Below are 128,366 nucleotides of genomic sequence, written 5' to 3'. Positions count from 1 at the left end.
AGATGAGATCCTCAGACCCCTTGTGAGACCATATGCTGGTGCGGTTGGCCCTGGGTTCCTCCTAATGCAAGACAATGCTAGACCTCATGTGGCTGGAGTGTGTCAGCAGTTCCTGCAAGAGGAAGGCATTGATGCTATGGACTGGCCCGCCCGTTCCCCAGACCTGAATCCAATTGAGCACATCTGGGACATCATGTCTCGCTCCATCCACCAACGCCACGTTGCACCACAGACTGTCCAGGAGTTGGCGGATGCTTTAGTCCAGGTCTGGGAGGAGATCCCTCAGGAGACCATCCGCCACCTCATCAGGAGCATGCCCAGGTGTTGTAGGGAGGTCATACAGGCACGTGGAGGCCACACACACTACTGAGCCTCATTTTGACTTGTTTTAAGGGCATTACATCAAAGTTGGATCAGCCTGTAGTGTGGTTTTCCACTTTAATTTTGAGTGTGACTCCAAATTCAGACCTCCATGGGTTGATAAATTGGATTTCCATTGATTCTTTTTGCGTGATTTTGTTGTCAGCACATTCAACTATGTAAAGAAAAAAGTATTTAATAAGATTATTTCTTTCATTCAGATCTAGGATGTGTTGTTTAAGTGTTCCCTTTATTTTTTTGAGCAGTATATATATATAATTAATAATAATTAAAAAAAAATTGGGGGGGGGGGGTTATATATATATACACACATATACATACACACACATATATATACATATTGTCACGGCTCCTCCTCTGCAGTGCAGGGGCGGTTCCTCCTGCAGGCAGAGGAGGGTCGTTAGTGATTGGAGCTGGTGTGATTGGAGCCACCTGGGCTCAGGGTATTTAACCAACTGCTCCACTAACCTCTCTCTCTCCCTGCTCCTCCAGGTATGATCCTGTTTTGTTTGTTCCTTTGTTGGTTTATTTAGTTTCCACTCAGTCATGTTTACACACACATATTCACGCACCCTACATTAACATTTCCACACCTCATTCCTTTTTCTTTGTTTAGAATGAATAGTTTTGTTTTATAATAAAGAACTTTCTGAATTGGCCTATACCGGTTGTTGATGTCCTCTCATTTTTGCCACAGGCTATGAGCCGGCCTGTGACAATATATACATTATATATACACTGCTCAAAAAAATTAAGGGAACACTAAAATAACATATCCTAGATCTGAATGAAAGAAATAATCTTAAATACTTTTTTCTTTACATAGTTGAATGTGCTGACAACAATCACACAAATAATCAATGGAAATCCAATTTATCAATCCATGGAGGTCTGGATTTGGACTCACACTCAAAATTAAAGTGGAAAACCACACTACAGGCTGATCCAACTTTGATGTAATGTCCTTAAAACAAATCAAAATGAGGCTCAGTAGTGTGTGTGTGGCCTCCACGTGCCTGTATGACCTCCCTACAACGCCTGGGCATGCTCCTGATGAGGTGGTGGATGGTCTGAGGGATCTCCTCCCAGACCTGGACTAAAGCATCCGCCAACTCCTGGACAGTCTGTGGCGCAACGTGGCGTTGGTGGATGGAGCGAGACCTGATGTCCCAGATTGGATTCAGGTCTGGGGAACGGGCGGGCCAGTCCATAGCATCAATGCCTTCCTCTTGCAGGAACTGCTGACACACTCCAGCCACATGAGGTCTAGCATTGTCTTGCATCAGGAGGAACCCAGGGCCAACCGCACCAGCATATGGTCTCACAAGGGGTCTGAGGATCTCATCTCGGTACCTAATGGCAGTCAGGCTACCTCTGGCGAGCACATGGAGGGCTGTGCGGCCCCCCAAAGAAATGCCACCCCACACCATGACTGACCCACCGCCAAACCGGTCACGCTGGAGGATGTTGCAGGCAGCAGAACGTTCCCCACGGCGTCTCCAGACTCTGTCACGTCTGTCACATGTGCTCAGTGTGAACCTGCTTTCATCTGTGAAGAGCACAGGGCGCCAGTGGCAAATTTGCCAATCTTGGTGTTCTCTGGTAAATGCCAAACGTCCTGCACGGTGTTGGGGGTTGCGCTTACAGCCCACCTGTGGACGTCGGGCCCTCATACCACCCTCATGGAGTCTGTTTGAGCAGACATGCACATTTGTGGCCTGCTGGAGGTCATTTTGCAGGGCTCTGGCAGTGCTTCTCCTGCTCCTCCTTGCACAAAGGCGGAGGTAGCGGTCCTGCTGCTGGGTTGTTGCCCTCCTACGGCCTCCTCCACGTCTCCTGGTAGCGCCTCCATGCTCTGGACACTACGCTGACAGACACAGCAAACCTTCTTGCCACAGCTCGCATTGATGTGCCATCCTGGATGAGCTGCACTACCTGAGCCACTTGTGTGGGTTGTAGACTCCGTCTCATGCTACCACTAGAGTGAAAGCACCGCCAGCATTCAAAAGTGACCAAAACATCAGCCAGGAAGCATAGGAACTGAGAAGTGGTCTGTGGTCCTCACCTGCAGAACCACTCCTTTATTGGGGGTGTCTTGGTAATTGCCTATAATTTCCACCTGTTGTCTATTCCATTTGCACAATAGCATGTGACATTGTCAATCAGTGTTGCTTCCTAAGTGGACAGTTTGATTTCACAGAAGTGTGATTGACTTGGAGTTACATTGTGTTGTTTAAGTGTTCCCTTTATTTTTTGGAGCAGTGTATATACACACACACATACATATACATACATACAGTGGGATCCAAAATTACTGGCACCCGACAAACAATACAATTATAGAGAAACTCAAAATACCAACATGTGAAAAATACTGTACTTTATTAATGTTTCAATGGAACTCACCAAAATAATTTATTGATTTAATTAAAAATCAATGTCCTCCAAATTAATGTTTCACAATTATTGGCACCCTTAAATGTTATTGTAAATAACATCTACCAAAATTAAACTCCACTTATTTAAGTTTATCTAAGTGTTAAGGAATTATACTGAGCCATTACATCACTTCCTTTTTCACTAGGGTATAAAAAAAAGAGGTAACACGCATGCAATATCCTTTTGTCATCCAACACCATGAAGAAAAGAAAAGAACTGGCAGTTCAAAAGGGACAGATGGTTGTAGGCCCTTAATGACCCCAAGACACAGACGCAAGCACTTGGAGTTTGCCAAACGTCATTTAAATTATGATTGGAAGAAGGTGCTCTGGTCAGATGAGACCAAATACAGCATCGGCATGTTTGGCGTTGAAACAGAGACGCATACAAGGAGAGGCACCTCATACCCACGGTGAAATATGGTGGTGGGTCAGTGATGTTTTGGGGCTGTTTTAATTCCAGAGGTCCAGAGGCACTGGTTAAGATTGATGGCATAATGAATTCCGACAATCTGGTTGCCTCTGCCAGAAGGCTGGGACTTGGCTGTATGTGGACTTTCCAACAAGACAATGACCCCAAAACATACCTCAAGATCCACACAGAAATGGTTCTGTGACAACAAAATCAAATGTTCTGCCATGGCCATCTCAGTCTCCGGACCTCAATCCAATCGAAAACCTGTGGGCTGAGTTGAAGAGTGCAGTTGATAAGCGCAAACCCAAGAATGTTAAGGATCTTGAAAGGATCTGCATAGAGGAATGGTCCAAAATCCCTCCAAATGTGTTCCTTAACCTTGTCAAACATTACAAGAAAATACCATGCTGTTGTCCCTGCCAGAGATGGTGGCACTAAGTACTAAATCAGTGCCAATATTTATGAAACCTTGATTTTGGTGAAATGTATTTTGTATTAAATAATTGTATGATTTTGGTGGGTTCCATTGAAACATTAATAAAGTACAGTGTTGGAATTTTGAGTTCATCTCCATAATGAAATTGTTTATATATTTTAAAGTATTGTTTGTGCATTGCCAGTCAGGGGTGCCAGTAATTTTGGAGCCCACTGTATACACACACACACACATATATATATATAAATGCACACATATATATACACATACATACAGTTGAAGTCAAGTTTACATACACCTTAGCCAAATACATTTAAAACTCAGTTTTTCACAATTTCTGACATTTAATCCTAGTAAAAAGTCCATTTTAGGTCAGTTAGGATCAGCACTTTATTTTAAGAATGTGAAATGTCAGAATAATAGTAGAGAGAACAATTTAATTTCAGCTTTTATTTCTTTCAATACATTCCCAGTGGGTCAGAAGTTTACATACACTCAATTAGTACTTGGTAGCATGGCCTTTAAATTGTTTAACTTGGATCAAACGTTTTGGGTAGCCTTTCACAAACTTCCCACAATAACTTGGGTGAATTTTAGCCCATTCCTCCTGAGCTGGGGTAACTGACTCAGGTTTGTAGGCCTCCTTGCTCGGACACGCTTTTTCAGTTCTGCCCACAAGTTTTCTATAGGATTGAGGTCAGGGCTTTGTGATGGACACTCCAATACCTTGACTTTGTTGTCCTTAAGCCATTTTGCCACAACTTTGGAAGTATGCTTGGGGTCATTGTCCATTTGGAAGACCCATTTGCGACCAAGCTTACACTTCCTGAGTGATGTCTTGAGATGTTGCTTAAATATATCTAGATAATGTTCCTGCCTCATGATGCCATCTATTTTGTGAAGTGCACCAGTCCCTCCTGCAGCAATGCACCCCCGCAACATGATGCTGCCACCCCCGTGCTTGACGTTGGGATGGTGTTCTTCGGCGTGCAAGCCTCCCCCTTTTTCCTCCAAACACAACGATAGTCATTATGGCCAAACAGTTGTATTTTTGTTTCATCAGACCAGAGGACATTTCTCCAAAAGTACGATCTTCGTCCCCATGTGCAGTTGAAAACCGTAGTCTGGCTTATTTATGGCGGTTTTGGAGCAGTGGCTTCTTCCTTGCTGAGCGGCCTTTCAGGTTATGTCAATTTAGGACTCGTTTTACTTTGGATATAGATACTTTTGTACCCGTTTCCTCCAGCATCTTCACAAGGTCCTTTGCTGTTGTTCTGGGATTTATTTGCACTTTTCGCAACAAAGTACGTTCATCTCTAGGAGATCGAACGCGTCTCCTTCCTGAGTGGTATGACGGCTGCGTGGTCCCATGGTGTTTATACTTGCGTACTAATGTTTTTACAGATGAACGTGGTACCTTCATGCATTTGGAAATTGCTCCCAAGGATGAACCAGACTTGTGGAGGTCTACAATGTTTTTTCTGAGGTCTTGGCTGACTTCTTTTGATTTTCCCATGATGTCAATCAAAGAGGCACTGAGTTTCAAGGTAGGCTTTGAAATACATCCACAGGTACACCTCCAATTGACTCCAATTATGTCAATTAGCCTTTCAGAAGCTTCTAAAGCCATGACATCATTTTCTGGAATGTTCCAAGCTGTTCAAAGGCACAGTCAACTTCGTGTATGTAAACTTCTGACCCACTGGAATTGTGATACAGTGACTTAAGTGAAATAATCTCTGTAAACGATTGTTGGAAAAATGACTTGTGTCATGCACAAAGTAGATGTCCTAACCGACTTGCCAAAACTATAGTATGTTAACAAGAAATTTGTGGAGTGATTGAAAAACGGGTTTTAATGACTCCAACCTAAGTGTATGTAAACTTCAGACTTCAACCGTATGTACATACACTTAGGTTGGAGTCATTAAAACTCATTTTTCAACCACTCCACAAATTTCTTGTTAACAAACTATAGTGTTGGCAAGTCGGTTAGGACATCTACTTTGTGCATGACGCAAGTCATTTTTCCAACAATTGTTAACAGAGATTATTTCACTTATCAAATGTATTTGGCTAAGGTGTATGTAAACTTCCGACTTCAACTGTACATACAGTTGAAGTCGGAAGTTTAAATACACTTAGGTTGGAGTCATTGAAACTCGTTTTTCAACCACTCCACAAAACTTCTGACCACAACTGTACATACACACCTGTTCTGAAAGGCCCCAGAGTCTGCAACAGCACTAAGCAAGGGGCACCACCAAGCAAGCGGCACCATGAAGATCAATGAGCTCTCCAAACAGGTCAGGGACAAAGTTGTGGAGAAGTACATATCAGGGTTGGGATATAAAAAAATATCCTAAACTTTGAACAAACATCCCACGGAGCACCATTAAATCCATTATAAAACAAAATTAAAGAATATGGCGCCACAATAAACCTGCCAAGATAGGGCCGCCCACCAAAACTGACGGACCTGGCAAGGAGGGCATTAATCAGAGAGGCAACAAAGAGACCAAAGATAACCCTGAAGGAGCTGCAAAGCTCCACAGCGGAGATTGGAGTATCTGTCCATATGACCACTTTAAGCCGTACACTCCATAGAGCTGGGCTTTACGGAAGAGTGGCCAGAAAAAAAATAAGCAAACACGTTTGGTGTTCTCCAAAAGGCATGTTGGAGACTCCCCAAACAAATGGAATAAGGTACTCTGGTCAGATGAGACTAAAATTCTGCTTTTTGGCCATCAAAAGGAAAAGGTTATGTATGGTGCAAACCCAACACCTCTCATCACCCTGAGACACCATGTTTTTCCCATCGGCAGGGAAACTGGTCAGAATTGAAGAAATGGATGGCGCTAAATACAGGGAAATTCTTGAGGGAAACCTGTTTTAGTCTTCCAGAGATTTGAGACTGGGACGGAGGTTCACCTTCCAGCAGGACAATGACCCTAAGCATACTGCTAAAGCAACACTTGAGGGATTTAAGGGGAAACATTTAAATGTCTTGGAATGGCCTAGTCAAAGCCCAGACCTCAATCCAATTGAGAATGTGGTATGATTTAAAGATTTCTGTACACCAGCAGAACCCATCCAACTTGAAGGAGCTGGAGCAGTTTTGCCTTAAGAATGGGGTGAATACTTTCGCAAGCCACTGTACTCTATAGCTTCTTGTATGTCGCAGTTATTATAGCCTCCATACATTCAACTCTGTATGCATTTAACCCAAAAGCTATACAATACCTTGAGACCAAAACATTGCGAATAGTACCATACAAACATACTTAATTGATATGAATGGTACAGCTTTTATTTATGAGCTGGTATCAGAAACTTAAGGTTGCCTATTCTGATTATAGGTACACTTTGCTTATTCTGAGAACCTGTCACAGTGCAAAGCCAAGAACTGGCAGAGAGGGGGTCAGCAGCAACACTATGAATAGATTTGATTGAATGTCTCAATGCATATGTGTATTATTTTATGTATCTCCTAGAAGGAACATTAGATCCATACAATAAGTAATGGAAAAGCCAAGGTTTACTGGATAGGTCTCCCTTCAAATAAGACCAACACACTGAGGGAGGTTGTTAAATTCATTTGCACATCTCTTTTCAGTGATATTTAACATGACCCAAGCACTGACTGGAATGAAAATATCCTATTAAGTGTTTGACGAAGACATAAATGTACCATCCATCTTTCAACACCAGAGGGCGCACGTACACCAGTCATGTTCCTGGGACCGATGAGGACTAGTGAGAACTTCCCTATGAGCAAAAATATGACTTTTAGGTTGAAAAGTTAAAAATACCGCTTTCAACGTTGTGCTCAACGTATTCCCTTATTCACATCATACGGCCAAACCAAGTCAAGTTGTACTGGGCTGGTCTGCTTACACATCCCCCATAGTTGCTGAAAAGGACCAGCGCAGTACGATTCTGGATGACCATACTGTGAATTAGACAATGTCAATATGCTTGATGCATTTATGTCCAGAGGAGACGCGAATCACAAAAAACAACCACATTTATTCCATGTCACAGTGTTAGTGAAACAGTAGATACATGGGAGAAGTACAATGTTGGTTTATCGAAGGATATCCACACATGTCAATTTAAAAGGTTACATCTTTTGAAAAGATGAAAATAGTTGAAAGTAATTAAACGTATGATTAACTGCATCAAAGCCAACAGAACAAGTATAACAAAGGCAACCTACGTACAGTATCTTAAGTGTGAAAGGCAAACTTCAAAGCCAGGATAAAGACTACCGGTATGTCATGACTGAAAACTTCTGAAATTTAAGGACTTGTTTCAGTCCCTAAAATGAAGAGGCATAGTATGGGTTCTTAAAACGCATAGTAATGGTAGAGAACAACATGCATTTTAAAAACAAGAGCAACAGAATTTTTTGACAACCTACATTTATCTCAGTAGAAATGTGGACAAAGCAATAGAAGTATCAAATCTTAGAAAATAATTGTGCAACATGCATGGCCTCACCTCAAGGTGAATGGCGTTTAAATGTATGTTTTTTGGCCCTTTGCTGCATAATGCTGAATGAAACCAGATGACACCAATGACTGTACGAGTCCTTGGAGTTTGATTGGTAGATACTGTGTAACCATATGAAAAGCCAGCAACCTAAATCAGTTGAGTCAGAAAACAAATATTCAAGATTTCTTCTCAGCTCAACCAAACGGATGATAAGAGAAGTGGAAACAAGTTGAGTGTTACATTTCCTATAGTCCTGCAATGCCGTCCTTCCAAGTCTCCGAGTTGAGGAAACCTGGAAATAGCAGCTACATTTCTGATCTCCGAACCCATTCAAAAACTCAACAATTCCATAAAGAACTACAGAATTTAATGAACATACTACATCTTGAAAACCAAAACAATAGTACACGTCATACCATAGAGTATTCCAAGGCTCAATCTCCAACATTAACATCCACACCATATGGAAACAATATCGCACCTTTTATTTGACAAATTCTTGGACGCTTCAAACTATTCACTTACTCTACACCATTCAATTTCACCATTGCCAACCACAAGAGACTTTCTTGGCACGATTGTCATACAAAGACATGGTCAGCTCAGTGATCCACGTGTTCAGTTGAAACCTTTATATTCCTTACTGACAGAAAAGAAGGGTCAATAAGATCAACAGAATTTTGGGGGGAATTACAGGCTGAGACGCATTAAGGGTTAGAAGAAAACGAGGCTGCAGGCGAGGTATTCAAACATTTAGGCTAACATTCTCTTTGTTTTTAAAGGAATGGCTACCATGAGGTAAGGTGATAGCTGATGCTAGTTCCATTAACTGCCATAGCCCCTCTGATGCTAGCTCCATTAACTGCCATAGCCCCTCTGATGCTAGTTCCATTAACTGCCATAGCCCCTCTGATGCTAGTTCCATTAACTGCCATAGCCCCTATTTGAATTCTACAAGGAGAGCAACATTAAAAATCAGGGACTTCTCTGAAGAGTTTCTCAGTATTCTGTGTGTGTTCCAAAGTAGGTAAGTGATGGACGGAATGATAATGACTCATCTCTTGAGTTCAGGGTCAATCTTCAGTTCAAGCAATAAAATGAGTGGGAATTATTAGTGTTTACAAATGAGTAAAACAAGCTTATAGTTTGGTTTCTAATGGGGTTATACAGTTGACCTAAGCTCATGAGACCGTTATATTCTTCATGAATCAACGGCTATATATTATGAATTTAAAAGTCCAAAAATGGATGCAGCAGATTGCCCTTTTAAATGTGTTTCAGAGTGAGAAAGTGTGTAGCTACATGCATCCTCACCACAGTCTAATGGAACAACATGAGGACAAATGACGGTGATTAACTAATGTATGGCTTCCCAGATTGGTCAAATCAACCATGTTACATCTGACGCAAGTCAACCACCCTATTGTAAAACATTACCGTATGAAGAGATGGCACAGGGACTGTGGTATAACATACTGGACAGCTTGATATGACCACACTATTAGCAAGACCTAGTAAAATTGGAAACACACAAACTTGCATAGATACAGTGATGTGTAGAGCAGCTTTCGGATGTGTCCAAAACAGTCTAGTGAAGTTCTTGACATTTTGATAGCCCTGCAAAGGTTAGCTGCATGTAGAGAGAGTGAGCTCTCGACTTTCTCCCAATGAAAACATTGACAACCATACCACTAACATATGCAAGTTTTCCACTAGTTCACACAACAAAAATCATTGTATAGGATTATTGTTCATTACAGTAGTTGGATATATACGACCAACATCAATGTGATATGGATGATATGAAGAGACATCTTTGTATCAGAGAGAGACATGAATTCATCTCTTATGTTCTACCTGACAATAAACAGGTTTTAATGACTGATTGTGATGCATTAAACAAATTCATTATTTAAGTGTGCTTTCACAAGGACGGAACTGGACAAAAGCCATGTTTTTGCAAGACTATTTTTTCTTCTTCAGAATACTAAGGTGGCTTTTTGGCTACTTTTGTCATTTATTTAAAACCATTTGTTCTATTTGGCTAAGCAATATGCTTATCTGGGTTCAGAGGAACTCTGAATTAAAACGGCATGACATCTATATTCAGGTATTCCATTTGACAACAGAAGTCGCTTCTGTTGATTCCAAATAGTTTGTTTCCGTCTGTGTGGATGACGACACTAAGGTTCAGGGCCTGTATACACAAAGTGTTTCAGAGTAAGCGTGCTAACCTAGGATTAGTTTAGTCTTGCCTAGATCAGCAGTCCTACTCTGAGACTGTGTGAATACAGGCCCATGATTATCTTATTGGGACGTGAGAGTGAGTTTGGGACACCCTCACAAATACCTGTAGACACATAAGAGTTCAAATCCAGTTTGTAAAATTAATACTTTCTTGCTGATAGTTGGAACAGAGCGAAAGATTACAAAAACACTGACATCAACAAGAGAACGTGCTGTACAGGGGAGTGAGAGAGAAAACGTCCCAACTCCCGCCCCGGTCCTTAAAGTGACAAACGGGAGTCTCATGTGCAAACAGAGTGAACACAAAACGTGGGTCATCATGTAACTCCAGTGCTACTTCCTGTGTGTTGACAGCTACACAGAGAGAGTGGAGGGAGGGGGGAGGGAGCTTTGTGTTCGACAAACTAACAAAACTTGATTAAAGTGAGTTCAAGTGAAAGGTCCTCCGATTCAAGCTGTTCTGGCATGAAAACGTCCCAAGGAGAGGATCTGAACAGGGTTAGGGCTCAACTCAAATTGAAGGCAGTCAATTCATGGAAGTGATTTGAATTTTAAATTCTGAAATGTAAAAACTTTTGAAATAAAACGTTTATACAGTTAAGTTTATTGAGAAGTAATTTAAAATAAATGCAATTTTATCAATTATTGAATTTTTGTTTAATTCCTCAATGACCTGCCTTCAATTAGAATTAAGCCCAACCCTGATCAAGACATCCTAATGGGTTTATCCTTCATCTTGATAAAACACCCTCCTCTTGTCTTGTACTGCCTGAAGCACAGCCGAGGCCTCAGAGTGGCCCTGCTACAGTATACTTACACAAGCCTCCAAATCCACACAGAGAGGGGCATCATTGTCCTCCTCAAAGTCTGACCTGTGACCACTTCTACCAGCCCAGTGGGCATGGGGTCGACTCCTCCTCCTCCACTCCCACCATGACACTGTGGAGTGAGATGGACTGGGATGTGGCTAGGCCCAAGTCCCATTAAATGAAGCAGCACTCCAAGGTTGGAGGGAGGCAATAGGGGGGGAAAAAATTGAGAAAAAAAATGGCCCATGGCGGGGAGGGGGGCGGACTCTTCACCCGCCTGTGTTGGTTGGGTGAGGTTTAGGTGGGAAAGGGGTCATCATCTCCTTTGCTGCACTTGCACTTGCAGCAGAGGATGAATGGTGTGGCCAGGAGGAGGAAGGGAGAGGCCACCAGCAGGAGCAGGCCAAAGCCAGCGAAGATCCCCACCACCTGGAGAGAGTGAGAGCAAGAGAGGAGAGCAAGAGAAAGAAGAGAAGGAGGGAGAGAGAGAGGGGGGGAGAGGGGAGGAGAGAAAGTAAGAGGGTGAGAGACTGCAACAAGACAGAAGCACCAGCAAAAAGACACTGTTTAGATACATAGCAAACATATCAAAAGGACAACACACTATAGAGAAACCACGTTGAAGAGGACTAACATCTGCAGAATCCCTTAACATGATAATTAGACTCCAAGCCATTTTCACTTTTCTTCTCAAACCATTTTCTCGTTTGGCCTTATTGAATATAACCCCTGAGTGCTGCGCATCCCTTTTCTTTTCAATCTTTGTTGTGCAAGTTCCCTATGTCACCACATGGTGGCATCTGATTCCAGCCCAACATCTCCTCAGCAACAAAATGGCATTCAAAACATGCATTTACAGGGAAGAACGCCTTAGAATAACATAATGCAATTCTGCCAGTTTCAGAGCAAGAGTCATTTTGGGGATCACCTCAGGGCAGGTCTGTGAAGGACAAGACAGCAGAGAGTGAGATATAGTAATCTAAAAATAACTGCAAATGGACCATTTTGACAGTCAGCTAGATGGTTTAAGATAATATCCTTTGACAAAGACATTTTAATTAAAGACCACCAAGCATGGATAAATATCATAGTTGAGATCCACTCTTGGGTGTTTCAGTTCTCTTCCTCTTGTGGAGGTATTAATATTTACATGAATTCCCCAGACGAGCACCACATTAACCTTTAGTTGTGCCGGTATACCTGTATTAACATGATATCCTGTTTGCCCATATGAACAAACCCTGACAATGCTATCGTATAGAATATTCCATGTCTGGTCTGAGAACAGTAAGCCTAGAGAGGTGACCTTCATTCCTCTTTTATGGCATCCCTAGTGGACACAATCCCAGAACTGATCTGAAGTCAGACACAAAGGCTGAGCTTTCATCAAGGCAGGATTTGCCCTATCAGATCAGGGCCTTTATTCATAAAAAGTGCTGATCTATGATCAGTGTTGCCTTTTAGATCCCAAGATCAGCACTCCTTTTGTGAATAAGGGCCATGTGTTAGGTATTCATGACGAGTTCGAGAGAGCGACAAGGTCCTTGGAAGCAGTGAGGTTGTACGGGCTGCGAAGGAAGCAGTGAGGTTGTACGGGCTGCGAAGGAAACAGTGAGGTTGTACGGGCTGCGAAGGAAGCAGTGAGGTTGTACGGGCTGCGAAGGAAGCAGTGAGGTTGTACGGGCTGCGAAGGAAGCAGTGAGGTTGTACGGGCTGCGAAGGAAACAGTGAGGTTGTACGAGCTGCAAAGGAAACAGTGAGGTTGTACGGGCTGCGAAGGAAGCAGTGAGGTTGTACGGGCTGCGAAGGAAGCAGTGAGGTTGTACGGGCTGCGAAGGAAGCAGTGAGGTTGTACGGGCTGCGAAGGAAGCAGTGAGGTTGTACGGGCTGCGAAGGAAGCAGTGAGGTTGTACGGGCTGCGAAGGAAGCAGTGAGGTTGTACGGGCTGCGAAGGAAGCAGTGAGGTTGTACGGGCTGCGAAGGAAGCAGTGAGGTTGTACGGGCTGTGAAGGAAGCAGTGAGGTTGTACGGGCTGCGTAGGAAGCAGTGAGGTTGTACGGGCTGCGTAGGAAGCAGTGAGGTTGTACGGGCTGGGTACAGGAGGTGCAGTACACAAGCTGTAACCATGCTCAAATGACTCAGCCTGTCCCACTGGGCAACAGATGTCAGTGTGTAAGCTAGCAGTCACAACACTCTATTAAACACGGGAAACGTGCTCGTCTATGAATAGATATGTGCTCAAAGTTACTGTAGTTATAGCTGAAAAATGACGGTGATGTAAGATTAATTTTTTGTTGTTGCATTAAATTAATATTAAAATAACAATTCTAAATGACTTACGAACTTTCATTTGATTTCCCAATGTATGACAAGTGTTATGTTATTTTTTAACCTTTATTTAACTAGGCAGGTCAGTTAAGAACAAATTCTTATTTACAATGACGGCCTACACCGGTCAAACCCGGACAACCCTAGGCCAATTGTGCACCGCCCTATGGGACTCCCAATCACGGCGGGTTCTGATACAGACCGGATTCGAACCAGGGTGTCTGTAGTGATGCCTCAAGCACTGAGATGCAGTGCCTTAGACGCTGCGCAACTCGGGAGACAGTCGGTTACAACATGGTTATGCATGTTGTAACTTACTATCTTACCAGTAACGCAAGATATTGAGCAACCCGTCATATTTGTGCCAAACTAAAAGCTTTACTATGACCCATTGACTAGTAAATGTATACATACAAAGGAAATTACCTAGAAGATACCAATGTCAGACATGTTCTTACCAACAACAACAATGGGCCAACATCTAGAGCACATGAACCAACCTGTGCTTTCCTACCGACCAGTGTTTTTACAGAGCACCGTCCATGTGTATTCATGTTAAACACGTGAAGTCCAGTGTGTGAAATAGAGCAAGAGAAAGAAAGTTATGAAGGAGAACAGTGAGTGTGCTAACATACTGCAACTCACCTGTGTTCTGTGCCAGATGACAGATGACCTGGAGTGGCCTAGTTTGTTTTGACAGGGTCCTTTGTCAAAGTGGATCAGGAGGAAGTCATCCTGTCACACACACACAAAACACGCAGACAGAGAGAGAGAATAATGATCTATCATTAGTACTCAGAGGCAGCTGCTGGGAGAAAATTGCTTTTAAATGACCAGTGCAGTCTAAATTGCCTGTGGTCTGAAATGAGGATTTACTTAAGACACTGCCAGTAAAGCCTCCTAGCTTCCAACAAGCACAGATAACAAATAAAGAAAAAAAATGGTTGTTTCAGTTCCATTGCCTTGTATCAAACGTCATGGTTTTGGAAAGACATTGGCCTGCAGCCTTATCACACCTCCTGTAGTGCTATTACTCCCATGTAACACATTGAATCACTGTCAACACCAGAGAGTGAATTCTATGCAGATTTCAGACTGCTGTATTGCAGTCAGGTGCAACATTCTCTGTACAGCGAAATTAAAAATCCTCGGCAAAGATACGTGTGTATTATTCTATAGGAACAGCAGCATGTTGTAGCAGCATGCGCGCGGAGGTGTATCAGGCAAACATTGAAACAACGTTCTACTCAAGTCCAGGAACTCTAGAAAGTACCAGCAGAAAGGAGTGAGAGACCGGGTTCTCTACTCACGTGCAGTGACTCCAGGCAGTACCAGCAGAAAGGTGAGTGAGTGAGTGAGTGAGTGAGTGAGTGAGTGAGAGAGAGAGAGAGGGAGAGACCGGGTTCTCTACTCACGTCCAGTGACTCCAGGCAGTACCAGCAGAAAGGTGAGTGAGTGAGTGAGAGAGAGAGAGAGAGAGAGAGAGAGACAGGGTTCTCTACTCACGTCCAGTGACTCCAGGCAGTACCAGCAGAAAGGTGAGTGAGTGAGTGAGTGAGTGAGTGAGTGAGTGAGTGAGTGAGTGAGTGAGTGAGTGAGTGAGTGAGAGACCGGGTTCTCTACTCACGTCCAGTGACTCCAGGCAGTACCAGCAGAAAGGTGAGTGAGTGAGTGAGTGGTGAGTGAGTGAGTGAGTGAGAGGGAGAGAGGGAGAGACCGGGTTCTCTACTCACGTCCAGTGACTCCAGGCAGTACCAGCAGAAAAGTGAGTGAGTGAGTGAGTGAGTGAGTGAGAGAGTGAGAGAGGGAGAGACCGGGTTCTCTACTCACGTCCAGTGACTCCAGGCAGTACCAGCAGAAGGCATGTTTGCAGTTCTTGCACATCATCTGGGCACAGCCCTCGTCTCTCTCGATGTACACCTTACACTTGGGACAGCGCTTGATGGGACCGTCGTCATCGTCACTCTTGTAGAAGGAGCTGAGGAGACATAGTGAGAGAGCAACGTTCAGTGTGTGTTACATTTCTTAAACAAATGCTGTTTGAAACAAGTGTTTATTCTGAATAATGCTAACAAAGACCACGATACATGAGACCCAGAGATTTCCACCCATACAGTTAATCATGCCACAGAGCTGTTATAGCCTTTGTAAGTGCACAATAGATCCAAGCTTGCAATAAACACTTTCCAATAAAACGTTTAATGAGTGTTTAAAATGAGAAACCCAAAGTGTGCTCATCTTAGCCTTTCTTTTCCCCACTAATTTCAGTCCTTTCTTTCCCCTTATTATCGTAAAGGCAGGTCTTGTGTCTCCATTCTTACTGCTGCTGACTCTTCAAGGCCAGAGAGAGAGAGAGGAGCAGGTGATGCAGTCGGATGTCCTCAAGAGTCTCAGAGAGCTGGACACAGAACAAGCACATTCATTTCTTGAGCCAATTCTCCAGCTATTGATCACATATGGTCAGAGTGAATTAAGGCACACCTCTTACTTCCTCCTTCATTTGATACCCTGACAGCCATTTGGTAACAGAAGAGGACTTTTGATTCTAGCATCTACTTTGGAAGGAAAGAGATGGAGGCCTGAATGTAATGGAATACAGGTTCAAGATCAGAAGGTAAACTACATGGATCGCTGGGAGGTTTGAGGAGAGTGTCTTTCTCCTGAATGCTGTCTGTTTCGTATGAGCAATGGCAACGGAGAGAAACTAAAACAAATATTATCAGTGAAAGACAGCAAGCTCCGTGCAAAATGGGATCGGTCCACCGAGGATAACATTTGCCCTTTGTGATAATTGCTTCATATGCCAGCTGGTTGCAGAACGGGGTAATAGTGTAAGAGGAGGCCATTCGAATAAGGAGACTAATTTCCCCTCCCACACTCTTCAAGGAGAGAAAGAAGGAAGAATGTACTCCAGAGCTCATTGTTGAGACAACTGAAGCATCACAGTAAGAGCCATAATTGAAGTCTTGACAGTGGGGAGAGAGGAGGCTGCAGAGTTTAAAGGGGCAATCTGCAGCTCCTACATCCATTTTGGGATGTATAAATGAATTATATGTACCCCTTGAGTAATAAATTATAAACGCCTCATGAAATTAGTACCCCATGAGAAACCAAAATATGCCTGTTTTACTCTGTTTGTAAACAATGTAAACACTGTAAAGCCTCAAAACATGGTTAAAACTTCCATTTTGATATCATGGATGGTCAGTCCTTGCCTCCATAGCTCTGTCTATGAATTTGAGAGTGGCTACATTTCTCCAGCCCCATTCCTCAGCTTTTTACCCAAACAGCGGCGGGGAGTAGGATTTGGCATTATTCAACAGCTGATTGCCACGTTAAAAGATGAACTGTTCAGAATTTTACAGCTGGACGTTAGTTGGTTCCTCATCCTGAAGTTAGTCTATGGGAAACTGTAATCCATGGTTTTCCTTAAACAGACAATACAAACATTAACTAACTAGCTAGCTAACATAAATGGTTAAAGAAAAGTGTAATAAATAAAACGTATACCAATTTCATTTAAGGACCAAAAAATGTACAGCTGTGCCATATAAATTGCAAAATAGTTGGGAAGAGATTTTCGATGTACCCATTCCATGGCGCATGGTTTATGAATTGACACAAAACACCAGATTAAAAAAAAACGTCATATTTTTCAATTCAAATTACAATCCAAAATTCTTGCAACCAATATATATATATATATATATATATATACACACACACACACACAAACATTCTATTGGTTGCAAGATGCGTTGTTTTGCGTGTCAATTCATGGGTACATCGAAAATCTTCCCAGCTCTGCAGATTTTGCTGTGAGAAGGCAGAGTCATTAGATCACTTATTTTTGTACTGTCCATATGTAGCTTGTTTTTGGTCACAGGTCCAGGAATGGCTGAAGAATTGCAACATTTGCCTGGAACTAACACGGCAGATAGCACTACTGGGTGATTTGAAAAGCCATAGTCAATCAATAATATAATAATTATTTTAGCAAAAATGTTTATCTTTAATTTACAATCTGTAGAAGCTATGAGAATAGAAAGGTTCAGTACTTTTGTGAAACATCATAGCCCATTTGAAAAATATATGGCAAAGAGAAATCCAAAATGGATGGTGTTAAGAGATAGATGGGAGGGGTGGAATGGAGTTGAAGGATGGGACTAATAAGATAAACAATGTAAAACACACGGGGTGTGTAAAATGTACATAGGTTCAGAAACTTTGTGAAATAGCAGTTACAAATAGAAATCAAACTGGATCAGAAATAGAGGAAGGACTAAAAACAATCAAAATATAACTATTGTAAAATAGATTGTGTCTGTAAAATGTGTATAATATGTATAAACTGAAGGTAGAAACCTAAGTGTTATTGTTTATTAGTTTACTCCAATTGGGGGAAGGGTGGTAGGGTTTGCAGGGAGCAATAAAAGGTATATCTATATAGGTATGTGTATGTATATCTATATAGGTATATCTATATATGGTGTGTATGCATGTATAAATGTATGAATGTTTATGTATGCATATGTATATGTATGCATATGTACGTGTATGTATAGGGATATAAATATTTACCCCAAAAATATATGGTGGATTGGAAATGATGCAGACAATTTCATTGATGGAAGCAACAATCTTTCCGCAATATTAAGCTGATCCACCCCTAAGAATAAAAATAAATAACAACATTAACTAACTTTAGCCACCACTAGCTTACAATCAATGGAAGTGATAGGGCATGTTTCTTATTTTTTTATTGTATGGCCAAACGACCTTTAAGTAGCAACTAAATGTTGAGCTGATGAGAGATGATCTGGCCATGGCGAAAGTTTGTTGTGGCTGTTAAGAGAAAACCAAACCATGGATCACAGTTTCTCCTGGCACATAGACTACTTAAAGTTGTAAAATCCTGAACATTCCCTTTAACACTGGGGCCTTTCATGACATCTGAGGACAACTCAACAACTCTCTCCCCTTCACTCTTCTTTCAGATGGCTTTAACACTGGGCCACCATATCCTATAATTTTAAGTAGACAACTCATCCAAATTGGCTATGAGTTACGATCATAAATTGATCTACTTGCTCCCGGTGACTTTAGTCAACCCCCGACTAGCCTTAACTGACCCCATGGGTCCCAGCACTAACGTCAGGCAATCTGCTCCAGCCAATACACTCGGTCATATTAAATATCCACTAAAATGTACTAGATGACTAGAGACTACTACATGATTCATGCCATAGCGTTACGCATGAGAGCAGCAGGCTTCCTGGAACCATCAACAGCAGTAGCTAGGCTGGTATCCAGAAACAGAGAGCTGGCTGGATTGTAAATACAGGTTCCCACAGGGACCAGAGGTTGTGTCCTCACAGTGTCTTCAGTAGAGAGGACAGAGGCTGTGTCCTAGGTAGAGGACAGATCATCAACATGAGAAGGAAACAATGACGGCTAAAAACAATGCATGTGTGTATGTGGATCATGGCACCAGGGTTTCCAAAATAAGAACATTAAGAACAAACTTATGTTTATGCTCTCAACAAAACAATGCTTACAGTGTAATTTATTGTGGAAAGCCAGTTAAGCAGGTTGCTGCTTTTTGGGATGAAATGTCATTCAGTGGTCACGAGTGTAACCCTACTCAATTAGTTTGAGGTGATGGGAAGGAGAGTGAGTTAAAGTGGCACTACAGTCTCTTTTTCACTTAATTTAAGATCCGATTTACTTAACAAAAAGGCACATCAAAAGGTGGTCCAGGTAAGTCATGACAGAGCACACGTGGGGGGGGGGGGTAAGCCTTCTCTCTTTTGTTCTCTATTGCTCCTCAAACAAGGGGGAGGCTGATGACATCACGACATGCCATGAGACCAACTTTGGCTTGAATGCCCTATACACCTTGAAGTCTGCAGTAAACTTTTTGCTCAAAACAGATTTTTTGTTTTACCCTTTAGTGTATGTACATGAATGTATTTATACTTGGGATATCGCTTTTCAACAGTAAAAAGTTCAAAGATGGCTGGAGGGCATCTTAAAGATGGTGAAGACAGGAGGAGGAAGAGGACAAAACTCCAGCTTTATACCTGGTCTCTTACGGGTAGGAAGGATGTGTCCGGGAGGATAGGAAGTGATTGAGATGAAGAAAAAGGAAAGAAGACTCTTGGGTGCTATCTAGATGGTCATACCTTTATACAGACTTTGTGCCATACTGGGATATTCAGTAATACCAGCAGTGAACACAAGGTTCACTGATACTCTGTAATCCAAAAGGTTAGCAATGCTAACAAGTACATGTCAAATTCCATAGAGAATGCTAACGAGCACATTGCAAACACTTTGTGCAGTTTCTAACCTAAACAAGTAACAAAAAAAATTGTACTCAGTTTGCAGCACGCACAAAACAAATATTAGCCTGCAAGACTCTTGATCAAGGAGGTGATTCTCTGCTGTTACCAAGCGAATGCTTAATTTTCGAAGAAGCTAACCACTTAACGTTAGCTAGATAGCTAACTACCTACTAAATTAGCAAATCAAACGCACAACTGCAGAGCATTTATCACATTTTAGACAGTTAACTTAAAAATAGTTATAAGATTTCCAGCGGGCAAACATTTAGTTGTGAATTCCATACCTTAACTAGATCACCTGGCGCATGCCACACAACAGTTAGTGACTCAAAAGGCTCCGGTCTATCGTCGTTGTATGCTTGTAAACAAATGCCAGGTGACTGGGGTCTACCATAAGCTTCATAATAATGTGACAGGTGAAATGAAGAACGCAATGTTCTTTATCTCCGAACATATTGCACAAGTTGAAAGCATGTTTTACTTAAAAAGTAGCAACAAATACCCATTTATTTAAAAAAAACTTCAAAAATAAATTGTTTAAACGGTATTGACAATTGAAAAACCATCCCGTGGCTTCTTCCAAATACCCTGGTATACCGCCAAGGCTAGAGGAGACCGTCTAGTTCCATACCTGGTCTCTCCAGGTAGGAAGGCGGTGATGGGCAGGTTGTTCTCCGGTGGTGGGCAGGCCTGCCCGGGGTGCCAGTTAGCCTTGCAGGCGGAGCAGAACTCCAGGGTGCACACGGCACACTGCACCAGTTGGGGCAGCGCCACCTCAGTCTCCTTCAGCTGGCACACTGCCTGGCACGACGACGACGGGCACCACGTCAGACACGGGTCCAGAAGCACCTCTGCGGTGGCACAAAACCAGGTGTCACCAAAAGACTGTACTGTAACCCCCGCCCGCCTGTGTGGTAGTGGCATGGTGACCTGAGGTCATAAGTGATTGTAGTGCCTATGTCTCTACATGTGGTAACACACATTCAATGCAATGGCGTTTTGCAGAAATTACAGTGATATTAATGATAGCAAAAACAATCCAAATACAATAATTCTATGTATTATTTTACTACTTTATTGATTGTCGTCTTTCATGTCTGTGTGTATAGTGAGATTGTATGTGTACCAAACCAATCGCAATTGTGACTGACGTAAACAAACTCCCAATCATGTGTAATTTGACATACACAAAATCACCTTCAGTTGGTCCATAACAGGGCAGCTAAATGCACTTCTATTTTTCACCATTTAAATTAAATTAGCATCTACCGAACTTAACAAAACTGGCAGATGCTCAATGTTTGGTCTGTCGCTACAAAACAAACCATCCTGTCCCAATCAAAAAAACACACTGCTTGTGTCCAATGCAACAGCCCCTTGCTTGCACACAATTCCACATGCAGTCTTTGGCTCTGCCAAATACGGAACTATTTCAGACACTATTCTGACTCGCTGGCCTGGAACGCTGATGAGATGGCTGACTGCCTTTACCCACTCTTCTCCCTGGCTTTTCTTAAATATTTTTACCCATTTATGGGGATCTAATGTGGCCACGGTCACCATATTGTGTGTGTTTTTTTGTATGCATGCACACTATGGTTGAATATTTTCCTGACATTTTACAAAGTGTTCCATCCTGAGAAAAAATCCCTTTTCTCCCGAGTATTTCCAGACAAAACCGGAAGTGTCATTCCAAAGCAATCTAGGGCTTATGTAAATGTTTTAAAAAATGTTTACATAAGTATTCAGACTACTTTACTCAGTACTTTGTTGAAGCACCTTTGGCAGCAATTACAGCGCTGAGACTTCTTCGGTATGGCGCAAAAAGCAAATCTCTCATTCTGCTCTGCAGGTCCTCTCATGCTCTGTCAGGTTGGACGTGGAGCGTCGCTAGACAGCAATTTTCAGGTCTCTCCAGAGAAGTTCGATTGGGTTCAAGTCCGGGCTATGGCTGGGCCACTCAAGGACATTCCGAGACTTGTCCCAAAGGCACTCCCGCCTTGTCTTGGCTGTGTGCTTAGGGTCGTTGTTCTGGTGGAAGGTGAACCGTCACCCTAGTCGGAGGTCCTGAACACTCTGGAACAGGTTTTCATCAAGAATCTATGTACTTTGCTCTGTTCATCTTTCCCTCGATCCTGACTAATCTCCCAGTCCCTGCCGCTGAAAAACATCCCTACAGCTTGATGCTGCCACCTCCATGCTTCACCATAGGGATGGTGCCAGGTTTCCTCCAGACGTGATGCTTGGCATTCAGGCCAAAGAGTTCAATCTTGGTTTCATCAGACCAGAGAATCTTGTTTCTCATGGTCAGAGTCTTTAGGTGCCTTATGGTAAACTCAAAGCAGGCTGTCATGTGCCTTTATCTGAGGAGTGGCTTCTGTCTGGGCACTCTATCATAAAGGCCTGATTGGTGGAGTGCTGCAGAGATGGTTGTCCTTCTGGAAGGTTCTTCCATCTCCAACATGGAACTCAAGAGCTCTAGCAGAGTGACCACTGGGTTCTTGGTCACCTCCCTGACGAAGGCCCTTCTCCCGATTGCTCAGTTTGGCCGGGCGTCCAGCTCTAGGAAGAGTCTTGGATGGTTCCGAACTTCTATTTAAGAATTATGGAGGCCACTATGTTCTTGGGGACCTCCAATGCTGCAGAAATGTTTTGGTACCCTTCCCCAGATCTGTGCCTTGACATAATCCTGCCCCGGAGCTCTACGGACAATTCCTTCGACCTCATGACCTGGTTTTTGCTCTGACATGCACTGTCAACTGTGGGACCTTATTTAGACAGGTGTGTGCCTTTCCAAATCATGTCCAATCAATTGAATTTACCACAGGTGGACTCCAAGTTGTAGAAACATCTTTAGGATGATCAATGGAAACAGAATGGACCTGAGCTTAATTTCGAGTCTCGTAGTAAAGGGTCTGAAACTTATGTAAATAAGGTTTCGGTTTCTTATTTTTAATACATTTGTAAAAATGTCTAAAAACCTGTTTTCAATGTCATTATGGGGTATTGTGTGTAGATTGATGAGGATTTTTTTTTAATTTAATACATTTTAGAACAAGGCTGTAACGTAGGGCTGGGCGATATTGAAAATAAATGATATATATATTTTTTAATTCGATAACGATAATTATCACAATAATCAAATAATGTTTAAAAAGGTTAATATCTGCTTCAGACTCAAGAATGCCTGAACAAACCAAAGGCTTTAATGTTTCTTATTTATTGTCAGAAGTAGAACTCACAAATAACATTTTAAATCCACTTTTTTAAAAGCTGTAAACCCATAAGTAATGAGAAAAAAAAAGAAAAAAAAAGACTAAATAAAATAGTGCAAGTCAATATGCATTATAACTGTTAGACTAATGGCACATCAGAGTTGAAGTTGGGGTAGTAGTTGTCTTACAAGTTACAAGCAAGAAAGACAAGTCTGTCTACGGTCTCTGGCTTTAAAGCTGCCCTTCGGCAGGTCACTATGTTTCCACCGGTGCTAAAAAACCCGCTCTGAGGGGGAGCTGGTCGCAGGAATGCACAGGTAGCGCTTTGCCAGGTGGCTGACTTTGGGAAAGTTTTTTGGGTGGATCTTCCACCAGTCCAGGGGATTGGTTTCACTGTCAGCATTAGGAGACTGAAGTTAGCAGCTGAGTTCCTTTTCTACCAGCTGGATTTCATTAAGACCTGTGGTGGTGGAGCATGACTTTTTGAAAAAACTGCCGAGTGACTCTTTTTAGCTGTCAGTTGTGGTGAAGCAGCAGCGACATCTCGCTGTGCTGGGCTTGGGTTTTCATGTCCCTCATTGGCCATCTCTGAGACAGCTCTTGCTTCTCTTCTTTGATGTAATGTGTTTTAAACCGAGGGTTGGCTATGTCTAGGAGGCCATCTGTGGCTAGGTTCATCATATTTCTCATTCAGATAGTCCATGACTATTGTTTTGATGAGCTCTGTTTCACCATCATCAGGTTTCATGACCTCTATTGAACAGGTGTAGTACTGGCTTCAGGTAAGACACACTGACATAAGACTCACCAGACAGAGCATCTGTGATTTCTAGGAGTGGGGTCACTGCCTGGTTGATGGACTCAAGAACATCTGTATAGGTGGGAGCTAAGTGTCGGGTCTTCTTGTCACTGGACATGACCTGTGAAATGGCTTTCCCCTGCTCCAGTACTCTTTGCACCATGTTTTGACGTGATCCCCAGCTGGTAGGCGACTGTCACCAACTTGTGCTGGGGTAGGTTGTGTTCTTTTAGAGCGACTGTCAGGTCTCTCTTCTTTTTCCATGAATAGGAAAAGGCACCTACCACTTTCTTACACACTCCAATTGCTCAATCCACCCGTTAGTCTCTACCCACTAAGAGAAATCAAGAGATTTTAATAAAATGTTAAAATCACAATAATCCCTTTAGTTACGTACAAATGTAATATTTAACTTAATCAGTTGATGAAAAAAAAAAATGCACATTTAGTTTCATCTAACCAATCACTTCAATATACACAATTGACAAGGTTACTTACGAATGGCCAAGTGCAGACGATATCCAAAAACATTGCAGACGGGTCCATTTGTTGATTTGAGCGGCCTTCACCACATTCGCACCACTATCCATTGTAATGCAGACCTGTCTGTCTTGACTGAGTCCCAAGGAGGCGAGAGCGTCAATGAGCCCCTCTGCTATAGCTTCGTCGGGAAAGTATGATGTTTGAAGGCATTTATTTAGAAGACTCCAGTCTTTGTCAATACAGTGGATAGTGAAGCAAATATAGGACTCTGACGTGTGACTAGACCACAGATAGGTAGTAGTAGCAACATACATCAAATCTGTCTTGAGCTGTTCCTCAACTTTTTCTCTACACTCGGCGTAGAGTTTAGGCAGTGCGGTGTGAGAGAAATGTTTGCAGCCAGGGGGCACATACCTGGGGTCAATTAAATTGATAAGCCTCTTGAAACCTTCCTTTTCGACTGCACTAATTGGTAGCTCGTCCTTAGCAATGCAATGCATAAGAGCTTTTGCGGTGTCTTTGTGTCTTTTCGATGTTTGTTCGTAGGGCATAAACGCTGTCAGTGTTGACTGCGTCGGGCGAACATTCCTAGATTGGCTGGTGCTTGAGGGGCGTTTATCAATACCGTGGTGCAAACTCAAACTTTCTGCATGTGGCAAAGAGTGATTTTTCTTCAGATGGTGACTTGGTAGCCACATGTATAAGGCACAATTTGCACCGAACATTGCTCAGCTCTTTGTCGGACTTCAAAAAGCCAAACCACTTCCAAATAACTGAAACAGTTGAACCCTTTTTATCAATAATTTCTATGTTGGAAGCTGCTCCTTCTCCATGGCTCACTGCCACTGTTTTCACCTACATCACTACTCCATCACTCGAGGTGCTAAGTGGTTTTTAGTCGGCGTCTCCACGTGCATATTTTCACTTCTCCGCCGCACGTTCCTGCTGCGTCAGAGATGAAATGGACTGCTGTACCTAATTATTCTATATCGACATTATCGAAAATTAATCTAAACGTTTTTATATCGTTATTGAGGGAAGTAATTACCTCGATAATTATTGATATATCGCCCAGTCCTACTGTAACATAACAAAATGTGGAAAAAGGAAAGAGGTCTGAATACTTTCCGAAAGCCCTCTTTTCTCTCTTTGATAGCAGGTTGTGTTTAACTTTGATTGGGACAGAGACCGGCTTGAAGCCAGGACACGATAGGTCAGCCAACAGGACAAACATTCTGATCCGGGGTGACACTGCTGATAATCCTGTGTGTGTGTGTGTGTGTGTGTGTGTGTGTGTGTGTGTGTGTGTGTGTGTGTGTGTGTGTGTGTCTCGCGCCCGTCTGTGTGTAAAGCCGTGAGAGTCCAGGTAAAGAATGAGAGAGAGTGGACAAAGGCTGTACACACGACAACGTAGAGGGTTGTCATTGTCCTCCAGATCACTTTAAAATGGTGTGGGGAGACGAGGGAGACAGGTGGGGCTCCTGTGACCAGAGTAGACACCTACGGACGGGCACGAGACACACACACACACACACACACGGACGAGCGACACATGCATAAGGACGAGCGACACACACACACGCATACGGACAAGCGACACACACACACACACAGACGGACGAGCGACACACACACACACGGGCGCGAAACACACACACACGGGCGCGAGACACACACACACACAGACGGTCGCGAGACACACACACACACACACACACACACAGACGGTCGCGAGACACACACACAGACGGTCGCGAGACACACACACAGACGGTCGCGAGACACACCCACAGACGGTCGCGAGACACACCCACACAGACGGTCGCGAGACACACCCACACAGACGGTCGCGAGACACACCCACACAGACGGTCGCGAGACACACCCACACAGACGGTCGCGAGACACACACACACACACACCCCCACCCACACAGACGGTCGCGAGACACACACACACACCCAGACGGGCGCGAGACACACACACACACACACACACACACACACACACACACACACACACAGACGGGCGAGAGAGACACACACACACCCACACAGACGGGCGAGAGACACACACACACCCACACAGACGGGCGAGAGACACACACACACCCACACAGACGGGCGAGAGACACACACACACCCACACAGACGGGCGAGAGACACACACACACCCACACAGATGGGCGAGAGACACACACACACCCACACAGACGGGCGAGAGACACACACACACCCACACAGACGGGCGAGAGACACACACACACCCACACAGACGGGCGAGAGACACACACACACCCACACAGACGGGCGAGAGACACACACACACAGACGGGCGAGAGACACACACACACCCACACAGACGGGCGAGAGACACACACACACACCCACACAGACGGGCGAGACACACACACACCCCCACACAAAGGGCGCGAGACACACACACCCACACAGACGGGCGAGAGACACACAGACACACACACACAGACTGGAGCGAGACACACGCGCGCGCGAGACACACACACACGGGCGCGAGACACACACACACACGCGAGACACACACACCCACACAGAGGGCGCGAGACACACACACCCAGGCGAGAGACACACACACACAAACAGGCAGGCTGGAGCGAGACACACACACGGGCGCGAGACACACACACACGGGCGCGAGACACACAGACACACACACACACAGGCGTGAGACACACACACCCACACAGACGGGCGAGAGACACACAGACACACACACACACACTGGAGCGAGACACACACACGCGCGCGAGACAGACGGGCGAGACACACACGCGCGCGAGACAGACGGGCGCGACACACACACAAACAGACGGGCGCGAGACACACACACACGGGCGCGAGACACACACACACGGGCGCGAGACACACACACACGCACAGAGGGCGCGAGACACACACACCCACACAGACGGGCGAGAGACACACACACACACACACAAACAGACAGGCTGGAGCGAGACACACACACGCGCGCGAGACAGACAGAGACAGACAGACAGAGACAGACAGACAGAGACAGACAGACAGAGACAGACAGACAGAGACAGACAGACACAGACAGACAGACAGACAGACAGACAGACACAGACAGACAGACACAGACAGACAGACAGACACAGACAGACAGACACAGACAGACACAGACAGACAGACACAGACAGACACAGACAGACAGACACACACACACACACACACACGGGCACGAGACACACACAGGCACGAGACACACACACACACGGGCACGAGACACACGGGCACGAGACACACACACACACGGACACGAGACACACACGGACGGACACACGGGCGCGAGACACACACACACAGACACACACACGGACGGGCGCGAGACACACACACGGACGGACACACGGGCGCGAGACGCGCGCACACACACACAGACGGGCGCAAGACGCACACACACACACAGACGGGCGCGAGACGCACACACACGGGCGCGAGACACACACACACACAGACGGGCGCGAGACACACAGACGGGCGAGAGACACACACACAGACAGACGGGCGCGAGACACACACACACAAAGACGGGCGCGAGACACACACACAGACGGGCGCGAGACACACACACACACAGACGGGCGCGAGACACACACACACACAGACGGGCGCGAGACACACACACACACAGACGGGCGCGAGACACACACACACACAGACGGGCGCGAGACACACACACACAGACGGGCGCGAGACACACACACAGACGGGCGGAGACACGGGCGCGAGACACACACACAGACGGGCGCGAGACACGGGCGCGAGACACACACACAGACGGGCGCGAGACACGGGCGCGAGACACACACAGACGGGCGCGAGACACGGGCGCGAGACACACACAGACGGGCGCGAGACACGGGCGCGAGACACACACAGACGGGCGCGAGACACGGGCGCGAGACACACACACACCGCCGGGCGCGAGACACGGGCGCGAGACACACACACACCGCCGGGCTCGACACACGCGCACGCACACACCGCCGGGCTCGACACGCCGGGCTCGACACGCCGGGCTCGACACGCCGGGCTCACACGCCGGGCTCACACGCCAGGCTCACACGCCAGGCTCACACGCCAGGCTCACACGCCAGGCTCACACGCCAGGCTCACACGCCAGGCTATGAGTGGTGAGGCTATCACAGATCGGTTCCTCTCCCACTCACCCCTTTCAAACTGTAGCTTCTTGTGTCTCTGCATAACCTCTGAAGCCACCATGCACTCGATCTGCAGGAGGAAGAGAAGAGGAACAGTTAGGAACATGCTTTTGATAGCTTACCAAGCGAATATCGGACAGGATGCTTTCAGTTACACCACAAAATTATCAATTACAAAACCCCACTCAATTCCAGCATCATTAGAACTAGCGCACCTGTTTTAAAGAGAGGAATATATGCATACTGGCTAGCTATACGGAGGGTTAAATGTGGTCATTACGGGACGATGAAAAGAACATTCGGTGGTGGGGGGGTTTATCAAAGACGTAGCTGTCATAGCAGCTGGCTGAGTACACCGTCTGACTTGAGTTACAAGCCGGGTTCTATTAAAGGGCCAGTGACTTTGATTGATTGGAAACATACGGCTGTGCCACCAGCCTCCGAGACAGAGAGAGAGAGAGTCCATCAAGCAAACTACCTGGAGAGGCGAGGCGCGGTGCCCTTGGATTGACCTCAAATCGGTGAAGGATGCAGGCGAGCAGAGCCCATCCACTCTGTATAAGCACGATGACACGTTTAGAGCGGGAGCCGGAGCTAGGCCAGATGCTTGCTGCGGTGCGAGGGAGCTAGGCCAGATGCTTGCTGCGGTGCGAGGGAGCTAGGCCAGATGCTTGCTGCGGTGCGAGGGAGCTAGGCCAGATGCTTGCTGCGGTGCGAGGGAGCTAGGCCAGATGCTTGCTGCGGTGCGAGGGAGCTAGGCCAGATGCTTGCTGCGGTGCGAGGGAGCCGAAGCTAGGGCAGATTACTGTGTGGAGGCAGCTTGGGGGAAGGCTAATGTCTGCTCAGCAGGAAACCCCAATTAAAACAGTCCTTCTGCAGCTTCAGGTCTCAGGAATGGATGTGGAGCTCTTTGAAGGACATGTGAACAAATGTAATTAATCCAAACAACTCACATACTTATCTATATGTTCATAGTAAGTGTTGTTCAAAAAGGACTAAATATCAATAAAAGTTGGGCCAGGAAAGACAATTTCAGTGACATTATAAAACCTGTCCTCTTCACATCCAAGACACCACCTTCACTTCCATTGTTTTTGATCAATACTAATATTAGCAGTTGTTAGCCTCTTGGGGCTAGGTGGGACGCTAGCGTGCCACCCGTGGTGCACTCCATCAACAGCAGGTGCATTTCAAGAGCGGCAAATTTGAATCCAAATAAATGTCAAAATTCAAATTTTTCAAAAATACAACTATGTTACACCATTTGAAAGATAAACATCTCCTTAATCTAACCACGTTTTACGATTTCAAAAAGGTTTTACGGCGAAAGCATAAATTTAGAGTATGTTAGGACAGTACATTTACAAGAGTTGTGTGTAATGTTTTGTCAAGTCAAAGACAGGGTCACCAAAACCATAAAACCAGCTAAAATGATACACTAACCTTTTACAATCTCCATCAGATGACACTCCTAGGACATTATGTTAGACAATGCATGCATTTTTAGTTCTATCAAGTTGATATTTATATCCAAAAACAGCGTTTTACTATGGCATTGATGTTGAGGAAATCGTTTCCCTCCAATAACCGGCAGTCAAGTCAGCGTCACAAATTAAATAATTAAAATTAGAAAACATTGGTAAAATATTATATTGTCATTTAAAGAATTATAGATTTACATCTTTTGAACGCAATCAACTTGCCAGATTTAAAAATAACCTTACTGGGAAATCACACTTTGCAATAATCTGAGCACTGTGCCCAGAAAAATACGCGTTGCGATACAGACTAGACGTCATGTTGGGGAGATCTAAAATCGAAAATACTATGTAAATAATCCATTACCTTTGATTCTCTTCATCAGATGTCACTTCCAGGTATCACAGGTCCATAACGAATGTAGTTTTGTTCAAAAAAGCTCATCATTTATGTCCAAAAATCTCCGTCTCGTTAGCACATGATGTAAGCCAGCCGGACTTCTCGTCATGAACGAGGGGAAAAAATATATTTCCGTTCGTTCAAACATGTCAAACGTTGTATAGCATAAATCATTAGGGCCTTTTTAACCAGAACATGAATAATATTCAAGGTGGACGAATGCATAGTCTTTTATAACGTATTGGAACGAGGGTACCCAACATGAAGTAGCGCGCCAGGTGTCTAATGGGACATCACCGTTCCATGGCTCTTGTTCGGTCAGATCTCCCTCCAGAAGACTCAAAACACTTTGTAAAGGCTGGTGACATCTAGTGGAAGCAATAGGAAGTGCCAAAATATTCCTAAACCCCTGTGTTTTTCAATGGGATAGGTTTAAAGTCAATACAACACATCAGGTATCCACTTCCTGTCAGAAAATGTCTCAGGGTTTTGCCTGCCAAATGAGTTCTGTTATACTCACAGACACCATTCAAACAGTTTTGGAAACTTTAGAGTGTTTTCTATCCATATATAATAAGTATATGCATATTCTAGTTACTGGGTAGGATTAGTAACCAGATTAAATCGGGTACATTTTTTTTATCCAGACGTGCAAATGCTGCCCCCTAGACCCAACAGGTTAACAAGAGCTAAGTACTGAAAAACCTGAAGCGTGAATTAAAGTTGCTTGCACACAGGCTAAGTGTCAAGGTACAGAGACATTAACTATGTGAGAGTGAAATCTAAGAAAAATTATCTATAAAATGCATATATTTTTCTTTAATGTACCTGCATGCTTATATTGCGCTTTGTTACTTTCTTTTTATTGAATACTTTTCATCTGTGCCACATACTCTGTGCATGTGGCAGTCATCTTTTCTTGAACTCCCCTCCCACTTCCTGCTTTATAAATCGAACTGCAGTTCCCCATTAGGCCATAATCATTCCTGCCTCAAGAGTAAGGATGTCATCGCTGTCTGTGGCAAAAAGCTTTTCCTTGGATCTCTTCAAAGTTGAGGGTGACATCCATCACGGGTTCAGAAAACTCTTGCCTGTGCTGAACAAAGGAGGGAGCCCCATATGCACTGAGCCTGGCTTAACGCCTGTAAGGAGACCAGTCTTACAAGTTTGCTGAAGCATTTCTCAATGAAACCAAGTAGTACTACGGTGCAGAGTTGGAGTCTGTCACCTTCAAGTCCAGTGGAGAGGCTGCTAGGGTGAACTTAAACAGCTAGGTGGAGAAACAGAGAGGAAAATCAAGAACATGGTGGGAGGGGACTGGAAACTAACAAAGTGTTGGTGAATGCCATCTACTTCAAGGACCAGCGGAAAGAGGCATTTGAGTACGTCAAAACCAGAGAAGCTCAGTTCAAAGTGAGCAAGATTGTACATTGAGTGTGCCGTGGAAATAATAACAATTTCCAATTGGCAGTCATCCCTGAAACCAACTGCCAGACTCTGAAGATTCTCAGATCATTCCCATCATAGGGCATGCTCATCATGCTCCCTGATGAGGGTTGAAAAGCTGGAGTTTCACCACTGGGGTTGAGAAGCTGAAGAAGAATCTCACAAGAACTCTGCGACGTGGACGGGGCCAAAAATAATGCAGTACATGAAGGTGTCGTGTCTTTGGCTATGCCGGATTAAGTGATATGACATGCTATTCTATAAAATCCTTTCTCTGTAATTAATATTACTTGATTGAGCTAATCATGTAAATGTAATTAACTAGAAAGTCGGGACACCACAAAAATTTTTTATAGAGCTGTTATCTTCCGAATAAAGTTAGCAATATTTTACATCAATAGCAGTCAATATTAATCGTCACCTTATTTCAGTCTCATCTGAAAGTTGTAAATTCTTGGTTATCTTCACGAACCCTGGCTAACAAGTTGAATCAGCAATACAAATGGAACCTGTATGCTGGCTTGTTACACAAAGAGGTGGTTGGGCTTGAATGAAAGAGCGGGAAGACTGAGGAACAAATGGAGAAGCTAAGCTTTCGTAACTACAGTATCTTATGCATTCTAAATTACCGCCCATTTGGAAAAGGAAAATGCAATAAATATTTACTCTGTGGCTTCCGTAGGTTGGTCGTAGATGCTGGCCGTGTTGGCCAACAGAGATCTTCCTGTCCTCGGAAGAATGTCTCTGCTGGTAAATTGGATACGTTGTAGTATCTTCGTTGTGTGTTATACTGGATACGTCGTCCGTCCTTTCCCAGCCCACGTTTACAGCTGCTGTTGCTAACTCAAGGCTAGGAGGTCTCACTTCTTTAGTGAATAAGAGTTCAAAGTTCATACAATTCACAACCAAAGCTCACGCTGAGGTTGGCTTATTTCTGTAGTTGACATGTTAGTCCTTTTTAACGTATGGACCGTCGTCCTATCGTCCTCGGAACAGAAGGTTACATTTTCGTCAAGGGCTTATATAGTTTATAACCCATGTCTCTTCACAGGGGCGGGCCACTGATTGAGCAGGGCTCTAACCTTATGAAAACCCAATTCTCTCATTTGGAAGCTAAAATTACATTTAATCTTTTCAGAAATAGTTTCATTTAAATTGCATTTAAACTGAACAACAATTCCATGTGAATCCGATAACTAGAATGTGTAGACTTTCCCAGATACAGTTTGTCGTCCTGTCATCAGTCATAATGTCTCAGATGACAACCGAACTGACATCCTATTCATTAAGTACCAACGCATATTTTCAACTGGTCCTATTATCGAAATATGGTTCCTTTCCCCCCACTGGTTGATGTTCCCAGACTCTCTATGTTTAACAAAGGCTATTCAAGAGTCCTTCAGTAGAGTCAGAGAGAGAGGGAAGGGAGAAAGGTATTTATGGGGGGGGTCATAAACCTTACCCACAGGCCAACGTCATGACAAAGGTAAGGGGTAAATCTACCAAAATGTACCTACGACCTGAAAGTAGTTAAGTCCAACATGGGCATAATTAACAACTTCAACTCATCCAGGAGCAATTTCTCAGGCATGTCGCCCAATGACGACTTGGATGTGTCTGATGTAGTGCCCAAGGCCTTTATAGAGGTGAACGAGATGGGCACCGAGGCAGCTACCGCCACCGCCAGCATGCTTGTAGAATACGACTTTATCTGCTCCTTTTTGCAAACCTAAAAACACACCTTCAAAGCGGACTAGCCCTTTCTGTTCTTAACGCAACACGAACAACACCCAGAACATCCTCTTCTGTGGCCGTTACTCCGCCTTAATACCTAGGATAGGATAAAGTAATCCTTCTAACCCCCCCCCCCCAAAAAGATTTAGATGCACTATTGTAAAGTGGTTGTTCCACTGGATATCATAAGGTGAATGCACCAATTTGTAAGTCGCTGAGGATAAGAGCGTCTGCTAAATGACTTAAATGTAAATGTAAATAATACACCCCCAGAAATAACAATAATTTAACTTGTCAATTTGGTAAAAGCCTATGTTCCAAACATGGGTAAAATAAAACATTTCGCCATGATTTAACTTGTAAGTGGTCCACCTGTGAAAATCTGGAAATCGCGTAGGAATGTGTCAAAGTGCATTTGGAAATTATTCAGACAGCTTGACGTTTTCCACATTTTGTTACGTTACAGCCGTATTCTAAAATTGATTTTTTTTTTTATATATAATCCCTTTCTCAATCTACACACAATACCCCACAATGACAAAGTGAAAACCGGTTTAGAATTTTGGCAAATGTATTAAAAATAAAAAATACCTTATGTACCTAAGTATTCACACTCTTTGTACTGAGACTCGAAATTGAGCTCAGGTGCATCCTGTTTCCATTGATCATACTTGACATGTTTCTACAACTTGACAAGAGTCCACCTGTGGTAAATTCAATTGATTGGACATGATTTGGAAAGGCACACGTGTATATAAGGTCGCACAGTTGACAGTGCATGTCAAAGCAAAAACAAGGCCACGAAGTCGAAGGAATTGTCCGTAGAGCTCCGAGACAGGATTGTGTCGAGGCACAGATCTGGGGAAGGGGACCAAAACATTTCTGCAACAGTGAAGGTCCCCAAGAGCACTGCGGCCTCCATCACTCTTAAATGGAAGAAGTTGGAACCACCAAGACTCTTCCTAGTGCTGGCTGCCGGCCAAACTGAGCAATCGGGGGAGATGGGCCTTGGTCAGGGAGGTGACCAAGAACCCGATGGTCACTGACAGAGCTCCAGAGTTCCTCTGTGGAGATGGGAGAACCTTCCAGAAGGACAACCATCTCTGCAGCACTCCACCAAAGCAGGCCTTTATGGTAAAGTGGCCAGATGAATGCCACTCCTCAGTAAAAGGAACATGACAGCCCACTTGGAGTTTGCCAAAAAGCACCTAAAGGACTCTCAAACCATGAGAAACAAGATTCTCTGGTCTGATGAAACCAAGATTGAACTCTTTGGCCTGAATGCCAGGTGTCACGTCTGGAGGAAACGTAGCACCATCCCTACGGTGAAGCATTGTGGTGGCAGCATCATGCTGTGGGGATGCTTTTGAGCAACAGGGACTGGGAGATTAGTCAGGAAAGCTGAACGGAGCAGAGATCCTTGACAAAAACCTGCTCCAGAGCACTCAGGACCTCAAACTGGGGCGAAGGTTCACCTTCCAACAGGACAATGAACATAAGCACACAGCCAAGACAATGCAGGAGTGGCTTCGGGACAAGACCTTGAGTGGCCCAGCCAGAGCCCGGACTTGAACCTGATCGAACTTCTCTGGAGAGACCTGAAAATAGCTGTACAGCAACACTCCCCATTCAACCTGACAGAGCTTGAGAGGATCTGCAGAGAAGAATGGGAGAAACATCCCAAATACAGGTGTGCCAAGCTTGTATCGTCATACCCAAGAAGACTCGAGGCTGTAATTGCTGCCAAATGTGCTTCAACAAAGTACTGAGTAAAGATCCTGAATACTTATGTAAATGAGATAGATAGATAGATGTACCAGTTTATTTTTATTTTTTTATACAGTACCAGTCAAAAGTTGACACCTACTCATTCCAGGTTTTTTATCTATTTGGACTATTTTCTACATTGTAGAATTATATTGAAGACATCAAAACTATGAAATGGAATAACGTAGTAACCATAAAAGTTAGGCAAATCAAAATATATTTTATAATTGAGATTCTTCAAAGTAGCCACCCTTTGCCTTGATGACAGCTTTGCACACTCTTGGCATTCTATCAACCAGCTTCATGAGGTAGTCACCCAGAATGCATATCAATTAACAGGTGTGCCTTCATAAAAGTTCATTTGTGGAATTTCTTTCCTCCTTAATGCATTTGAGACAAATCGGTTGTGTTGTGACAAGATAGGGGGGTATACAGAAGATAACCCTGTTTGGTAAAAGACCAAGTCCATATTATGGCAAGTACAACTCAAATAAGCAAAGAGAAACGGCAATCCATCATTACTTTAAGACATGAAGGTGTTTTCGTTTCCATCTCCTCCATCTCCCCTAACTGAAAATAATTATATGGATTTTTTTCCTAATAATAACATCTGTACAGAAAGACTCATGTGAAGGCCAAATTACAGAGGAGGAACTTCTTGATGCAATTAAAGCCTTTAAGGCTGGGAAAACTCCAGGGCTGGATGGCATACCAGTGGAAGTATACAAAACTTTTTTTAATATACTCAGAGGACCATTATTAGCATGTTTTAACCACTCCTATATAAATGGTAGCTTATCGGACACACAAGGTCTGATATCATTATTATTGAAACAGGATCCAAGTGGTATATATAAAGACCAGTCCATTTAAAAAAATTAGAGACCTTTTACACTTCAGTGTTGTGATGCAAAAATCCTAGCCAAATGCTTGCGCATAGAATTAAAAAAGTATTGTCAGATATTATTCATCCTAATCAGGGTTTTTACGTGGACGATACATTGGAGATAATATAAGACAAGTACTGGAAACAATGGAATACTATGAAATATCGGGGACACCAGGCCTGGTTTCATAGCTGATTTTGAAAAGGCTTTTGATAAAGTACGACTAGAGTTTATATATAAATGCCTAGAATATTTAAATTTTGGGGAATCTCTTATAAAATGGGTTAAAGTTATGTATAGTAACCCAAGGTGTAAAATAGTAAATAATGGCTGCATCTCAGAAAGTTTTAAACTATCTAGAGGAGTAAAACAAGGTGGTCCACTATCGGCATATTTATTTATTATTGCCATCGAAATGTTAGCCGTTAATATTATTGTTTGATCTAATCTTAAGGGATTAGAAATCCGTGGCTTAAAAACTAAGGTGTCATTCTACGCTGATGATTCAAGCTTTCTTTAAAAAAAAAATTGAATCTCTCCACGGGCTCATAGAGGATCTAGATACTTTTTCTATCCTCTCTGGATTAAAACCAAATTAAAATTAAGTGTACTATATTACGTATTGGATCACCAAAAAAAAAAAAAAATGCACATTTTACATTACCGTGTAGTTTACCAATTAAATGGTCTGATGGAGATGTGGACATACTCGGTATACAAATCCCAAAAGAAAGAAATCTCACTCCAATCATTTTTTATAGAAAGTTAGCAAAAATAGATAAGATCTTGCTACCATGGAAAGGAAAATACCTTTCTATTTGTGGAAAAATCACCCTGATTAACTCTTTAGTCATATCACAGTTTACCTATTTGCTTATGGTTTTGCCTACACCTAGTGACCTGCTTTTACATTTTATGAACAAAAAAAATATTCAATTTTATTTGCAATGGCAAGCCAGACAAAATTTAAAAAAAGGCCTATTTATAACAAATATGAATTCGGAGGGCAGAAATTATTCAATATTACAGCATTAGACCTCTCACTAAAGGCATCAGTCATAAAAAAGTTACACTTAAATCCAAACTGGTTTTCTAGTAAATTGGTAGGAATGTCTCATCCTAGGTTCAAGAATGGCCTTTTTACCTTTATTCAGATTACACCTGCTCACTTTCGGTTGTTTGAAAAGGAAATGATCTCCAAAATATCGTTATTTTTTAAACAAGCCTTAGAAAGTTGGTTGTAATTTCAGTTTAATCCACCTGGAAAGACAGAACACATAATACAACAAATATTGTGGTTAAACTCAAATATACTAATTGATAAAATAAAAAATATTTTTTCAAAGAAATGTTTAAAAAAAAGGGATAATTTTAGAGAATGATATCATAAATAGGACTGGTGGAGTTGTGTCACACATGCAGCTCACACGGACATATGGAAATGTCTGCTCTACCCAAAATTACAACCAACTAATTGCAGCATTACCACAAAAATGGAAGAGGCAAATAGAAGGGGGGGAAAAAGTAAGGAACTTGTATGTTGGCCCTGTATTAAAAGAACAGAAATGGTTAAAGAAAAAAAAGTGTGATATATAAAACATATCAACATGTATCAATTTCAAGGACCAAAAAACTGACAGCTGTGCCATATAAAATTGCTAAATAGTTGGGAAGGCATTTGATGTACCTATTCCATGGCACATTGTTTATGAATTGATACGCAAAACACCGGATTCAAAACTTCAAATTTTTCAATTTAAATTACTATACAAAATTCTTGCAACCAAAAGAATGTTCTATATCTTCCCAGCTCTGCAGATTTTGCTGTGAGGAGGCAGAGTCATTAGATCATTTATTTTTGTACTGTCCATATGTAGCTCGTTTTTGGTCACAGGTCCAGGAATGGATAAAGAGTTGCAACATCTGCCTAGAACTAGCGCTGCAGATAGCAATATACTGGGTGATTTGAAAAGCCATAGTCAATCAATCAATAATATAATAATTATTTTAGCAAAAATGTTTCTTTAATTTACAATCTGTAAAGCTATGAGAATAGAAAGGTTCAGTACTTTTGTCAAGCATCACAGCAAAGTTGAAAAATATATGGCAAATAGAAATCCAAAATGGATGGTGTTGAGAAATAGATGGGAGGGGTTGAATGGAGCTGAAGGATGGGACTAATAACATGATAAACAATGTAAAACATATGGGGTCTGTAAAATGTATATTGATTCAGAGATGTTGTGAAATAACAGTTACAAATAGAAATAGGAGGAAGGACTAAAAACAAAATATAACTATTGTAAAATAGATTGTGTCTGTAAAATGTGCATAAGATGTATAAACTGAAGGTAGAAACCTCAGTGTTATTGTTCATTAGTTTTCTCCAATTGGGGGAAGGGGAATAATAAAGGTATATTCCCAAAAATTCTAAAAGAATTGCAAAAAAAAAAAAAAAGTATGTATGTCTACATAGGTATGCATGTATATTTACCACAAAAAAAATATATGGGGGATTGGAAATGATGCAGACAATTACACTGATGGAAGCAACTATCTTTCCGCAATACTAAGCTGATCCACCCCCTTTTTTTTAAGACATGAAGGTCAGTCAATTCAGAACATTTCAAGAACTTTGAAAGTTTCTTCAAGTACAGTCACAAAAAACATCAAGCGCTATGAAATTGGCTCTCATGAGAACCACCACAGGAAAGGAAGACCCAGAGTTACCTCTGCTGCAGAGGATAAGTTCATTGTAGTTAACTGCACCTCAGATTGCAGCCCAAATAAATGCTTCAAAGAGTTCAAGTAACAGACACATCAAGATCAACTGTTCAAAGACTCAATGAAAATCAGGCCTTCATTGTCGAATTGCTGCAAAGAAACCACTACTAAAGGACACCGATAATAAGAAGAGACTTGCTTAGGCCAAGAAACATGAGCACAGAACATTAAAATCAGCAGAAATCTGTCCTTTGGTCTGATGAGTGCAAATTTGAGATTTTTGGTTCCAACTGCCAGATCTTTGTGAAATGCAGAGTAGGTGAACGGATGATCTCCACACGTGTGGTTCCCACCGTGAAGCATGAAGGTCTGATGGTGTGGGGGTGCTTTGCTGGTGACACTGTCAGTGATTTATTTACAATTCAAGGCACACCTAACCAGCATGGCTACCACAGAATTCTGCAGCGATACGCCATTCCATCTGGTTTGCGCTTTGTGGGACTCAAATTAGTTTTTCAACAGGACAATGAACCAACACCTCCAGGCTGTGTATGGGCTATTTGACCAAGAAGGAAAGTAATGGAGTTCTGCATCAGTTGACCTGGCCTCCACAATCACCCGACCACAACCCAATAGAGATGGTTTGGGATGAGTTGGACCGCAGAGTGAATGAAAAGCAGCCAACAAGTGCTCTGCATGTGTGGGAACTCCTTCAAGACTGTTGGAAAATAATTCCAGGTGAAGCTGGTTGAGAGAATGCCAAGAGTGTGCAAAGCTGTCATCAAGGCAAAGGGTAGCTACTTTGAAGAATCTCAAATATTAAACATGTTTTGATTTGTTTTAACACTTTTTTGGTTAGTACATGATTCCATATGTGTTATTTCATAGTTTTGATGTCTTCACTATTATTCTACAATCTTGAAAATAGTTTAAAAAAAAATGTTTAATGAGTAAGTGTGTCCAAACTTTTAACTGGTACTGTACATTTGAAAAATGTCAACAAAAAAAAAACATTGGTTTGGTCATTATGGGGTATTGTGTATAGATTGAGGGGAAAAAAACGAATTTAATACATTTTAGAATAAGGCTGTAACGTAACAAAATGTGGCAAAAGTCAAGGGATCTGAATACTTTCCGATTGCACTCTATATAACTCTTGTCACAGACAATCACAATTCATAAAGCTTTTAAAACAATTACCTGCACTCCAGATCACTTTGGTATTATTGTATGTTGCTATGTTTCTAGCTAGCTAGCTACCTAGCCCAGAGAGGGAGAGAGAGAACATTGTATTGTGGGTTTTGTATTAGACTTGAGCTGCAACAGATTTCCCAAAATTATTTTCACATTTCTACCAATCTCTTTTCATTTTGTCCTTATAACATTTGTTCACAAAAAAAATAAAAATAAAAAAATAAAAAATAAAAATAAATAATTAATCGGTTTCACATAGTGTTTCACATAGTGTTATTTAACACTGTTAATAATAGGAATTTGTGTTTTGGACTTCCTTGATGATCTGATCGTATGCATGCAATGCATTTTGTCTCACTATGAAATAGTCAGTTTCCCTACTTTGTAGTGTCACCATAGCCAGGTCCCAGATCAGTTTGTTCTTGCCAACTTTATTGTTCACTGTCATAACAATGAGTGATACAGAGTTGGAATGATAGCACAAACAGACTGCCATTCCGTCTAGTTTCCCCATCATCCATCACGACTGAGTTCTGTTATGTCCGTGTCACCTACCTTTTGTCTTCTCGATATGAACACATTTTACTTAAGATACTTCTGTCAATTCTGCATTCATTCTGTTTTGCTGAAAACCGCAAGCAACAAGTTCAGTAAAATCAAATGGCATTATCAGCTTACCACAACTTTGTGATCATGAATTCACTCACATTAATTCTGGTGTGTGTGTAGATGTAATATCATATTCTTAAAAGTAAGCAACTGTACACTGAAAAGTACAATCTGAAAGATGATGGTACAATACATTTGGCTCTGGCCCCTTCAATACCTGAATTGCATATGTCCCTTAAACAAATTATACAATTAAAAAACATTTCTGTAAATAATACCTCGTTTTCCAGTAAGTGTCCTCGTTTTGGACAGGCAGAGTCTGGACAGCTAATAGCAGTTTCGAGCCCCTCTTTGATCAGGAGTTCCACGTACTGCTTCAGGCACTGAAATAAAAACAAAGAGTATGAAATTGACCTCACTCTTTTGCCATGCAGTCAATCAGAAAATGTGCAGGGATACTGCAGAGATGGGCAACTCCAGTCCTCGGGGCAAAAGTGCGACACCAATCAGGACCCCAGAGGACTGGAGTTACCCATCCCTGGCATACTGTATTGTGCGACAACCAATGTGCCTCTCCCTCTTTGAACCCCATAGTAGAAGTTCTCTGCTTTTGGCATTAACTATTCATTCTGCCATCCATTACTGGTTTCTTGACAGTGTCTGGTTAGCTGAATAGAAGCATGCTAACCACAACATCCCAATGAAAGTACTTTCAATTAATGAGATAGTGAGGGACTTCTAAACTAAGGCTCTTCACAGCTACAAGATGTAATATTGCACAGTGCTACAAATCCAGTCAATTCCCTATTAGCAACTGCAGTAAACAAGAGTTCATTACCAAACTAAAAGCCACTGCTCTTTCATAGCTCTGAATGAGCTCCACCGACGACCGACTTGTAATACATAGATGCATACATGCATACATGCATACATGCATACATTTTTGGCCCATACTGATATCCATTATTTTCCTTTCCAAAATAAAACGATACCGATAACCGATATCTAACATGTATTGCGGCCTTTTAAGCATTCTAGTACAGTTAAATAGTTAACACACACACACACACACACACACACCAGTCTAAGGCACTGCATCTCAGTGCAAGAGGCATCACTATAGTCCCTGGTTCGAATCCAGAATATCAAATAAAGTACATGCACACCAAAAAGTTATTTTGTTGGCATTTATGCATGTCCCATTACCAGTAAAACAATCAAAACCTATTTCTTTCACTTACTTGCTGTGCTGTTTTGTTGTTCATTTGTTCAGTCGTTTCATTCTCAACCAGGATTTCTATTGAACGCAGTTTGGGTCTTTGCGTGTCAAAAAAAGTTACGTCAAATAACGACAATCTGTTTCAGTAGCTATAGTTAGCTAGCTAACTATATAGCTAGGTGTCATCTAAAATAACCCTAAATTATAAAACAGTTCTTATTTGATTAATGGTGGTCGGACCCAATAGTGGACTTTGCGGTTAGCCTTCAAAATAAAAGTATGCATAATTTGACTATTTGTATTCATTTGCATCACTGTCAATGGCATAGTTTTATTTTGAAGGTAAACTGCAAATTCCACTATTGTGCCTAACCCTTATTGTGGTTAACTTCACAACACATAACCCGGTCCAGTCGAGCCTCACTAGCCAGATGAAGCTAGCTGGCTGCTTATAACATTTGCTTTGGGCAACAGGGTTAAGTAGCTGGCTAGCTATTTATTTTCATGAACTGATGTTCAATTTCAATCGGCGAACAACAAGTGGCAACCTAGCTAATACTTACTCACAAGGATTCCTAAATCAGTGCTAAGAAAAACATGAAAATGACTGCAGTTTCTATTGGTCATTGTTTTCAGGCTGGTTGTATTGGTGCTAGGATAGGCACCAAGCTAAAGCTAGTTACCCCAGAGGTTTCGGTCGAACAAATTATGATTTACTACCAAAGCAGCATTGTAAACACATAGTTCGTGGCCGGTGTTTGCAGACTTTTTTGTACAGCATTGACAATGCGACTGTATCTTTTGTGACACGCAAAGACTCAAACGGCGTTCCGTAGTATGCATGTTGTGAAGCTAATAGCAGTGACGCTATTACTGTGTAACTCTGGCAGGGAAACATCTGAAAAATAGCGCACTTGGTAGTGTGTACCGGTGCTCGACCAGTCGGTGAAAGCCAACATCACCCAAGACAGAGAACGGAAGATTGTCAAGGGCAAAGAATTTCATTATCTTGGCTTTAATGGATTTCACCTTTGAGATGTCTCGCTGAAATGTTCTTAAGCTTTCAAATGACTACTTGACTTATTGACTGCTCGATCCACACAGCAGAAAATGTGTGGGCTAGGTTAGGAATGATGTGTTGCACACAATTTTAGGTGGCGTTATTCTGTCATATACCTATGTTTTATACAGTTGAAGTCGGAAGTTTACATACACCTTAGCCAAATACATTTCAACTCAGTTTTTCACAATTCCTGACATTTAATCCTAGTAAAAATCCCCTGTCTTAGGTCAGTTAGGATCACCACTTTATTTTAAGAATGTGAAATGTTAGAATAGAGAGAATTATTTCAGCTTTTATTTCTTCAAATCACATTCCCAGTGCGTCAGAAGTTTACATACACTCAATTAGTATTTGGTAGCATAGCCTTTAAATTGTGTCAAACGTTTTGGGTAGCCTTCCACAAGCTTCCCACAATAAATTGGGTGAATTTTGGCCCATTCCTCCTAACAGAGCTGGTGTAACTGAGTCAGGTTTGTAGGCCTCCTTGCTCACACACGCTTTTTCAGTTCTGCCCACAGACGTTCTATAGGATTGAGGTCAGGGCTTTGTGATGGCCGCTCCAATACCTTGACTTTGTTGTCCTTAAGCCATTTTGCCACAACTTTGGAAGTATGCTTGGGGTCATTGTCCATTTGGAAGACACATTTGTGACCAAGCTTTAACTTCCTGACTGATGTCTTGAGATGTTGCTTAAATATATATCCACATAATTTTCCTCCCTCATGATGCCATCTATTTTGTGAAGTGCACCAGTCCCTCCTGCAGCAAAGCACCCCCACAACATGATGCAGCCACCCCCATGCTTCACGGCTGGGATGGTGTTCTTCGGCTTGCAAGCGTCCCCCTTTTTCCTCCAAACATAATGATGGCCATTATGGCCAAACAGTTCTATTTTTGTTCCATCAGACCAGAGAACATTTCTCCAAAAAGTATGATCTTTGTCCCCATGTGCAGTTGCAAACTGTAGTCTGGCTTTTTTTTTAATGGTGGTTTTGGAGCAGTGGCTTCTTCCTTGCTGAGCGGCCTTTCAGGTTGTCGATTTAGGACTCGTTTTACTTTGGATATAGATACTTTTGTACCTGTTTCCTCCAGCATCTTCACAAGGTCCTTGTGAATCCTGCTGTTGTTCTGGGATTGATTTGCACTTTTCGCACCAAAGTATGTTCATCGCTAGGAGACAGAATGCGTCTCCTTCCAGAGCGGTATGACGGCTGCGTGTTTCCATGGTGTTTATCCTTGCGTACTATTGTTTGTACAAATGAACCTGGTACCTTCAGGCGTTTGGAAAGTGCTCCCAAGGATGAACCAGACTTGTGGAGGTCTACAAATTTTTTCTGAGGTCTTGGCTGATTTCTTTTGATTTCCCCATGATGTCAAGCAAAGAGGCACTGAGTTTGACGGTAGGCCTTGAAATACATCCACAGGTACACCTCCAATTGACTCAAATTTTGTCCATTTTTTTGTCAAATTTTCCAAGCTGTTTAACCTCTTACATCTAGACGTTCCGCTAGCGGAACACCTGCTCCAATATCCAATGATAGGCGTGGCGCGAATTACAAATTCCTCAAAAATACAAAAACTTCCATTTTTCAAACATATGACTATTTCACAGCATTTTAAAGACAAGACTCTCCTTTATCTAACCACACTGTCCGATTTCAAAAAGGCTTTACAGCGAAAGCAAAACATTAGATTATGTCAGCAGAGTACCCAGCCAGAAATAATCAGACACCCATTTTTCAAGCTAGCATATAATGTCACAAAAACCCAGAAGACAGCTAAATGCAGCACTAACCTTTGATGATCTTCATCAGATGACACACCTAGGACATTATGTTATACAATACATGCATGTTTTGTTCAATCAAGTTCATATTTATATTAAAAAAACAGCTTTTTACATTAGCATGTGACGTTCAGAACTAGCATACCCCCCGCAAACTTCCGGGGAATTTACTAACAATTTACTAAATTACTCACGATAAACGTTCACAAAAAGCATAACAATTATTTTAAGAATTATAGATACAGAACTCCTCTATGCACTCGATATGTCCGATTTTAAAATAGCTTTTTGGTGAAAGCACATTTTGCAATATTCTAAGTACATAGCCCAGCCATCACGGGCTAGCTATTTAGACACCCGGCAAGTTTAGCCTTCACCAAAATCAGATTTACTATAACAAAAATGTTATTACCTTTGTTGTCTTCGTCAGAATGCACTCCCAGGACTGCTACTTCAATAACAAATGTTGGTTTGGTCCCAAATAATCCATCGTTATATCCAAATAGCGGCGTTTTGTTCGTGCGTTCCAGAAACTATCCGAAATGGTAAATCAGCGTCGCGCGCATGGCGCAATTCGTGACAAAAAAATTCTAAATATCCCATTACCGTACTTCGAAGCATGTCAACCGCTGTTTAAAATCTATTTTTATGCAATTTATCTCGTAAAAAAGCGATAATATTCCGACCGGGAATCTCCTTTTCGGCAAACAGAGGAAAAATCACGACAATGTGTTTCAGCCTGGGGCTGGGATGACGACATTCAGGTTTTTCCCGGGCTCTGAGCGCCCATGGAAGACGTAGGAAGTGTCACGTTAGAGCAGAGATCCTTTGTAAAAGATAGAGATGGCAAAGAAGTTCAAGAAATGGTCAGACAGGCCACTTCCTATAAAGGAATCTCTCAGGTTTTGACCTGCCATTTGAGTTCTGTTATACTCACAGACACCATTCAAACAGTTTTAGAAACTTTGGAGTGTTTTCTATCCAAAGCCAATAATTATATGCATATTCTAGTTACTGGGCAGGAGTAGTAACCAGATTAAATCGGGTACGTTTTTTATCCAGCCGTGAAGATACTGCCCCCTAGCCATAACAGGTTAAAGGCAGTCAACTTAGGTGTATGTAAACTTCTGACCCACTGGAATTGTGACAGTGAATTATAAGTGAAATAATCTGTCTGTAAAAATTTTTTTTAAATGACTTGTCATGCACAAAGTAGATGTCCTAACCGACTTACCAAAACTATAGTTTGTTAAAAAGAAATTTGTGGAGTGGTTGAAAAACAAGTTTTAATGACTCCAACCAAAGTGTATGTAAACTTCCGACTTCAACTGTAGGTATGCACGGTAGCTTTGACATCGGTTTTTAACATCGCCGTTAAACTAGACATCGATATGTTCACCGATATATCGTGCATCCCTAAGACAGTCAGACAGTTATTGTTCCCACTGTTCAAAAGTATATTACAGTACATTCAGTCTCTTGCTACTGAGTTTATATTCAATATGTCAATTATAGACAAAACCCAATACATTTGATGTAGGCCCACTGACTGGAAGACACCTTAAGTCCTAATTGAGATATTTGTCACAGTTATTTACTTTTTATGCCTAATTTCTTATGGTTCGGCAAACAAGTCGTTTGGCATGTTTTGACTTTCTCTCACTCTCCAAAAATACTGAGGGGCGAGTCAAATGGCGGGATTAAAATGAAAGAAGGGGATAACAGGGTTGGATGATGCTGAATTTTTAAGCATCTTCAGGCTTTCACATGCTGGGAAAGTCGTGGCCGTGGTCCCAGCTTGAGGAGAGGTCAAAAAGTCAATGTGCCTCTCCTCTGTGAATTCAAGCAACTGGACAGCAGTCCATAATGACTGTAGGATACATATAGTTAAGTTACGACCAGTATTGTATTTCTGTAGATCCATTACAAACAAAATTGCAAGATCAAGAAGGGAGTTGAGGTCTCATTGAGGTTTCAGTGTTTGACCCAGGTAGAGGAATCACCATGGACTGACGCGTATAGGAGTTGCTCACTCCTAGATCTAGGTATGCGATGCATGTTCTCACAACCTCCAGCCATGTAAGAATTCCTTTCACTTAGTTGACAGTTATATTGTTACATTACCACTGCCTTTGAATGCACAGAACAAACACTGGATCTGTATGGAAGAAAGAACTGCATAGTATTCACTGCTAGTACTTCACTATCCACATATTGAGGTGGAAAGCACATGACTTCTTAGACATAACGTCGGTGGGTGAACAAACACTATTCTTCAGGATGTTAACTTCATCGGGGTAGGGGGCAGTATTTTGACGTCCGGATGAAAAGCATGCCCATAGTAAACTGCCTGCTACTCAGGCCCAGAAGGTAGGATATGCATATTATTAGTAGATTTGGATAGAAAACACTCTGCAGTTTCTAAAACTGTTTGAATGATGTCTGAGTATAAACAGAACTCATATGGCAGGCAAAAACCTGAGAAAAAAATCCAACCAGGAGGTGTGGAAATCTGAGGTTTGTAGTTTTTCAAGTGATTGACTATCTAATACACAGTGTCTGTGGGGTCATTTTGCACTTCCTAAGGCTTCCACTAGATGTCAACAGTCTTTAGAATGTTGTTTCATGCTTCTACTGTGAATGGGGAGAGAATAAGAGCATATGGAGTCAGATGACTGGGAAAATGACATGAGCTCAATCTCGCGCACTCCCGTGAAAGTTAGGCGTGTTCCTTTTCATTTCTGAAGACAGGAATTGTCCGGTTGGAATATTATGGTAGATTTATGATAAAAACATCCTAAAGATTGATTCTATACATCGTTTGACATGTTTCTACAAACTGTAATATAACTTTTGACTTTGTCTGAACTTACGGCGCAAGCACAGTGCATTTGGATTACTCCACTGAACGCGCAAACAAAATGGTATTTGGACATAAAGATGAACTTGAACTTTATCGAACAAAACAAACATTTATTCTGGAACTGGGATTCCTGGGAGTGCATTCCGATGAAGATCAAAGGTAAGTGAATATTTATAATGTTATTTGTGACTTCTGTTGACTCCAAAATGGCGGGTATCTGTATGGCTTCTTTTGATATCTGAGCGCTGTACTCAGATTATTGCAAAGTTTGCTTTCGCCGTAAAGCTTTTTTGAAATCTGACACAGCGTTTGCATTAAGGAGAAGTGTATCTATAATTCTTTGAATAACAGTTGTATATTTTATCAACGTTTATGATGAGTATTTCTGTAAATTGATGTGCTCATTCACCGGAAGTTTTGGGAGGCAAAACATTACTGAACATTACACGCCAATGTAAAAAAAATTGGGTTTTTGGATATAAATATGAACTTTATCGAGCAAAACATACATGTATTGTGTAACATGAAGTCCTATGAGTGCCATCTGATGAAGATCAAAGGTTAGTGATTAATTTTAGCTGTATTTCTGGTTTTTGTGATGCCTCTCCTTGCTTGGAAAATGGCTGTGTGGTTTCTTGTCTAGGCGCTGTCCTAACATAATCTAATGTTATGCTTTCGCCGTAAAGCCTTTTTGAAAATCGGACAGTGTGGTTGGATTAACGAGAAGTGTATCTTTAAAATGGGATATAATAGTTGTATGTTTGAGAAATTTGAATTATGAGATTTTTGTTGTATTGAATTTGGTGCCCTGCTATTTCACTGGCTGTTGGCGAGTGTGTCCCGCAGAGAGGTTAACATGTGCAACACGGATACGGCTCTTTCACAGAGGACATATTGACAAGGACGGTGTAAAACAACACACACACACACACACTATGGTGCACACAGGGGACATATTGACAAGATGGGGAACAGACAATTTAAGTGCACTCACCAGTGTACAGAAGACACATTGACACTGAGTGATGGTGGTCATCTGCTCCAGGGGAAACTCTCCAAGGCACAGTTTGCAGGAGACCAGCGGGTCCAGGGCCAGGTCCCAGGTGGGCCGATACCTGGCTGTGGTCATCTTGCCTGGCACAGAGCTGAGAGCAAGAGAGAGGAGCCCTGGTTAAAAACATTTCCTGAGATGAATCTGAGAATTTGATGCTCTTCCAGCTCTGCAACTGGTGTTTTTAAATGATAGGTTTACGACGCAGAATGGCTAATGTTTGTCATTTCACAGACAACAAAGGAAAACTGATATGAGATTCACAATGTGTGAATGAAGATAGCTCAGTAATGAGCATCTACATGATCTGTCTCCATGTCCAAGACATGCAGTTATTTGCTGTGTCATTCTGCATTGGTCAGAAAGGCAGTGTGACACCAGCTCGTTGCCTAAACACACCTTGTCAGTAACAATCACTTCCCTTCTGGATGCTCTCAGACAAAATAAATACATCTCTAAACAGCTACTCCTGCAGCGAGCGTCTTGTTGCTTTTTGCCCCGAGAAAAAAGCAGTCGTATTAAAAGAACACTTTCCCTTCGCCATCATCTCCTCTCTTCAATTTCTGAGAAAAGGGTTTATTTTGGGCCTTCTCAATTCTGATTTTGACTGCCCTTCGTCCACCCTGGCTGAGAACAGAGAGGAAGAGACAGCAGTCACTTAATGTCTCTGAGTGTTTACAGGAATTGCCCCCGTGCAGGCAATGTCAACACTGTCAAACTCTCCCATCGCTGCTAGGCAACTGGGGAGAGAAGGAGGGGCTGGGCAGATACATAGCTTTCACTTGTCTGAGCAGTGAGCACTAACACAATAGCTTCCCTCTCAGAGACCAAAAAGTGGAAGGAGGCAGAAAGGATGAGTGGCTGGATAACTAATGTAAAATGTACTGTGTCTGTAAAATGTATATAGTATGTATAAACTGGAAGTAGAAGCCTAAGCGTTGTTGTGCATTAGTTTACGTCAATTAGAGGGGTGATAGGGTTAGAGGAAAATAATAAAAACATATGGGGGATTGGAAATGATGCAGACAATTACATTGATAGAACCCACAATCTGCCATATTAAAGCTGATCTACCCCCTAACAAAATAGAAAAGGAGGGGCTGCTGTAGGGACTGAGAATGAGTCAACATTGGCCCAATGCTGTCTACACATGCTGCAGGGAGAGAACATGTCCTGACCTGTGGTAAGGCTGCCAAGCTGACAACACATTGGCCAGTGTGAGTCGTTTATAGGAACAGTGTTGTTTGTCTGGTTGTGTCAAGGTCAACGTGCTGCATTGGGAGTCACCAAAACCACCCTGTGTCAACCAGACAACAGACAGGGAGAAGAGTCCTGGGAATCAGATGTGGTAAATTATTAATCTAGTGACAAAGCAACTGAAATGGGCACCTCCTGACTATTAAGTGATTCCCCTTGATTTGTGGACTCTGGTCTTCCCTTCAGCTCTTCAGTGGAGGCAGGCAGGTTGAGGGGACGCAAGAGAGGCAGAACGAGCGAGAGGGGGGAGAGGGAGCGAGAGGAGAGCCTCCTATCCATTAGTGTAGTACACTGGGCCTGCTTTCATCAGGCCAAACAGTGGGAGGCTAGCCAAGAGTGCTAAAAGCCCATCTACTCTACACCAACCAAACGTGCCAAGACTCGACTCACTGGCTGCCGAGTGAAAACCTGCCAGGGCCAGCCATCACAGCAGCAAGTGGAATCACATTAGCACTATAGATCGCCATATGATTGTTGAAATGGTATGTGCATTATACGGCTGTCTTTACAGCGAGAGCCTCGTTGAAGATGTGATTTTTCTCCAACAGTAGTACAAGGTGGATAGACTGCCATAATACAGACCGTGTACTCATTCACAGTACTATAAAGCTTCCTCTATGTATTGGTTAGGCTGGGGTAAATAAGAATCAACAAAGACAAATGAGAGATTCTCTAAGGCGAGCCGGAGGAGAGGAGAGTAGAGTTTTCATGACAAAAGGTGGTGCAATTCAAAAGGGAGCTCTCCCATCGCTGCATTATTTACCAGGAGGTCCATTATCACTCAGTGACACACACCAAATACATGATCTCGGCTCCCTGCTTTTAAAAATAGACCTACTGCATGTCTGGCACGACACATTACGGCAGTAATCAATATGCAGGAGGCTGTAAGTCAACGTGGTTAACCACGGCTACAGACAAGGAAGTTTGCATTCTTATCTTATAGATTAACTAACAAATAAGTGGAAGTGCCAGAGTCTGGTCTTCCGGAGTTGCAGTCTAAAGCTCCCGACAACATACAGGGTTAGAGCCTGTCAATAATAACACAAATATGTCAATTCTGTCAGAAAAAACACTGTGTGTGTGTGTGTGTGTGTGTGTGTGTGTGTGTGTGTGTGTGTGTGTGTGTGTGTGTGTGGTATCCTGGGGGATTTGAGAGCAGTTCTAGCATTATATTGCTATAACTGCACAGAATGTATACATCCGTCTACGAATGTACAACGTTGAACTATTCCATAACACATTACGTGCGCAACCTAGATAGTGAAAGTGTACAGTAGAGAGTAGGGCTGTATAGAAAGTGGGGCAGTGGTACTTTGAGGAGCTAGCCAAGTAACTATAAATGGACATATCCTGTATACTACAGTATCTCTACTGTCTACATAATTCATCTTCCATCAGAGGAAATGGGTCATCTTCACATGTATAGTCCATGACCCGGACTATGATACGCAGAAATATATAGCGCATTCAGAAAGTATTCACACCTTTACTTTTTCCACATTTTGTTTTGTTACAGCCAGAATATAAAAAAAGATTACATTGATATTTTGTGTCACTGGCCTACACACTCCCTCATAATGTCAAAGTGGAATTAAGTTTAGAACATTTTACTAATTAAAAATGAAAAGCTGAAATGTCTTGAGTCAAGAAGTATTCAACCCCTTTATGGCAAGCCCAAGTAAAAATTTGCTGAACAAATCACATAATAAGTTGCATAGACTCACTGTGTGCAATAGTGTTTAACATGATTTTTGAATGATTACCTTGTATGTACCCCACACATACAGATATTTGTAAGGTCCCTCAGTCGAGCAGTGAATTTCAAACAATGATTCAATCACAAAGACCAGGGAGGTTTTCCAATGCCTCACAAAGAAGGGCACCTATTGGTAGATGGGTAAACATTCTTAATAAAACATTGAATATTCCCTTGAGCATGGTGAATTTATGAATTACACTTTGGATGTTGTATCAATACACCCAGTCACTACAAAGATCCTTCCTAACTCCGTTGACGGAGAGAAAGGACACCGCTCAGGGATTTCACCATGAAGCCAATGGTGACTTCAAAACAGTTAAGAGTTTAATGGCTGTGATAAGAGAAAACTGAGGAATGAGCAAACACAATGTAGTTACTCCACAATATTAACCTAAATGTGAAAAGGAAGCCTTAACAGAATTCCAAAACATGCATCCTGTTTGCAATAAGGCACTGAAGTAAAAAAAAAAAGCAAATATTTGGCAAAGAAATGAACTTTATGTCTTGAGTAGAAAGCGTTATGCTTGGGGCAAATCCAACACAACACGTCACTGAGAACCACTTTTCAAGCATGGTGGTGGTGGCTGCATCATGTTATGGGCATACTGGTCATCGGCAAGGACTAGGGACTTTTTTGGGGGGGGATAAAAATAAGTGGAATAGAGCTAAGCAGACACTGAGACAAATTCACCTTTCAGCAGGACAATAACCTAAAACAGAAGGCCAAATATACATGAGTTGCTTCCCAAGATAACATTGGATGTTCCTGAGTGGCCTTGTTACAGTATTGACTTAAAATCAGCTTGAAAATCTAATGCAAGACTTGAAAATGTCTAGCATTGATCAACAACCAACTTGACAGAGCTTGAATAATGTACAAATATTGTACAATACAGGTGTGCAGATTTCTTAGAGACTAACCCATAAAGACTTGCAGCTGCCAAAAGGTAATTCTACATGGACAAAAGGGTGTGAATACTATTGTAAATTAGCCATTTCTGTATTTAATACTTTCTGAAGGTATTGTACAACACTTATATAGGCCTAGACCTAATCATAAGTGATGGGGGAAATCGATACAATTACATGTCAGGATATTATTTTGCATGATATAGTCGTATAGTTATGACAATATTTTTTGCGCTAGTTGGCTGTACCTGCACAAAAACTCCTGTTTTTTCATTCATAACCTTTTTCAGCCAATTTGTTTTCAGCACTTTTATTTCGATGACTGATCAAAACTCATTTTCTCTTGTCCCTCTGCAGCACACATATAATGAGCACTATGTCTGGAACGTCGAATCGCAATACAAATCACAGTATCGAAACGCATAACATCGTATCGGCACCTACAATGCATTCGGAAAGTATTCAGACCCCCTTCACTTTGTTAGGCTTTTCCTAAAAAGGATTTCAAAAAAACATCCTCAATGTATACACAATATCTGACAATGACAAAGCAAATTACAGGTATATACATTTTTGCTAATTTATACCAAAAATCATTAACAGAAATATCACATTTACATAAGTACTCAGACCCATGTTGAAGAACCTTTGGCAGCGATTAAAGCCTCAAGTCTAATTGGGTATGACGATTCAAGCCTGGCACACCTGTATTTGGGGAGTTTCTCCCATTCTTCTTTGCAGATTCTCTTAAGCTCTGTCAGGATGGATAGGGAGCGTTCCTGCACAGCTATTTTCAGATCTCTCCAGAGATGTTCAATGGGGTTCAAGTCCGGGCCACTCAAGGGAATTCAGAGACTTGTCCCAAAGCCACTCCTGTGTTGTCTTGGCTGTGTGCTTAGGGTCCTGTTGGAAGGTGAACCTTCGCTTCAGTCTGAGGTCCTGAGCAGGTTTTCATCAAGGATCTGTGCTACGTTCAACTGTCCTGACTAGTCTCCAAGTCCCTGCTGCTGAAAAACATCCCCACAGCACAACGCTGCCACCACAATGCTTCACCGTAGGGATGGTGCCAGGTTTCCTCCAGACGAGACGCTTGGAATTCAGGCCAAAGAGTTCAATCTTGGTTTCATCAGACCAGAGAATCTTGTTTCTCATGGTCTGAGAGTCCTTTAAGTGCCTTTTGGTAAACGCCAAGTGGGCTGTCATGTGCCTTTTACTGAGGAGTGGCCTTCATCTGGCCACTACCATGAAGTTGTAATTGGTGACATGCTGCAGAGATGGTTGTCCTTCCGTAAGGTTCTTGAACTCTGGAGCTCTGTCAGAGTGACCATTGGGTTCTTGGTCACCACACTGACGAAGGCCCTTCTCCCCCGATTGCTCAGTTTGGCCAGGCGGCCAACTCCAGGAAGAGTCTCGGTGGTTCCAAACTTCTTTCATTTAAGAATGTAGGCCACTGTGTTCTTGGGGACCTTCAATGCTGCAGACATTTGGTACCCTTCCCCCAGATCTGTGCCTCATCACAATCCTGTCGCACAGTGCTAGGGTCAATTCCTTCGACCTCATGGTATGGTTTTTTGCTCTGACATGGACTGTCAACTGTGGGACCTTATTTAGACAGGTGTGCCTTTCCAAATCATGTCCAATCAATTTACCACAGGTGGACTCCAAGTTGTAGAAACATCAAGGATGATGAATGGAAACAGGATGCACCGAAGCGCAATTTCAAGAATCATAGCAAAGGGTCTGAATACTTATGTAAATAAGGTATCGGTTTATTTTTAACACATTTGTAAACATTTCGCTTTGTCATTATGGGGTATTGTGTGTAGATTAAATAAAAACAAGTCCTTATCAATCCATTTTAGAATAAGGCTGTAACGTAACAAAATGTGGAAAAGGGGAAGGGGTCTGAATACTTTCCAAAAGCAATGTAAGTATCTTGACAATATCATAGAGGTCCCTGGCAATTCCCATTCCCACTCGTCATCATAAAGGCCTAGACAAGCCTCCCTTCCCTCTCTCCGTCTGTCACTGCACCCTACCGCTCAAATGACACCATAGCCGAGCCCTGCATTAAATTGCTGTGATAAGCACTGCCATCACTCGTTAATATCAATATTCAACGCCTCCTCGGCTGCGATGGAGACAGAGACTGGTCAAGAACAGCTCTCATTTGAACCTGGGTCTAGCAGCTCTCTCTGTAATTACATAATGTCATATCAAACTGGATTAGGTAAGATGTATTTATAGTCTACGTAGGCTCCTCTCGGAGCAGATGCACTCTACTAGGGATGGACAAGGTTAAACGAATATTCAGATAGCCCAACAGACATTAGTGGTCCATTTTTTTAGGCCGATTTTAAACAATGAAAAATACTTTCAATTAAATGATCCTTGTGACATTTGAAATTCTTAATTTAATAAAAAACAACTTTCTAATGTAGTTTTTATAACGTTGAGTTAAGCTACTGCTGCACATTTAGCCCTCTAGGCTGCCTTGACATCGGTATGCTATTTTCCCCCACTTTAAATAGCAATTACAGATGCTCATCTAACAGAGTTCCACAATACCTGACACATATCAATGCAAAAGGTCACCAGAATATCTTTTTTTCTAACAGAATCAGTCCTCTCATGGCAGAAATCGGACTTCTTTTGCCGTTGCTACCAGAGAAAAAGCAGAATGTCCGCTGTTAACCTCTACCATGTGTATTTACATCATTCTGATTGCTATTGACTATCAACCAATTCATTTTATCTGACAAAATGTCATTATTTGAATAGTAAATAAATGTAAAATGCCCATCCCTACACTCTGTGTTCCACACTCCAAAACACAGGTTCCCTTTTGTAAAGCGGCCAAACCACGAGTCGTCCTCGTGTGTTAGTGCAAAATGCAGGGGCTGTGATGGTGGACAGGGTTTACCTTTCTCAAAGAGACAAAAGCGCTGTCAAACAACTGATGACTTGTCCCTGGTCAATTCAACCTTTGAAAGCTTGAAAGCTTTTTTGAAGAAACAAAAATAGAAGGGGGGAAGAAAAATGGGTCAGAGATGTGATACAATTGCTGCTGGAAGTGCTTCCTGCTAAAGTGAACACTGGAGCAATGCATGTAAGATGCATCTAATCCTGTGAGGAAAGCTGTCATTCTGAGGGGAGTTATTCATTGTCTTCCACTGCGGAGGGGATGGTGAAGAGGCAACTCAAGGTTGGTGTGCATTCAGTTAGAAGAGAAATGAATGGCAGTTGAAATGGTTGGAACCATGGTGATGACCTAACCTTCAGGGAAATGGTTTCACACAAATATTCCTACAGTGAAATCATAAGATGTTTTTTTTTTTAGCTCTATGCAAATGCAAAGCTCAAGGACCGTATCAATGAAGCACTAAGAAGACCAGAGAGGCTGACTGCTGAGTCAATCATCCCACATGCTGGTCAACCAAAAGCTCCCACACTAATCTCATTGAACGTTTAGCCTCCTTAAGCTTTCACTTAGTGTAAGTTCCTCAAAATGACACACACACACACACACACACACACATTAACCTAATAGAAGTTCAAAAGTCCAAACCACAAAACAAAAGTTACAATGCTAATAGGCAAAGCTAGGTTAACCGACTAGGCTAACAGGGTAATTGAGGCTAAAAGGCTAGGCTAACAATCACAACACTATTTTGTCCACGGGGTGATTAGTCTGATCAAGGCCTCTAATGGATGTGCTTCGTGGGCCTGCCATCGTCGTGTTCCTCCCTCGCTGCACTCCTTCCTCTAGACAGGGAATTAAGAAAGGCTTCGGCGCTCATTTGTGTCATGTTTCCACACACCGTGGCCATCTGCCAATATCCTCAGTCTCCTGAGTCACCTGGTTTTTGGCAGCGCTGCCATTTGTCACCTTACGGTGTAGCTCCCACTGGAAATACGCTGTACGACAGACAGAGCACACGTATACCCCTGTTAGCAGTCAAGCCCTTCAAACAACAAGTCAGACACTATTATATTTCTAACAGTTGATTTGAAGCCTCAAATGACAAGTGTTTTTCCATTGTTTACAAAACTGACATTGCCATAAAAAGGAGCGTGCCCAACTGCAATGTCTTGGAATCATAAAAGAACAAGATGACAGCAGCGTTGACAGATTGAAGTAGAACGACGACTTCTCTGAGAGGCAGTCAGAGTATGACATCCTTGATGTGGCAAGCTAGACAGAGGACAAGTCAATTCTATTTCATTGTCTTTGCCAAGGAATGTTTTGTATGCAAGGATTTAAAAGCATCCTAATCCCAAATGGAAACATCCCAGCTACAACATGAAGACCGGAGAAACGTCGCTTCATTTCTAGCCTGGGCGTACTACAAAAAAAAAGGATGTAATCTTCTGTCTTCCCTCAACTACAATTAACCATAATACATTTTGACAGGAACCACCTACTGTAGGCTGCAAGCCTATTCACAAAGGAAATGAATTAACACAATATATTCACATGTTTACTAACCGTGCTAAATGCTGTCCACGCTGCATTAGTTACTCAATACGAGCAGATGAAGAAGGAATATTATCTTGATTAGGTTATGGTGCATTTGATGAACTCAGAGGCCTCATTCTCATGCAGCCTGCATGTTTGGCTGTGTGCGTGATAGTGTCCGTGTGCCAGGCTGGTCTGAGGGCCAAGGGCCACCGGCCTGGTGGACAAACGACTCCTAATCTGTCTCTCTCCATCAAGGTCACCCCTGGCCCTGTGCCAAGAACACAATGCTTCATTGACGTCTGGTTGCCATGGAAGTCATGCATTTACCGTTTCAGAATAAGTGGAAAGCGTGGCTAGGAACAGGTGAAAAGCACGTTGCAATGTGTGACAGTAACACTGACAGTATTGTTCGAAATATTTTCAGGTAAATCAAGAGTGATTACTCTACCCATCTCCCCCCCCCCCAACATGCACACACCAAAATGTTAGCTCAAGGTTCACAATGGCACAAATAAGTCAACACAACATTATGAAAGCAATAAAATAATCCAAAGAATGTAACACTGTTGCTGCTAGTGACCTATGCATATAATACGTCGGTGCCAGGTCTGGCCGTTATCGAAACAAAATGCTGTGACTGAAAATCTGCGTATTACGAACGTCTGCCTCTCCGGTCACAAATTTAGAATGTAGGACATTGGTTTCCATTCCACCGTCACCAACGTTTCTGTAATATAGAGCCAGTGATCTCAGGAGGCCACACTTCTTCACCGCTCTCCAGTTCCCTTCTGTCCCAGCCAACTGACCTAAATTCATAACCCAGAGGGATCCAGAGGTCCTTTATTTGGGGCACTCTTTCTTTCCCCTCAATGAGGATCTGAAGTGACATGCCGAGTGTAGTGTAGTATAGTGAAGGGCGGGCCCGGACATCAAACAATTGTTTTTCAGTCCTTACAAGGAAAGGTTCACCCACTTTTGAATGTTATGTTTTTGTGCATCTCTGAGTGATGTTCTATCGATCCCCTGGGTCATTTCATGTTTATCTGAGTTATCGGCGTTCAAGCAGGCAGAAAACCAGGCTGGTATGATGTAGCACCGTGATAAAGTCTCTCACTACACTGGAAGATAATAGGAATACGACTTTTAGATCATGAAAACCATCATAAACTGATTTCAATACTGGCCGAACTCATAACTCAGGAGGCTGTATTCTCTCTAATGAGAAAACGGATCATATTTTGCAGATATTCCTACCTCGAGAAACTTGTAATTTAACCGAAGGTCTAGCACATTTTTCCTATTGATCTGCTCTTTAGTCCAGGGTACATTGCATGATGCCGTTGCCAGAGATATTATAGAAAGGAGAAGGGAATCTAATGAATGAAGGAACGTATAACACCACACCCAGCAGACTGTTGACCAATTGCGTTCATGTGTCATGCTGCGTTTCGCGGTTGCTAAACTAATCACGCAATCCCTTTTCAAAATCAGTGTGTATGACGAGAAAAGTGCCCATTTTCCTCAAAAGTACGTAATGTCACAATTCCAAAGCTATACGATACTACAGAGAGCACTCCTTGTCCCATAATCACCCAGAATGCACCGCACACCACATTGACATAGCATGGGCAACTTTTCCCATCTCCACAAAAGTATATCTGCCGTTGTGAATGTTAGATTCCACTCTGAGGCACATCAATCTGCAGGTTGAACAAGGTGAGATTGTTAAGGCGATTTTATAGCTAACTAGCTATGTTACATGCTGATATTGCCTTTGTAGCTACATTTACTAGCCAGCCAGCCAACCCATAGAGAGCGCATTGCATTTTGGATTTTGTAGTCGACTTCAGCTGCAGATTTTCCATGTTTCTCAGTGTTATTTTAAACTATATAATTAAAAGGAATGACTGGTTTTGGGTGGATTTTTTCCTTTAATGCTGTGGAGGGACTGAACTGGATGATTAGTTAAGTGTGACAGTGAAGGTATATTTATTCCATAGCTGGACAGACAGACCACCCTCTAGATGTAGTTGTAGCTTTGATGGAAGTGTAGACTAAGTGTTGTGCTGTTTGGGATGGAGGCAGTCAGATAGGCGTCATGCCCGGGTAACTAGGACACAACCAGTCTCATGTCTACTGGGCACGTCGCCATCCCTCTGAAGAGCAGTCATGGTGCCGTTTTTCTCTATTCTCGAGACAAGGGGGAGGAGAGGTGGTAATGAATGTTGCCGTAGGCCCTGGTCCAGTTTCAACACCTTGCTAAACCTCCTAAAATGTGCCATTAGCCAAACGAGCCGAGGTTTAGGCAGCGCTCAATGACACAGCGTAAATATTCATGAGATTGTGGTGCTTTAAATAGGGCTCTGTTAATTCCTTTCAAATCCCCAAAAAGTGGAGGCAGGGACACGATGCATCTTCCATCAGCTGTGTCTGATTGAAATCCCTCTTGGTTTTGGTTGGCGGTGTGTGACTATGGCCCAAAATGAATTTTTTTCCCCATACCATGTTGCTTACAAAGTGCGCACACCCTCAACTAGACGGATGTGTTACCGTCAGTAATATATCTTTTTTTACTCATCCATACTGCTACATCAACAACAGTCAGATTGGCAACAACACTGTTGTCATAGAGACATTTTGGATGCTGTATACCTACTAGTGCTGGTTTGAGAATTCCAAACAACTTCACACAGCCTTAGAGAGAATGACAACCACAGACCAAACAAAGGCTTGGGTTGTTTTGATTTTGAGAAGGAATAAAAAAAATAAAGAAATAAAAAACACTTTCCATAATCTTAAAACCGAGCAGTAGACGTCCTCTCCCCAGTCTCTTTGCACATATTGGTGTCTGAAGAAACGAGACGGCGTGTGCACTCCAATGTGCATATGCTTATTGACAGCTGCAGAGAGCAAGGGCCCAGGGTTGACTGTGCTGACAGTCTGTTGTCTCTACTTCTCAAAACAGCTCAAGCCGCATCACAATCACATCTATTTGCTCTGACAGAGAAGTCCTTTTTATTTTTTTTTTTTTTTAAATGGGGTTTCCGTTCTTTTTATAGTAGAAATGACTTTACAATCCACTGTAATGTCAGGAGACTTGTATGCATTGAAAAAGCTTTTCTAAAAACACTCCACAATGATACATTATTACACATATACAGTACCAATCAAAAGTTGACACCTACTCATTCCAGGGTTGTTCTTTATTTGTTCTATTTGCTACATTGTAGAATAATAGTGAAGACATCAAACCACGTAGCAACCAAAAATGTGATAAATTAAAATATATTTTATATTCTTCAAAGTGCCTTGATGACAGCTTCGCACTCTTGGCATTCTCTCAACCAGCTTCACCTAGAATGCTTTTCCAACAGTCTTGAAGAAGTTGCCACATACGCTGAGCACTTGTTGGCTGCTTTACCTTCACATTCCGGTGTAACTCCTCCCAAACCATCTCTAGTGGGTTGAGGTCAGGTGATCGTGGAGGCAAGGTCATCTGATGCAGCACTACATTGCTCTCCTCCTTGGTCAAATAGCCCTTACACAGCCTGAAGGGTCATTGTCCTGTTAAAATTTTTTTTTTTAAATGATAGTCCCACTCTGTGCAAAGCAGATGGGATGGCGTATCGCTGCAGCATGCTGTAGTAGCCATGCTGGTTAGGTGTGCCTTGAATTGTAAATAAATCACTGACAATGTCACCAGCAAAGCACCCTCACAACCTCATACCTCCTCCTCCACGCTTCACGATGGGAACCACATATGCAGAGATCATCCGTTCACCTACTCTGCGTTTCACAAAGACACGGTGGTTGGAACCAAAAATCTCACATTTGGACAGATTTCCACCGGTGTAATGTCCATTGCTCGTGTTGCTTGGCCCAAGCAAGTCTCTTCTTATTGGTGTCCTTTAGAAGTGTTTTCTTTGCAGCAATTCGACCATGAAGGCCTGATTCATGAGTCTCCTCTGAACAGTTGATGTTGAGATGTGTCTGTTACTTGAACTCTGAAGCATTTATTTGGGCTGCAATCTGAGGTGCAGTTAACTATTTTATCCTCTGCAGCAGAGGCAACTCTGGGTCTTCCTTTCCTATGGTGGTCCTCATGAGAGCCAGTTTCATCATAGCGCTTGATGGTTTTTGCGACTGCACTTGAAGAAACTTTCAAAGTTCTTAAAATGTTCCAGATTGACTGACCATCATGTCTTAAAGTAATGATGGACTGTCATTTCTCTTTGCTTATTTGAGCTGTTCTTGCCATATTATGGACTTGGTCTTTTAGCAAAAATGGCCATCTTCTGTATACCCACCCCTACCTTGTCACAACACAACTGATTGGCTCAGACACATTGAGGAAAGAAATTCCACAAATTAACAAGGCACACCTGTTAATGTAAATGTATTCCAGGTGACTACCTCATGAAGCTGATTGGGAGAATGCCAAGAGTGTGCAAAGCTGTCAAGGCAAAGGGTGGCTACTTTGAAAAATCTCAATTACAAAATATATTTTGATTTGTTTAACACTTTTTTGGTTACTACATGATTCCATGTGTTATTTTATAGTTTTGATGTCTTCATTATTATTCTACAATGTTGAAAATAGTACAAATAAAGAAAGTAGGTGTGTCAACTCGACTGGTACTGTATATACAGTGCATTCAAAAAGTATTCAGACCCCTTCCTTCTACATTTCGTTACAGCCTTAATCTCAAATTTATGAAATTATTTTTTTCTACACACAATACCCCATAATGACAAAGCAAAAACAGGTTTAGAAATGGTTGCAAATTTATTTACATAAGTATTCAGAAACTTTGCTATGAGACTCGAAATTGAGCTCAGGTGCATCCTGTTTCCATTGATCATTTTGAGAAATTTCTACAACTTGGAGTCCATCTGTGGTAAATTAAATTGATTGCAAATGATTTGGAAAAGGCACACACCCGTTTATAAAAAGGTCCCACAGTTGACAGTGCATGTCAGAGCAAAAACCAAGCCATGAGGTCCAAGGAATTGTGTGAGACAGGATTGTGTCGAGGCACAGATCTGGGGAAGGGTACCAAAACATTTCTGCAGCACTGAAGCGCCAAGAACACAGTGGCCTCCATCGTTCTTAAATGGAAGAAGTTTGGAACCACCAAGACTCTTCCTAGAGCTGGCCAACTGGCCAAACTGAGCAACCGGGGGAAAAGGGCCTTGGTAAGTGAGGTGAACAGGAACCCGATGGTCACTGACAGAGCTTCTGTGGAGATGGGAGAACCTTCCAGAAGGACAACCATCTCTGTAGCCCTCCACCAATCAGGCCTTTATGGTAGAGTGGCCAGATGGAGGCCACTCCTCAGTAAAAGACATGTGACAGCCCGCTTGAAGTTTGCCAAAAGGCACCTCAAGGACTCTCAGACCATGAGAAACAAGATTTTCTGGTCTGATGAAACCAAGATTGAACTCTTTGGCCTGAATCCCAAGCATCACGTCTGGAACAAATCTGGCACCATCCCTACTGTGAAGCATGTGGGGATGTTTTCAGCAGCAGGGACTGGGAGACTAGTCAGGATCGAAGGAAAGATGAACGGAGCAAAGTACAGAAAGATCCTTGATGAAAACCTGCTCCAGAGCCTTCAGACAATGACCCTAAGGACAAAGACAAGACAATGCAGGAGTGGCTTCAGGACAAGTCTCGGAATGTCCTTTAGTGGCCTGGACGAACATCTCTGGAGACATCTGAAAATAGCTGTGTGGCGATGCTCCCAATGTAACCTGACAGAGTATCCTGCAGAGAATGGGAAAAACTCAAAATACAGCAGGTGTGCCAAGATTGTAGCGTCATACCCAAGAAGGCAATAATCGCTGACAAAGGTGCTTCAACAAAGTAGTGAGTAAAGAGTCTGAAAACGTATGTAAATGTGATATTTTTTGTTGTAATAAAATAAATAAAATAAACTCTCCCAGAGCCCTGAGACACACACACACACACACACACACACTGGAAAAGCCAATATGCTACGCTAGGCCACATGCTGATGCTAGAGAAAAGTGCTGGATGAGACTGGATCTACAAGAGCAAAACACAGAACATTGGATCAAGATACAAAGTGCAGAAATAGCCATACTAGGTCCAGCGATCAGAACCTCTGTATTTGAGATGCATAGTGTAGGTCAAATCAAACTTATTTTTTCTTACACCAATTTGTCATGTGGTGCTGCAGATTACTTAGCATTTTGCCAGCTAGCAATCTGCCTATATACAACCAAATCTCTCTGGCCTAACTTCTTAACGGGGTCCTGAGAGAGAGGCTCTCATCATGCCTAGGCTCAGAGACCAAGACAGGGACAGAACTGGTTACATCATCAACACCTGGATTCCACGGGTGCCTGTCTGCCTGGAACACTGAGCTAGCTGTTCTGTTGCAGGGCTGAAGGAAGTACCTTCAGGCAGGCAGGCACCATGCGACTTTACCAACACCAGAGCGATAGAGTGGGTGAGAGATCACTTACTCAAATCAGAGCACTGATTAACCTAGAGGACTACCCTGGCTGCATGTAAAGCACTGGACAATGGTGACTTCATGGCCACTTTGAGGGAGGGAGGGTTACTGACAGACACTGATAGAGACTAATCTGAAGGGCATGGCACAGAGCTATTTCCTCGAGTGTAATGCAGTTTAGTAAATTGACAGGAATTTGAAGATTTCTAACTGCTAGAACTGCAGTGACAGTGAACGCCCTCTTAAACAAAGGACACAGTCCCTCCATATAGACGTCTATTGTGTCATCCCGGCACAAGGGCCCGCCACTTAAGGCATTTTCTAAATCCCTGCCGCAGCACTTGAGGGATAATCAGTGTGCAGACAGACTATGGGCAGAGTGTGACTGAGCTGTCCCTTCTGCTAAACACATCATAAGATCCAGCAAGGCCACCAAGTCAAGAACTACTTAGCAGTTCTGGTCAGCAACACAATTCAACACACAATAAACAACGGGAGAGTAAAAGGTCTTTCAGATAGTATGCAACAGAGGTGCGGACTCCGAGTCATGTGACTGACTCGAGTCTGACTCGATTCACCAATGTGAGGACTCGAGACTCCACTTAGTAGAAAATAAAAACTTGAGTTGATTTGGACTTGGAGCCTCAAGACATTTTATCACTCATTCTGTGGCAGATTCTCCATAGATTACTCACCAAGCAGACAGAGAAGCCGCAAGCAGCAGCACACATGCAAAGAAAAAAACTTGCAACAGATTGCCTAGTGAAACGCACACTCTGCCCTCTGATTGGACCAGCAAACTGTCAATCACAGGTCCGGTAAGCTGGCGCAGTATCTCCCAAAGTGTTAGTGCTATCCGGAATCCTAAACCCTTACCTTAACAATTTGAAATATCACCTTCAATGGGGTAACGTCAGAGTTGGGCCATTTTTAAAGTGGAGAATAAAATGAGTATTAAACTGAATAGGAAAAATATACTTTAATACATTTAATTGGCTACATATGCATACCATTTGTATTTTATATATTTCTACCTTTGTCTATTTGATCTGGTTTCTAACATAGGTCTACGGTATTTCAAATTGTCTAAAAAACCTAATCTGTGCTTCAGAACCAAAAACTTGCATGTCTTGTTGGTGACCAATGACCAGTTGTCAGTACGCAAAGGCAAGCGAGCATATCCAGAAAGCACTCATTTAATTTTCTGTTTTTTCCTGATAAGAGTAGGCCTACTTTTATATTATCCATACATACATTTACGTCATTTAGCAGACGCGCTTATCCAGAGCGACTTACAAATTGGTGCATTCACCTTATGATATCCAGTGGAACAACCACTTTACAATAGTACATCTATATCTTTTTTGGGGGGGAGGGGGGGTTAGAAGGATTACTTTATCCTATCCCAGGTATTCCTTGAAGAGGTGGGGTTTCAGGTGTCTACGGAAGGTGTTGATTGACTCCGCTGTCCTGGCGTCGTGAGGGAGCTTGTTCCACCATTGGGGTGCCAGAGCAGCGAACAGTTTTGACTGGGCTGAGCGGGAACTGTGCTTCCGCAGCGGTAGGGGGGCCAGCAGGCCAGAGGTGGATGAACGCAGTGCCCTTGTTTGGGTGTAGGGCCTGATCAGAGCCTGAAGGTATGGAGGTGCCGTTCCCCTCACAGCTCCGTAGGCAAGCACCATGGTCTTGTAGCAGATGCGAGCTTCAACTGGAAGCCATACAGTTTAGCAGTCTACTACAGACTAATCTTTGCCAAAACAATAAGGTTAGGCTACCTGGCAAGTTCATTGATCATTTTCATATATTTCAGATAACCAGTAGTCCTACTTTGGGTGGCTATATGTGACCGACCGGCTCAAAAAAACAAAATAAATACAAATTCGGTCTTATGTAGCAAACTTTTTTTTACATTGGATAAAAGTAGAGACTCAGAGCTACAAAATGGTATAACATACACTGCATTTGAGGAACAATGGGAAAGTCATTTTTGCTTTGAAAGTTGATTAACTTGTAAACTCACTTTTGAGAAAATGGCCTTTGAATGTTTTGGTACTACTACTGGTGAGCCCTTCTACACCCATTCAGCATCGTTCACACCCGCTTAAGCTTTAGCCCCAACCATCTCTTTAAGGGTTGATCCGAGCATTCTGTACTAACAGCAGCAGTCAAGCACTCCTGTAAAGACCTTTATCATACACAGATTCAAAACAAATGTGTATTTGTGGTTGTGACCCAGAGACTCTTGCCCATTGATTTTGCGACTGTTCTTATGTCAGATTGGAGTGAGTTAGACTTATTTTCTTTTTTTAACTACTATTAATGTTAATTTGAAAGACTATTTTCTTTTGATCAGAATTATATGGACCCTGATTTAACTTTTGTTAAATGTTTTATTTTTCATTGCAGGTTCTTAATCCATAAAATGAAGTAGGCAGAGAACAAACCCTTCTTCACATTGTTTAAGACAGAATTGAAACATTATTTTGAAATGATCAGCAAATGCAAAAACAAAGCAGCAATACGTACCATAAGACTTTGCCAAATTGAAAATGTATCTCGGTATGTAATACCCCGTCTGTTAGGTTTATGTACTCTTGTTTGTATATAATAATAAAAAAATTAAATAACAGTCAAGCACCCAAGCTAACTTGCTAGCTACTTCCAGACACAAATGAGAGAACAGATCACGGAACATTACTCACCCTAGCTGGTTAGGCTGTTATGTTATCCGGAGCATTGGTGACTAACTGTACTGCTGGCAACAATTTAATTGCGTTTTTTGCCGACGTTTACTGACAACGGCCATATTCAACTGATGTTGAGCGTTCGTAAATCAGTTATGCTGCGCTCTGGGACACTCAGACGAGAGTGCTCTGAAATCGGAGCGGATGGTCAGACTGACTTTACGAACGCACACGAAATGGTTACTTACATAGTGGAGTCTTCTGTTAAGACATGTAGCTAGGTAGCTAGCTAAACAATGAACAACAACTCATGATGTTACTACCCTGCATGAATCTGCAGGTATCTAACCAACGTATATCAACAGTTGTCACAGTGACATTCTATTGAAATGGATACTTGCATAGTGGAGTCTTTTGTTCAGACATGTAGATAGCTAGCTAAACAATGAACCATAATTCCAACTCATTACGTAACGACCACTCATGAATCTGCAGGTAGCTAACCAACCAGATTTAATGTTAGCTACCCTAGCAAATGGCTCTGAGATACAAATAATAAGATCAAACACGTAATTTGAAACTAAACCACTTTCTTACCCGTATACAGCATAGATGGATGCGTCTTCTGTCACGGATGCCACGGTTGCCCTTAGTTTGCCCTTAGTCCTGCAACAACCTCTGCATACAGGTTGGGTAGGTATGATCCTGCTCGCTCTCAACTCCAGAGAAGTGACGATGTGACATGACATTGCCTGCTAACATGAATGACTTTCATCTCAAAATGCAGGTGTAAAACTGTTTATTTCTGTGTCGTGTGTTTTGAAAATGCTTCACTGTTTATGGCTGTAATGACAGGCTACATTTACGCAGCAATTTTGCGTGCACGCATGTGCGGGGATCGCGGGTCAAAACATTTGAGAACCACTGAACTACAGTGCCTTGCAAAAGTATTCATCACCCTTGGCGTTTTTCCTATTTTGTTGCATTACAACCTGTAATTTGAATTTCATGCAATGGACACACAAAATAGTCAAAATTGGTGAAGTCAAAAAAATAACTAAGATCTGGTGCAACCAATTACCTTCAGAAGTCACATTATTTAACCTCTCTAGGGTCGGCGGGACGAAATCGTCCCACCTACTCAACAGCCAGTTGAATCCCGTGGCGCGTTATTCAAATACCTTAGAAATGCTATTACTTCAATTTCTCAAACATATGACTATTTTACACCATTTTAAAGACAAGACTCGTTAATCTAACCACACTGTCCGATTTCAAAAAGGCTTTACAACGAAAGCAAAACATTAGATTATGTCAGCAGAGTACCCAGCCAGAAATAATCAGACACCCATTTTTCAAGCTAGCATATAATGTCACATAAACCCAAACCACAGCTAAATGCAGCACTAACCTTTGATGATCTTCATCAGATGAGAACCCTAGGACATTATGTTATACAATACATGCATGTTTTGTTCAATCAAGTTCATATTTATATCAAAAAACAGCTTTTTACATTAGCATGTGACGTTCAGAACTAGCATACCCCCGCAAACTTCCGGTGAATTTACTAAATTACTCACGATAAACATTCACAAAAAACAATTATCTTAAGAATTATAGATACAGAACTCCTCTATGCACTCGCTATGTCCGATTTTAAAATAGCTTTTCGGTGAAAGCACATTTTGCAATATTCTCAGTAGATAGCCCGGCATCACAGGGCTAGCTATTTAGACACCCAGCAAGTTTAGCACTCACCAAACTCAGATTTACTATAAGAAAAATGTTATTACCTTTGCTGTTCTTCGTCAGAATGCACTCCCAGGACTTCTACTTCAATAACAAATGTTGGTTTGGTTAAAAATAATCCATAGTTATATCCAAATAGCGGCGTTTTGTTTGTGCGTTCAAGACACTATCCGAAGTGTAAATAAGGGTCACGCGCACGACGCATTTCGTGACAAAAAAATGCTAAATATTCCATTACCGTACTTCGAAGCATGTCAACCGCTGTTTAAAATCAATTTTTATGCAATTTTTCTCGTAAAAAAGCGATAATATTCCGACCGGGAAAGCGTGTTTACGTTCAAAGACGGAAAGAAAATAAAACTGTGGGTCGACTCGTGCACGCGCCTCAGCCCATTGTCCTCTGATAGAGCACTTGCCAAAAGCGCTAATGTGTTTCAGCCAGTGGCTGGAATTACATCATTCAGCTTTTTCCCGGGTTCTGAGAGCCTATGGGAGCCGTAGGAAGTGTCACGTTACAGCAAAGATCCTCAGTCTTCAATAAACAGAGTCAAGAAGCTCAAGGAATGGTCAGACAGGCCACTTCCTGTACAGAATCTTCAGGTTTTTGCCTGCCATATGAGTTCTGTTATACTCACAGACACCATTCAAACAGTTTTAGAAACGTTAGGGTGTTTTCTATCCAAAGCCAATAATTATATGCATATTCTAGTTTCTGGGCAGTAGTAATAACCAGATTAAATCGGTACGTTTTTTATCCGGCCGTGTAAATACTGCCCCCTACCCCCAACAGGTTAAAATGCCGTATAATACTTTAATTTTAAGATTTTTTTTTTTTTGGCGCCACGCAAAATTGGGATTGGTTGTTGTCCAACCAATCCCGTTAACGGGATTTTATCTTGAAGGGGTCCTCAAGAGGTTAATTAAGCATGTCCCAGTTTAGGTCACCTAACAGTATGAGCTCTGAAGATAGATGGGGGGGAAATCGATTCACATATGGTGTCCAAGGCACAGCTGGGGGCTGACGGTGGTCTATAACAAGTGGCAACGGTGAGAGACTTGTTTCTGGAAAGGTGGATTTTTAGAAGTAGAAGCTTGAATTGTTTGGGCACAGACCTAGATAGTATGACAGAACACTGCAGGCTAACTCCACCCCCTTTGGCAGTTCTATCTTGTTGGAAAATGTTATAGTTAGGGATGGAAAGTTCAGGATTTTTGGTGGCCTTCCTAAGCCAGGATTCAGACAAGGCTAGGACATCCAGGTTGGCAGAGTGTGCTAAAGCAGTGAATAAAACAAACTTATGGAGAAGGATTCTAATGTTAAAAGCCTTGGTTTCATGCATATTAAGGTTACATGTCCCTGATTGAGTCTGTAATACCAACATGTTTCATGCAGACCACCATAGTCCCTGTGCCCAAGAACACAAAGGCAACCTGCCTAAATGACTACAGACCCGTAGCACTCACGTCCGTAGCCATGAAGTGCTTTGAAAGGTTGGTAATGGCTCACGTCAACACCATTATCCCAGAAACCCTAGACCCACTCCAATTGTCATACCGCCCAAATAGATCCACAGATGATGCAATCTCTATTGCACTCCACACTGCCCTTTCCCACCTGGACAAAAGGAACACTTATGTGAGAATGCTATTCATTGACTACAGCTCAGCGTTCAATACCATAGTACCCTCAAAGCTCATCACTAAGCTTAGGATCCTGGGACTAAACACCTCCCTCTGCAACTGGTTCCTGGACACCCTGACGGGCCGCACCCAGGTGGTGAGGGTAGGTAGCAACTCACATCTGCCACGCTGATCCTCAAAACTGGAGCTCCCCAGGGGTGCGTGCTCAGTCCCCTCCTGTACTCCCTGTTCACCCACGACTGCATGGCCAGGCACGACTCCAACACCATCATTAAGTTTGCAGACGACACAACAGTGGTAGGCCTGATCACCGACAACAACGAGACAGCCTATAGGGAGGAGGTCAGAGACCTGGCCGTGTGGTGCCAGAATAACAACCTATCCCTCAACGTAACCAAGACTAAGGAGATGATTGTGGACTACAGGAAAAGGAGGACCGAGCACGCCCTCATTCTCATTGACAGGACTGTAATGGAGCAGGTTGAGAGCTTCAAGTTCCTTAGTGTCCACATCAACAACAAACTATCATGATCCAAACACACCAAGACAGTCGTGAAGTGGGCATGACAAAGCCTATTCCCCCTCAGGAAACTAAAAAGATTTGGCATGGGCCCTGAGATCCTCAAAAAGGTTCTACAGCTGCAACAGAGAGCATCCTGACTGGTTGCATCACTGCCTGGTACGGCAATTGCTCGGCCTCTGACCGCAAGGCACTACAGAGGGTAGTGCGTACAGCCCAGTACATCACTGGTCTAAGCTGCCTGCCATCCAGGACCTCTACACCAGGCGGTGTCAGAGGAAGGCCCTAAAAATTGTCAAAGACCCCAGCCACCCCAGTCATAGACTATTCTCTACTACCGCAGGGCAAGCGGTACCGGAGTGCCAAGTCTAGGACTGATCATTTCTTTGTCAGTGGGCAAACCTACAAAATCAGCAGGGGATCAAATACTTTTTTCCCCTCACTGTAATCAAATGGCTACCCGGACTATTTGCATTGTGTGCAGTGGAGGTAAACCTAGGTACGGAGTGACGATGAGAGGTTTTGTCTCTAGAGACACCATTTAAACCCGGTGAGGTCACTGCATGTGTGGGAGGTGGAACAAAAGGGCTAGCTAAGGCATATTGAGCAGGGCTGGAGTCTCTACGGTGAAATAAGACAATCGCTAACCAAAACGGACAAGGCATATTGACATTAGGGAGAGGCATGCATAGCCGAGTGATCATAGGGACCAGTGAGGTGCTAGGCGAGCTGGAGACACAGCGTTTCAGACAGCTAGCTAGCAGAAGGGCCTTAGGGGGACGTCGCGACGGAAGAGTCTGTTGTAGCCCCCCTCGGACGGTTACTTTGGTAGACCAGTCGTGATGGATCGGCAGGGCTCCGTGTAGGCAGTAAAAGGGTCCAGGCCAATTGGCAAAAATAGGTATTGTAGCCCAAGAAATTGGCTGATGGACCTATTCAGCTAACAGTCCGCTACGCTCTAGACAACTAGCGGGCCACGGCTAGCAGATGGGCCTTCAGGGGACGTCGCGACGGAGGAGCCTGTTGAAACCCCCTCGGACAGATTACGTCGTAGACCAGTCATGATGGATCGGCGGGGCTCCATGTCGGCAGTAAAAGGGATCCAGGACAATTTGCAAAATAGGTATTGTAGCCAAAGGAGTGGTTGATGGACCTCTTCAGCTAGCCGGGAGATGGGCCTAGCACAAGGCTAGTTCCAGGCTAACTGGTGCTTGCTTCGGAACAGAGACGTTAGCCAGGAGTAGCCACTCGGATAGTAGCTAGCTAACTGCGATGATTCAGGTGAATAGGTTCAGAGCTTGCGGTAGGAATCCAGAGATGTGGAGATGTGGTGAAGAAAAAGTAGTCTGGTATGCTCTGGGTTGAATCGCGCTGGGAAGACTGGCAGTTGACAGGCTAAGGTTAGCTGATGACCGCTAGCAGTGGCTAACTGACTACTAGCTAGTTAGCTGGCTAGCTTCTGTTGGGGGTTCCGGTTCTAAAGTATAGAAAATAGCAGATCCATACCACATTGGGTGAGGCGGGTTGCAGGAGAGTATGTTGAAATTGAGGTTAAAAATATATACACGAAGAAAAAAGATCTATACACGGGACACGACAAGACAAAGATGTCTGAACTACTACGCCATCTTGGGGAAAAAAAACAGCATAAAGGGGGGAGGGGGACCAACTCCATATTAATGCCTATGATTTTGGAATGAGATGTTTGACGAGAAGGTGTCCACATACGTTTGGTCATGTAGTGTACCTAGGAAAACACTCACGTCCCGTTTTGTTTGATGCACTGAAAAGTGAGGTCCTAAACTAGATAGAACCCACTTAAGGTAAGGAACACTCAAACGAGTAAGGGATGTGACTTAACATGTCAAAAAGGAGAGACAAAACACCATGGGGACTGGCTTAATAGGAAGCGAGTATGGGCTTTAAGGCCAGTTAATGACTAATGCATGCACTTAAAGTATTTTCACCATTTTCTTCAGTGAAATTACATAAGTGTATAGTATGCTGCTCACTACTGGTTTGCTGAACCCCTTAATGGGTCTATCATTACCCAGCCTACAGAGCTGCAGGCCTATGACCTTTTGCCTCAAATCACAAGAATCAAAGCCTATATGGCTATCATGTTCTAAAGGTCTGAGTTTATAGTTCTACTGAGCATACGTGTAAAGCGTGTATCCATTTTAAAAGAGGTACTATTACTTTACACTATACTGCTGCAGTGGAGTTTTTGTCAGGCCAGCCCGAGGCTTATTGACAGAGATTAATGTATATACCTTTGCAGTGCACAATTTTATCAGGGATTAAACATACTGTCGATGTGCTATAGAGTTAGGCCTGGAGGGTGTTCATGGCACTGCACAATATGTTCTCTATTCAAAACACAAACCTAGAGATGCTAATCTTTTATGGATCATGGTGCATTGACTGCATGAGAGTCTTGCTTGACTTCACAAAGGCTAACCTGTCTGACGAGCAAGCTACAGCTGAGGAAGCCATGCACTCAAATGCAGAGTGAGCACTGTGAGCGAAGAGCGAGCTCTGTCGAAAAAAGTAATTACAGTACAATACCATTAGGGATGCCTCCAAATACTGTTATGATTGTTGGGCTGGATGCTGGCCATTAGGCAAAGCACCCCTCGGAGCAATAAACATTTCAGGAACCATTCAAACACTCAATCATTTGTTTCCCGACTCGCACCACGTTCCCCACCACTTGGGCCCGGCAGTCTGCTGAATGCGAATGACACTGAAAATGATTAGGTAACCTAACCTCATACAACTTGAATGAACAATTTTAACCCCACCACAGAGTCATATAACGGCAAATTATTATATAACACCTAGCCAGGAGTGACAATAACTTTTCTCCACATTTCCAATGCAGCAAAACGCAGACTTTGAGAGTGACACACGCGTCCCTGAGAAGCCAGCCTAACTGGATTTAAAAGGTAATGAGTAGGCATTCATTAACGGGCTAAGTGCTTCTGTTTAAACTGAATGGGTGTTACATTTCTGGCATGGCCGGGCAGTCACAAGCAGCCTGAGCTACTTACATGAGTAACTTGTCATGTTTAACAAGTTCAATGGCAGTAAACAGATTCATCGCATTCTAAAGCCTTGTTCACACTGCAGACCTTAATGGTCAAATCAGTTTTGGAATACTGACTGTCCAAACAGCAAGTTAGAAGTGAAGAAGTCGTTCAGACAGCAGTCATTTTGCTGACCTGGCTATGCTATTTGTCATAGTAACGATAGGTGTGCGTACAGTGGTGTAGGCTGATTGGTGGTGGTGCTCATGCTTCCTTTCACTCAGAAGTTATGTAGCAAGCTAAGGAGACAATGCCAGCTATGGACGTTTACCAGTTGCTTTGAACATTCAAAACCACAATTCCTTTTTGGCTAGCCACAACAATCAACTAGCTAGCTAGCTGTTTGGCTTTATAGCACATTCACTCATTTGTAAAATAATAATAATAAAAAAAGCTAGTTAGCTACACATGTTCTTGTCAAAACTGTCAGAGTAACAAGAAACATGATATGCCAAATAACAGTCTAAAACCACTTGAGGGCAAATAAATCAGATTTGACCGCTCAGACAAGTCACATGGCCAGGAATCTAATTTGTATCCAATTTCAAACCATCTACGATGGTAAAATGTTGCTTGAAATATCTGATTCTGTGCTTTTTGGCTGTTTAGACTGTAGGAAAAAGAACAGATTCGAATCAGATATATATATTATATATATATATATATATATATATATATGATTCACTTCAAACTGCCAAAGTGAGCAAGGCTTAACGTTGTCAAGGCGTGAGCAGTGTTTTTAAGTTACTCCCACATCCATACTTGTGCGATTACATTGTGTTCGAATGTGGCAACCTTAAAAACGACTTGGGGTAGGGCAGTGCATGGCGTAAGCTTACCCACAATTTCAACATGCTGGAATTGCCCAGTCATGTTAATATGGAATATCTTTATAGAACTACCCTACCAGAGGAGATGGCAAAGTTGGCCCTAATGTTTATTTAGTGACAATGATCAACACATTATGATTGTGTAGCCTAAATGTACAGCAGCCAAGAATCCATTCATTCAATAAAATACCATTAGGAGGTTCCTTTCTCAAAACCAAGCAACATTTCATTCAATAGCAGTATTAAAAACCAAGGTGATGTGCCTACCTTGAAAATGCCTAGCAACTACACGGGGAAAATCAGCTGCTCGGCGCGACGCACTGGGGCTTTCTGATGGTACAGGTAGCCTAAATGTACAGCAGCCAAGAATCCCTTCATTCAATAAAATACCATTAGGAGGTTCCTTTCTCAAAACCAAGCAACATTTCATTTAATAGCAGTATTAAAAACCACAGCAGTTCATGTTACACGCCAAGCCACGCCCAACAACCATAAAATGCTTAGAGGCAGATTGTGAAATGCCCAAGTATTTATTACTGAAAAGGGGGCTTGTGTTGTTTGACGCCACCACAATACACACTCCTACACCCAGGTACATTCAATGCCTGTTTAAATTAAAAGGAATACTCAAGGCTGCAGTCAGTATTATTCACTGGGGCTTTCTGATGGTACAGGTGGATGTTTGAGCAGGACTCACAGTTCTGAGGGATTGGGGAGTATAATGTTGATTGTGTTCCCAAGAGACTGGCAGGTACACTGTGTTCTCAGCCTGCCTCTCATTACCAGCATATCACATCCATTGAAAAACATTCTTCCCCTCATGCAAATCCAGGTCCATTTCCCCTGAGTGTGGCTTGTCACTCAGTGAATTAATTTCAATGCAACCCATTTTCACAGAACAATCTTTTGGCCAAATATAGCTAGAGTTGGATGTGTTTTGTTCCCTGATGGGAATAATGCCTGCATCATCCCTTAAGGATGGAAACTCCATCCCCTTGCATGCCTGTCTGACTGCCTGCCAGGCTCTATTCACCTTTCCAAGTGTGAGATCTTCCCAGCACGCTATTACAGCTCACATGTAGTTCAGCGAAACAGAATCAAATTGTACAGTATGGGCAAGATGAGGAAGTGGTGGTGCGACAGAGAATGGGTATGTATGCATCACTGCATGGGTCCTCAGCTTTGACGGTGACTGTGCAGACATGCTCTTTGTTCATGTCTAGGCCTAAACTTTACCCCCCGGGGGGGGCTAGCTGCTTCAAATGGAAACGCCATGGCAAGGTACCATATGACATTTAAGAGCTCAGAGAGAGCAGTCAACCAGTCCAAACAGGTTTAAATTAATATTGAGATGTACTCATGTATTATATGGTGTGTCATCTTTTGTTTTGTTGCAATATGTTTTCCTTGATTAATGTCATGGATTCACATTACCTGGAATCTTTGATATTCATTTGTATAGTATCACTACATAGCGCTTACATTTCCCTTATTCTGGTTGATGACACTCACTAGAACAGTAGCCTAGGGGAATAATCAACTCTCAATAATGTTTTAGGGTCTCACCTTGCTGTGCATCATATATCCAACATTAACACTAGCAGCCTATCTGACACTGCATCAGTCCCATGGTTGCTGAAGAGCCACTGTTCTTGAATAATGCTAATGTGGTTGCAGTGTCAGCAACAGAAAGAGCAGCAGTTCATGAAATCAACACTGTTGTACTCCTGAGTTGATGAACATAGTCTTGGCAAAACAAGTTGGAGAGCTCAGAGTATCAACAAGACATGAAAATTACAAAATACAAAACAGCTTGCTACTGACAACAGGTAATTCCAGAACTACAGCCAATCATGTTGGCACCCTCCTATAATGCCTCATGTAATTTTCAGTAGGCCTAATATTGTAACAAAAAGCCTAAAGTAGGCTGCAACACTATTTTCCTGCACCAAAAAGTGTCACAGCAGCCTACCTGTACAATGTAAACGGTGGGGTTCAGTTCATCTGAAATTGTGACATCTTGCACGCCCTGACTGGAGGGCAGCTGACAATATCAGCCTGTGTTTCGCAAAGCAAATCCTTTGTAAATTGTCCTTCTCAGCTTATAACAAGATACAACAACGTTATAGCAACAGTGTAGCCTCGACTGTATGGGAAACGCAGTTACTGTTAAACTGTTAAGGTTCTCAGACAGAACTGTCATGTGAACGACTCGGTGGTGCACATATTGCAAATAAACCAAATTACCTGGCTTTTTGTGAGAGCGCCGTGTTCTTGGTTATGAAATAACCCCAGCCAGGAGCGATGAAAGCAGAACTTCAGAAGGTTATCTACTGGATTAAATGTAGGTGGCTGATTGCTGTTACTCGAGCGGCATTGTGACAGACAGAGTATCGTTATAGGTGTATATTCATTACGCCTATTATGTTGCAAAACGTTTCTTAAAAGGAAGCAACTGAACGAAACGGGGAGGGACCTACCTGAATTTGTCAACTAAAAACTCATGTTTCAGTCCGTTTTGCAACTGTTTGGTCTAATGATTACACCCGTTGTTACAGAGTATTGTTTTTGGTGGTGACTTCTAAACGTATCCGTCCAAAACGGAGAGGCTAAAACATGCGACCATGTATCACCTGGAAATAAACGAAGAGGATATTCAATGCAATATAAATAAATAAGACTACGTGGATAACGAAAGCAGGCGAATCAAAACCACAACTGACAGCAGTATCGAATGACAGTTACAGTAGCTGCATGAGGAAATCATGAAAATAATGTCTGAGGACTCCCTCGCATCTGAGCAACGTCCCTTTCACCCGCCTCGAAACCGGTGATTCACAAGAAACAAACCGAGCACAAACCTGCATAACATTGTAAATATCCCAAGGTGATGTGCCTACCTTGAAAATGCCTAGCAACTACACGGGGAAAATCAGCTGCTCGGCGCGACGCACTGGAAGGACGCCATTTGTCAGCGAACGTTTTTGTTGCGTTATGCGCCGCGTTCTTCTTCTTTAAGGTTTATTGGGAGTTTACACCCATAATGTGTATTACCGCCTCCTACTGTACGGGGTACTTTGAGTGAACATTCGCTATCAAATGTGCACTTATCAATGGCCTGGTCGGAAATGAACTATTTATATTATGCAAGTTCAGCAAGGACAAAAGCTAAATTACATTTCATATTAATGCCATTACAAACAGAAAGCTTTAACCAAGGCAATAGGCCTATTACATGTCTATACAAATGTATCCAGGCATTAACTGTGTTCAATTCCTTTGTAGTTAAGGAGATGCATTTCACAATTGTACATTTGTTTATCAACATTACGGCCCAATATCAATAAATGGAAAATGCTTGTTTACTGTAGAAAAGCACTAAGATTGACAGCTTTGCCCCACAGGCAAATAAACGGATCAGAATAATACTACCAAGAATGGCTTATGTGTTAGAAAACAAAGAAGAAAATGAAAGCTATGTTGGCTTTACTTGATGCATATTCAGCTTCAGTAGCAACATATGTAGGCATATATGTCTGCTTTATATAAGATGTTTTTATCAGGGGACTGACTATTGGCCTATTGACGATCTCCAGATCTAATGAAACAAAGATCGAGATGATGACAATATACTGTAGGAAACCTAGAAATGATGTCAGCTCCAAGGGAACCCCTCTTCATAGGACTCCAGGGAACAATCCTTTTTGGAGTGGGAATTAGAGTTAGCCCATTACATATTTACTGCACATTTACAGCTACCAACAGGCTCAGAGACCGTTTCTATCTACAATAGAATCTACAATCTCAGACTGCTAAACATTTTAACTGTACTGACCACCTGCACTGACTCTGCACCTTAGCACACATGTACTCACTCATGCACACACCCACACACACGCATATACAGTGCATTCGGAAAGTATTCAGACCCCTTGACATTTTCCACATTTTGTTACGTTACAGTCTTATTCTAAAATTGATTACTAACATGGTGGTGGCAGCATTATGCTGTGGGGATGTTGTGTAATCCATTTTAGTTGACAGAGCATGTCAGAGCAAAAACCAAGCCTCTAGGTTGAAGGAATTGTCCGTAGAGATCCGAGACAGGATTGTGTCGAAGCACAGATCTGGGTAACGGTACCAAAAAAATGTCTGCAGTATTGACGGTCACCAAGAACACAGTGGCCTCCATCATTCTTAAATGGAAGAAGTTTGGAACCACCAAGACTCTTCCTAGAGCTGGCCAAACTGAGCAATCCAGGGAAAAGGGCCTTGGTCAGGGAGGTGACCAAGAACCAGATGGTCACTCTAACAGAGTTCCAGAGTTTCTCTGTGGATATGGGAGAAACTTCCAGAAAGACAACCATCTCTGCAGCACTCAACCAATCAGGCCTTTATGGTAGAATGGCCAGACGGAAGCCACTCCCCCGTAAAAGGCACATGACTGCCTGCTTGGAGTTTGCCAAAAGGCACCTAAACAACATTCTCTGGTCTGATGAAACCAAGATTGAACTCTTTGGCCTGAATGCCAAGCTTCACGTCTGGAGGAAACCTGGCACCATCACTACGGTGAAGCATGGTGGTGGCAGCATCATGCTGTGGGGATGTTTTTCAGCGGCAGGGACTGGGAAACTAGTCAGGATTGAGGGAAAGATGAACGGAAAAAAATACAGACAGTTCCTTGATAAAAACCTGCTCAGGACCTCAGACTGGGGTCGGTGCTGTTTAAGATGAGGGAGGACGATAATTCATTTCATGAGCGTGGCCTTATTTCTATTACAGCAACTTAGATATCATTCATATTCCATTCACCCAGCTCAATGTAACATCGATAGGTTCAAGCTACTACATGATACTCAAATCTTCCCTATACCCATCATGAGGTTACTACAACCTAGCTTATGAATGAAAGTTTACAACGTAGGTGCACAGGTCGGTAGAAATTTGAGTAATCAAGGTGACAGACATTAACACATTCAATACCGCCTTGCACAATCTTGCCTGCATCTAGCTGATCTAGGGTGTAATCATTAGTCCAACAGTTGCAAACAAGAGTTTCTATTGGATAAATTGTTTATCCCCATTTCGTTCCGTTTGCTCCCGTTTAAGAAAGGTTTTAAACAGAATCGGCAGAATGAATACACCCCAGGCATTAATATGTGTCACATACCAGTTTGCAAACAATGAAGAAACAAATTATCATTAAGCTAATAAAGCTGCATATCAACATGGTCTCTTTTTTTGCTTTTTTGAGTAAGACAGCTCCAAAATGCAGGTGTTTCAGCCTACCTCAGTACTTTCTGTGGTGGTGGGGGCAGCAAGTGGAAAATACAGAGCATAGGGTTTGGTAATCTTCTATAGTTGCGCCATAATTGGCTCAGTGTTCTCTCACTCATGGGGACACTACGTCGCCTCAAAATCGACAGGGAGAGCTAGAACGATCAAGCCCCCTTGGGTGCTGCCATAGAGTTACATTAGAGTTGCCCATCCAAGAAGGCTCAAGGTCATTGACCACAGATAAAAAGACGTCAAATCACGTTATATCTACAGTAGCTTTGATTGGACTGATCATACTTTCAAAATCTTAAGCTAGCAAGCTAGACAAGCAGTCATCATCATGAATCAAGTCGACAATCTACTGGCAAATCATTTTCAATCCTTGTCATATGAAGATAAATCGGATCAGCGGCCATTGGACATAAACTTTACACAACAAGTTTGAAATCTCAAATTCAACAATGAGGGGTTTGGAGGGAATCAGTGTCCAACTGCAATCATTGCAAAGCAATCGTTAGCCTGCTATTCAGTGGAGAGGGTGTGTGGTCCAAGTCTGAGTTTAAGGGTCTCTTTTCCAAGCTTAAAAGCGTAAACATTCACATGCAACACCGTGGGCCAGAAAAGGTTGAATACATTGGCCATGCTGTCAATCCAGCATGATTTCTGCACCGTTCAAAACAACTGTAAACTCTGAACTGGGAAATCTCAGACTTCAGCGAATTCAGAAAAACGGGGATTTCGGGAAAAAATGAGCTCCGACTGGGAAAATAACGTTTCGAACAGTCATCCAACTCAGAATTCCAAGTTGGGAAATCAGGCCTATTTCTAGACCTCCGACCTGAAGATCCCTGACGTCATGATTCAACCTTATTTTTTTTCTGAGTTCCCAGTTGTCTTGAAAATACTATAAATCCAGAGAATACCAGACTTTGATGACAAAATTTGACCACAAGAAGGATCGCCGCGCTACCTTCCTGTTCAAATGAGCACAGCACAACAAGGTGAGTCCAAAAATTTCTTGTATGCTGCTGTAGAAAGGATGTAATATGCCAGGGAGATATGTATTCTGTAGCTAAGAAAGTAATACTAAGTGTATGTTGTGTAATAAGTTGTTAGTAGCCCATGTGCCTCACCCTAATAATTTGGTCCCTTTCACCCTCATAACTTAGCCTATTGTTCTGACTTGGTGGTGCACATGTAGCCTATAGCCTGTTTTAGAGAAATGTTATCATCAAATATTGTAAGAGCTTTAAATTGTCTGCTTATATGCCCCCTTTATTTATCCTATGGTTCTGACTTGGTGTACAGGGAGAATACTGTAAGAACGGCCCATGTTCTGAATTCTGTTGCTGTTCATTTAAAAAGTGCTGAACAAATAGTTATATTGACTACGTCCATCCTAGCTCGCTCATTAATGTCTTAATCGAAATTACAGATTGCCTCTTATATGCTTGTCGTCCCCTTATGCCATGGTTTGTACATCTCAATTGTCAGTAGAAACCACATTTGTTTAAGCAAGTCAGCCATATCAGCTATGTTTTTTTTACCCTTGTATGGTGTTCATGTTTTTGTTATTCACCCAATGTTCACAGGTCTGATGGACCCACAACATTATTGGGTTTTTAAAACAATACAGCCATAACAATTTACGTAAAAATTCTTAATACTTAGATGTTGACTTATATCAATTACAAGCAATATAGACAGTGTACATGGTTAATATTTACCATTTACCTCTGCTACATCACATTTATCAATAAAAGCACTATTCATTTTTTTCTTTATAATCAAGACATGGGTGGAACATACCATGTTTATCTTGAACAAATATAAATGAAACATGGTGTGATGATCGTCGTAAGGAGGAGACCAAGGTGCAGCGTGGTAAGTGCTCATCTTATTATTTATTATAACTCAGAACACAAAATCAAAACAACAAAACAAGGAAACCGAACGTCACGTTCTGCAGGCTTTACTGAGCTGTACAAAAACAAGATCCCACACAGAATGAGGGAAAAAGGGCTGCCTAAGTATGATTCCCAATCAGAGACAACGATAGACAGCTGCCTCTGATTGGAAACCATACTCAGCCAAAACAAAGAAATACAACACATAGAATGCCCACCCCACACCCTGACCTAACAAAATAGAGAAATAAAACGTCTCTCTCAGGTCAGGGCGTGACAGTACCCCCCCCAAAGGTGCGGACTCCCGGCCGCAAACCTGACCCTATAGGGGAGGGTCCGGGTGGGCATCTACCCATGGTGGCAGCTCCGGTTCGGGGCGTCTGCCCACTGATCCCTCCGCTTTTGTGCCACCGGACCGTGGATCGTCGTCGGAGGAACCGGACCTTAGATCATCGCCGGAGGCTCTGTACTGCAGGCTGCCGCTGGAGGCTCTGGGCTGCAGGCCACCGCTGGTGTCTCTGGGCTGCAGGCCGCCGCTGAAGTCTCTGGGCTGCAGGCCGCCGCTGGAGGCTCTGGGCTGCAGACCGCCGCTGGAAGTTCTGGACTGCAGACCGCCGCTGGAGGCTCTGGACTGCAGACCGTCTCTGAAGACTCTGGACTGCAGACCGTTGCTAAAAACTCTGGACTGCAGACCGTCGCTGAAGACTCCTGACTGGGGAATGTCGCTGGAGGTTCCAGACTGTGGACCGTCTCAGGAGGTTCCGGACTGTGGGCCGTCTCAGGAGGTTCCGGACTGTGGGCCGTCTCAGGAGGTTCCGGACTGTAGGCCGTCTCAGGAGGTTCCGGACTGGGGACCGTCGCTGCAGGCTCCATGCCATGGATCATCACTGCAGGATCCGCGCCATGGATCACCACTGGAGGCTTTGTGCCGTGGATCATCACTGGAGGCTCCGGGCCATGGATTATCACTGGAGGCTTCGTGCCATGGATCATCCCTACAGGCTTCTTGCCATGGATTATCACTGGAGGCTCCGGGACATGGATTATCACTGGAGGCTTCGTGCCATGGATCATCACTACAGGCTCCGGGCCATGGATCATCACTGGAGGCTTCGTGCCATGGATCATCACTGGAGGCTTCGGACCATGGATCATCACTGGAGGCTTCTTACGTGGAGCCGGAACAGGTCTCACCGGACTGGGGAACGTCGCTGGAGGCTCTGGACTGGGGGACGTCGCCGGAAGCTCTGGACTGGGAACTGTCACCGGAAGCTCTGGACTGGGAAGGCACACTGGAGGCCTGATGCGTGTTGCTGGCACAGGTGGCGCCAGACTGGTAACACGCACCTCAGGGCGAGTGCGCGGAGCAGGAACAGGACACACTGGACTGGGCAGGCGCACTAGAGACCTGATGCGTGGGGCTGGCACAGGTGGCAACAGACTGGTGACACGCACCTCAGGGCAAATGCGAGGAGCAGGCACAGGGCGTACCAGGCTGGATAGACTCACTGGAGGCCTAGTACGTGGGGCAGGCACAGAGCGCACCGGGCTGTTTATGCACACTGGCGACACAGTGTGCATCACCGCATAACATGGTGCTTGCTCAGTCACTCGCTCCCCACAGTAAGCACAAAGAGTTGGCTCAGGTCTCCAACCTGACTCTGCCAATCTCCCCGAGTGCCCCCAATTTTTGGGGGGCTGCCTCTCGTGCTTCCCTCGTTGCCGTGCTCTCGCTGCCTCCACCTGTTACCATGGGAGGCGCTTTTCTCCTGCCCCTAATTCCTCCAATGCCCTGGATATACTCCTCCTCATCTCCTCAATAGACCAGGATGCCATTACCTCCTGGGTGTCTTCCCAGGTCCATTGCTCCAGACCACGCTGCTTGGTCTCTTGGTGGTGGGATCTTCTGTGACAAGATCCCACAGTCAGTTGTGGGATCTTGTCTTTGTGTTGCATGTGTTTGCACGCCTAGCTTTTCCTTCGTTGTATTGTTTTTTTTTTCTGGTTCACATTTAAAATAAAGTATGATGAACACAACTCACGCTGCGCCTTGGTCTACCTTTAACGACGAACGTTACACAAGGTTTTCATCACTATTGATGTTTATTGCTTTGAACTGAACAAATTGTAAGGACAAATTTAAATACAGTATTTTATGGAAATTATAAATGAGCCGCATTGAACACAAATCAAGGCCGGTCTACACACCACATGAGGGACAGAGTTTTACTGTGTGTGTGTTGCAAATGTATTTCTTGCATGTGATGCATGTGTATTGTGTCTTCCTGTCCTTCTTGGGTCCACACACATGGCAGCGCTTCTTCTTGTTTCTACCGGCTGCAATCAGAAATTTTACTAACATCTCACTCACTCACTCACTCACTCACTCACTCACTCACTCACTCACTCACTCACTCACTCACTCACTCACTCACTCACTCACTCACTCACTCACTCACTCACTCACTCACTCACTCACTCACTCACTCACTCACTCACTCACTCACTCACTCACATATATAGTTACAGCGGGCCAAGGTAGGAGAGTCAGACACACACACATGCAACAAAATCCCTCACACTTACTTCCAGTATTGGAGTTGTTGGTTCTGTGGGTCAGGCGGATGGGGCACCGGCATCCTCCTCCTAAATCCTCCTCACCATGGCTGCTGAAGCTGGGGTCCTATGGATATGTTGCCTCCTCTGGATTTGAGGTCTTACCAACGCTTTGCCCAGCTCCTCGAGGAAAAGCAGTCTCCTAACAAGCTTACCTCTTTTCCAATCTGGGTTCAATGCCATCCAAATGACAAACGCGTTGTTCGACGAGATGTCCAAGATGTTGAAGAATATCACAAGTGGCCAGCGTAGGGTTCTTCTTTTGCAGCTGTAGCAAGTCACTAGCTTGTCTAAATTGTCCACCTCCTCCTTTTGTGGCATTGTAATCCATTTAGATTTCTGGTTTTTGATGTTCCTGGCCACAGATTATCCCATCTCTATGCAGCGTATTCATGAGTACCACAGTTTTGCCTTTCTTTGGCACATAGGACACTAGGGACGTGTCGGCCGTGAACACAAATTTAGAAGAATATGGAATTCAACAGCTGAGGTGGGAGCTCTGGCTTGTTTTTTCGTACTGTTCCTACCATCGTCAGCTTCCTTTTGAGGAGCTCCTGTCCCAGCTTGTGCGAAGTAAAAAAGTTATCGCATGTGATGTTGTGGCCACAGAGTCCATGTGTCACGCCCAGGACAACCCGCATCCCTTGGTTCTTCTCAGGGGCTCCTCCATCTGGCTTCCCTGTATACACTTGCAAGTTCCTCGCATATGATGAAGCAGCATCACAGGAAGCCCAGATCTTCATTCCATATTTTGCGGTATGTACTGCCTGAAGGGGCAGCGGCCCCTAAATGGCCTAAGCTGCTCATCAACAGTAACGTTGCACCCAGGGTTGTAAAAAACAGGGGAAGGCGGTCCATCCACTTGTCCCACACTTACCTGATTGCAGCTAGCTTGTCTCTCTGCCGCCGAGCTGGTCTGGTGTCTCGGTTATCGAAGCGGATAATCCTGGAAATAATGTGGAAGTTTTCCAGAGACATTGTTGCATGGAAAAGTTCTCTGGCAGTTTCCTGGGGCTGGCTGCTGATGGGATGGTCCTGGGGCTGGCTGAGGGTCAATCTCATCCTCCTTTTCCAACTCACTGTCAGACTCAGAATTGACATAGAAGACGTTCCTTCCACACTAGCTCTCTCTGCAAAAAAATGTCTAAGGCCCTCTGAGCAGAGATTATTTTTGCCATACTGATTGATTGTGGTAAGGAGCCACACATGCAAAGCTATTTATTTGTTGTGTCCCCCCCAATTTGCACCTGGCTGGGGTAGTGTGGGAAAACACAGCATTTTTTACAATGTATCGAAATAATGTATTGTAATAACATTGTGCAGGTTCCCGTAAGACATTGTGTAGTTTCACACACTACAAAGGGTAAAGAGTGTGAGAAAAGCGGGAGACAGGCAGGTACTATGTTGAAATGACAGGCCCAGGGAGGAGGAAGACAGAATGAAGGCATACAGCAAACCTTTATGTTTCAATTTTACTTGTTTTCACCTACACACACACACACTTTTCCACACTTTCATTACCCTCGGGTTCAGTGGACCAGAACACCACATATGTAATACAAATTGTTTTGGAGGGTGCACAGTGTGCACTCAATGAAAATGTGTATTTTACGTTCTTCAAAGAAAATGAGCCAATGAGTCTCAGGTTGAAAAAATAATTCATTGTATCACTTTTCTTTTAGTAAACATTGAAAATGGGTCCCACAGACACGAACACCACACAAGGGTTAAAGGCAGTAAATGAGGCTGAATGAACTGTTTCGCTACCAGACAAGGCTCTGCTGATAGCTTCAGTAACAAAATAACACCATGGTTGTAATAACACTTTAAACAGGTCATTTGTAAATGTGTAGAATGTGTTTGTTTTGGGTCCAAATTGGTAAGCTAACATATGTGAATTAGACAGTCACAGAGGATTTTCTTCTGAATAACTGGTTAGGGCATTGCACTTTCCATTCAGCTTCAGGCAACTTTGATGTAAGGCTTGATCACACCTGTAGTGACTACTTCTATCCATCACACCCATTGTTGCTTATCCATTGTTCACTAGATATATCAATGTAATTACACCCAACACAATGTTGAAAAACACAATGCTTTCAAAAGATTGTTCCCGAAGTTTGCCTGCCAAAAATGTATTTTCCTATGAATTAAGTCACACAAAAATGTGTGTATTTTCACAAGAATTAAGCCACATAAAAACGCATGAAATCTGATGAAATTACTTTTCGGACATATTTGCGTGTGAGATTGTGTTGTCCAGACACATGCCAGAGTCGGCATGGGTTCGAATCTGGCCCTCTGCCCTTTGTCTCCGCCTCCCGCTATCTTCCCCGTCTTTCCAACACTGTTCTATCTCTTCAATGAAAGCAAAAACTATTACAAAAGGAGTGGGACTGTCAATTTAATAAAGAATAATAATAGGCTTGTGTAATATAATGATCATATGTACTGTATGATTCAGTATGATGACGATATAGGCCTAATAATATGCCATTTAGCAGTGGGAGGAAGATTTGAACTTTAACACATGGTTGCGGCAAAGTGCCAGATTCTTGAATGATAATGACCAAATAATTATCACATGATTAACGAGACAGAGTTGGCGCGAGTTGCAGGAGTGGGGATGGGGAAATCAGCTGTTCAACAAGCTGTTCAATTAGCTGTCAATCAACCGATGGCCCAAATGATCTCATTCGCTCAGCCAGGGAAACTGTTATCGGTTTTCACATCTTTCATTATGTGAGAATGGATTGGCTAATGGATAGCCTAAAAAATGTATTGGAATATAATCAAATAACAAGGGGTCGATTGCAACCATCGACGTCACTAGATTATCACCAGCTATCAATATGTTCTGAATTCGCCCACACAGCTGATCTCAACTGCAACCATTATTGGTCACCTTATTACCGCTCCCTAAACGATGTTGGGGTTACCTTAGTCCTGCTTGCAAACAAAGATATGTTCACCCTCTGGTTGGCATTATCATCAGAACAACGTAGTCCCTTTTTGAACTAAGGACAATTTATCTATTTGACAAGCATTCCATACAATTGAATACAAGTATTTTCTGGCTTAGCACAGCAAATCTACTGTGGCAATTTACCCAACACTTTGTATGAATAGAAACTAATGTTGGTGTAGCCTACTGTTATTATTTTATTTGTTTTATTTATGTTATCCATTAAATACAACTGTCTATACAAATAAAAAAACACACACAAGTACAAACAAAAACTGGAATTGATTACAATGTGTGGATCACCACTCTAGCCGCATGTCAGCTTTGCTCCACACATATTTCCCTCCTCTCTTTAGGAACATCTTCTCGTCAAAGCCACTGAACTGAATGGCCTCCTCCACGCCAACATCAAGGATGGACTTGGATGGATCCTTCCTCCCCTCTCTGCAATCCAGGAAACGCATCTAAAAAAAAGCGTTTAGAAAATGTATAATCATTTATAAAGAATGTATAAGCATATTTAAAGGCTTATTAATGAAACTTATTATGAAGTGTTACCAACGGGTCAGAAAAGAGAATCTTAACACGGTGGTTCATTATCAAAGTAATTCACTACTATGAAACCTCATGTCTAATACTAAGATAAATATCTGCAAATCCACATCTCCTTTCACCCATCTCAAAGCCTGTAAATCCACTGATTAAAGATTGAAGCCATAGACTACTCTGGGACTTAATATGGGAAGGTGCATGTCTTTAGATCTCAATCGATGAGAGCATTTAGATGGCTGTTCAATAGTTCTGATGGATGAGGACTGATGGATGAGGACTGTCTACTTTAAAGGGCTTGCTAAGACTTGTAGAGTATCACGTAAAATAACAGATTAATGAAAAGGACTTACATATTCATCCAGGATGAGGTAGGAATCTCTCATCTGACAAGATAAGACAACAAGGAAACATGTTAATTCTGTATTATGTACAATATTATCACAGACTATCATTTTTTTTGTTGTGGACAATATTGCGTCTGATAGGTCTGATATACAGTGCATTCGGAAAGTATTCAGACCCCTTGACTTTTTCCACATTTTGTTACGTTACAGCCTTATTCTAAAATGGATTAAATCAATCCTCATCAATCTACACACAATACCCCGTAAGGACGAAGCAAAAAAAGGTTTTTGGATTATTTTGCAAATTTATAAAATAAAATAACACATTTATATAAGTGTTCAGACCCTTTACTCAGGACTTTGTTGAAGCATCTTTGGCAGCGATTATTGCCTCGAGTCTTCTTGTGTCTTACGCTACAAGCTTGGCACACCTGTATTTGGGGAGTTTCTCCCATTCCTCTCAGCAGATCCTTTCAAGCTCTGTCAGGTTGGATGGGGAGGGTCACAGCTATTTTCAGGTCTCTCCAGAGATGTTTGATTGGGTTTAAGTCATGGCTCAGAGACTTGTCTCGAAGCCACTCCTGCATTGTCTTGGCTGTGTGCTTAGGGTCGTTGTCCTGTTGGAAGATGACCCTTCACCCCAGTCTGAGGTCCTGAGCGCTCTGGAGCATGTTTTCATCTCTCTGTACTTTACTCCGTTCATCTTTCCCTCAACCCTGACTAGTCCCCCAGTCCTTGACGCTAAAAATATCCCCACAGCATGATGCTGCCACCACCATGCTTCATCGTTGGGATGGTGCCAGGTTTCCTCCAGACGTGACACTTGGCATTCCGGCCAAAGAGTTCAATCTTGGTTTAATCAGACCAGAGAATCTTGTTTCTCATGGTCTGAGAGTCTTTAGGTGCCTTTTGGCAAACTCCAAGTAGGCTGTCATGTACCTTTTACTGAGGAGTATCTTCTGTCCGGCCACTCTACCATAAAGGCCTGATTGGTGGAGTGCTGCAGAGATGATTGTCCTTCTGGAAGGTTCTCCCATCTCTACAGAGGAACTCTGGAGCTCTGTCAGAGAGACCATTGAGTTCTTGGTCACCTCTCTGACCAAGGCCCTTCTACCCCAATTGCTCAGTTTGGCCGGGCGGCCAGCTCTAGGAAGAGTCTTGGTGGTTCCAACTTCTTCCATTCAAGAATGATGGAGGCCACTGAATTTTTAGGGACCTTAAATGCTGCAGACATTTTTTGGTACCCTTCCCCAGATCTATACCTCCACACAATCCAGTCTCTGAGCTCTAGGACAGTTCCTTTGACCTCATGGCTTGGTTTTTGCTCTGACATGCACTGTCAACCGTGGGACATTATATAGACAGGTGTGTACCTTTCCAAATCATGTTCAATCAATTAAATGTACAACAGATGGACTCCAATCAAGTTGAAGAAACATCTCAAGGATGATCAATGGACACAGGATGCACCTGAACTAAATTTCGAGTCTCATAGCAAAGGGTCGGAATACTTATGTAAATAAGGTATTTATTTTCTAAAAACCTTTTTTCGTTTTGTCATTATGGGTTATTGTGTGTAGGTGAGGGGAAAAAAATATTGAATCAATTTTAGAATGAGGCTGTAACCTAACAAAATGTGGAAAAAGGGAAGGGGTCTGAATACTTTCCGAATGCTCTGTATGTGATTAATTGAGTTAATCGATTACATTAGGCCTACTCCACACATTAATAGCATTCTGAAACTACAAGGAGTAGTAGTTGTTGAATCATCATAATATCAATAACTGACACATTTTTTTGTGTGTTGTCTTTTGTCCAGTCCCATACCTTTTGATTGGATTCAGGTACCAGGCAGCTGATGGTGCTGTGTCTATCCAGGAAGTCCTGAAACTGCTGATCGCTGATGACAAACCTCTCTGCCTCCCTCAGACTGTTCTCCCCAGCATTCTCCCCATCGATCAGTAGACACTGGAACACCTACACACAGTAAACACACACACACACACACACACACACACACACACACACACACACACACACACACACACACACACACACACACACACACACACACACACGCACAAAGTCAAGGCCATACAAGTAATTTCTTACATCTATGGTAGGGGAAGAAACCACTATTCACAACACAGATACAGCATTACTGGTGAGTAATGTAAATGCATTGGAACACCCTTACCTTCCAGCGTACAGGGTTGAGTTCAGAAATGTTTTCTCTCATGTCTTCATTCACATTAAATGTGTTGATCACAGAGTTGATTTTGAATGCCACTTTGTAGTCCCGGCACCACTCCCGGACTTTGAAGAGGTTGTCAAGGTGGCTCTTCCTGCCCTGGGCTCTGCCTATAGTCTGGTTGGTGTCCTCATCAAAGCTGTCACAGGAAATGGCCAGAATGTCCAGGTATTGGCCTGTGAGGACAAGGAGAGTTCTGATTTTAAAATTGACATAATCTCAAAGAATTGTATTTTGAAACACCCATGTATTCAAAATGTATTAACATCCAGACATACAATTTATGACATAGCCTAGAACATGTGATAGTTAAGATTTATTGAGATAAAAATCAACAAGTAGTTTTTAATGACACTGTGATGATCAAATCATGCATTTGAAAATGTGTCCTACATTTTATAACTCAACTGGGAAAAATGTCAAAGAGTGAAATGTTTCTCTGAGTTTGTGACCTCATATCAAAACTAGCCCAGTGCTGACATCTAGTGTGAATAAAAATAACTTATTTACCAGACTTCGCATGAGAATAATGAAGATTCAAGCAAAGACAGTGAAGTCTGAAGATTGGCTAAAACTGCTTCTCAAATAGAAATCCACGATCACACTTGTAGGTGACGTCATGGCAATGTTGGCTAGCAGCAAGGCTCTTAGTGAAACACGTCATCGGGTCTAATGATCGTCACGCGCCAAACTGCGCATGTGCGTTTTGGCAATCCTTCGATATAAAGTTGTTTTTGAAGAAAATGAAAACGTTTCAGTTTGAAACTTTCACAAGGCTGGAGTAATAACATGTTCAACTACTTAAGAACACATTGGCTCGAATCTAGGTTGTGCCTTTAGAATTGTTAATTAATCTCATTGACTTATGAGATAAGTCAATGAGATAAAACCCGGCCTGGTCTGTTTGGTCTGTTTCGCAAGCGTTCCCGGAAGTCTTGCGGTGTTGCGCCTCTGAGTTTAGAAACTCTGTGACTCAAGACTGCGTGTTTATTTATGGCAGCTGTTCGATATAATAACATTTACATTTACGTCATTTAGCAGACGCTCTTATCCAGAGCGACTTACAAACTTACGAGCAGTAGCGTAATGTTGGTACTATTATTTTATTTCAAATGAAAACCATCTTACCATATTTCTGGAACCACTTCTCTCTGATCAGGCTGCCATTGCTGACAATACTGACACTTGGGAGATGGAGGTCTTGTTTGCAGTACTGGACTAATTTACCCAAGAAATCACCTCTGTCCTGTAAGAAAGGCTCTCCACCAGAGAAGTTAATCTTTTCCAGTCCTGCAAAAGAAATATGAAATTCAGAATTCTAAACACTGAATAAAAAAAGTATTATATAGAAATAGGCTGTAATAATAATGTAATAACATGTCATGTGAATATATATAGGGATTTTGCAATATCATAAATACATAGGCTAATTTTGGCAAATTTACCTGATTGCTTCAAAAGCTGTAAACCTCTCTTTGCTTCCTCAATGGGCAGGACAAAAGACGTTTTTGCCGTGTGGAAACAAAAACCGCACTTATAATTGCACTGTCGAGTAAAATGATAATTGACACTGCTTGGAGTTGTCGCTGGTTTAGATATATTCTTTTGCAACGCCTTGATTGGATTGACTTTTCCTGTAGACGTCAACCGCACCTGCGGACCGCGCACACCTATCCATGCCAGGAAAGTTGCAAAGATGTGCTGGATGTTACTTATGCAAAGCTGCAGGGACATCTTCGCAAACACGACTTGAGTAGAGTACGACATTGCTAGTCTTCACCTATCTGTCCTGTTGAAACTTCTGATGTAGGATTAGCTTGAATCCTTTTTACCGCAATAGCCTAAATGACGCGTCTCAGGACGTTTGGTCAAAACAGTTTCTATTTGGAAATAAGGAAAACGAAAGTTACAATGTTGAATATACGATCATAACCTTATTCATATGCAGTCCTACATGCCTACATGAGAAAAGGCTGTCATATCCTAAAGTTCCATGCAAATGAGTTGATCCTTTGTATTTGCTTAATGTATGTGACGGCATCGAACAGAACGTGACAGCTGCAGGCGCAACATGTCGTACTTATGCCGCGTTAATGTCCTGTCGGAAACCCGGTGATGTCCGACCTAACATTGGCGGAAAGTCGGGTCCCAAGATTTCCATTTGGGAAGTATCCGAATCAAACAATAGGAAGCTCAACATAAATCGTTAATTTTAATGCCACGTTCAAATGCTAGTCGGATCTAGTAAACTCTGAAATGTTCGACTTGCTAATTCGTTGAACGTTGCATGTGTATAAGTACAACTAGTTAGCAAGTTGGAGATTTACGAGTTTCCTAGTTCCGACTAGGTCTGAACGCGGCATAATTTGTAGGTCCCAGTTTCCGATATGACGAGAACGTAACATTATCTGCGTACGACATTGCATCAAGTTTCACATTGGCTAAAGTTTCGGTTTAATTGTCCAGCACTTCAAGTTTCGTTTCCCCCTCAGTTTCCAAAATCATTAGCCGTGCGAGTGAGTTGTGATTCAGCTGAAATGCACTTTGCTCGGCGTTTGATTAGTGATTGCAAGACGCATAATGTCCCGGTTTGGTTAGTGTTTGGTCTTTTTATGCGTTTGCAGTTTGGGTCAGATTTCGTATCGAACTAATCTATTTCGCACTACAAGCCAAGCATTGCAACGAGGTACCACAAATGTTCAGAAATGTCGCTTCTGATGAAAGATGCTACTCGCTCCATGTCCACAGCGATAACACAATTCAAAGACCAAAGGCTTATGGAGGACTTATAAATAAACTATCATAAGGGTTACCAAATGTACGGTTGTGAAATGTCAGCATTTCAGCCTAATGTGAAAGATACTGTCATCAAATTATAATTTCCAAAATATTTTCTTAAACATTGTTTAATTTCTGACACAAAAAAGCAAGGTTTGAAAAAAATGGTATCTGGATGAAGGTATTGCTTAGGCTAATACACTATAAAGGCAAATCATGGCTACACTTTTTTAGTTCTTTCATGAAATGCTGTTTTTAGAAAAGGGACGTTTTTTTTTTTTTTTAAGAACTGGGGTAACTGCCCCCCCATGGGATAATTGGCCCCCAGTGGTGCCAGTTACCTGAATATTATAGCATAGGGTTTCACAAAAGTGTAACATCAGCTGTAAAGCTATCAGTCACTAGTGGAAACATTTCTAACTGCATTAAGTTATGTTATCTTTTTTTACGTATTTTACCTCAGACGATCAATCTGGTAGTAAGGTTGCTAGCTAGCACTCCTAGCAGCTTATGCTAACTAATGCTAACAAACTAGTGCTAATTTGGGGGGGAATATAACTGGAATATATCAACAACTTTATTTTATTTTTATATTTCCAAAAGTTGTGATGACAAAGAGGACATTTTTTGTTGAGCAAGAGCAGTGGCAGCCAAGGAAAGTGTTGGGAAAATAATTTGGTGACATCTTATGGTCTTAATGTGAATTACAGGGGGGAGGGCAGTTACCTCATGGGGCTAGTTACCCCCTGGTACCCTACGCATCTAAGTCCTCAGTGACTGAAGGATTATTGGGCAAGCTGTTTCATAATGACCCAGTCTATTGCCGTGTTCAAAACAACTTGGAACCCATAAATCTCCGACTTCCGACTTCAGTGTGTTCAAGACAACTGGGAACTCATCAAAAAAAATATGAGCTCCGACTGGGAAAAAATGTTTTTGACGGTCATCTGAATACCAAGTCGGAAACTCTGACATCTTTCTAGAGCTCCAACATTCCGACCTGATCACCAACTTCATAATTCGACCTCGGTTATTTCAGAGTTCCCAGTTGTCTTGAAAGCAGCATATGTATGCTTCTATTTGTGCTGGGAGAGGACAGGCTAACCTGCTGAAAAGCAGGAGTGTCATCCTTCAACTCTCAACATCATCAACTCTGATATGTTCCACAGTTTTGAGGATGCCTACAAAGTTCTACAACAGGTTTGAACAGTGAAACGTTCATGTTTCAAATCAGTTGGCATATGGTGCCATGTATTTCAGTAGTTGTCATTATATAATAAACAATAAATATATATAGTATAGGCCTAGATACTGTGTGACAGAGGAATAACATGAACAGAGTAGCATGAACAAAAGCCCAGCAATGTCACACTCCAGTGGTAGACAGAGGAATAACATGATATTCAAACTGGGCTTCCTGAAACTGAATCTCTGTATCTCTATCTCCTTTACTTCTCATCTGCAGTGTGGTGACATCCTCCCAGAGTCCAAGGCAGTGCTGGATCTTTCCTTTTACTGTATTAGAGGGATTAGATGCTACAGATTAACATCATCACTACTTCACTATTGTCCTAGCAATTCTATTTAGGAGGCCAAAAAGCACCTGTCATTGTAGACAGGTAAGGAGAGCATCAAATAGTTTTTGTGTTGGAGAAAGTTTGATGAGTTGGGATATGTTATTCTTTCTGAAAGATATGTAATTGTTTCTGTATGGTAGGGATTCTGTGCATAACTTCATCTCATGTGCATTGTTCACGTTGTTCAATGACATTAATGGATCATTTATTAAAACATTTTGAAGTGCTCCCTGTATGTAAGAATTTGTCCTTACACTGGCTCATATTATGTCACTATTTTATTAAAATGTATTTAATCAGGGAATCCTATTGAGACCAAGGCCTCTTGGAAGGGAGCCCTGCACACAATCATATTCACAATTCTAATGCAATAAAAACATTCAATATGACACAAGCATTTTAAGGAAATAACTTACAAAACACATCATGAAAAACAAACACATTCCTCAGTAAAAGTCATCAATCAGCTGTCTGAACTGTCCTAGTGGCACGTAGCTATCCAACCTTCGAGAGCTCTGGAGATCATTCAACAAGTAAGGTGAAAAGAAAACCTATATACAGATCTACTTAACTGAGTGGAGACTGAAGGGTTATCTGGTGTTGGCCATCCCTGTGATCAGGTCTGGTGTAATTTAACAAAGAAGTAAGGTACGGCAGAAGTTTGCACAAGAGGGCTTTAGTAACAAAACGAGAGCAGCGCCTTGATATACGAGACTTAAGAGAGGGCCAGCCTACATTCTGATATAGAATGTGGTGATGTGTACTAAACCTATCACCCGGATTTAAGCGTATTGCAAAGGCTTCAATACCGTGGCAGCTGCATTCTTATAGACCATATCACCATAGTCTAAAGCCGGAATGAATGTCGGGTGAATTATTTGTTTTCTGCTATTTAACTGGAACGAACTGAAACCTGAAGTTGGTAAACATAGCGGTCAATAACCACCAAACACCACAAGTAGTCACCAGGCATAGTCACTGGTCTTTGAGGCTCACTATAACCCACTACTTCCCTATACTCTCCATTCTCCCAGGTACTGGCACTGTGGCACAACAGAGCAGCCTATGACATAGCCATGGCGGTCATGGCAGTAACTACATTTGAGCACGAAGCACTTGCACGTGTCCCCCGATTTAGCCTCCCGGATTTGCCTTTTTAGCAGCAAATGCACCTCTCTTGCCGTCTCGTGGTAGTGGCCAAGGGCCTGAGAAAGGAACTACCTCAACTCACAGTCAGCTCAGTAGTCAACTTGAGATGCTGCTGACAGTGTGTTTGCGAGATGCCAGACAAAAGGCAATTTTAAAACCATCTGGCGGCTCTTGCCGTGTCTACAGACATCTCCCAAACAAACAAAAAACGACTCTCGGAGAATGAGTGGTAAATAGTTGCTTATAGATAAAAAACTGTAAAGTACTTTTTTAGGAGAGATTGGTCTCCGCCCAGACAGCAGGGAGACATACTGCGATCAGCAGCTCAAAATTATTTGATTGGCAGTGCTGGTCGTCTAGTGATGATTGTTTGTCCCGCTTCAGCAACCTCATTCCTTTACAGACATGTAAAATGCTCATTCATATCTCCAGAGAAGTTTTCATGTCGGCATTTAAAAATCAGTAGTGTAGCCTACCCTAACAGACAGACAATCAGATATGCCGTAGCCAAATCGTTTTCAAGGGGCCACATTCCAATATGTCTGAAAAGGGTAATCAATTTTTTAAAATATTTTTTTTATTTCATCTTTATTTAACCAGGTAAGCTAGTTGAGAACAAGTTCTCATTTACAACTGCGACCTGGCCAAGATAAAGCAACGCAGTGCGACACAAACAACAACACAGAGTTACACATGGAATAAACAAGCGTACAGTCAAAAACACAATAGAAAAAAAGAAAGTCTATATACAGTGTGTGCAAATGGCGTGAGGAGGAAGGCAATAAATAGGCCATAGTAGCGAAATAATTACAATTTAGAAGATTAACACTGGAGTGATAAATGAGCAGATGATGATGTGCAAGTAGAGATACTGGTGTTCAAAAGAGCAGAAAAGTAAATAAAAACAATATGGGGATGAGGTAGGTAGATTGGGTGGGCTATTTACAGATGGACTATGTACAGCTGCAGCGATTGGTTAGCTGCTCAGATAGCTGATGTTTAAAGTTAGCGAGGGAAATACAAGTCTCCAGCTTCAGCGATTTTTGCAATTCGTTCCAGTCACTGGCAGCAGAGAACTGGAAGGAAAGGCGTCCAAAGGAGGTGTTGGCCAGTGAGATATACCTGCTGGAGCGCGTTCAACGGGTGGGTGTTGTTATCATGACCAGTGAGCTGAGATAAGGCGGAGCTTTACCTAGCATAGACTTATAGATGACCTGGAGCCAGTGGGTCTGGCGACGAATATGTAGCGAGGGCCAGCCGACTAGAGCATACAGGTTGCAGTGGTGGGTGATATAAGGGGCTTTGGTAACAAAACGAATGGCACTGTGATAGACTGCATCCAGTTTGCTGAGTAGAGTATTGGAAGCTATTTTGTAGATGACATCGCCGAAGTCGAGGATCGGTAGGATAGTCAGTTTGACTAGGGTAAGTTTGGCGGCGTGAGTGAAGGAGGCTTTGTTGTGAAATAGAAAGCCGATTCTAGATTTGATTTTGGATTGGATATGTTTATATGAGTCTGGAAGGAGAGTTTACAGTCCAGCCAGACACCTAGGTATTTGTAGTTGTCCACATATTCTAGGTCAGAACCGTCCAGGGTAGTAATGCTAGTTGGGCGGGCGGGTGCGGGCAGCGAAAGGTTGAAAAGCATGCATTTTGTTTTACTAGCGTTTAAGAGCAATTGGAGGCCACGAAAGGAGTGTTGTATGGCATTGAAGCTCGTTTGGAGGTTAGTTAACACAGTGTCCAAAGAATGGCCATATTTATATAGAATGGTGTCGTCTGCGTAGAGGTGGATCAGGGAATCACCCGCAGCAAGAGCGACATCATTGATATATACAGACAAAAGAGTCGACCCGAGAATTGAACCCTGTGGTACCCCCATAGAGACTGCCAGAGGTCTGGACAACAGGCCCTCCGATTTGACACACTGAACTCTGTCTGCGAAGTAGTTGGTGAACCAGGCGAGGCAGTCATTTGAGAAACCAAGGCTATTGAGTCTGCCGATAAGAATACGGTGATTGACAGAGACGAAGGCCTTGGCCAGGTCGATGAAGAGGGCTGCACAGTACTGTCTTTTATCGATGGCGGTTATGATATCGTTTAGTACCTTGAGCGTGGCTGAGGTGCACCCGTGACCAGCTCAGAAACCGGATTGCACTGCGGAGAAGGTACGGTGAGATTCGAAATGGTCAGTGATCTGTTTATTAACTTGGCTTTCGAAGACTTTAGAGAGGCAGGGCAGGATGGATATAGGTCTATAACAGTTTGGGTCTAGAGTGTCACCCCCTTTGTAGTGGGGGATGACCATGGCAGCTTTCCAATCTTGGGGTAGCCAGGAGGAAAGCATGGCCAGCCGTAGAGAAATGCTTATTGAAATTTTCGATCATCATGGATTTATCGGTGGTGACCGTGTAACCTAGCCTCAGAGCAGTGGGCAGCTGGGAGGAGGTGCTCTTGTTTTCCATGGACTTTATAATGTCCCAAAACGTTTTGGAGTTAGAGCTACAGGATGCAAATTTCTGTTTGAAAAAGCTAGCCTTTGCTTTCCTGACTGACTGCGTGTATTGGTTCCTGACTTCCCTGAACAGTTGCATATCACGGGGACTATTCGATGCTATTGCAGTCCGCCACAGGACGTTTTTGTGCTGGTCAAGGGCATTCAGGTCTGGAGTGAACCAAGGGCTATATCTGTTCTTAGTTCTACATTTTTTGAAAGGGGCATGCTTATATAAGATAGTGAGGAAATAACTTTTAAAGAACGACCAGGTATCCTCGACTGACGGGATGAGTTCAATATCCTTCCAGGACACCTGGGCCAGGTCGATTAGAAAGGCCTGCTCGCAGAAGTGTTTTAGGGAGCGTTTGACAGTGATGAGGGGTGGTCGTTTGACCGTGGACCCATAGCGGATGCAGGCAATGAGGCAGTGATCGCTGAGATCCTGATTGAAAACAGCAGAGGTGTATTTGGAGGGCAATAAAGACTACCGGTAGTGTAGTGTAATTTCATATTATGAGGTAAAAATGAAGAGTAGGCTACCCCGTGCTCGTTAGACTGGCCCAAAGATCCTCTCTATTCTGGCGACATCGGTGCCATGAATAGGCTAGGACATTCTACGTGCAACAGACCGAAGACTGAACACACACTTGCATCATTAGCAAAAAGACAGAGCAGGCCAGCGGGAGGGAACGTGCTCATATATGTTGGTAATCTGCATCTCGCAATTCTTGTCTTGTATGCCTTGCAAAATCACCAAGTAGCCTAAAGCCCGCCTCTTCCTCTCTGGTTTTATTTGAATTACATAACTTTCCAAGGCCTTTATAGCCTATTGGCTATAAAACAGAAAGTAATAGGTTTTGTGACAATTTTATTTAATTGGTTAGGGATTATTTAGAATTGTTTTGTATGTCCTGATTTTTCTTAATTTAAATGATCCCCACACTCTTAGTGGTAACACATGTTGACCCCCAGAAGCCAGGGTTTGATCCCTGTGTCCAACCTTCCTACAATGTCTCCTCATCATCTATCCCTCCTCTACTTCAACCATAAGAGTAAGATTACTGAAATTAAGACCAAACTGTACTTCAGTTGACAACTGTAACAGAGTATGATACAGCAAAGCTGACACTACTGCACTGACGTGAGTAGACATACAGTTGAAGTCGGAAGTTTACATACACTTAGGTCATTAAAACTCATTTTTCAACCACTCCACAAATGTCTTGTTAACAAACTATAGTTTTGGCAAGTCGGTTAGGACATCTACTTTGTGCATGACACAAGTAATTTTTCCAACAATTGTTTACAGGCAGATTTTTTTCACTTATTATTCACTGTATCACAATTCCAGTGGGTCAGAAGTTTACATACACTAATTTGACTGTGCCTTTAATAAACAGCTTGGAAAATTCCAGAAAATGATGTCATGGCTTTAGAAGCTTCTGTTAGGCTAATTGACATCAATTGAGTCAATTGGAGTAATAGGTTTTGATTTATGGCATCAGTAATTGTCTTTAAATAAATCACCTTTTTCTACAATGGGTTGATGCGACAAACCTTGATCCAAATAGTGATTGGATCAAATCATGAAACTCACATGGTGGTGCAAGTTGTAAACAATGCTATTGTACCATTGAAGAGATTATGTTCACAGATCACTCTGTAATCTGGTTGATCTTCTTTGAGAAACTTTCTGATTTTGATTTAATTTTGTTCAGTTCATTTGTACTTAAGTTACTATGTATTTCAAGGACTACCTTAAAACTCAGTGCCTCTTTGCTTGACAGCATAGGAAAATCAAAAGAAATCAGCCAAGACCTCAGAAAAACAATTGTAGACTTCCACAAGTCTGGTTCATCCTTGGGAGCAATTTACAAACGCCTGAAGGTCCCACGCTCATCTGTAAAAACAATAGTACGCAAACTTAAACACCATGGGACCACGGAGCCATCATACCACTCAGGAAGGATATCACATAACCTGAAAGGCCGCTCAGCAAGGAAGAAGCCAGTGCTCCAAAACCGCCATAAAATAGCCAGACTACAGTTTGCAACTGCACATGGGGACAAAGATTGTACTTTTTGGAGAAATGTCCTCTGGTCTGATGAAAAAAAAATAGAACCGTTTGGCCATAATGACCATCGTTATGTTTGGAGGAAAAGGGGGGAGCCTTGCAAGCCGAAGAACACCATCCCAACCTTGACAGGGGTGGCAGCATCATGTTGTGGGGGTGGTTTGCTGCAGGAGGGCCTAGTGCACTTCACAAAATAGATGGCATCATGAGGGAGGAAAATGATGTGGATATATTGAAGCAACATCTCAAGACATCAGTCAGGAAGTTAACGCTTGGTGTCAAATAGGTCTTTCAAATGGACAGTGACTCCAAGCATATTTCCAAAGTTGTGGCAAAATGGCTTAAGGACAACAAAGTCAAGGTATTGGAGTGGCCATCACAAAGCCCTGACTTCAATCCTATAGAAGATTTGTGGGCAGAACTGAAAAAGCTTGTGCGAGCAAGGAGCCTACAAACCTGACTCAGTTACACCAGCTCTGTCAGGAGGAATGGGCCAAAATTCATTATTGTGGAAAGCTTGTGGAAGGCTACCCGAAACGTTTGACCCAAGTTAAACAATTTTAAGTTAATGCTACCAAATACTAATTGAGTGTATGTAAACTTCTGACCCACTGGGAATGTGATGAAAGAAATAAAAGCTGAAATAAATCATTCTCTCTACTATTATTCTGACATTTCACATTCTTAACATAAAGTGGCGATCCTAACTGACCTAAGACAGGGAATTTTTACTAGGATTAAATGTCAGGAATTGTGAAAAACTGAGTTTAAATGTATTTGGCTAAGGTGTATGTAAACTACCAACTTCAACTGTACAGCAGTACATATTATTTCATTACAGTAAATAGCCTTAGCACATTCCACTCCAATATATTGACACAGCACGCACTGCTTCAATGTACTGTGTGTATAGATACTGGGAACAGAGACTTTACAGCCGTTTATTGACATACAGTACCTTACACACTGCTGTAATGAAATGCTGAGATGAGCAGAACTAACCTTGGACTGTATATGTGCACACACACACACACACACACACACACACACACACACACACACACACACACACACACACACACACACACACACACACACACACACACACACACACACACACACACACATTACTGTACCTCATTGAGTGAGTATGTCAGGTCCGCTCGGTCTTATGACTGACCCATCAAACATTTTACAATCATTTACCATCCCTAGAGCAACCAGCTGATGAGGAAAGAACAAGTGATTAGTTGCTGAGCTGGTCTGCTCCATTAAGCTGGTCTAAACGCACTGCTACTAGTCAGACTGGTCGATGACAACTTTCATTCATCCTCCCCACTGACATCATGGGCTTCATCACAGATGGCACCCGATTCCCTACATAGTGCACTACTTATGAGCAGGGCTCTGGTCAACAGTAGTGGACTGTATAGGGAATAGGGTGCCATTTGGGATGAATGATTTCCACATGGGCTCACCAGATGTTCAACCAGCAGTCATTATCCTCAAGGAAGACCACTGTTGATCACTGTTGACAGTCTGAAATCTGGGACTCAGTCCATCACCTGTCCATACCCCTGGCATAATGATTGTGTGCTATAATCTTGTAGACTATCGTTCTTACTGTTGCTCAATGTCCACTTGGGCTGCCATATGTTTTGGTACTAATGGTGTGAAATATATTGTATTATATGGATGGACTAGGCAAAGGCATTTACATTTGCAGTCTAAATTGGACATACAAGTATAGAAAACCATTGTGACCATCATTTTACAGCATTACTCATCCTAAGGGCCCTGAGTTTTTCATTTTTCCAGGTAGGGTCATGTGATCAGGAAAAACAATTAATGTGGTGTACTATCTGAAAAGTACTGCTGATCCAGTTTGTAAGTGCTGTGGTGATTTGTGGGACATACTGTAATTGCTTATTCACTTTGTCTGCAGAGTGGAGGAGGCTTGCCACCAGATTGCGGGCTTTGCCTGTGTCACTGTGGATGCCAGTCCTTTTGCAGACCAAGTGCTCCAACAAGTTCTGTTTTAATTAGGGACAAATGCCACTTGTGAACAGCTCCTTTCCTCCTCTCCCAGTCTTGCCCCCGGGTGGCTGCTGTTCCATTGTGTTTCACTAGGTGGTAGTAGAGTGCCATTGATTTGACACAGACATGCAAGGCTAGTGAGAAAATAGCAGGGTGTAGACCAGGGGTCTCCAACCCCGTTCCTGGAGGAGTACCTAGTAGGTTTTCGCTCCAATCCAAGTTGTAACTAACCTGATTCAGCTTAACAACCAGCTAATTAGTAGAATCAGGTGCGCTAGATTAGGGTTGGAGTGAAAACCTACAGGACGGTAGCTCTCCAGGAACAGCGTTGGAGAACCCTGGTGTAGAGTGTATGGACTGGGGATAAGCCTGATATGGCAAAGGGTCAGTACTACACACTCTCTCACACACACACACAAGCATGCATGCACATGCACACACGCACAGAGCCAAGACCCCGACCAGAGTGTCACGACATGTCCCATTCTGTCCGACTGCCATCAGTGAGCTGAGGAGGAACGTTATTATGAATGCCCTTGTGATCCATCAGTAGCGATACTTAGGTATATGCAGCCAGATTGCCCGCAGTGACAACCATTTTTATTAGACCTGAAATTCAGGAAATGAAAGGGAGGGTTTGTATTTTCATCAATCACTTCTATTTCATTTAAACAGGCCGCTACAGCTAGTTCTGTGTTTTCCTTTTGAAGTATCGATATGGACCCAGGAATTAAAACACAAGACAACCATCTCTCTCCCTATCACCCATGCACACACGCACCCACACTTAAACACATACAGGTACATTAACTCATTTACATAGTAGGAAGCTGTATTTGGCCGGTGATGGGAAGATTAATTAGAGGTTTTAGTAATTATGAGCTTGGCAAGGCTATGGGCTGGAGAAGACAGAGTGACCCATCTCTTCTACAGTGATGCATCAGCAGAGAGGCAACGGCTGTGGACCTTATTCATATGGCAATTAATGGAGCACTCTATATCAATGTCATTCCTTGCTCCAGCACAGCACAAGCCACATGCATGGGCCTCTTCTTCCAATTACTGTAACTCACTGTTTCCAGTGGCCCGAGAGGCTATATCATTAGGGATATATCATATATCCATGGAATTATGTTGTTTGTTGAAATGATTCAAATAAGCCAAGGGTGTCTGGTATAGGCCAAATCAATTGGTTTTCCAAGGAGTGAAAACTGAATTTCCTTGGCTAAAATCCTGAGGAAGTGACAAATGTATCAGCATCCGTGCATTTTATATACAGTATCACTAGGGCGTAGACATGATACGGTTTCCACTTATTTACTGTAAGTCTGACTAAAAGTTTCTTGAATTTAAGCAGTTACTCAGAGAAAAAGCTCTTTATAGACATTCCTTTTAAATCTAAAATGTAAAAATTTGCAACACAGTGTCTCAAGAGTACACTAAAATGATGTTGTAGGAAAGCAGAGTGACTTGTGCCAGTAATGCCATGGGCCAGTCTCTACTTTGGCATCATGTACCATAGGCTCGAGGCAGAACGCTCAAATTATGTGGTACCAGCAAGATGTCTAACATGTTTCTTAGACAAATGTGATAATGTCTTTTCATTCTTCACAGCAGAACATTTCAGAGTGACGTAACTAAATGTTCTACCCTAAGGCTTAATGAAGTCCCACAGTTGTAGGATCTAAATTTGAGGCAGTTTGCTACAACAGGAGAATAATCCTGCAGAAACAGGAAATGTGAATTATTATGTGGATTATAATTAATTGACATTTTTGTAAGGGTTGATACATGTTTCATAAGGAAATTCAAGTCTGAAATTTCAAAGTGGAAATTACAAACTTCAGAAGCCTTTTTAAGCCTAAAATGCAGGTTTTAAAAATCCTCAAATGCAGTAAAATAATGTCCTGTATTGCATGACAGTTCTCCTGCAACTGGGTGATCAAATTAAGATCCTACTTCTGCACACAAACACAAACATCGTACATACATTAAAAACACAATACAGTAGTCGTTACGGCAGGTGTAGTTTACAACTGTTTAGCTAATGAAGATTTTAAACAGTAAACAAATAATGATCCACTTCAACTCGGTATACCAAAGCAACCATACAGCTCAATGTCCAATTAAGAACTGTTATTTTTATTAGTTGAAGGCCTGGTACTTTGTCAAGGTGAACATAGTCCTTTGCCAAATGGGCCAAACCAATTGCCCATTCTTTCCTCTGAAATGTTGACAGACCGGACCGGTAAATGTTGACAGACCGGACCGGTAAATGTTGACAGACCGGACCGGTAAATGCACGTAAATGAGCGCTGACACATGTCAGCATTAAGTGCAAACAATCCAAACAAGATGACACTATAACTAAAAAAGTCTAACTTTTGTTTGAGGTAAGAAGTTAAGAAGTAAATTCAAGGGGACATTATCAATCCATGAAGGTAGCACACTGAAGGGTTAAGATCAAGGTGAAGCTCAGTGCCTACCTTCTGGATAAAGGAAGGAGAGGTCTGTCTGAGAAGAACAGCTATAGCCCAGCAGTGGCCCTTACCTCACCCTGCATGGAGGCCCTTTCCACTACACTACTCCCTTCAATTTTTCATCTGCACAACAGAGACACAGCCGGAGAAAACCCTCCCTGAAATAATGAAAGATCCAGGCGGGACGCGGCAGCACAGCAGCCCTGGTCCCATTCTAAGTAATAGATCAAATGAAAGCTGTCCCTCAGAACATGAATAATGAGCGTGGTGTGGAGAGGAGGGATGGGGGCAGCAGGGCTTGGAGGGGAGTGGGAGGACATGGGGGTGGTAGTAGGGGAGGGAGAGGGGGGAGTCTGTTGCCCTGGCATGGACCCTTCCACTGGGTGTGACTTGGCTGCCAGATGAAGTGATATGGAGACTGAGTCGTGGGGTGGTGAAAGGGGTGGGGCTGAGTTGGCCCATGCAGACAGGCAGGGATGGGCTCTGTCTGTCTGGGTAAGGTGGAAGTGAGGCTGGAACGGGGAGGGGGGACTTCTTCGGTGGCTCCACAATCCTCCAGCTCTCCTCAGACTCCTCCAGCTGGCAGGTAGGCCCTGCCTCCCCCTTCTCTCTCCCCCTCCTCCCCCACTCTGCCCTCTGAACACAGTGGGAGAGTGGCAGCAAGCAGCTACTCCCCCAGCACCAACAGGATCAGTGGGGGACAGTTCCTCCAAACTTCACACTTCAATATGGAGAGAAAAATAGTGAAGCAGTAGATCAAGGGACAGTGTTTTGACATTGATTGAAGGATAGAAACAAGTGTAAATTACAAAATTTTCTTTGTGTTTCTAGATTTTGGTCCTACTTTATGACTCTTTATGCCATTGCATTTACACTGTACATATAGTCCATTCAGGCCAATTCTCAGTTAAGCTCTTTTCCTTTCTCAACACATTTGAATATCTTTCACATGAAAAAGCTAATTTGACATTTCTGAATGCATAATTCATCACTTTACCTACAGCTCTGTGTACATATCATTTCTCAGGTAAAGGATTGGTGCATATGATAAATACCAATCTCATTTCTAGACCTAGTCTAGTTTTCCTATTTTGTGGGGATGGATGGTGGGGGGTAATGGAATGAAACCTCGCCGGTTGACTTCCCTGTCGGCTGTTGGAGGGGCTACACCAGGCATTGTTAAATATTTAAACACGCTGTGAGATCTCATTAAAAGCTTCACGTCGGCTCACTTTAGGCCCCACACACAGACGGTGTTCCCTCACACACATGCGCACAGACATTTACACACAGTGCTCACACAAACGCTTGCACACAGACGGACAGGCATACACATATCCTCTTTTACTGTCAAATAAGAAGTCTTCGCTACAGCGGAGCTCTGACATCAGCAGACAAGTAGAAAAACACTAAACAAAAACAAGACAGACCGACTGCACTAATATTTCCATAACACAGACACAAAAACAAGACAGACCGACTGCACTAATATTTCCATAACACAGACACAAAAACAAGACAGACCGACTGCACTAATATTTCCATAACACAGACACAAAAACAAGACAGAGAATAAACTTTGCCTCTCTAGAGGCTTCTCCGTGTTCTTGCGCTCTCTCTCTACAAAATCTGGGCAATTAATTCTGCGTATTGTTAGGGGCTCCCTATTTTTAGTTCAGGCTGCCCTCTCAAATAAATTGATTTCCTGTGGTGAGCTGCGAATGTTCCCTGTGCACTGTGGAGTTCTTTCTTCTCCTTTCCACACATAACGTCCTGCCTCTCCCAGGGGGATAAATCAAAGACAACGCTGCCGTCTTCTCTCCTCCGCAGCTGTGTGTGTCTCATTTTATACTTGGAGATGGTTTATTTTTGTTTCAGTGCCATTAATGCTTAGGCATGTCTCCAAATTCATCCGTGTCAACCGTCACCAGAAAGCAGAGGAGCTCGCTACTTGTTTGGATACTGTTGATCTCTTTCCCTCTCTGTCTTTCTCGCTCTTTTTCCTTCTCTGTCTTTCTTTCTCTTTTTCTCTCTCTGTCTTTCTCTCTTTTTCCCTCTCTGTCTTTCCATCTCTCTTTCCCTCTCTCTCTTTTCTCTCTCTCTCTCTCTCTCTCTCTCTCTCTCTCTCTCTCTCTCTCTCTCTCTCTTTTGAGTGTCTGTGAGACAAGCCACCCTGATGGCGAGGTCAAAACAAACTAAGCTCTCAGATAGCGAAAATATTTAAACATCCACCACTACACCTAAATAAAAGTAGAGCAACCTGATCCCAGATTCTTGTAACAGTGTCAGAGGAGAGACTCCTCTCTGATTAATCCTCTGTAAGACGCTGCTACTACCACAGTGGTTGGGGGGGCAGACTGCTTTCAGAGAGAGAGGAGAAGAAATTACAGTGCACAGAGTAACAGAGATCTCCAAAGAATACTGCACAATATGAATCAATGACTAGAGCTAATGTTTGCACACGCAAAACTCCACCACGTACATGAAACTTGTACTCAATTATTACACTATAACTTCTGGATACGGTGAGGCAGCATGTTTACTGGCTGCCAAGGTGCTGAGCTACATGTACAAGTTTAATGAGTAAAATGTATTGTTCCAAATGACCTGGGACTGTGCGTATAGATCACATTTCAATCTCGCTCTCTCACCGCCTTTGTCGCAGACTGTGGAAACTGCGAGAGAGATAGCGAGAGAGAAAGAAAGAGAGAGAGAGCGAGAGAGAGAGAGATAGAGAGAGAGCGAGAGAGAGAGAGAGAGAGCGAGAGAGAGAGATAGAGAGAGAGAGAGAGAGAGAGCGAGAGAGAGAGAGAGAGAGAGAGAGAGAGAGAAAGAAAAGCCCCAGGGCTGTGGAGTAAAAAAACATCTCCACTGCTAGATTCTAGTTCCTTATCCTAACTAAGCCGTATGAATCCCCCTCCACCCATTTACCTGGCTCACTCTCCTGGCTCACTCTCCTGAGCAAGAGAGCAGCTACTTGCCTACTTTACAGTCCTCTCACCGCCCCCTCTGAAAATATTGAGTTTATAGCTGTTCATCTCAATAATCAACAGCTCCATATACCCACCAGCCTTTACCTCTGGGAGCTTAGCATGAAGAAGCTAGGCTTTCCATCCTCTTCCTCCTCTACTACTCTTCAGAAGCAACAGTCAAGAAGTGAACAGCCCTTGGAGGTGTTCTGGAAATATACCTCCCCGAGGCGGACTCCCTCTTCGCATTGCTGCCAGTGCTGTCAATCTCAGTTACATTTTAAAATCATTTCATTTCATTTAAAACCTTTTTCCCCCAGATGAGCCTGTTGCCAAAAAACATTGTCAAATAATAAACGAGTATATAACATTCTAGGTTTCCTAGATACAGTATCTTTCCACATGACATCCGATAACACTTCCCTACAATGTATGTACACCCGTAAAAAAAACTCCCAAACTTGCCTTCCAAACATCCTTTATACATCAATGATAGAGCGTTTATCCATCTCTCCTCGCCGGTGCACTGTCAGAGTGCAGAGATACTGAAAGCGCTGTAGAAGGTGTAATCAATATGGATTCTGCTGGGAGATTGTGCACGCGCTGTAGAAGGTGTAATCAATATGGATTCTGCTGGGAGATTGGGCACCTGAAGCAAGTTGTTTCCTCTCTTACCTGGCTGGCTTTCCAAGGTATAATGCCTGCCAGCCAGCCAGGCAGGGTTTGTCTGATGTCTCCTGGCAGAGCTATCCCATGCCAAGCCCACTGATTAATCCCACTGTGAAATAAAGCATATTGCAGTATTGTGTTTATATTGTAACAGCTTTACTACTATATCAGACTGGGATGGTTCATTGTGCTACTATGTTGTGTTAGAGAGAGAGAAAAGGTGAATCAGATTGGTGTTTCTGTGGTGTCTGTTTGTGTTTCTATGTGTGTGTATGCTTGCGTGCGTTTCTTTGTGTGTGTGTCTTTGTGTGTGTGTGTGTGTGTGTGTATGTGGGCGCGCATGCATGTGTGTATCTTTGTGTCTGTGTGTGTGTCTGTGTCTGTGTGTGTCTATGTCTGTGTCTGTGTGTCTGTGTCGGTGTCTGTGTCTGTGTGTGTCTGTGTCTGTGTGTGTGTCTGTGTGTGTCTGTGTGTCTGTGTGTGTCTGTGTGTGTGTGTGTGTCTGTGTCTGTGTCTGTGTGTGTGTCTGTCTGTGTCTGTCTGTGTCTGTGTGTCTGTTTGTGTCTGTGTGTCTGTGTGTGTGTCTGTGTGTGTGTCTGTGTGTGTGTCTGTGTGTGTGTCTGTGTCTGTCTGTGTGTGTCTGTATGTGTCTGTGTGTGTCTGTGTGTGTGTGTGTGTGTATCTGTGTGTGTGTGTCTGTGTGTCTGTGTGTGTCTGTGTGTGTGTCTGTGTGTGTCTGTGTGTGTGTCTGTGTGTGTGTGTCTGTGTCTGTGTGTGTGTCTGTGTGTGTGTCTGTGTGTGTCTGTGTGTGTGTGTGTGTCTGTGTGTGTCTGTGTGTGTGTGTGTCTGTGTCTGTGTGTGTGTGTGTGTGTGTGTCTGTGTCTGTCTGTGTGTGTGTGCATGCGTGCGTGTGTATATTCATCAGGCTTGTAGTGTTATAAGTGGGGCTGTGAATTCTTCCCGAACCCGTGACCTTACAATTACCTGAGAAGGAAAAGCTGGGCCCAATGTTCACAGAAGATGGTGCAGTTATTAGCTACTTACAGAATGTGCTACTATGTAGTACATGGACTACATGGACTCTGATTTTGTTTCACAAAGTTAAAGGTCAATCTTGTGTGAGTAACCCAGTGGTAATGATGTTAAGTGGTTTCCTACACACTACTCACCTGTGTAGGTGTAGACTTCCTCATGTAATTTAAAGGAACCTGTAAGCATAGCAACAGAAGAGAATAAACAGCCAATGGAAGATAATCTCCCATTTTAATGACTTGTTGTTCTGAAATGTTTTAAGGGTATTTGTGGAGGAGTAGTTTAAATGCTGATATCATGTTTGCCACCAAATTAAGAATTGTATGCATTTGCTTGCATAGAGTATTCTCATTCCATCTTACCATTGGTGTACTGTAATAGCAGTATGATGGAGATTACATAAACTTGAAAAAGTAGGGATTTTTTGTTACATTTTTAATCAAACTTAATGACCAAGGGACATACAGTTCATCTCGCAATTGTTTTTTTTAAAACTTTGATTGACTTTTATGTTTGGAAGCCTGACATAATGAGAATGTATCGTGTGGAAAGGATCTTGAACATTCCATACACATCCTATTGAGATGTAATAAACTGATAACCATTATTTACAGTTTTACTCAAATGATGTATTCAAAGCCATTGAAGTAACTCTCACCCAAAAAGAGACGCCACAACTGCCAAATCTCAAAAACACCTGACAAACTGTGGCCTATAGGTCCCCCCTTAAGGAGAGTTAGCGACAAAAGCTGAAGATATTATTACAAGGTTATCCTACACAGCACTTCTGAGTCATTGACAGCCCCACAACCCATGACATCGATAACATTGTTGAGACTGAGTGAGGAGGTAAAATGGTCAAAGACAATAGGAGAGCTGAGCTCCCCAAACATAAACTCCACTAGAGTGGTGTAGTTGGCTGACTTGTGTGATGAATATGTACAGCGCAACATTGTAATACGAAAAAAGTCTACTCGGCTCTCCTTACGGCACGCTGTTCTATTGGTCCGTCTCTGTTACTGACTGACTGCTCAGGGACAACACTGCTGTCAGAGAACCTGACACCGTGATCCTGGTGAAAACACACTGTGACTCTCTCTCTCTCTCTCTCTCTCTCTCTCTCTCTCTCTCTCTCTCTCTCTCTCTCTCTCTCTTCTCTCTCTCTCTTCTTGCTCACGGACAGATGGGTCAGGTTGGCTGAGACTCCTGTCCCCCTGTCTCTCTTTTCTATCTATCTATGTTTAAAAGACAGACAACCATCTCTCTCTCTCTCCCTCTCTCTCTCTCTCTCCCTCTCTCTCCCTCTCTCTCTCTCTCTCTCTCCCTCTCTGTCTTGTCCCCAATCCCCATGCCACGCTCTGTCTGAACTTCAATCACTCTTCCTCTCGCTGAGGTCTCCTAACTAGAGTGACAGCTCAGGAAATCATTTTGGAGATGAGATATAGACATCCAAAGTGGATGGATCGGATGGGAGACTGTAGCCTGCCCTGTCACCCACCACTTAAGTCACCCACCAGTGCTGCTGCTATTGACTGACAAAATGATTCATGGCAGCACTTCCTACTAATACCCTCTTCATAATGTTTTATAAGTGCATTATAATACCTTATGAGATGTGTCTAACGTAAAGATACATTTTTAGTAATCTCCCAGGTCATTTCAGTTCACTTGGCTAGTATCAAGTGATATTGAAGTTTGTATGATACTGTAAGTAGAGCATTTGTTATGATATTGTAGGTAGAGCATTTGTTATGATATTGTAGGTAGAGCATTTGTTATGATACTGTAGGTAGAGTAGTAGTTATGATACTGTAGGTAGAGCATTTGTTATGATACTGTAGGTAGAGCATTTGTTATGATACTGTAGGTAGAGCATTTGTTATGATACTGTAGGTAGAGCATTTGTTATGATACTGTAGGTAGAGCATTTGTTATGATACTGTAGGTAGAGCATTTGTTATGATACTGTAGGTAGAGTAGTAGTTATGATACTGTAAGTAGATTAGTTGTTATGATACTGTAAGTAGAGCATTTGTTATGATACTGTAGGTAGAGCATTTGTTATGATACTATAGGGTAGAGTAGTTGTTATGATACTGTAGGTAGAGTAGTAGTTATGATACTGTAAGTAGATTAGTTGTTATGATACTGTAAGCAGAGTAGCTGTCATGATAATGTAGGCTATGGTTGTTGTTATGACACTGTAGGGCAGAGGAGTTGTTATGACACTGTATGTAGAGTCATTGTTATGCTAATGTAGGGGAGAGAAGTTGTTTTGATACTGTAGGGTAGAGTAGTTGTTATGATAGAGTAGAGTAGTTGTTATGATACTGTAGGGTAGAGTAGTTGTTATGATAGAGTAGAGTAGTTGTTATGATACTGTAGGTAGATTAGTTGCTATGATAGAGTAGAGTAGTTGCTATGATACTGTAGAGTAGAGTAGTTGTTATGATAGAGTAGAGTAGTTGCTATGATACTGTAGAGTAGAGTAGTTGTTATGATACTGTAGAGTAGAGTAGTTGTTATGATACTGTAGGGTAGAGTAGTTGTTATGATAGAGTAGAGTAGTTGTTATGATACTGTATGGTAGAGTAGTTGTTATGGTAGAGTAGAGTAGTAGTTATGATACTGTAAGCAGAGTAGCTGTCATGATAATGTAGGCTATAGTTGTTGTTATGACACTATAGGGCAGAGGAGTTGTTATGACACTGTATGTAGAGTCATTGTTATGCTAATGTAGGGTAGAGAAGTTGTTATGGTACTGTAGGGTAGAGTAGTTGTTATGATACTGTAGGTCGGGTTGTTATGATATTGTAGGGTGGAGTGGTTGTTATGATACTGTAGGGTAGAGTAGTTGCTATGATACTGTAGAGTAGAGTAGTTGTTATGATAGAGTAGAGTAGTTGTTATGATACTGTAGAGTAGAGTAGTTGTTATGATACTGTAGGGTAGAGTAGTTGTTATGATACTGTAGAGTAGAGTAGTTGTTATGATACCGTTGGGAAGAGTAGTTGTTATGATAGAGTAGAGTAGTAGTTATGAAACTGTAGAGTAGAGTAGTAGTTATGATACTGTAGAGTAGAGTAGTTGTTATGATACTGTAGGGTAGAGTAGTAGTTATGATACTGTAGAGTAGAGTAGTTGTTATGATACCGTTGGGTAGAGTAGTTGTTATGATAGAGTAGAGGAGTAGTTATGATACTGTAGAGTAGAGTAGTAGTTATGATACTGTAGGGTAGAGTAGTTGTTATGATACTGAAGGGTAGAGTAGTTGTTATGATACTGTACAGTAGAGTAGTTGTTATGATACTGTAGAGTAGAGTAGTTGTTATGATACTGTAGAGTAGAGTAGTTGTTATGATACTGTAGGTTAGAGTAGTTGTTATGATACTGTAGAGTACAGTAGTTGTTATGATACTGTAGGCAGAGTAGTTGTTATGATACTGTAGAGTAGAGTAGTTGTTATGATACCGTTGGGTAGAGTAGTTGTTATGATACGGTAGGGTAGGGTAGTTGTTATGATAGAGTGGAGTAGTTGTTATGATACTGTAGGTAGAGTAGTTGTTATGATACTGTAGAGTAGAGTAGTTGTTATGGTACTTTAGGGTAGAGTAGTTGTTATGATACTGTAGAGTAGAGTAGTTGTTATGATACTGTAGGTTAGAGTAGTTGTTATGATACTGTAGGTAGAGTAGTTGTTATGATACAGTAGGTAGAGCAGTTGTTATGATACTGTAGAGTAGAGTAGTTGTTATGATACTGTAGGTAGAGTAGTTGTTATGATACTGTAGAGTAGAGTAGTTGTTATGATACTGTAGAGTAGAGTAGCTGTTATGATACTGTAGAGTAGAGTAGTATTTATGATACTGTAGGGTAGAGTAGTTGTTATCATACTGTAGAGTAGAGTAGTTGTTATGACACTGTAGGGTAGAGTAGTTGTTATGATAGAGTAGAGTAGTTGTTATGATACTGTAGGGTAGAGTAGTTGTTATGATACTGTAGAGTAGAGTAGTTGTTATGATACTGTTGGGTAGAGTAGTAGTTATGATAGGGTAGAGTAGTTGTTATGATACTGTAGGTAGAGTAGTAGTTATGATACTGTTGGGTAGAGTAGTTGTTATGATAGAGTAGAGTAGTAGTTATGATACTGTAGAGTAGAGTAGTTGTTATGATACTGTAGGGTAGAGTAGTTGTTATGATACTGTAGGGTAGAGTAGTTGTTATGATACTGTAGAGTAGAGTAGTTGTTATGATACTGTAGAGTAGAGTAGTTGTTATGAAACTGTAGGTAGAGTAGTTGTTATGATACTGTAGGTTAGAGTAGTTGTTATGATACTGTAGGCAGAGTAGTTGTTATGATACTGTAGAGTAGAGTAGTTGTTATGATACCGTTGGGTAGAGTAGTTGTTATGATACTGTAGGGTAGAGTAGTTGTTATTATAGAGTAGAGTAGTTGTTATGATACTGTAGGTAGAGTAGTTGCTATGATACTGTAGGTAGAGTAGTTGTTATGGTACTTTAGGGTAGAGTAGTTGTTATGATACTGTAGAGTAGAGTAGTTGTTATGATACTGTAGGTTAGAGTAGTTGTTATGATACTGTAGGTAGAGTAGTTGTTATGATACTGTAGGTAGAGCAGTTGTTATGATACTGTAGAGTAGAGTAGTTGTTATGATACTGTAGGTAGGGTAGTTGTTATGATACTGTAGAGTAGAGTAGTTGTTATGATACTGTAGAGTAGAGTAGTTGTTATGATACTGTAGGTAGAGTAGTTGTTATGATACTGTAGAGTAGAGTAGTTGTTATGATACTGTAGGTAGAGTAGTATTTATGATACTGTAGGGTAGAGTAGTTGTTATCATACTGTAGAGTAGAGTAGTTGTTATGATACTGTAGGTTAGAGTAGTTGTTATGATACTGTAGGTAGAGTAGTTGTTATGATACTGTAGGTAGAGCAGTTGTTATGATACTGTAGAGTAGAGTAGTTGTTATGATACTGTAGGTAGGGTAGTTGTTATGATACTGTAGAGTAGAGTAGTTGTTATGATACTGTAGAGTAGAGTAGTTGTTATGATACTGTAGGTAGAGTAGTTGTTATGATACTGTAGAGTAGAGTAGTTGTTATGATACTGTAGGGTACAGTAGTTGTTATGATAGAGTAGAGTAGTTGTTATGATACTGTAGGGTAGAGTAGTTGTTATGATACTGTAGAGTAGAGTAGTAGTTATGATAATGGAGGGTAGAGTAGTAGTTATGATACTGTTGGGTAGAGTAGTAGTTATGATAGGGTAGAGTAGTTGTTATGATACTGTAGGTAGAGTAGTAGTTATGATACTGTTGGGTAGAGTAGTTGTTATGATAGAGTAGAGTAGTAGTTATGATACTGTAGAGTAGAGTAGTAGTTATGATACTGTAGGGTAGAGTAGTTGTTATGATACTGTAGGGTAGAGTAGTTGTTATGATACTGTAGAGTAGAGTAGTAGTTATGATAGTGTAGAGTAGTTGTTATGATACTGTAGGGTAGAGTATTTGTTATGATACTGTAGGTAGAGTAGTTTAAGGATACTGTAGAATAGAGTTGGTGTTCTAATACTGTAGGTAGAATAGTTGTTATGATACTGTAGAGTAGTTGTTATGATACTGTAGGGTAGAGTATTTGTTATGATACTGTAGAGTAGAGTAGTTGTTATGATACTGTAAGTAGAGTAGTTGTTATGATACTGTAGAGTAGAGTAGTTGTTATGATACTGTAGGTAGAGTAGTTTAAGGATACTGTAGAATAGAGTTGTTGTTCTAATACTGTAGGTAGAATAGTTGTTATGATACTGTAGAGTAGTTGTTATGATACTGTAGAGTAGAGTAGTTGTTATGATACTGTAGGGTAGAGTAGTTGTTATGATACTGTAGGTAGAGTAGTTGTTATGATACTGTAGGTAGAGTAGTTGTTATGATACTGTAGAGTAGAGTAGTTGTTATGATACTGTAGGTAGAGTAGTTGTTATGATACTGTAGAGTAGAGTTGTTGTTATGATACTGTAGGGTAGAGTAGTTGTTATGATACTGTAGGTAGAGTAATTGATATGATACTGTAGGGTAGAGTAGTTGATATGCTAATGTAGGTAGAGTAGTAGTTATGATACTGTAGAGTAGAGTAGTTGTTATGATACTGTAGAGTAGAGTAGTTGTTATCATACTGTAGAGTAGAGTAATTGATATGATACTGTAGGGTAGAGTAGTTGATATGCTACTGTAGGTAGAGTAGTTGTTATGATAGAGTAGAGTAGTTGTTATGATAATGGAGGGTAGAGTAGTTGTTATGATAGAGTAGAGTAGTTGTTATGATACTGTAGGTAGAGTAGTTGTTATGATACTGTAGAGTAGAGTTGTTGTTATGATACTGTAGAGTAGAGTAGTAGTTATGATACTGTAGAGTAGAGTAGTTGTTATGATACTGTAGGTAGAGCATTTGTTATGATACTGTAGGTAGAGCATTTGTTATGATACTGTAGGTAGAGCATTTGTTATGATACTGTAGGTAGAGCATTTGTTATGATACTGTAGGTAGAGTAGTAGTTATGATACTGTAAGTAGATTAGTTGTTATGATACTGTAAGTAGAGCATTTGTTATGATACTGTAGGTAGAGCATTTGTTATGATACTGTAGGGTAGAGTAGTTGTTATGATACTGTAGGTAGAGTAGTTGTTATGATACTGTAAGTAGATTAGTTGTTATGATACTGTAAGCAGAGTAGCTGTCATGATAATGTAGGCTATGGTTGTTGTTATGACACTGTAGGGCAGAGGAGTTGTTATGACACTGTATGTAGAGTCATTGTTATGCTAATGTAGGGGAGAGAAGTTGTTATGATACTGTAGGGTAGAGTAGTTGTTATGATAGAGTAGAGTAGTTGTTATGATACTGTAGGGTAGAGTAGTTGTTATGATAGAGTAGAGTAGTTGTTATGATACTGTAGGTAGATTAGTTGCTATGATAGAGTAGACAAGTTGCTATGATAATGTAGAGTAGAGTAGTTGTTATGATAGAGTAGAGTAGTTGCTATGATACTGTAGAGTAGAGTAGTTGTTATGATACTGTAGAGTAGAGTAGTTGTTATGATACTGTAGGGTAGAGTAGTTGTTATGATAGAGTAGAGTAGTTGTTATGATACTGTATGGTAGAGTAGTTGTTATGGTAGAGTAGAGTAGTAGTTATGATACTGTAAGCAGAGTAGCTGTCATGATAATGTAGGCTATGGTTGTTGTTATGACACTGTAGGGCAGAGGAGTTGTTATGACACTGTATGTAGAGTCATTGTTTTGCTAATGTAGGGTAGAGAAGTTGTTATGATACTGTAGGGTAGAGTAGTTGTTATGATACTGTAGGTCGGGTTGTTATGATATTGTAGGGTGGAGTGGTTGTTATGATACTGTAGGGTAGAGTAGTTGCTATGATACTGTAGAGTAGAGTAGTTGTTATGATAGAGTAGAGTAGTTGTTATGATACTGTAGAGTAGAGTAGTTGTTATGATACTGTAGAGTAGAGTAGTTGTTATGATACTGTAGGGTAGAGTAGTTGTTATGATAGAGTAGAGTAGTTGTTATGATACCGTTGGGTAGAGTAGTTGTTATGATACTGTAGGGTAGAGTAGTTGTTATGATAGAGTAGAGTAGTAGTTATGATACTGTAGAGTAGAGTAGTAGTTATGATACTGTAGGGTAGAGTAGTTGTTATGATACTGAAGGGTAGAGTAGTTGTTATGATACTGTACAGTAGAGTAGTTGTTATGATACTGTAGAGTAGAGTAGTTGTTATGATACTGTAGAGTAGAGAAGTTGTTATGATACTGTAGGTAGTGTAGTTGTTATGATACTGTAGGTTAGAGTAGTTGTTATGATACTGTAGAGTACAGTTGTTGTTATGATACTGTAGGCAGAGTAGTTGTTATGATACTGTAGAGTAGAGCAGTTGTTATGATACCGTTGGGTAGAGTAGTTGTTATGATACGGTAGGGTAGAGTAGTTGTTATGATAGAGTAGAGTAGTTGTTATGATACTGTAGGTAGAGTAGTTGTTATGATACTGTAGAGTAGAGTAGTTGTTATGGTACTTTAGGGTAGAGTAGTTGTTATGATACTGTAGAGTAGAGTAGTTGTTATGATACTGTAGGTTAGAGTAGTTGTTATGATACTGTAGGTAGAGTAGTTGTTATGATACTGTAGGTAGAGCAGTTGTTATGATACTGTAGAGTAGAGTAGTTGTTAAGATACTGTAGGTAGAGTAGTTGTTATGATACTGTAGAGTAGAGTAGTTGTTATGATACTGTAGAGTAGAGTAGTTGTTATGATACTGTAGAGTAGAGTAGTATTTATGATACTGTAGGGTAGAGTAGTAGTTATCATACTGTAGAGTAGAGTAGTTGTTATGACACTGTAGGGTAGAGTAGTTGTTATGATAGAGTAGAGTAGTTGTTATGATACTGTAGGGTAGAGTAGTTGTTATGATACTGTAGAGTAGAGTAGTTGTTATGATACTGTAGAGTAGAGTAGTTGTTATGATACTGTAGAGTAGAGTAGTATTTATGATACTGTAGGGTAGAGTAGTTGTTATCATACTGTAGAGTAGAGTAGTTGTTATGACACTGTAGGGTAGAGTAGTTGTTATGATAGAGTAGAGTAGTTGTTATGATACTGTAGGGTAGAGTAGTTGTTATGATACTGTAGAGTAGAGTAGTTGTTATGATACTGTTGGGTAGAGTAGTAGTTATGATAGGGTGGAGTAGTTGTTATGATACTGTAGGTAGAGTAGTAGTTATGATACTGTTGGGTAGAGTAGTTGTTATGATAGAGTAGAGTAGTAGTTATGATACTGTAGAGTAGAGTAGTTGTTATGATACTGTAGAGTAGAGTAGTTGTTATGATACTGTAGGGTAGAGTAGTTGTTATGATACTGTAGAGTAGAGTAGTTGTTATGATACTGTAGAGTAGAGTAGTTGTTATGAAACTGTAGGTAGAGTAGTTGTTATGATACTGTAGGTTAGAGTAGTTGTTATGATACTGTAGGCAGAGTAGTTGTTATGATACTGTAGAGTAGAGTAGTTGTTATGATACCGTTGGGTAGAGTAGTTGTTATGATACTGTAGGGTAGAGTAGTTGTTATTATAGAGTAGAGTAGTTGTTATGATACTGTAGGTAGAGTAGTTGTTATGATACTGTAGGTAGAGTAGTTGTTATGGTACTTTAGGGTAGAGTAGTTGTTATGATACTGTAGAGTAGAGTAGTTGTTATGATACTGTAGGTTAGAGTAGTTGTTATGATACTGTAGGTAGAGTAGTTGTTATGATACTGTAGGTAGAGCAGTTGTTATGATACTGTAGAGTAGAGTAGTTGTTATGATACTGTAGGTAGGGTAGTTGTTATGATACTGTAGAGTAGAGTAGTTGTTATGATACTGTAGAGTAGAGTAGTTGTTATGATACTGTAGGTAGAGCAGTTGTTATGATACTGTAGAGTAGAGTAGTTGTTATGATACTGTAGGTAGGGTAGTTGTTATGATACTGTAGAGTAGAGTAGTTGTTATGATACTGTAGAGTAGAGTAGTTCTTATGATACTGTAGGTAAGGTAGTTGTTATGATACTGTAGAGTAGAGTAGTTGTTATGATACTGTAGAGTAGAGTAGTTGTTATGATACTGTAGGTAGGGTAGTTGTTATGATACTGTAGAGTAGAGTAGTTGTTATGATACTGTAGAGTAGAGTAGTTGTTATGATACTGTAGGTTGAGTAGTTGTTATGATACTGTAGAGTAGAGTAGTTGTTATGATACTGTAGGTAGAGCAGTTGTTATGATACTGTAGAGTAGAGTAGTTGTTATGATACTGTAGGTAGGGTAGTTGTTATGATACTGTTGAGTAGAGTAGTTGTTATGTTACTGTAGAGTAGAGTAGTTGTTATGATACTGTAGGTAGAGTAGTTGTTATGATACTGTAGAGAAGAGTAGTATTTATGATACTGTAGGGTAGAGTAGTTGTTATCATACTGTAGAGTAGAGTAGTTGTTATGATACTGTAGAGTAGAGTAGTTGTTATGACACTGTAGGGTAGAGTAGTTGTTATGATAGAGTAGAGTAGTTGTTATGATACTGTAGGGTAGAGTAGTTGTTATGATACTGTAGAGTAGAGTAGTTGTTATGATACTGTTGGGTAGAGTAGTAGTTATGATAGGGTGGAGTAGTTGTTATGATACTGTAGGTAGAGTAGTAGTTATGATACTGTTGGGTAGAGTAGTTGTTATGATAGAGTAGAGTAGTAGTGATGATACTGTAGAGTAGAGTAGTTGTTATGATACTGTAGAGTAGAGTAGTTGTTATGATACTGTAGGGTAGAGTAGTTGTTATGATACTGTAGAGTAGAGTAGTTGTTATGATACTGTAGAGTAGAGTAGTTGTTATGGTACTTTAGGGTAGAGTAGTTGTTATGATACTGTAGAGTAGAGTAGTTGTTATGATACTGTAGGTTAGAGTAGTTGTTATGATACTGTAGGTAGAGTAGTTGTTATGATACTGTAGGTAGAGCAGTTGTTATGATACTGTAGAGTAGAGTAGTTGTTATGATACTGTAGGTAGGGTAGTTGTTATGATACTGTAGAGTAGAGTAGTTGTTATGATACTGTAGAGTAGAGTAGTTGTTATGATACTGTAGGTAGAGTAGTTGTTATGATACTGTAGAGTAGAGTAGTTGTTATGATACTGTAGGTAGAGCAGTTGTTATGATACTGTAGAGTAGAGTAGTTGTTATGATACTGTAGGTAGGGTAGTTGTTATGATACTGTAGAGTAGAGTAGTTGTTATGATACTGTAGAGTAGAGTAGTTCTTATGATACTGTAGGTAAGGTAGTTGTTATGATACTGTAGAGTAGAGTAGTTGTTATGATACTGTAGAGTAGAGTAGTTGTTATGATACTGTAGGTAGGGTAGTTGTTATGATACTGTAGAGTAGAGTAGTTGTTATGATACTGTAGAGTAGAGTAGTTGTTATGATACTGTAGGTTGAGTAGTTGTTATGATACTGTAGAGTAGAGTAGTTGTTATGATACTGTAGGTAGAGCAGTTGTTATGATACTGTAGAGTAGAGTAGTTGTTATGATACTGTAGGTAGGGTAGTTGTTATGATACTGTTGAGTAGAGTAGTTGTTATGTTACTGTAGAGTAGAGTAGTTGTTATGATACTGTAGGTAGAGTAGTTGTTATGATACTGTAGAGTAGAGTAGTATTTATGATACTGTAGGGTAGAGTAGTTGTTATCATACTGTAGAGTAGAGTAGTTGTTATGATACTGTAGAGTAGAGTAGTTGTTATGATACTGTAGGGTAAAGTAGTTGTTATGATAGAGTAGAGTAGTTGTTATGATACTGTAGGGTAGAGTAGTTGTTATGATACTGTAGAGTAGAGTAGTAGTTATGATAATGGAGGGTAGAGTAGTAGTTATGATACTGTTGGGTAGAGTAGTAGTTATGATAGGGTAGAGTAGTTGTTATGATACTGTAGGTAGAGTAGTAGTTATGATACTGTTGGGTAGAGTAGTTGTTATGATAGAGTAGAGTAGTAGTTATGATACTGTAGAGTAGAGTAGTAGTTATGATACTGTAGGGTAGAGTAGTTGTTATGATGCTGTAGGGTAGAGTAGTTGTTATGATACTGTAGAGTAGAGTAGTAGTTATGACAGTGTAGAGTAGTTGTTATGATACTGTAGAGTAGAGTAGTTGTTATGATACTGTAGGTAGAGTAGGTTAAGGATACTGTAGAATAGAGTTGTTGTTCTAATACTGTAGGTAGAATAGTTGTTATGATACTGTAGAGTAGTTGTTATGATACTGTAGAGTAGAGTAGTTGTTATGATACTGTAGGGTAGAGTAGTTGTTATAATACTGTAGGTAGAGTAGTTGTTATGATACTGTAGGTAGAGTAGTTGTTATGATACTGTAGAGTAGAGTAGTTGTTATGATACTGTAGATAGAGTAGTTGTTATGATACTGTAGAGTAGAGTAGTTGTTATGATACTGTAGGTAGAGTAGTTGTTATGATACTGTAGGTAGAGTAGTTTTTATGATACTGTAGAGTAGTTGTTATGATACTGTAGGGTGAAGTAGTTGTTATGATACTGTAGGTAGAGTAGTTGTTATGATACTGAAGGGTAAAGTAGTTGATATGCTACTGTAGGTAGAGTAGTTGTTATGATAGAGTAGAGTAGTTGTTATGATACTGTAGGTAGAGTAGTTGTTATAATACTGTAGAGTAGAGTTGTTGTTATGATACTGTAGAGTCGAGTAGTAGTTATGATACTGTAGAGTAGAGTAGTTGTTATGATACTGTAGGGTAGAGTAGTTATGATACTGTAGAGTAGAGCAGTTGTTATGATACTGTAGGTAGAGTAGTAGTTATGATACTGTAGAGTAGAGTAGTAGTTATGATACTGTAGGTAGAGTAGTTGTTATGATACTGTAGGTAGAGTAGTTGTTATGATACTGTAGGTAGAGTAGTTGTTTTGATACTGTAGAGTAGAGTAGTTGTTATGATACCGTAGGGTAGAGTAGTAGTTATGATACTGTAGAGTAGAGTAGTTGTTATGATACTGTAGGTAGAGTAGTTGTTATGATACTGTAGGGTCGAGTAGTTGTCATGATACTGTAGTTTAGAGTAGTTGTTATCATACTGTAGGGTAGAGTAGTTGTTATGATAGAGTAGAGTAGTTGTTATGATACTGTAGGTAGAGTAGTAGTTATGAAACTGTAGAGTAGAGTAGTAGTTATGATACTGTAGGTAGAGTAGTTGTTATGATACTGTAGGTAGAGTAGTTGTTATGATACTGTAGGTAGAGTAGTTGTTATGATACTGTAGGTAGAGTAGTTGTTATGATACTGTAGGTAGAGTAGTTGTTATGATTGTAAGTCGCTTTGGATGAGAGCGTCTGCTAAATGACTTAAATGTAAATGTAAATGATACTGTAGAGTAGAGTAGTTGTTATGATACTGTAGGTAGAGTAGTTGTTATGATACTGTAGAGTAGAGTAGTTGTTATGATACTGTAGGTAGAGCAGTTGTTATGATACTGTAGAGTAGAGTAGTTGTTATGATACTGTAGGTAGGGTAGTTGTTATGATACTGTTGAGTAGAGTAGTTGTTATGTTACTGTAGAGTAGAGTAGTTGTTATGATACTGTAGGTAGAGTAGTTGTTATGATACTGTAGAGTAGAGTAGTATTTATGATACTGTAGGGTAGAGTAGTTGTTATCATACTGTAGAGTAGAGTAGTTGTTATGATACTGTAGAGTAGAGTAGTTGTTATGATACTGTAGGGTAAAAGTAGTTGTTATGATAGAGTAGAGTAGTTGTTATGATACTGTAGGGTAGAGTAGTTGTTATGATACTGTAGAGTAGAGTAGTAGTTATGATAATGGAGGGTAGAGTAGTAGTTATGATACTGTTGGGTAGAGTAGTAGTTATGATAGGGTAGAGTAGTTGTTATGATACTGTAGGTAGAGTAGTAGTTATGATACTGTTGGGTAGAGTAGTTGTTATGATAGAGTAGAGTAGTAGTTATGATACTGTAGAGTAGAGTAGTAGTTATGATACTGTAGGGTAGAGTAGTTGTTATGATGCTGTAGGGTAGAGTAGTTGTTATGATACTGTAGAGTAGAGTAGTAGTTATGATAGTGTAGAGTAGTTGTTATGATACTGTAGAGTAGAGTAGTTGTTATGATACTGTAGGTAGAGTAGGTTAAGGATACTGTAGAATAGAGTTGTTGTTCTAATACTGTAGGTAGAATAGTTGTTATGATACTGTAGAGTAGTTGTTATGATACTGTAGAGTAGAGTAGTTGTTATGATACTGTAGGGTAGAGTAGTTGTTATAATACTGTAGGTAGAGTAGTTGTTATGATACTGTAGGTAGAGTAGTTGTTATGATACTGTAGAGTAGAGTAGTTGTTATGATACCGTAGATAGAGTAGTTGTTATGATACTGTAGAGTAGAGTAGTTGTTATGATACTGTAGGTAGAGTAGTTGTTATGATACTGTAGGTAGAGTAGTTTTTATGATACTGTAGAGTAGTTGTTATGATACTGTAGGGTGAAGTAGTTGTTATGATACTGTAGGTAGAGTAGTTGTTATGATACTGAAGGGTAAAGTAGTTGATATGCTACTGTAGGTAGAGTAGTTGTTATGATAGAGTAGAGTAGTTGTTATGATACTGTAGGTAGAGTAGTTGTTATAATACTGTAGAGTAGAGTTGTTGTTATGATACTGTAGAGTCGAGTAGTAGTTATGATACTGTAGAGTAGAGTAGTTGTTATGATACTGTAGGGTAGAGTAGTTATGATACTGTAGAGTAGAGCAGTTGTTATGATACTGTAGGTAGAGTAGTAGTTATGATACTGTAGAGTAGAGTAGTAGTTATGATACTGTAGGTAGAGTAGTTGTTATGATACTGTAGGTAGAGTAGTTGTTATGATACTGTAGGTAGAGTAGTTGTTTTGATACTGTAGAGTAGAGTAGTTGTTATGATACCGTAGGGTAGAGTAGTAGTTATGATACTGTAGAGTAGAGTAGTTGTTATGATACTGTAGGTAGAGTAGTTGTTATGATACTGTAGGGTCGAGTAGTTGTCATGATACTGTAGTTTAGAGTAGTTGTTATCATACTGTAGGGTAGAGTAGTTGTTATGATAGAGTAGAGTAGTTGTTATGATACTGTAGGTAGAGTAGTAGTTATGATACTGTTGGGTAGAGTAGTAGTTATGATACTGTTGGGTAGAGTAGTAGTTATGATAGGGTAGAGTAGTTGTTATGATACTGTAGGTAGAGTAGTAGTTATGATACTGTTGGGTAGAGTAGTTGTTATGATAGAGTAGAGTAGTAGTTATGATACTGTAGAGTAGAGTAGTAGTTATGATACTGTAGGGTAGAGTAGTTGTTATGATGCTGTAGGGTAGAGTAGTTGTTATGATACTGTAGAGTAGAGTAGTAGTTATGATAGTGTAGAGTAGTTGTTATGATACTGTAGAGTAGAGTAGTTGTTATGATACTGTAGGTAGAGTAGGTTAAGGATACTGTAGAATAGAGTTGTTGTTCTAATACTGTAGGTAGAATAGTTGTTATGATACTGTAGAGTAGTTGTTATGATACTGTAGAGTAGAGTAGTTGTTATGATACTGTAGGGTAGAGTAGTTGTTATAATACTGTAGGTAGAGTAGTTGTTATGATACTGTAGGTAGAGTAGTTGTTATGATACTGTAGAGTAGAGTAGTTGTTATGATACTGTAGATAGAGTAGTTGTTATGATACTGTAGAGTAGAGTAGTTGTTATGATACTGTAGGTAGAGTAGTTGTTATGATACTGTAGGTAGAGTAGTTTTTATGATACTGTAGAGTAGTTGTTATGATACTGTAGGGTGAAGTAGTTGTTATGATACTGTAGGTAGAGTAGTTGTTATGATACTGAAGGGTAAAGTAGTTGATATGCTACTGTAGGTAGAGTAGTTGTTATGATAGAGTAGAGTAGTTGTTATGATACTGTAGGTAGAGTAGTTGTTATAATACTGTAGAGTAGAGTTGTTGTTATGATACTGTAGAGTCGAGTAGTAGTTATGATACTGTAGAGTAGAGTAGTTGTTATGATACTGTAGGGTAGAGTAGTTATGATACTGTAGAGTAGAGCAGTTGTTATGATACTGTAGGTAGAGTAGTAGTTATGATACTGTAGAGTAGAGTAGTAGTTATGATACTGTAGGTAGAGTAGTTGTTATGATACTGTAGGTAGAGTAGTTGTTATGATACTGTAGGTAGAGTAGTTGTTTTGATACTGTAGAGTAGAGTAGTTGTTATGATACCGTAGGGTAGAGTAGTAGTTATGATACTGTAGAGTAGAGTAGTTGTTATGATACTGTAGGTAGAGTAGTTGTTATGATACTGTAGGGTCGAGTAGTTGTCATGATACTGTAGTTTAGAGTAGTTGTTATCATACTGTAGGGTAGAGTAGTTGTTATGATAGAGTAGAGTAGTTGTTATGATACTGTAGGTAGAGTAGTAGTTATGAAACTGTAGAGTAGAGTAGTAGTTATGATACTGTAGGTAGAGTAGTTGTTATGATACTGTAGGTAGAGTAGTTGTTATGATACTGTAGGTAGAGTAGTTGTTATGATACTGTAGGTAGAGTAGTTGTTATGATACTGTAGGTAGAGTAGTTGTTATGATTGTAAGTCGCTTTGGATGAGAGCGTCTGCTAAATGACTTAAATGTAAATGTAAATGATACTGTAGAGTAGAGTAGTTGTTATGATACTGTAGGTAGAGTAGTTGTTATGATACTGTAGAGTAGTTGTTATGATACTGTAGGTAGAGTAGTTGTTATGATACTGTAGAGTAGAGTAGTTGTTATGATAGAGTAGAGTAGTTGTTATGATACTGTAGGGTAGAGTAGTTGTTATGATACTGTAGAGTAGAGTAGTAGTTATGATAATGGAGGGTAGAGTAGTAGTTATGATACTGTTGGGTAGAGTAGTAGTTATGATAGGGTAGAGTAGTTGTTATGATACTGTAGGTAGAGTAGTAGTTATGATACTGTTGGGTAGAGTAGTTGTTATGATAGAGTAGAGTAGTAGTTATGATACTGTAGAGTAGAGTAGTAGTTATGATACTGTAGGGTAGAGTAGTTGTTATGATGCTGTAGGGTAGAGTAGTTGTTATGATACTGTAGAGTAGAGTAGTAGTTATGATAGTGTAGAGTAGTTGTTATGATACTGTAGAGTAGAGTAGTTGTTATGATACTGTAGGTAGAGTAGGTTAAGGATACTGTAGAATAGAGTTGTTGTTCTAATACTGTAGGTAGAATAGTTGTTATGATACTGTAGAGTAGTTGTTATGATACTGTAGAGTAGAGTAGTTGTTATGATACTGTAGGGTAGAGTAGTTGTTATAATACTGTAGGTAGAGTAGTTGTTATGATACTGTAGGTAGAGTAGTTGTTATGATACTGTAGAGTAGAGTAGTTGTTATGATACTGTAGATAGAGTAGTTGTTATGATACTGTAGAGTAGAGTAGTTGTTATGATACTGTAGGTAGAGTAGTTGTTATGATACTGTAGGTAGAGTAGTTTTTATGATACTGTAGAGTAGTTGTTATGATACTGTAGGGTGAAGTAGTTGTTATGATACCGTAGGTAGAGTAGTTGTTATGATACTGAAGGGTAAAGTAGTTGATATGCTACTGTAGGTAGAGTAGTTGTTATGATAGAGTAGAGTAGTTGTTATGATACTGTAGGTAGAGTAGTTGTTATAATACTGTAGAGTAGAGTTGTTGTTATGATACTGTAGAGTCGAGTAGTAGTTATGATACTGTAGAGTAGAGTAGTTGTTATGATACTGTAGGGTAGAGTAGTTATGATACTGTAGAGTAGAGCAGTTGTTATGATACTGTAGGTAGAGTAGTAGTTATGATACTGTAGAGTAGAGTAGTAGTTATGATACTGTAGGTAGAGTAGTTGTTATGATACTGTAGGTAGAGTAGTTGTTATGATACTGTAGGTAGAGTAGTTGTTTTGATACTGTAGAGTAGAGTAGTTGTTATGATACCGTAGGGTAGAGTAGTAGTTATGATACTGTAGAGTAGAGTAGTTGTTATGATACTGTAGGTAGAGTAGTTGTTATGATACTGTAGGGTCGAGTAGTTGTCATGATACTGTAGTTTAGAGTAGTTGTTATCATACTGTAGGGTAGAGTAGTTGTTATGATAGAGTAGAGTAGTTGTTATGATACTGTAGGTAGAGTAGTAGTTATGATACTGTTGGGTAGAGTAGTAGTTATGATACTGTTGGGTAGAGTAGTAGTTATGATAGGGTAGAGTAGTTGTTATGATACTGTAGGTAGAGTAGTAGTTATGATACTGTTGGGTAGAGTAGTTGTTATGATAGAGTAGAGTAGTAGTTATGATACTGTAGAGTAGAGTAGTAGTTATGATACTGTAGGGTAGAGTAGTTGTTATGATGCTGTAGGGTAGAGTAGTTGTTATGATACTGTAGAGTAGAGTAGTAGTTATGATAGTGTAGAGTAGTTGTTATGATACTGTAGAGTAGAGTAGTTGTTATGATACTGTAGGTAGAGTAGGTTAAGGATACTGTAGAATAGAGTTGTTGTTCTAATACTGTAGGTAGAATAGTTGTTATGATACTGTAGAGTAGTTGTTATGATACTGTAGAGTAGAGTAGTTGTTATGATACTGTAGGGTAGAGTAGTTGTTATAATACTGTAGGTAGAGTAGTTGTTATGATACTGTAGGTAGAGTAGTTGTTATGATACTGTAGAGTAGAGTAGTTGTTATGATACTGTAGATAGAGTAGTTGTTATGATACTGTAGAGTAGAGTAGTTGTTATGATACTGTAGGTAGAGTAGTTGTTATGATACTGTAGGTAGAGTAGTTTTTATGATACTGTAGAGTAGTTGTTATGATACTGTAGGGTGAAGTAGTTGTTATGATACTGTAGGTAGAGTAGTTGTTATGATACTGAAGGGTAAAGTAGTTGATATGCTACTGTAGGTAGAGTAGTTGTTATGATAGAGTAGAGTAGTTGTTATGATACTGTAGGTAGAGTAGTTGTTATAATACTGTAGAGTAGAGTTGTTGTTATGATACTGTAGAGTCGAGTAGTAGTTATGATACTGTAGAGTAGAGTAGTTGTTATGATACTGTAGGGTAGAGTAGTTATGATACTGTAGAGTAGAGCAGTTGTTATGATACTGTAGGTAGAGTAGTAGTTATGATACTGTAGAGTAGAGTAGTAGTTATGATACTGTAGGTAGAGTAGTTGTTATGATACTGTAGGTAGAGTAGTTGTTATGATACTGTAGGTAGAGTAGTTGTTTTGATACTGTAGAGTAGAGTAGTTGTTATGATACCGTAGGGTAGAGTAGTAGTTATGATA

General features: G+C 41.7%; 2 protein-coding genes across 4 annotated transcripts; both read right to left on the bottom strand.

The window, feature by feature from the left end:
- Positions 1–7,679: 7,679 nt before the first annotated feature.
- On the bottom strand, positions 7,680–77,244 carry LOC106566164 (probable E3 ubiquitin-protein ligase RNF144A-A). 3 transcript variants are annotated; one of them, XM_014134191.2, is made up of 8 exons: positions 77,127–77,244; positions 48,782–48,932; positions 41,135–41,239; positions 28,627–28,687; positions 20,530–20,749; positions 15,382–15,529; positions 14,197–14,286; positions 7,680–11,652 (listed from the first exon to the last, which is right to left on the bottom strand). In XM_014134191.2, the coding sequence occupies exons 2-8, from the start codon at positions 48,914–48,916 to the stop codon at positions 11,521–11,523; spliced, it is 891 nt and encodes a 296-aa protein (XP_013989666.1). In that variant the 5' UTR covers positions 48,917–48,932; positions 77,127–77,244; the 3' UTR covers positions 7,680–11,520. The 3 variants fall into 3 exon arrangements, with proteins under 3 accessions (XP_013989666.1, XP_013989610.1, XP_013989538.1); XM_014134135.2 differs by lacking the exon at positions 77,127–77,244 and adding an exon at positions 76,474–77,055; XM_014134063.2 differs by lacking the exon at positions 77,127–77,244 and adding an exon at positions 74,494–74,617.
- A 9,170-nt stretch (positions 77,245–86,414) lies between these two features.
- Positions 86,415–92,186, bottom strand: LOC106566099 (radical S-adenosyl methionine domain-containing protein 2). Its single transcript, XM_014133954.2, has 6 exons — positions 91,584–92,186; positions 91,267–91,428; positions 90,085–90,314; positions 89,715–89,864; positions 87,894–87,926; positions 86,415–87,455 (listed from the first exon to the last, which is right to left on the bottom strand). The coding sequence occupies exons 1-6, from the start codon at positions 91,903–91,905 to the stop codon at positions 87,291–87,293; spliced, it is 1,062 nt and encodes a 353-aa protein (XP_013989429.1). The 5' UTR covers positions 91,906–92,186; the 3' UTR covers positions 86,415–87,290.
- Positions 92,187–128,366: the final 36,180 nt, after the last annotated feature.

The sequence above is a fragment of the Salmo salar genome, chromosome ssa01 (assembly GCF_905237065.1).
Source record: "Salmo salar chromosome ssa01, Ssal_v3.1, whole genome shotgun sequence".
NCBI classification, from domain to species: domain Eukaryota; kingdom Metazoa; phylum Chordata; class Actinopteri; order Salmoniformes; family Salmonidae; genus Salmo; species Salmo salar.
The sequence above is the reverse complement of the archived record's forward strand: the minus strand, read 5'-3'. Positions and strand labels throughout refer to the sequence as shown.

What these genes read in the sequence shown, in the direction of transcription:
- LOC106566164 (XM_014134191.2), bottom strand. Translation starts at nt 48,916, where the DNA reads ATGACCACAGCCAGGTATCGGCCCACCTGGGACCTGGCCCTGGACCCG. An exon ending in GAAGCTACAGTTTGAAAGGG is followed by an intron (nt 20,750 to 28,626) that starts GTGAGTGGGAGA and finishes GTGCCACCGCAG; the next exon opens with AGGTGCTTCTGGACCCGTGT. An exon ending in TCATCTGGCACAGAACACAG is followed by an intron (nt 11,653 to 14,196) that starts GTGAGTTGCAGT and finishes CACTCTCTCCAG; the next exon opens with GTGGTGGGGATCTTCGCTGG.
- LOC106566099 (XM_014133954.2), bottom strand. Translation starts at nt 91,905, where the DNA reads ATGTCGTACTCTACTCAAGTCGTGTTTGCGAAGATGTCCCTGCAGCTT. An exon ending in TCAACCCTGTACGCTGGAAG is followed by an intron (nt 89,865 to 90,084) that starts GTAAGGGTGTTC and finishes TACTGTGTGTAG; the next exon opens with GTGTTCCAGTGTCTACTGAT. An exon ending in ACCTCATCCTGGATGAATAT is followed by an intron (nt 87,456 to 87,893) that starts GTAAGTCCTTTT and finishes GCTTTTTTTTAG; the next exon opens with ATGCGTTTCCTGGATTGCAG.